The following is a 144,179-nucleotide window of genomic DNA, read 5'->3' on the forward strand; positions in this document are numbered from 1 at the left end:
GAAATTTTCGTAACTTTTTTCGCCAGATTATCCTGATTTCTAAAACTCCTGTTTTTTCAAGACCTTCAATTTCCAGATTCCCGATTTCAAGATTTTAGATTTCAAAACTCCTGATTTTCTAGTCTCATCTGCAAAACTCGGATTCAGAACTCCTGATTCCAAAACTTTAAGATTCTCAATTTCAAAGCTCAATTTCAAGGGTTCTGATTTTCATGCCTCTTGATTTCTATACTTTATCCTCAATTTCAAAATTGACAATTTTTAAGAGCTTCAACTTCAAGACTCGAACTCTATAGTCCGGCATATGACAATTGGAGTAATTGCACCCCCCCCCCCCCCCGCCGATCCACCGGGACAACTTTTCTCTTAAAGGGGACATCCTAAGGAACATTTTAAAGCAAACTTGCCAAAAAAAAAGTTGGTCTTACTTACAAAATGGCGGCCATTTTGATTGACAGGTCAGCCGAAATCGCAGATTTTGCGTTTTAACGTAGGACTTGCACGAACTTTTTCAAACTTTACAAAGGTAGATCGAAAGATCATGCAAAAATTTATCACCTGTCAAAATTTCAATTGCTAAAGTGCCTTTTTCGATTTTTGGTGAATTTTTGAAAATCGAATTTAGGCCAAAAATGAGGGAAAAATCAAAATTTCATCAAATTGACCAAGAAAGCTGAAATTTGAGATATACTCTATTTTCGACATGCCAAATCGATTGGAAACAGTTTCAACTCGTTTTGAGCAGTTCTAGAGCCTCCAGCAGATTTTTGAAACTCGAAATTCCCACAAAATTCCATCAAATTGGAGTTGTAAAGCTGAAATTTATTCTAAAAACTAATTTCAATACGGTACGAAGTGCTGCAGGTGAATTTCAAGTCATTTTGGATCCTCCAGCGACTTTTTGAAAAGTCCTAAAGCCTCCAGCAGATTTTTGAAACTTTAAATTTTCACAAAATTTCATCAAATGGAGATGGAAAGCTGAAATTTACTCTACTCTCCAATTTAACACCCTCTGAAGACGACTTCAGGTGAGTTCAAATCATTTTGGAGCCTCCAGCGACTTTTTTGAAAATTACTGGAGCCTCCAGTAGATTTTTGAAACTTGAAATTCCCGCACCATTAATTTTATCAAATGGAGGCAAGCTGAAATTTACTTCGCAGACTACATGGTAGTTTCAAATGGTTTTGAAGCTTCCAGCTACTTTTAGGAAATTTCAATTTTCCAAAAAAACGCCATACAACCTTTCAAAAAGTCGCTGGGGGCTCCAAAACGACTTGAAATCTACCAGCAGTCAACTTCGTAACGTATTGAAATTAGTTTGCAGAATGAATTTCGACTCTCCATCTCAGTTTGATGAAATTTTGGGGAAATTTCAAGCTTCAAAAATCTACTGGAGGCTCCAGTAATTTTCAAAAAAATCACTGGAGGCTCTAAAATGACTTGAACCCACCTGAAGTCGTCTTCAGAGGGTGTTAAAATTGGAGTGCAGAGTAAATTTCAGCATTAAATCTCCATTTGATGAAATTTTGTGAAAATTCAAAGTTTCAAAAATCTGCTGAAGGCTTTAGGAATTTTCAAAAAGTCGCTGGAGGCTCCAAAACGACTTGAAATTCACCTGCAGTACTTCGTAGCGTATTGAAATTAGTTTTTAGAATAAATTTCAGCTTTACAACTGCAATTTGATGGAATTTTGTGGGAATTTCGAGTTTCAAAAATCTGCTGGAGGCTCCAGAACTGCTCAAGACGGGTTGAAACCGTTTCCAAACGATTTGGCATATCGAAAATATAGGGTATATCCAAAATTTCAGCTTTCTTGGTCAATTTGGTAAGATTTTGATTTTTTCCCTCATTTTTTGCCTGAATTGGATTTTCAAAAATTCATCAAAAATCGAAAAACGCACTTTAGCACTTGAAATTTTGACAGGTGATACATTTTTGCATGATTTTTCGATCTACCTTTGTAAAGTTTGAAAAAGTTCGTGCATGGCTATGTTAAAACGCAAAATCTGCGATCTCGGCTGACCTGTCGATCAAAATAGACCCCATTTTGTAAGTAAGGCCATTTTTTTTGGCAAGTTTGGTTTTAAAATGATCCATAGGATGTCCCATTTAAGAAAAAAGTTGTCCCGGAGGATCGGGGGGGGGGGGGGTGCAATTACTCCTATGGTCATAGCCGGACTACTAGGCTTAATTTCATGACTTATGATTCTAAAAACTCTTCATTTTCAAAACTACCTACCAGTTTTCTAGACTCTTGAATTCAAAACTTTTGATTCTAGGGCTCTCGTTGTCAGGACTTCTGATTTCCAAAACTCATGTTTTTCAAAACGCCCTATTTCCAGGTTACCAATTTCAAGACTCCAGATTTCAAAACTCTTCGTTTTCTAGTCTTATCTTAAAGACTCGAATTCAGAACTCCTGGTTCCAAAATTTCAAAATTTCAAAATTCTCAATATAAAAACTCAAAATTTTCAAGAGTCACAATTTTAAGTATGATTACATATTGTAGCGTCAAAATTACCACATATTTACGCTGTGTTCTTTTACCTACCTGTGAATAGACGGTTGAAGCCGAAGTTGATACAGGACTTATTATAATTATAGGTAATACATATAAGATTGTAGAAGTATCTGTGTACTGTGACAATAAATTAAATTTCATTTGATTGAATTTCAAGACTTCTTATTTTCAGGCCTCTCGATTTCCATTCTTACCTCTCAATTTCAAAACTCACAATTTTCAAAAGCTCAAACTTCAATACTCCAACTCTTGGCTCAATTTCAAGACTCTCGATTTTTCAACACTCTCGCAACACACTCCCGATTCCAAAATTTTCGATTTAAAAATTCAACAGCCTCGATTTTAAGATTCCTAATTTTCAAGGCTTCAGGTTTTCAAGGCAACTAGTAGTGAGAGTGGGAACAATTTTTTGAAGATTCACAGTTTCCCCTTCAAGTAAGTACCTCGATGTTCCTGCATACCCAGTTTGACGAATGAATAAAATAACAATAAATTTGAAAAAAATAACGCATTTATTATACGTACGTATATATACATTTATCGAAAAAAAAAATTCTCAAAAATATCAAACAACAAAAGAGACGAGAGTTGCAAAGAAATTCTAGTATTACAAAAAACGATACATACAAAATAAATAACAAATAAAATTACGCGTACAAAGAAAACTTACAAATTAAACAAAAAAAAAACGAATAGCATAACTGGCCCCTCGAATGAGTTCATATTGTAAGTATATTTTTTTGATTCATTTATGTAGGTATGTATCTAGTTACTTGGAACTTTATGGTAAGTTTTCAAATGTTTGGACACAAAAAATTGAAAGTAAATTAATTATTTTACCAAATAATGAATAATAATACAATGGAATATCTATTTCTGTTTTACTTGTAACTTATTAATAAAAAAAAAGAGAGAGAGAAAATATGAAAGGAAAAATTGTACGAGTACTTTGAAATGATGAAATTTACTTTCGACTGGTAGTTTTTAATTCGGTTTCAGTTTTATTTATGGTTTTATGTAATATGAAGGCATTTATTGTTATTGTTTTTTTGTGTTGTCGCATAATCGCTGTCGTAATACGCTGACTTTTATATTCAACGATGATAGGAAAATGTGTGCAATGCATGTAGGTCTAACTAGTAAAATACAAGAGTACCAACATTCGTGTGTATTGTATGTTTATACGTGTACCCAAGTTGATAACGATGACAGTGAATAATAATAGAGCGAAATTAACTGCGTGGTGTGACGTACAAGTTACATATTCTGTGTCGGTATGGGCTGGTGAAGTAATTATGAGGATGATAGTCAGCTTATAGCAAGTCAAGTACCAGGTAGTGCAGAGAAAAATGAGAAACGTGAGGATGTGAATTCGGTCCATAAAACTAAGTTGAAAGAATGATGGGGTTTAACGAGATGATTACATATGGATAACTCGTAAGAAAAATAGCGAGACTTCAAAATCCCTGTACTTGTTGTGTGAGGCATTATTGTGACCAATGCTCCGGCATCGTCGATCGTCGTCGCGACAACGATGACAGAGAAGCAAAGCACACACTGCTCAGAGTAACCATAGCAATTCGCGAAGTGTTTTATCAGAGAAAGCAAACAAGACTATTACAGATGGGATTAATTCGTAATTAATTTTTCACTACATCGTACATCGTACATCGCGGAGTAGGTGGGCTCTAAGAACAGAGATAAGTTGGATAGAGAGAAAGACGTGTTGTCTATGATGCGAAATACCCTTTCAACGGGCTGTAATCGCCTTCGATGATATATAGACGCGTCAGAAGTTGTGTATTCGCGTATGACATTCAGCTTGGCGCGGCTAGGCTACGCTATGTTATTAAAATCGAGCTCGCAATCGCTTCGGGTACATGTTGAGCTAATTGCACGCGGCTCCGGTGTCCGGTTTTTACGAGAAAAACCATCGGAGAACGCGGCATCGGCAGCGCCCACGAAGAAAAAAAATTTTATTCACCTACGATTACATTGGTACTCTCTTCCTTTGTGTCAACATTGAATGATAAACGAGCTCGATCGTGTATAATTTTTTATTGTTTTAGCATAAGCTCTGTGTAAGCGTGAGTGGACGCGTTTATTAGCTTATGCAAGAGCAATGAGCACAGGAAGAAGAAGAGTGGATGCTAATGCATGTGTTCATATAGTATTATGAATGTGTGATGTATGTGTACCGTTGTAATTATGCAGGCCTACCTAGTTCGGTGCTGAATTGCAGTTGGCAAATAGTGAGGGTTTTTTTTTTAGAGAGAGAAAATTTCAGAGTGAAGATGCTGATTTTTGAGCTTTTTTCCAAAAGGGGAGAGGAGGACTGAAGGAGAGCACAGTCAGATGTTATAATTTATCAAACTCAGCATTCTCAAAAACTAAATGCACGACACTGACGCCATTTTGACAACTTTTCGGCGCCCTGGTGGAAGAGAGGAGAGTACAAAAGGGTTGGATTCAAAAAATGAGCCAATTTTTGAACTCAGCGTATTCGAATTAGTAACAATCGATATGTCACTCCATTTTCATTTTTTTTTTGAATTTCGATTGAAATTGGGTTTCCTCGTGCCCCTCAGGGGTATTGATAGGAATCTGATTTCGAATAAGATCTTGTTGAAAAGAGGGCGAAAAAAAGTAATTTTCAGTGTAATTTTTTCATGTTTTCAAGGGATATTTCTCAGCTTTTGTACTCATCATGAAAAGTTGAGCTTTCACAAAGTTTAACTTTGAGCTTTTCAATTTTGATGGGTTGATCATTTTGATTCAAAACCTCAAAAACAGATCAACTTCAAATTCAACTCGACCACGTGAGCTTTAAAAGTTCTTCAGTTTCGAAAGAAATTCCAAATTTTTGAAAATTATGACCCCCCCCCCTCACCCCTCGAAGAGCAAGGATGGTGAAAGAACAAACAAGATTTCAGCTTACAATCGAAGCGAATTTCTGAAAATAATTTAAGTGAAATCGAAGGACCCTACTTTATGTTTTTAGTTCGAAAAAGACTTCAATAAATTCGTAAAATTTCGACTTAGTCGTTTACCACCATTCAAGTCTCCAAGGCATTCTGGACCAGATCACAATTTTAGCCTTCTGGAAATCTAAAAATTCGTATTTTATGGATTTTTTAGGTGGCTAATTCTGATTTTTACCCCTATTTCACCCTTTATCCTGAATTGAGCCCTTTGGGGACGGGGGGGGGGTTGAAATGTTTATAAATAATTGTGAGTGGAGATTTAGATTGCTGTGATGGTGGCTGATTTCGATTTCTTGATTTTACCCAATATTTCAAATCAACCCTCCCTCTGGCTGATCCAAATTGAGCCCCTTGGAAGGAGCATAATTTATTTCAAAAACTTCGAAAGTTTGTGACAAGGGTTGTAAAAAATATAGTTCTTTAGGTTAACTGATTTCTAATTTTATTTTCATTTGATTTTAGCTCATCTTAAATTACCTTTTCCTCCGCCTGTCCCCATTTCAGCATTTTAGGGGGAGGGGGAATGGGAGGGTGTCAGATTTGAACAATTGTAAGATGGATATGATCGGCTTGGTTTTTCAGGTTTCCAATTCTGATTTAAATTTTCACACGTGATTTTACCCTAATCCCAAACTGCCCCCTCCCTCTAAGCTTTTTGCACTGATTTAGATTTTTTTGCTTGATTTTATTACGAAAAAAAATTACCCTCTCACTGCATCAAGTTAGACGCTTTCGAGAGAGGACAAATTTTCAAAATTTTCAAACTTGTGACACAAATGTGGAAATTTAGTTTTTTGAGGTCACTGATTTTGCTTCGTTCATTTGATTTCACCTCGTCTCGAATTATCCCATCCTTGCTGCCTCCGCAATTTGAGCCTTTTAGAGAAGGAATGGGCTCAGTTGTTAGGAAATTTCAAAAATAGGTTTTCAGGGTAGCTGATTTTCCTTCACTTGATTCTATACTTACCTCCAATTTTAAATTATACCCCTTCTCCGAAAATTGATCCCTTCGGAGGGAACTATATTTTTCCAAAAATTTCAGAAATTGTGGCATTAGTATGATAGACTTGGTTCTTGGAGTCTTTAATTTTGATTTCTTTTGTTGATTGTACCCCTATCTTAAATTAGCCCCTCTAATAGCATTGAAAAGAGCCCTTCAGAGAAGGCTTATAATTTCATGAAAATTCAAAAATTTGGCATCGTTGTGAAAATCTAGTTCTTTGGGATCGTTAATTTTGATTTCTTCTCTGGATTCAACTTTTGATATCGAATGACCCCCCCTCCTCCCTCCACACCCTAAATCAAGTTTTTTTAGAGAGGTAGATATTATACACTTTAAAAATTTCAAAAATCACGATAAAAGATTATGAAAGACTTGGTTTTTTGAGGTGGCTATTTTGAGTTGTTTTTTTTTTTTATTTACTTGATTGTAATGGATTTTACATTGCCCCCCCTCCTCAATTTGGACCTTTCAGGAAGAAAGAGCTCAATTTTTAAAGTTTTAAGATCATGTCCTGATTTTTTGAAGTTGCTGATTTTCATTTCTTCACTTGATTTGCTACCCTGATACCAAATCAACCCCTTCCCACCTTAATTCATCTCTTGAGAGGATGAAGACTGAATTCTTAAAAAATTCTGAAATTGTGACACGAGTTTTAAACACGAGGTTTTTGTGGGTTATTAATTTTTGTTTTTTCACTCGACTTTACCTTTATTGCCAGTTGCCTCCTTCCCTGCTCCAAATTGAGCTATTTGGAGGGGGGCTTGATTTTTGAAATCTCAAAAGTTGGGACATTGGTGCCGAGAATGTAGGTAGGTTTTTAGGGTCAGTGATTTAGTTTTGAGATTTTATTTGAAATATTTGCCAACTGCACTTCAGAGTCAGAATAGTTTTATTCAAAATTTGATGATTTTTTTCTTTTTTAAACACGAAGGGAATTTTTACTGAAATGAAAAAAAAATATATATTTGAAATTTGCATTCCATCATAGAGACCCACTCTGGATTTTAATAAAAATTATTGCAAAACTCAGGGACAGTTGCACTTATTTCATTATTTTGATTGGTTCTTAACTAATAATGTATTGACTATCAAAATATCTATTATTATTCAAATATTCCACGAGCCTAATCGCCGGATACCGCTTTTCGGTTTTTAATCCGATTGGGAGTGATATTGTTACGATTAATTTTCTATAAAAATTTCAGTTCATTTTTTCCAGCCATTTTGTTTGTTTTTAATGGATACACGAATTCGATTTAGGAGAAATGAAATTTAAGAGAAAACAACAAAAATACGTTGGTAAAATGACGATGATGGCGCGTTTTATGCGAGAATACCATAGACGTATTACCGACGTCGGTCGAACGATCAATGGGAGGGGAAAAGAAGGAGAGAACGCTTATAAACTATGACTTTCATAACGAGAATGGGGAAAATACTAAAAAGAGAAAAAAATTAATCTAGAAATCTTTCATTAAACCTTATAGTTTAATATCACAAAGATGGCTTAAAAATTACACAATACATTATACGAAAACGTATAAATAATTTAGGTACCTAGATCGACTACCTTTCGTATATTTTTATACTATACGTGTTGTAGTTGTAGAGACTATAATATTTTGTATGTATGATTGTAGAGTATATTCTACTACCGTCGTCGTAATAATATTAGCTAAAATTGGGGAAAAGTGGATATGATGGTGGTGGGATGGGATGTGGGATTTTTACGAGGAAGAGATGAGAAGCTCCGGCTTGGGAATGACAGTGTATACTAGAACAAATATAGGAGAGGAAAGTAGTCGTAAAATCAGCTAGAATGGGTAGTCAACTCGTGCTGATGTCTTTTACTAGTCAGATCCAAAGGTATATGAACGGTTTTCAGATCATTTTGCTGGTCATCGTGGTCATCGTCTTCGGCGCCGCTATCCACAGCCGGTGATAAAGGTGACCTGGAGGAGCGATTAGAATTTGGTTTATCTTTCAGACTATCGCCGTGCTGAGTGGTGGCTTTGACGGATAAATCAATGGGCTGATCTTGCTCGACGGCCACACCGCCGGCAGCCGGACTACACAGCAGTAGATCTCCACCACTGCGTACAGACCACGCGGACGGAGTACCCAAGGTGTCTAAAAAGATGAGATTATTGGCTGCGGCAGCCGGCGTCAAGCCAGGCCTGGTGACTGGAAAAGCAATATGATGAGGTAGAGGCCTGAGCGAGGTAGGCGACACGTAAGGTGAAGCGTAGACGCTTTGACTTTGCGGTGAGATGAACGGAGACTGAGCGATGGTGCTGCTCGGCGAAGACGGTAAAGCTATCGAAAGTTTCTTACTGTGGTGATGATGGTTGTGATGGTTGTGATGGTTGTGATGATGATGATTATTATTGTTGTTGTTATTGTTGTTATTATTATTATTTTGATTGTAATCGTCGCTAGGTGCTTTTTCGCTCAAAGGCGACGGAGTCTGATGCAGATGAGCTGGTCCACGACTGGTTACGCTGGTGCTGCGTGATTCGTCATCCATGTCGCCGGCAGACGAACCACCCGAGTCTTCCGAAGACGTTTTGTATTTTTCTAAATCGTTCAAAAAGTGCTTGCTGTCCGAAAACGAGAATCCGTTTAATCTAGCTTCCAGAAATTTATCGGTGTTTAGCATGTGTCTGGTGTTGAACAAGCCCGGGTATATGGAAGCGTTCGAAGATAGGAAATTAGCGGCGTTTAGGCTGTTTTGAGCGTTCACAGAGGAGCCTTGCTCTTGCAGAAGGCAATGGATCTTGAACCAGTTCGATCGACGTCCGTAACGAGATCCGCTTTTCGACATGCCCACCAGAAGGCATTTTCGTAATCGGCACGATTTGCAGGATGTGCGATTTTTTTTATTAATTATACAGTCTCCGTTGTTCTTGCATTCCGATATTGAACTCATGTTGTTGTAAGTACGGCCAAAAAACGACTGTGAACAGAAAGCAAACCAAAAACGATGGTGGTTAGATGTGTGTGGAACAAAGTTTACGTGTATTTCACAAAAATAGTTTAATAGAATAATATATGGAAGATGGGTTACTCTTCAGCTTGACACGATTGGTAGCATGATATCGAGATCTTCGGTCATTATAACGTAGGCTAATGAAGAGGGAGAGGGAGGTATAAAAGGAACATTCTAAAAGTTATGGGGACGGATTTTTAAACGTTTTTGTTCAATTTTAATCTCTCAAAAAGTACTGGAGGAAGCAAAATGACTCCAAATCAACTCTCGAAATCAAATTTGTGAGATTAGAAATGTGTTGCAGGTAAAATTTCAGATTTATAGATTGATATGTATAAGATGACATTTTTAATGGTACCCAAATATCCTGGCAAGGGAAGTATTCCAACTATTCTATCACAATGATTTTTAAATCGAAAAAAAAAATAGAAAAAGTGCCTCAAAATAGAACACAAGCAAAGATTTAAAGTGCTGAGATTCATTTTTCGATTTTTGACGAATTTTTAAAAAAATTTAAATTTGGCTCATTTCTTATGAAAAAAAATCAAAATGTGACGAAATTGTCATATCAGACTAGAATTATGGTTTTTATCCCATTTCTGACCTTATTTGAGTCGATTGATGACAGTTTCAAATGGTTCTGGAACCTCCAGCAAATTATCGGAATCTTCAGTTTTTGAAAAAAAAATATTGCAAAATGAGTGAAGATGAAATCCAGCTCCTATGAACGCGGATTCGTCATCATTGTGACCCTCTCAATCAATTTGGGGGCAAGTTTTTAAAATCTTTTTGTGCTGATTTGAATTTGATTGTCTCCAGCTACTGATTTTTGAAAAAAAAAAAAATTGAAAACCACTGAGTGCTCCAAAACGGTTCGAAATCATTATCAATCGACTTCGGAAAGCCAAAAATTAGATAAACTAGATCTTCAGCTGTCTACGTCAATTTTATCAAATTTCAATTTTTTTTTTTTTTTTTTGAAGTGAAATGGCCAAATTTGGATTTTCAAAAACTTTGAGCCCTCAAAATTGTCACTGATGATATATTTTGGAGCCCTCTTTCGATCCCCTTCGTGAGGTTAAAAATTTTTACTTCCTTTCTGAACTCTACAGAAACGTTCAAAATGACTCAGAATCACTTTTAATCGATTAGGAAACCAAAAATATAAGATGAAATTTCGTCTTTTTTTTTCAAGTTAAACGCTTTGATTTTTCAAAATTTCCAAAAATTCCAAAATATATTACGTTGGTTTTTGAAATTTTAGCTCTTGGAATATTTTTTTATGCTCTTTCGATCCACAACTATGTTTGGAGCTGGAATTAATCTGTCAATTCGGATACTTCACTTGTAGAAAGTCACCTAAATAAATTTTCAAAAAACATGTAGAATTTTTCTCAAAAGCTACCTTCAACGTTTATAAACAAGTTTCCAAAATGATATCTTCTTTGCCCAAATTCTTACCAGACAGATACGTTTGATTTGTTCGATCCAAAATACCGCCTTTAACTCCTCGAAATGGTTAGGTATGTTTTTGCTACTCAACTTGACAGATGCCTTCAAAACAACTTCAAAAATGAGCCTGATTTTTGTATAGAAAATTTTTGGGGCACCTGGTAGGGAGCTGAAAATCAAAATTTCGGATTCAGAGGCCCAAAATTTTGGTTTTTGATGCTTAAAAAGATTCAGCGTATTTTGCCTTTTTTTAAAAAAAAAAGACAGGGTGTTCAATAAGGGTTTTTGGATTGCTCCTGGCGCAGAAACCGCCCTTCCAAAACGATAAGTAGCTTTCTTTTTTGACCAAATTCTTACAAGACAGATTCGTTTGATTTGTCCAATCCAAAACACCCTTTTAACTCCTCGAAATGGTTAGGTATGTTTTTGCTACCCAACTTGACAGTTGGCTTCAAAACAACTTCAAAAGTGAGCCTGATTTTTGTAGAAAATTTTTGGGGCACCTGGGAGGAAGCTGAAAATTAAAATTTCGGATTTAGAGGCCCAAAATTTTGGTTTTTGATGCTTAAAAAGATTCAGCGCATTTTGCTTTTTTTTTAAAAGACAGGGTGTTCAATAAGGGTTTTTGGATTGCTCCTGGCGCAGAAACCGCCCTTCCAAAATGATAAGTAGCTTTCTTTTTTGACCAAATTCTTACAAGACAGATTCGTTTTGATTTGTCCAATCCAATACATTCGCCTTAAACTCCTTGAAATGGTTATTTTTTTGCTACTCAACAGATCACTTCAAAACGACTTCAAAAGGAGGCCCGATTTTTTTCAAAAATTTTAATGCATCGAAGGAGCTCCAAATCAAAGTTTTGGATTTAGGGACCCACAATTTTGGTTTTTGGGGCTGAAAAAATTCTAGCGTACCTATTTTGTATTATTTTTTATTTATGTTTTTTTTTTGAGAACAGGGTGTTTAATAAGGGTTCTCTGAGATAGCTCCTGGCGCAGAATCCGCCCTATTTTTCTAGATACTTTTTTGTAACTTTTTTGTTATCTGCCCCGGGGAAATTCTTCTGATGATCAACTCAAACTTTGGTATTACTTTGGTCAAGATATGTTGGGTGCACTTTGCATTGTTGCCAACATCGCATCATCATTGTTGCTATATTCAAGCATCTTGGAGATTTATAGGAGGGGGACTCTGAGTGGAGGAAAATGAAAACATCAAATTTAAAAATAAAAAAAAATTATCATTCAGAAATTCATGAACCCAACTTGAAAGCTGATTTATTCCGTTCATTTTTATAATGAATGATTGTATAAATATGAATGTCTTTAATAATGTTTTTACCGACTTTGCCGTGAAACGGAAAAGTATTACCGACTTTGCCGTGAAACGGAAAAGTAAGGTATTGTATTTGTCATGATGGTTGAGGATTTGGATGGGGGTGGATTTTCTTGACGAATTGAAGTGTGCTGATCACGATAAGACGTATGACGCAAAACGAGAGAAGTTTATATAGATATATATATATAGGTATATATATCAATTTATGTATAAATTTGTGTCACGCTGAACTCAAAAACTCCGAACTTCAAGTCGAACCTGATGATGGCAAAATATTGCTTTGATACTGAACTAGAGAAATTTTTAATTTGGTCGAAATCGATTCAGCCGTTTACGAGATATGAACGTTTTAGTGTGTTTCAACGTTATGGATAAGCAGAAATTTGTATAAACCCTTATATCTCGCAAACGGCTCACCCCTAACAAACAGATGCGGTGGTTAGGGTGTGTAGGTTGCAGATCGGTGCGCCGGAGGTCGGGTGTTCGAATCCCGCGAGAGTCAAGAGGAAAAAAATTTTTTGTTGATTTTTTTTGTTAATTTTATCCGTTCAAAATTTTTTTGCCATAAAAAATCAAAATTTTTCAAAAATTTCTAGTGTAATTTTTGTTTTAACAAAAAACTTTAAGTTTTTGATAATTTTTTTTTTTTGGTGAATTAATAGTAATTTTTAGTAAGTAAATAAGATGATTAGTTATTTTTGGTGAATTACTAGTAATTAAAGTTGTTCAAAAATTTTGGTAAATTGCTTGGGTAATTTTTGGTAAATTGGTAAAGTTTGGTAAATTGGTAAAAACCTTTGGCAGTAAATTACTGGGGTGATTAAAATTCGGTAAAAAATTGGTAAATTAGTGAGGAAATGTCTGGTAAATTACTGAGGTGAATGTTGGTAAATTGCTGAGGTAATTTTTGGTAAAATGGAAAAAGTTGGTAAAATTGGTAAATTAGTGGGTAATGTCTGGTAAATTACTGAGGTAAATGTTAGTAAATTGCTGGGGTAATTTTTGGTAAATTCGTGAATTTTGGTAAATTGGTAAAATTGGTAAATTAGTGGGTAATGTCTGGTAAATTACTGAGGTAAATGTTAGCAAATTGCTGGGGTAATTTTTGATAAATTCGTGAATTTTGGTAAATTGGTAAATTTTGGTAAATTGGTAAATTTTGTTAAATTGGTAGATTTTGGTAAATTGATAAATTTTGGTAAATTGGTAAATTTTGGTAAATTGGTAAATTTCGGTAAATAGCTAAATTTCGGTTAATTGGTAAATTTTGGTAAATTGGTAAATTTTGGTAAATCCGTAAATTTCAGTAAATTTGTTTATTTTCCTGTATAGCAGAGCAAAGTCGGTTAATCTTGCCTACTGCGCAAGATGTTTTTCTTTTTTAAAATTTCTGGTTGATTAAGAACAATTTTGATAATTTTCCATTCCTGAAAGGCTCAATTTGATCTCATTGATGGGTATTCTGATTCAATTAGAGAAGCATTTTTGTAATGCGGATAAAATTTTGATCCAACTGAATCCTAATTAATCCATGTTTTGATCTAATTGGATCAGAATATATTTAATGTGTGAATCGATTAGTGATCCAGATTCAATTTAATTGATCCAAATTTTGATCAGATTCAAAAAAAAAATTAATCGAAGAAACTAGGAATTTTTAAAAACTAATTATAGGTATGTTTTTTGTTTCAGAAATTTGCCAACTGTGGATTCAATTTAGCGAAGATTTACTCTAAAATATGGTAAGAAAATCGATCAATTCCAATTAAGTAAATTTAAAACGTTTCCATCGAGTAAATATTTCAGAAAGTTGTGAAACTTGAACACTGAGAATTATCCATTCAAGTGCACAAGGTTGGCAAATTGAATAATTTGATCCTCCACTCCAATAATAATAAAATAAAAAAAAAACGAAGAAAGTAGTGGAACAAAGTCAAAGCAAAAAGGTGTCTTCTTCATCCTACTGTACAATATTCTTATCGCATAAGAAATACTCGTATTAAATATATATGTATATACCTAAGCAGCAGTTTCCAGCTACCAAGCATAGGTGAAATTTTTCTCATTGTTTCGAGTAAAAATATATCAACTTATAGCACAGCGTTGTACATGTAAGTGGCAAATATTGACGTTCGATCGTGCACATATGTCTAGTAATTGCCCTGCTTCGATAATTGTTCACCGTGTAGGATTTATTTCATCGCAAGAGTGCGATATTTTCCTCTCATTCCGTATAGCAATTGGTCGCTGCTAATTCCGCGCAGACAATCGTGTAGGTTTTTTTTTTTTAGTGTCGCGAAAAACAAGTCGGAATGCGTGCACGTTTACGATTTGTGGGAAAAAGATATATGGATTGTATCGTACAATTTTTTGCTCTTCAAGTAGGTATTTACCTATATATAGGGGAAGACAAAGATTTGCGGAAACGGAATTGAAAAAATTTCAAACCTGAGGACAACGAAGAGGGGGCGGGGAGATTGATTTGTGAGAATCACGTTTGTGTGTTTTTTTCGCGCCGGTGTATATTTTAATCGTGATATTTGAAATATGAATTCGGAATAGTCATCGTAACGATGACGAATCATTGTAGAATGATTTTTCGACCTTGAATTTGGCCTATTTGAATATTTTATTAGGAAGAAGAAGAAGACTCGCGAGTATATGAGTGGCAACGAGCAAGGGGCCAAGGGGCTGTAATAGGAATTGAACGAGACAAAAAAATCATTAAAAATATCACGTCGTCTCGAGTACATACCTATGGTATTCTAAATAGACCAGACGTACGATCGATTGTTTTTGAATTATATTTTTTTATATTATTCTTTCATACATCGCGTATCATAGGTATCTGTAATCTGTATGTAGAAAGAGAAGTGAACGTCGAAGAAACGAAACACCTTTTTTTTTTCTATGAATACAAATTTATCGCACGTATTATGACGTAAAGATACATATCTCGGTGATGTTATATTAAGCGATCTATCTTTCATTTATCTTCTCTGCTGGACAATGCTTAGCGAGGGCGGGCGAGAGCAGCGCGGCGGTCAGTTGAGACGTTACTAATCAACGCGTGTGTACTGCAGGTATTGTGGTGCACGCAGCTCGTTGCCCGTTGCCGGGCAAATGCTTCATGGCTTGGCTGTGTAGAGAGCATTGCATAGCACATGTGAGCGTGGGAACCATGTTATAAATACGTACACTTACATATAATGTACTGCGAGCTTAGACATTGGCCGGCGGCTTTTTTTCATTCAATGTGTACTATATCGAGTGAGAGAGATACGATTTAACCACACCTATGTCTATTACACGCTCATTTATGCGCGGAATTAACTTTTCATATACAGTACAGTACCTACGTTACAAATATCAAATTACCTTTTCCATTCATGACTCACGTTGATCTTTTAGCCCGTGTCTATGATGGTTCTTTTCTTTTTTTTTGCTCCGTTTTTGTTCGCTCGAATGCTCGATGTTTTCTGTTCTAATAAGGTGTTTTTTTTTTTTTTGCTGAACGAGACGTGTAGTATGTGGTTGTTAATCAAAATTGGAGAAAGGATGGCTAAGTGTGAGTGGAACTGTACATGTTGAGAGAGAGGTGAGAGGTCGGCTGATTAGTGGTGAGCTGTATGATTAGGTTTCAGGAATTTTACGAGATTAAACAACAACAAAAAATTGATGGTAGTAGCCGGAACATTTTATGAAGATCATGTAATTGAGCTCAATGTACACAATTTGCTATATCTCTGAGCAGATTATGTTTTTAAAGAACTATTTAGTGAAAGAGAGGAAGAGATCAGCATTTTTTTATGTAGTTATAACATCAACAGACTTCAGCATGACCTTATATATATATATAGGTATTAGTATCCAGACTTGTCAACGAATCAATGGGTTAATTTTACTATACAAGTGGACTGACCTACTTGTCAACTATAGTTGACAAGTCATGGGTTAATTTTACTATACAAGTCAACTATGAGTTTTCAGAAACTTCCACCAGAGGGCGCATGGCTTAGAATTCAAGGCGCGAGGATGAACGCAGGGTCTACAGTCAATTTGTAGTAAGTAGAATGTGATGCGCTGGTGGATATGTATGCAAATACATCGATCCTGAGTGTACACGACAACAAATTTGACTTGAAATTTTTCAGTATTTTATTGGCCCATGGAAAAATTAAAAACATCAAAAATTTTTATGGTGTCCAAGCTTTCTTGTGGTGTCTTAACTTTTTTTAAATTCAAATTATTTCAACTCCATTTTCAAATTTTTTCTTCAAAATTTAGCCTAAAAATCTGAATACTTTTTTCAACACATAGATTTTTAAAATATTAGATTGAATCTGCAAATAAAATTTTGGTAAGTGATTTAGAACAGAAATTATGCCAATTTTAAAATTTTGTTCACTTTTCAGCATATATGCCATGCATAGTTGACATGTCTGGTCGCGAGCAAATATATATATATATATTTGCTTGCGACCAGACATGTCAACTATGCTTGGCATATATGCAGAAAAGTGAATTTAAAATTGGTATAATTTCTGTTCTAAATCACTTATTAAAATTTTATTTGCAGATTCAGTCTAATATTAAAAAAATCTATGTTTTGAAAAAAGTAATCAGATTTTTAGGCTAAATTTTGAAGAAAATTTTTGAAAATGGAGTCAAAGTAATTTGAATTTTGAGAAAGTTAAGACACCAAAAGAAAGCTTAAACAGCATAAAAATTTTTGATGTTTTTTAATTTTCCATAGGCCAATAAAATACTGAAATATTTCAAGTCAAATTTTTTGTCATGTACACTCAGGATCGATGTATTTGCATACATCTCCACCAGCACATCACATTCTACTCACTACAAATTGACTGTAGACCCTGCGTTCGTCCTCGCGCCTTGATTTCTAAGCCATGCGCCCTCTGGTGGAAGTTTCTGAAAACTCATAGTTGACTTGTATAGTAAAATTAACCCATGACTTGTCAACTATAGTTGAGAAGTTGGTCAGTCCACTTGTATAGTAAAATTAACCCATTCAATAGTTGACATGTCTGGATACTAATACCTATATATAGCCGCATACAGGTAAACTCATAACGTTTTGTATAAAATACAAACTCACGTCCCACCTATAACTTCGTTGCTGTGCATGCGCTCGACGCGTCACCCCATAGGCCTGATAGTACTCAATGTTAGGCCGCGTTATATTCGTTAACTTGATTTTTGGGTGACCTGTGGAGAGGTATCTCATTGCCGAAACATCAATTTTTCAGAAAAGTTTTTTTTTTAAAAGTCCCATTCGTCTCTGTTTTTCGCAAATAGCTTTTTAACAAAGCATCCCACAGAAAAATAACCAGCTCTAAGCAGAAAGAAAATTTTATTCTCTACAATTTCCTTCATGGCATTTTTTTCCTAGGATGCATACTTTTCCCATAAAATCACTGTTTAGACTGAAAAACACGAAAATTCGGACCTGTATAATCAACTCTAAATTAAAATTGAGTAGTCAAAAATTTATTTTAGACGATTTTTGACCACGCCATGTGAAAGAGGACATCTTCAACCACCAAAATCACCAAAAAGAACGTAAAAAACGTAAAAAATGATTCTTGGCAATAAACACCTTTTCCTCATGTCCTTGTACATAATACTTAGGCTATGCACTCATTTGAAAATTGAGTCAAAAGAGAAAGTGTATAAACGGAAATCTCACGTCCCTGCTCAAACTTTGCCAGTAGACTCCCCACACCTTGTAGATTCATATGGCACCTCATCGAAAAGTCACGTCCTAAAAAGGTTACGAGTTTGTCAAAACGTTATGAGTTTGCTGGTTAATCTATAAAAAAGTTACGAGTTTACCCCCTAGAATATTTATATATATATATACGAAGTGGATTGTAAGGATTGTAAATTTGTATTGTAAGTGCGTTGTTTCTAATTTTTTCGAAATATTTCCCCGGTTGTAGAAATTATTTCTTTTCATCCTTGCGTCTATCTAAAAAAATATCATCTTTTATGTAGAACTGGAATGTTTTCTCAAAACAGGTTGGGCTGAAGCTAGAGCAAAAAACTCACGATTTTTCGAAAATGCCCTCTCTTTGAGGACCCATACTACTCGTATCGTCTCTCCGGAGGCACCTTCAGGCTTCAGAGCTAAATATTTTTCGCAGTATACAACCTAGCTTTCAACTCAATAGAAAAGTCTACTAAATTGGTCAAAATGCTTCAACTTTTTTTTTTTTTCAAGAGGCACTCTGAAACTAAAATTTACTAACATTTACCTACTCGAATCATTTCTTTGGAAATTTGAAAAAAAATTCAGTTTACATCCTATTTTTGACCTTATTCCAAAATGGTTTGTAGGCAATTTCAATCCGTTTTGAAGCCTCCAGTGGCTTTTTAGAAATTCAATTCTTCAAAAAATACCACAAAATTTGTCCGAATCAACTTTAGCACGTGCTACAGCAGTTTTAAAAAGTTGCTGGAGGCTCCAAAACGACTTGTAATCCACCTACAGTCGACTTCATAGCACCTTGAAATTAGTTTGCAGAGTAAATTTGGTTTTTATAACTCCATTTGATGAAATTTTGTCTTTGTGGAAACTTCAAGTTTTAAAAATCTACTGGAAGCTCCAAAAATTTTTAAAAAGTCGCTGGAGGCTCCAAAACGACTCAAACTTATCAGTAGTTGACTTGATAACGCGTTTAAAGTGCAGTGCAGTGTGAATTTCGAATGTTCAATTTTATTCAATGAAATTATGTGAAAATGTCAACTTTCAAAAATCTGCAGCTCAAGACTCCAAAATTTCTCAAAACTGTTTGAAACCTTTTCCGATCGATTTGGCTAGTCAAAAATAGGGTGTATCCCAAATTTCAGCTATCTTGGTCAATTTGGTAAAATTTTGATTTTTTTTCTCATTTTTGACCTGTGAATTTGATTTTTCAAAAATTCACAAAAAATCGAAAAATACACTTCAGAACTTGAAATTTTGGCCAATTTTTAATTTTTGAACGCTCTTTCGATCTATCTGTGTCTACTTCAAAAAATTCCAAATTTTGAGCGAGTTCTACATACTTTTGAAAGAAAAATCTGCGATTTTGTCTGACCTGTTAATAATCAAAATGGCCGCCGTCATGTTAGTGAGACCAACTTTTTTTTTGGCGAGTTGGATTTAAATAATGTTCCTTAGGATGCTTATTCCTTTAAGAAAAATGTTGTTCTAAAAGATCGGGGGGGGGGGAGAAGAGTAAAATTTTTCCCATTTTCATATGCTGAAATATAATATCCCATTATTTTTTATACCATTGAGTGATTTTATTCCGATTTTATTACTCGAGAACATTTATATGTACTTAATTTATTCCTTGCATTTCAATTTGAGCTTTGCAATTTTTCATAAGTAGGTAAGTATTATTGAGGAAGAAGGAAATTACCTACCACAGTAAAGAAAAAATTTTGGTAAATTTTTAAAAACTTTTGTGGAGACCTCAATTTTGAGCAGGAAATCGTTCAGAAAAATTTCTTGCTCTGAAAGTGTCTGTAAAGAGGAGTAATGGGTCCCCAGAAAGAACGAATGTTTGAAGAAGTCGTGGTTTTTTCGCTCCAGCTCTTGCTCAGCCTGTTTTGTGAGAGGAATGGCCCAGTTCCAAAAGATGGAATTTGAAATTCTGAGTTGACTTATAAATCACTATCAATGTTCTACGGAGCAGTTGAAAATTTGCAAATCGCTCATTTTAGAATAGAACTCCAACAGAAATTCATCATCAGCCAAAATTTTAAATGCTAAAGTATGCTAAAGTAAATTTTTCGATTTTTGGTAAATTTAAAAAAAAATCAAATTTAGGCCAAAAAAGAGAAAACAAATCAAAATTTAACCAGATTGATCTAGAAAGCTGAAATTTGGAATATACCTTATTTTCGACCCGCCAAATCGAATGGAAGCAGTTTAAACTTGTGTTGAGTAGTTCTGGAGTCTCCAGCATATTTTTGAAAGCTTAAATTTCCACACAATTTTTCGTCAAATAGAGTTAAGTAGGAAAGGTAGAGTGGGGTAATTGCAAAAACGGGGTAATTGCAAAATTGTGATCTCATGCTAACAAATATCAATTTTCTGGTTGTGCCAACTAGGGGGTGTCGAAGCAACAACCTTTACCGACATATTCACCTGGTCACAACTCGCGGGGTTCAACTTGTCGCTCCGTAGCAAACACTTTTATCAAAACATGTTGAAACCACTCATAAGTAAAGTGAGAGGTGTTTTTTAAAAAAATGCATGTGAAATAGAAAAAACTGTCGATTTATCTGGAATTTTCACGATTTAGGGTCATGAAGGATTGAAGTTTAAGGTAAGATATCGCAATTTGAATTTTTTTTTTTATTTTGACCGTAAATTGCGTTTTTGTAATTACCCCAGAAAAAATCGACTCGGGGTAATTGCAAAAACGATTTTTTTTTTTCATTTTTGCACTTACCACAAATATTTTTTTGCCCTATATAACTTGAAAATGGTTCGAAATTACAAAAAAAATAAACTTCCACCGTCACATGATGAGTTACACGTTATAGAAATGATCAACAGTTTTACTGAATTTTTAAATTATTGCTCCTTTTCAACGTTTTACTAATATATTTGACGAAAAATGTATTTCTATGACGAGTTTTTTACATAAAAAACATCAGAAATGATCAATAGTTGATTTTTTGTTCATTTTAGCGAGTTTTAAAAAAAATAATTTTTCAACATTTTTTCACTCCCCTAAAAATTTTTTTGGGAAGTGGAAAAGTTATCGAATTTTTTACCGAATCAAGACCACGAATACATCAAAAGTTAGCAAATGACACGTAGAATACACTGAGTGTGTTGAAAATTCAAAAAAATAAAAAAATAAAAAAAATATTGCCCACTTTTGCATTTACCCTAACATGGGGTAAATGCAAAAGTCGATTTTCAAATTTTCAAATTGCAATTTTCTCCACAATTTGTAGACCAAATTGTACCAAAATTGTACCATTGATAGAGAACCCCCTGAAATATGAGTGGTACCAATTTCAGCTTCATCCGTGCAATAGTCTTCTCACAGCGCCCTCTCAAAGTGTCACTAATCAAAAAGTGCTTTGCAATTACCCCACTCTACCTTACGTATAAAGCCTAAATTAACTCTACAAACTAATTCCAATACAATACGCTGTATAAAGTCGACAGCAGATGAATTTCAAGTCATTTTGAAGCTTTCATCAGCTGCACATTTTGCAGATACAATTGAATCGTACATTTTTAAAAATCAATTTCGATCATTTTTTCTACTCGATTATATAGATATTTGAAGGTCAAAAACTAACCTCAACTCCTGCTAAACTGATACATCTCATCCTTTGAGGCTCAACTTCTGCTTTACCAGTATCATATACCCTCATATCATATCGAATTACACTTCAGTTCGATTTTATCGCATCCACACCTACTTATGTGGGTAAAGTCGAACATGTATCTCATAAAATTAGTTCTTTACTCGACATAGAGATGAAAAAAAAAAAACACGAGACATTAATAGCTTCTAATGCTAATCAATTTTCACACCATTTGCAACAAATCAATCTCCATATAAGGTTATTTTCATTAGCAACGTGAGCATCCTGGCGCAGACGCCGGCATTCCCTTTACCATCTCATGGGTATGATAATATTATAAAAACGACGATTCATTATAATTTTCGAATTTCATCGAATGGCATCATTTATATTGCTCGAATTATCCTTCAAAGGCTTCACGAGTGTAGTGATGAGAAGTACATACATATATCTATGAGCTCAGAGCACGTGTTAAATTAGTGTCGATGACAGACAAAACGACACGCGATGATCCCGATGATCGTATTTACAACATCGGTGCGAATGTCGTTTGAAAATAATTATAACGACGACATTCCTTCGATTAATACGCGTATGATTTTTTTTTTATTCTAGCAAATCATGTAGGTAGATACATTTATACGCTATAAGAATTATAAGGGTAAGATTAACGCGCCTTCTTTTCATATTTTTTCTAATTAATATAAAGTAAATATTTCATTATACGATAAATATCTGGTCAAATGCGAATCATTGCGATGAAAAGAGTACCTCAGCGAAGAAGGAAAGAAAAAAAACTGTTAATAATTATAAAATAATGATACGCATAATACAACGATAGCCACACAGCAAACCAGTTTTTTAAATAGGTGTTTACATAAAAAATCAACGCGTTCGGTAAACACAAGGAAAGCAAAAAAAAAAGGTGTGATATTGACGTACTCTATTGCAAAACTGGATTATTATAAATGATATTATCATCTCATCTCATTCTCATCGGACATATAAAAACTTCTGTTATAATACTCGTCATTTTGCAAAGCAAAAAAAATCGTAGTGTTTTACACGACGATGAGTTAAGTAAATGAAAAATATTAAAATGAACCATTGTCTGCACTCTACTTCCTCTTCGTTTACCTACTCCTAGTCTAGTATATGGTCGTTCATCTCTGATCACATTTGACATCAGTTGAGAGATTTTCTCCGGTTAGAAAGTACGTACTCGTGCAACGATCTCATAATGTACTGAATAAAAATATATAGACATACTGGCACATTTATTACGGTACCTCTAGATCCGAAAACCATAGCAAAAATCCTGCCGATTATTTATATATTTACCATATATACCTAGATATATTAGACGAGAAGATGGGTAACGGCCTGGCCCAAACCATCACATGAATCTAAACCAGTTTTTAGCGTATGTGCTTCATTATTTGACTTAATTGAGTCTGTATTTCGACGAAATGAGAAGGGAAAAAGCATATAAGAGTACCTACGGGTCACCTTTACCACGACGAAGGAAAAAAAAAAGCAGCAATGTGTACGCATACGTGTACATGGTACCATTTAAATTTACTAAATTACTTTATATTATAGCTGTACGATTTACTGGTGCTGGTGGAAACGTTCCAATATCTCGGCGAATTTAATAACAAAAACCTTCGCCCTGGATGTGATTTGTGGTCGAGATAGTGACGAAAAAAAATTACCATACTTCGTATACTTATACTTAGGTACTTACGAGTACATACATGAGCTAAGCTGGGTTCAATATTCATACGTACATAAAAACTAGCCGCATTACTTTCGAAATGGCGAGTGTGTTCCTTTCCCTGTCTATGTTTTTCATGGATTTTCGTTCAATTAGTGCTACGTACATACGATGTCTATGTATTTATATACCAAGGTACACATACACGTACTTTCGATAAAATTAATCATTTTTTCGGGCTAATTACGCGCCGAACCGATGTACGAGTACTATTACTTCGTGTCTCTTAAATCTCGCCTTGGTACGTATCTTTTTGGCGATGATGATGATGCTGCCGAAGCATTAGATTTTCGAACTCTCGACGAAAATTAACTAAGTATATTTCAATTATCCGGTGTTTTTTATACTCATCGCAGACCGGTTCCCCTTTTACCTCATCGACGTCTATTTACACGCTTTTAATCGTAATTACCAAATACACATTCGTCAGCGATCCTCCGATGGCTGGTTATTTTCGTGTTACGATCGCTTTAAAACTATTTGTATATGTAGGTACCTTTCTTAACACGATCGAGTAAGTTATTAGCACCACAAAACCTCATGTCCCGCTTCCGTATCTTACACTAAAACAAGCGAAAAAAAAACAACCGAGCATTTTTTTTCTCTTCAGCTATGACTTTATATCGGTTTTAAAAGTTTACAATCCATTACTCGAAAAACGTACTCGTATCAGAGAGAGAGTGGATCTACATGTACGTATCCATTAACTCTGTGCAACTGGATTAATTGAACGTCCGAATCGAGTCCATTTTCAAATAGCCGAAAAAAAAACCTACGAAGCTGCGGAGGATAAAAAATTACATTAAAAAACAACTCGCCAGGTATAACGTCAATTAATCCAATTTTTCTCGCAATCTCTCATGTTTATAATAAAGCGATATCGCTGCAACAAAATTCCTTAAATTTTCAGCTTTCGTCGTATATTCTAACGAACGTGATCTGTAATGGGGCAGGTGGTGGGGATTCTAAAATGCCCCTAAAAAAACTCGAGCTAGCGATATACGTACCTACGAGTACCTACTACTCGTACTACTACCTATGGGTAAAATGTGTTGCGCGCAATAAAAAATCTTTATGACACATCGTTTATCAAGTCGAAAAGTAATAAAACTAATATTAAGGTGTCGTAACCGGATTAAATTGTTACTAGTCATTAAGTTTATGAATTTTAAACATACCGGCAATACGATGTGTGTAAACTACTTAACACATTAATAAAAAGTAATTTTAAACACCTATCTGCAGAATTCACTCACATTTTAACTATTTCACGAATTACCTAGCTGGCTAGCTGGCCAGATACTCTGCTTTAGGTACTCTTTACGTAGTCTTCTTCGTCGCGTAAACGAATATGTAAGTATTAGATTAGATGGATGCGCTAACCGCGACGCGAAAAACCTGTCTCACGTGTTAAACATCTCGTCAGTGTTCATCACGAGTGCTGAAGATGTTGAAAGTTGCATACATTCGCGAGTTGATAGTTATAGGGTCAATTGATCTTTTTTCTTTTTGAAATGGGCGATAATGGACAAAAAATAGGCGCCACTGTACAAGGGTTATTCAAAAAAGACTGTACAACTTCAAAAGCGCGTTATAAAACAACAGTGCATTTTAGCGCCGATCTCTTGGCAGCACTGAATTTCTTGAAGAATTTCATTTTTAAAACACTCCTCACTAAGTCAGTTTGGTATAAACGTTCGGCTGTCAGAACGATTTTTGTAGAAAAGTACATTTTTACACAAAAGTTCATTTTTATCATGTTACAACTTTTCAAAATCGAAAGCTTGGGTACTGAGCAAGAAAGTTTTATGAAAAAGTTCAACTGTCCGTGTGGAAAGAAGTCAGAGAGACCCAAAATAAACACTCTCTCCATAAAATTCAACAAAAAATGAATTTTGGTGATGTGCTTGATAATCAGCTCAGTCAGTGCAGTAGAGTTGAACTGAAAAAAAACTGTGCACAACTTTCTCGATTTGAAATTCGTGATAAAACAGGAGGAATATCGGTGATGTTCTGCGCAGCACAGCATTCTATGAAGAAATTCATTTCCAAAACACTCCCCAATCTACTACATATCACAGATATTCCTTTGTTTTCTCACAAATTTCAAATCGTGCAAGTTGAGCACGAGTTCTTTTTCAGTTCAACTTTACTGCACTGAGCTGATTATCAAGCACGTCACCAAAATTCATTTTTTGGTGAATTTTATGGAGGGGGGTGTTTATTTTGGGTCTCTATGTCTTCTTTCCACGCGGACAGTTGAACTTTTTCATAAAACTTTCTTGCCCAGTACCCAAGCTTTCGATTTTCAAAAGTTGTGACATGAAAAAATGAGCTTTTGCTTAAAAATGCACTTTTTTTTACAAAAATCGTTTTGTCAGCCGAACGTTTATACCAAACTGACTTTGTGAGGAGTGTTTTAAAAATGAAATTCTTCAAGAAATTCAGTGCTGCCAAGAGATCGGCGCTAAAATGCACTGTTGTTTTATAACGCGCGTTTGAAGTTGTACAGTCTTTTTTGAATGACCCTGTACTTATTCCAAAATGTTCCCTAGTAGCAGAAATGATATCTTTTCACGTTTGGGCATACCTAACTATTTATGCAAAATATTTGAAATGAAAATACGTGTTTTCAAGAATTTATCCCAAAATGAGCGATTTGAAAATTTTCAACTGCTTGGTAGAACCTTGATAGTGGTTTTTGGTTTTGATGACAATTCATCCAAGTCAACACCGAATTTTAAATACCATCTTTTGGAACTGAACCATTTATCTCAAAACAGATTGAACATGGGCTAGAGCGAAAAAACCAAGACTTTTTCAAAAATTTGGTCTCTTTGGGAACTCATATCTTGCCTTCAGGGGCACCTCCAGAGGGAAAAATTTTTCTGAGCGATTTTCAACTCAAAATTAAGATTTTTACAGAAGTTTTTAAAAATCCTCAATTTTTGACATTATTCCGAAGTGGGTTGCAGACAATTTCAATTCATTTTGGAGCCTCCGGCAAATTTTTAGAAACTTCTGTTTTTCAAAAAATTTCACGAAATCTGTCCGAATTAACTTCAGCACGTACTGTATCGAGTAAATTTTGGCTTTCTAACTCCACTTGATGAAATTTTCAGTTTCAAAAATCTACTGGAGGCTCCAGTAGTTTCCAAAAATTGGTTGGAGGCTACAAAACGACTTGAAATCCACTCGCAGTTGACTTCATAGTGCATTGAAATTAGTTTGTAAATTGAATTTTGGCTACGAGTATAATAAGTCTATTTGATTAAATTGTGTGGAAATTTCAAGTTTCAAAAATCTACTGGAAGCCACAAAAGTCACTAGAGGCTTCAAAATGATTTGAGTTTTAGATTTTCAACTTCCTTTAATGAATTCTTGTGGACATTTCCAAGTTTCAAAAATATTCTGGAGACTCTAGAACCTGCTCAAAACGATTTCAAACCGTTTCCAATTGATTTGACAAAGCAGAAATTGGGAATATCCCAAATTTCAGCTTTATAGCTCAATTTGGCAAAATTTTCATTTTTTTCTAATTTTTTGCCTTTTTGATTTTTTTAAAAATTCATCAATAATTGAAAAATACACTTTAGCTCTTGAGATTTTGACTGATGATTAATTTTTTAATGCTCTTTTCGCCTAGCTTTGTCCAGCTCAAAAAATTTCATGCGAATGCTATGCTGAAAAGCAAGATCTGCAATTTAAGCTGACTTGTCAATCAAAGTGGCGGTCAATATGTTAGTAAGACCATTCTTTTTTGACAAATTGGCTTTAAAATGTTCCTTAAGATGCCCCCTTTAGGAAAAATTTGTCCCATATGATTTGGGGGGGTAGGGGGACACGTGCAATGATGATTTGAGACAAATGTAGCAACATTGTCGTGAAATTCGGAATAAGTCGCTCATGGTACGTTTTTATTAATTGATGAAATATTCTCAAAATTTAATATCTGATAATTCGTCAAAATTTAAAAAAAATGAGAATAGTTGAAAATTAAAAAAAAAAAAATCACAAAAAGTATCATAAAAGCTGTAAAATGGGCATAAAAATCACTTTAAAGCTATCAAAAATTGATAGAATTTTAGCGAAGTTGCTCAAAAACCTTCCAAAATTTCTCAAAACATCGTTAAAACTTGTTTAAATGGCATAAAAACATGTAAAATCAATGGAAATTCGATAAAATGCCTCAAAATTTGAGTAATCCCATGCAAGAAAATCATAGATGAGTAGTACTATAGTACTACTTTAGTACTATTTCTGTAAAACTATTGAGTATTAATTCAGTACTGTAGAACTAAGTAGTACTTAGTATTACTTCAGTACTACTTCTGTATAACTATTCAGTAATACTTCAGTATTGGGATACCAAGTAATACAATAGTACTATTCCAGTACTACTTTAGGTAAGACTATTCAGTACTACTTCCGTATTGTGGTATAAAGTAGTACTATAGTACCATTCTAAATACTACTTTAGACAAATTTCTCATTTTATGGTCAATGTTCAAGCTTAAACTTATTGGTTAAAAATATGTATGTGAGTTTGAATTTCAATTATACCTGCCCAGCACACGTTTTTTCTGAAATTTAAAAAATTAAGTAGCTAATAAATACGGCAATTAGGTATTTCTATATTATGCTCGAAAAACAGCAAAAAAAAAACGCTCATAATAAATGGTTACAATCTAAAAAAAAAAAAAAAAAAAAACGCATTACATTAATATTATTGTGCTAAGAAACCAAAGACAGCAGAAATAAGTGCTATAAAACTGCTCCATCATGGGTAGGTATCAAAATGTAGGTATGTATTTTCAATGAGCTATCAAAAAACCTAAAAAAACGTCAAACATTAAGTTTTTTTAAAACACAAATGCATCGATCATAGTTTTTAATTTTCATATTATGGGCTATAAAAAAAACATTCATTTTTTTGTATTGACAATTTCAAAATTTTTGTTTTTTCCCATTTTTCAAACTGATTTTTGCTGTTTTTCCTCCACGAAAAAGCTGTAACGACCTGAAAAAACCTCAAAATCAACGTTTTTTAAAACTAAAATAAGCATTTGCATTTATTTACTCCAAAAATATGCAAAAATATGGGAAAATGTGCGCTATAAAGTGTCATTATTTGTCTCAAAATTGCATGAAACTGACAAAACGTAAAGAAAATTGCTATCTGCGGTATTTGGTGCAGCAAAAAAAATATGCGATATCATTAAAACAATTGCCTTACTAATAGTGTACTGCAATTTAAAAAAAAAATGGAAATATTTCAGAATAACATGGATAATATGCTTATGTTGTTCAAAATGTGCTATATACATTAAAGTCCCCATAGTCTAGTGGTTAAGGTTAGACAGTTAGGAACATAGGGTCGCAGGTTCGAATCTCAGGTTAGGCAGGAAATTTTCGTTAATGGAATTGGATGGTATATGAATTAATGATTCGAGAGATAAAATGTGAAACGATTAGTAATAATATAAATCGTGCTGAATGTACTCAATATTTTTAAAAATTAATTTAAAAATTTTAAAATGTAGTACTACTACAGTAATATGTCCTAGTAGTACTGCAGTAACACTTTCTCAGTAGTACTACAATAATACTTCTTAGTAGTACTGTCAGTAGCACTGAATTGCTCAATTTAGTACTACTGAAAGTAGTACTGCTTTTAGTATTACTTTAGTAGTACTATTTTTCTGCATGGGATATCCTGTAAAAGTAGCTTATTTTTGAAAATTGTATAAAAATTGTCAAAATTCAAGAAAGTGTGGCAAAATTTTTCAAACTGATTTTTCATAATTTTTGAAAATCGCCATTAATAAAAACAAATAATGAAAAATCATCACAAATTGAGCCAACTTTGCCAAAATTACTAGAAAATTTGTAAAATGATATAAAAATCGCTGAAAATTGTTGAAATTCGGTGAAATATCTTGAAATTAAAATAAAACAAATTGTAGCAGGTAAATTACAAAAAAATTATCACGAGAAGATACATCGCAGAAAAGCTGTAAATTTTACGATATAAGTATATACTTACTTAAAGATGGCCAATTTTCGAAAAAATTAATAAAATATTGACACTGGTTTGTCGATTACTAGAGAAGATGATCTAGTGAATGATGGGGAAATTCAAAAAGATGCTGTGGTTATTATTTAACACTCTGAACTTGTTACTCATCACGATTGTAAAATTTCAAACCGAGGGTTGCAAAGAGAAAGAGCAATGAATTCGCAATACGTCTCAATTAGATCAACAGCCCTCTACTTGAATGGTTTATTCAAGAGTTTACATGCTACTATTATAATGATTTCAGATACTCGGCAAAGGTATAAAAAAACATGGGGTTAAAACTGGATCACCTTTTTTTTTTCTTTTTCGGAACGGTTCACAAGTGTGCGTAAGGATCACAGAAGCGTTTGATTTAATTGCGGTCTCGTTGAAAAGAAACCGAATAAGCAGTGACACGAGAGTGTCTATAAAGACGTATACGAAAGATCTGAAAGGGCTAGAAAGAGGAGAGAGAAGGGTGTGAGCCTAAAGCTCTAACCAGATTTAGGTACCTATGATATGTACCTTTGGATATGAACTTGTTTGCAGTTCGTGCTATTGTTATTCGTGACAACGAGCAATATAATGCGGAATATATAAAATTCGCGGCTTCAGCAGTCTATACTACGTATAATACCTGTGTATATGTAGTTGGTTTGTATAAGTATAATGCATTTTTTTTTAATATATATATTGTTCGATATTATAAACTCCTCTCACGTGTTGCATAACTCGGGTGATTTTTCTAATGCGCCATCGTTTAAAAATTCGAAGCATCGTTGATCTAGTTTAAACCTGTTTTTTTATTTTATTTTTTGGACGAGCTGCTGCTGATGCTGCTGCTGTGGCGGCGACGATGATAACGACAACAAAAAAAGACCTGTTGACAGCGACGAACGAATTAAGGAATTCTCTCAAAGTGTATGTATATAGCCTATACTTCCATATTCTCGATTATATTTAAATTTTCACGATGTCGACACGAAAAAAAAAGGAAAACGGAAATTTGTGGGTATCCCATAAAAAATGTATGTCAATTTTCGTAGAATCAGATTACGCGTAGGAGTTGACGCGCCCGAAGACCGGAGCTATACTAGTCTAGTTGTTATTCGAAGATAATAAAAAAACCAAGTTACGAATCATCGTCGTAAAATACTCTAAACTCGCGTATATACGTTTATACGACTAGTTTCGGTGGTTTTTTTTCTCTTTTTTTTGCTTCTTTCTCACCCGCTAATAAGACTAGAGCATTTTCAGGTGAACTGTTTTTTATACATATGTGGTAAGTAGAGGATACTGCCTCTGAAGACCTATCCATTCCACGATACATATACTTATATGAAGAGAAATGTGGAGAATTTTTGGAACGTCGTGTCGATTATAAATTGGTGAAGATGAAGAGCGAAGAGTTGATCAAAGATGCTCAAGTAGAAGAAATAAAACTCGATTACGGTGGCACGTTGTTTTGTTGTCGAGTTTTTTTTTGTTTTTGTTTTTACGAGTATGGTTTTTTTTGCGCCGCGATCTTTTTACTCTTTTTTTTATTATTTTACTTACTGGCAAATACACAAAGTGGTAAGAATGTGTAATAATTCCAAAGAGTAAAACGTTTTAATTGTTCTCATTAACGTTCAACGACACTACAACATAGCTAAAAAAATTGCCAACAGTATTTGGTGTGGTGCGAAGTGGGAAGTGCGACGCGAGGGGATGCTGCTGCGAGAATTTTAATCGTTTAGTCGTTAAAATAAGAATCGATTTTACACGCTGTTTCAATGTACACTGTGCTTTGATTGCATTTCTTATTCGTTGGACTGCGTTTTGCACCCGTCATAGTAGTAGATGATAAGAAAGTATATAATCAAGCAGAAGATCATCCTAATCGTAAAATTTTAATGGAATTACGCAGTGGCTCGTAATGAAGATTATTGTTGTGATGCACCAGGTACCTTCTAAAACTGAAATGTTTGTGATTTTTTTTGTTTTTTTTTCTCGTTTGAATTAGTACGTAATGTAATGAAGTTCTGTCGAGTTGATTTAGATAGGTGCCTGGATTATTATATCACGAAGAAATGATGCAATTTTTTTTTTCGTTGCTGGAAAGAGACGAAGAGTGGTTGAAAAGTCAAAATTTCCTCAAAAAGACACGTTTATCAGATACTTTTAGGAAAAAAAAGTCAGAAGATTGTGACCACATTCAGTAAAGATCTCTGAAACAGAACATTTTTCAGAATTGGGGTTGCCCTTTGAAGGTTCGTATGAGCAAAATAGGTCTCAATAAAAGGGGTATCTAATTTTGAAAAAAATCGTTGTTTTTTTGCTCTTGCCCCCACCAATCAAATTTTCGAGTCAATTCGAGCTTTAAAAATTGTTTCACTCTCGTATAGATTTTTCGTATCAAACAATGTCAAAATATCAAAAAAAAAAATCAAACTGCATGAGGAAATACTTTGGAACTCAATGGTGCCAATTTCCTGGGCATTTTTGCCTATTTCAAAAAACCTAAAAATTTGATAAGTTTTTGCCTATTTTTTACGTTGTTTTTTTAAAATTAGTAATAATGTCCAAAAAATTGGCACCACTGGGTTCGAACATAATTATTCTCTCCTCTGAGGGGCCAAATTTGGGAGCAGGAATAAGATGGACGTGGAAATCGAAGTTGAAGCGACCTCGAAAAACTTGACATTTCCATACCTATTCACATTTTTTGAGATTTTCAAAATTAATCCCTCCTCTGAGGGCCCCTATTTCAGGTCATGGGTAAGATGGACGTTAAAATCGAAATCACCTAAAAAACCAAGATTTTCTATCTATGTCGCATTTTTTGACATTTTCAAGATTGACCCTCCTTCTGAGCGCCCAAAATTTCGAGCCAGGGGCAACCAGACGTGATAATAGAAATCAGCGACCTAAAACACTTTCTCATAGGTATAAACTTTCGCAACCTCAGAGGGATAAATTACTGTAGTATAGCCAAATACGTGTCGGAGACTTGAATAGTGGTATACGACTAAGTCGAACTTTGGCTCATTGATTCATTTCGTGTTAACTTCGACAAAAATTGAAGTAGAATTCTCCAATTTCAATAAAATTTTTAAAAATAATTTCCTCTAATATTCTGACAACATTCCACCATTCAGCCTCAACTTTCTTGGAAGAGGGGAAGAGGGAAGATCTCGTACTAACTTTCACGCATTTTCGATTTCTAGTGAAATTGTGATTTTTAAAAGCTCACATCTTGGGATTGGCTGGAATTTGACCAAATATGTTCGTGAAGTTTTAGAGAAAATAGATAGGAGATTCAAAATTATTCACTAAAATTACCTTAGGGGTAAGATGGTGCCTGAGGTAATTCTCATCATGATTCAATGAAAAAATTAAAAGTGAAATGACATCAAAATTGATCACTTGAATTACCTAGGGGGTAAGATGGTGGCCGTAAATTTTTATCAGGATTCAATTAGAAAGTTTGAAGTGAAATGGCATCAAAATTATTGTCCAAAATTACCTAAAGGGTAAGATGGCGGTCCTTAATTTTCATCATGATGGTATCGAAATTGATCACAAAAATTACCTGAGGGGTAAGATGGTGGACGTAAATTTTTATCGTGATTTAATGAAAAAGTTTGAAGTGAAATGGCATCAAAATTGATCACTAAAATTACCTTAGGGGTAAGATGGTGCCTGAGGTAATTCTCATCATGATTCAATGAAAAAATTAAAAGTGAAATGACATCAAAATTGATCACTTGAATTACCTAGGGGGTAAGATGGTGGCCGTTAATTTTTATCAGGATTCAATTAGAAAGTTTGAAGTGAAATGGCATCAAAATTATTGTCCAAAATTACCTAAAGGGTAAGATGGCGGTCCTTAATTTTCATCATGATGGTATCGAAATTGATCACAAAAATTACCTGAGGGGTAAGATGGTGGACGTAAATTTTTATCGTGATTTAATGAAAAAGTTTGAAGTGAAATGGCATCAAAATTGATCACTGAAATTACCTAGGGGGTAAGATGGCTACCGTTAATTTTTATCAAGATTCAATGAGAAAGTTTGAAGTGAAATGGCATCAAAATTGATCACTAAAATTACCTGAGGGGTAAGATGGCGGCCGTAAATTTTTATCGTGATTCAATGAAAAAGTTTGAAGTGAAATGGCATCAAAATTGATCACTGAAATTAACTAGGGGGTAGGATGGCTACCGTTAATTTTTATCAAGATTCAATGAGAAAGTTTGAAGTGAAATGGCATCAAAATTGATCACTAAAATTACCATGGGGGGTAAGATGGCAGCCGTTAATTTTTATTATGATTCAATGAAAAAGTTCAAAGTGAAAATGGCAGATTGATTGTCAGTACCTAAATCTTACTGAGCTTCAATATCAGCTAGATTTTTTGATGCAATCACTCTGAAGCCTTTCGTACCCCCCTCTTCCCTCCCCGAATCTCATCAATGGTGCATTGAAACGTACACAAAATACAAAAAAAAATTAGGAATGATGTAACACGTGGCATTTTCTATTGACTTTTACTAGTTACTTTGGACTCCCTCCTGCACTCCATCTCCTAATCATCCACTTTTTTGAAATTTCACGACGTATTATCACAACAGAAAAGTATTTTCAACCGAACCACGCGATAAATAAAAACCCAATTCGACCAATCTTTCTTCCTCGACTATTTATCTTCGTCAATAAACCGATTTAACCATAACGGGGTAAACGATTGGTGAAAATTTCGACTGAATCATATACCACTACTCGAGTCTCTCGACACCAGAGCCGTCATCTTTACGTCTTTCGACGCTTTACCTACTTCATCTAGTTCAGTTCGGGCAATTTTTTCGTTTCAAACCCGTTTGATAATTAGCAGTCGGTGTAAAACAAATTCATCACGTGTTAACACCACACCGGCACATACTCGTTAAAAAAAAAGAAGAAAAAAATTATAAACCTCAACACGTTAACGTCGGCGCGAGCTCGCCGCTGTAGCATGGGCATGGGCATTGCACAACTCGTCTCGTACTCATTTACCAGCTCGAGCTCGTCAAAAGTAGCGCGATTTCAAAAAGGCAACGGAGAGAAGAAATACTGCGATTGCTATTTAATTACAAACACACGACGAGTCACCTTTGTGGACAGAGAATAATATAGCTAGTTAATGTATAGGTAGAGGTACGAGAACGAGAAGGTATATGAAGACATTACGATCCGGTGCTACGTATATCTACGTGTAGCAGCAGGTTCATCTAAATAATTCACTTTGGTTTGGCCGGGTGCAAGAGTCGATGGCAAGGGCAGCATTCATCGACATCGACATCAGAGCACCATCGCGAGCTAGAGAAATGCCTACTAACGAGATTTTAATTATTGAACTAATTTAGCCCCGTAAATCATGTTTTTGGGCTCGGATTAAACCATTCATTCGTCGATTTTAATACTGTTTTACTCGTCTTATATGTCTTCGAATACGAGTATACTATATATACGCGCAAATCCCTTTAGCGCTTTTAGGATGTGTTTATGATACGTTCGAGAGAATCGGTTTCTGTCTCGGTTGCTTTCTGCGCTTATACGTATATGTTTACCAGAAGATTTATTTTGTTTGAACTAATTCATCGCGGACATTCATCACATTTTGGACATGTATGCGTGTGCGAGTGTACCAAGTATACGAATTAACCAGTAGACTAGATTTAATTCGGGACCCGTCCTACTAAATCGCGTTACAGAATACCACTCGTAACTGGCAACGCGAAAAAATTTCTATAATATCAAATAGACGTGGACGCGACACAGCGACGACGACGACGACCTGCTAAATACGTGCGAAACCTACGCACATCGCCGATAAATTGTTCCATGAATATTAAACACATGTTAATTACCTATACTGGCCGAGCACGGAAATGAAGAACATCGCGGACGCCACAACTGCCAGAAAGGAACCGGACGAATTACTCGTATTTTAAACAAACAGAAAACCTTTATCGTTTCTTGTTAATCTTCTGCCATTTCTGAAAAAGTAGCTCGATCTTGATAAAATTTTGAAATTAATTTCTTTTCTGATGGACCGAAATGCTTATAGCTTTCCTTTCTTTCTCTATTTTCATTTGAATAGCTTATTTCATGCACCATTAGTGATAAATTACTTCATCATTATAATATCTTTGCCTGCACAACCCTTGAAGAGGGAGAGGGATACAGGGATGGACATAAATCAGGAAGGGCTACGAGGGATTTTGAGTGTCAAATCCTCGAAATAAGTCAATAAAAAATGCCACATGTTACGTCATTATTAATTTTTTCGTATTTTGTGTACGTTTCAGAGCACCAGTGTGATTTGAGGAGGGAAGAAGGGGGTAAAGAAGGCTTTAGAGTGATTGTATCAAAAAATCAAGCTGATATTGAAGCTCAGCATCATTGAATTACTGACAAGTGACAATCAATCTGCCGTTTCACTTTGAAAGTTTTCATTGAATCATGATAATAATTAAAAGCCGCCATCTTACCCCTTAGATAATTTTAGTGATCAATTTTGATGCCATTTCACTTCAAACTTTTTCAATAAATCATGATGAAAATTTACGTCCACCATCTTACCCCTCAGGTAATTTTAGTAATCAATTTCGATACCATCATGATAAAAATTAAGGGCCGCCATCTTATCCTTTAGGTAATTTTGGACATTAATTTTGATGCCATTTCACTTCAAACTTTTTCATTGAATCACGATTAAAATTTACGGCCGCCATCTTACCCCTCAGGTAATTTTAGTTGTCAGTTTTGATGCCATTTCACTTTGAATTTTTTCATTCAATCATGATGAAAATGACCTCGGCCGCCATCTTACCCCCTAGGTAATTTCAGTGATCAATTTTGATGCCATTTCACTTCAAACTTTTTCATTAAATCACGATAAAAAATTTACGTCCACCATCTTACCCCTCAGGTAATTTTAGTGATCAATTTCGATACCATCATGATGAAAATTAAGGGTCGCCATCTTACCCTTCAGGTAATTTTGGACATCAATTTTGATGCCATTTCATTTCAAACTTTCTAATTGAATCCTGATAAAAATTAATGGCCACCATCTTACCCCTAAGGTAATTTTAGTGAATAATTTCGAATCTCCTATCTATTTTCTCTAAAACTTCAAAAACAGATTTGATCAAATTCCAGCCAATCCCAAGATGTGAGCGTTTAAAAATCACAATTTCACAAGAAATCGAAAATGTGTGAAAGTTGGTGCGAGATCATCCCTCCTCCCCTCTTCTATAAAAGTTGAGGCTGAAATGATGGTGGAATGTTAGCAGAATATTAGAGGAAATTATTGAAAAAAATTTGAGTTAAATTGAAAAACCGCACTTCATTTTTTGTCGAAGTTTACACGAGATAAAATCAATGAGCCAAAATTCAACTCGGTCGTATACCACTATTCAAGTCTCCGACAAATATTTGGCCATATTGCAGTAATTTAGCCCTCTGAGGTGCTAAAAATTAGTACATGGAAGTGCTTTAGGTCACTGATTTCAATTTTCACGTCCATTGTAGTTCTGACCTCAATTTGGCCCCCAGAAAAATCTCAAAAAATATATGGAAATAGGTATGGAAATCTAGGTTACTTTTGATTTCGCTTCAACTTCGATTTTCACGCCCGTCGCCCATCTTACCTCTGCTCCCAGATTTGGCCCCTCAGAGAAGTGATTAATTCTGGCTCAAAGCTTCCAAGTTTATCGAGCGACAAAATTTTTTTTCAACATTTTTTAGAACTCATTACTTATCTAGAAAATGGCTGAACGGATTTCGATGAAACTTGAAATCTCACTACGCCTGCACAATTCCTAAAGAGTACTAATACGACCCTCAATTTTTGGTGAATCATTCATGAACGAATTGATCAATTTTTTGAAAGAACCATTCGCCAACGAATCGATCAATTCTTCAATTTATGAATCAATTTGTTCGTTAATGAGTCACTTATACGAATCAATTCGTTCGCGAATGATTCATAGAAAATGATTCAATTCATTCGTGAATGATTCGCCAAAAATTGAGTAAATGAATCGATTCGTTCTCGAACGAGTCACTTATACGAATCAATTCGTTCGCGAATGGTTCATCAGAAATTGAGTGGAATGAATCGATTCGTTCGCGAATGATTCATCAAAAATTCATTAAAAGAACTAATTCGTTCGCGAACGAGTCACTCATACAAATCAATTCGTTCGTGAACGAGTCACTTATACGAATCAATTCATCTGTGAATGATTCGCCAAAAATTGAGTAAATGAATCGATTCGTTCTCGAACGAGTCACTTATACGAACCGATTTGTTCGCGAATGATTCATCAGAAATTGAGTGAAATGAATCGATTCGTTCGCGAATGATTCATCAAAAATTCTATAAAAAAATTGATTTGTTCGCGAACGAGTCACTTATACGAACCAATTTGTTCGCAAATGATTCATCAGAAATTGAGTGAAATGAATCGTTCGTTCGCGAATGATTCATCAAAAATTCTTTTAAAAAATTGATTCGTTCGCGAATGATTCATAAAAAATTGAATAAATGAATTGATTCGTTCGCCAATGATTCACCTAGAAATCAATCAGTTAAGAACAAAACTTTAACACTCGTGTCACAATTTTTCGAAAATTTCAAAATTGAGTCCTCTTTTACTTAATTTTTGTGCAATAAAATGCTCCAAAATACGCGATGAGGTTATACGGCCAATTTAAAAAACAAAAATTTCAAACACGTGTTTAAAAAAATAAGAAACCTGAAATTAGAAGAACGTCGTTTCTCAGTCTGATTTCATCATCTTGACAACAAAAAGTGCTCAGTAATCATACATGATTTTAAATCATCGCTCGACGCAATTCCATTAACGCGTCTTCGAAAATTCGCGAATTGAAATTAATCCGCGGAAATCCAGCTCGTAAATCGTTTCTAAAACGACGAACCCATCTCCAAAGCGTCAATAATTCCATTAGTAGGTATCTCTGCCTCCTTCCCACAAGCTGCTCAAAAAAAAAAAAAATGCCAGCGAGTCCTATACCAACGTACAAATGGGCAAATCTACTACTACTGTTTTCTGGCTTCACAGGTACGCGTCTAGATACCTATAATACATATGTACATAATTAAGTACAATAAACCAGCCTCCGACAACTACCTCATATTTCGCTCGATCTGTTATCATTTAATTGCAAATGACCCGGATAGAGGATAGAGAGAAAAAAAAATGGCAAAATGAAACCAACGCACCATCTCATCGTGTCATCTGCAGCGAGTGCGAAGAGTAAAAATAAACGAGTCCTATAAGGAGGAGATGCGATGATGATGATGAAGAAGAAGAAGAAGAAAGGAAAAAAATCCTAACATCTTCTCCCCCGAGAACGCATTTTTTATCGTTTCTTCTCTCGAGTGTATACGCTAACACCATTACCTATACATAACCATCATTTGTACACCGAAGCCTCTGCCTCTGGTATTTGAAAACGTGTCTCGGATTCGAAGAATGCTAACCCATTTGTTTAAATATTCGTCTAGTTCGCATAGTGATGCGACGGACGAATAAAATTGTCTATTTTGCGTACCATTGTTTCGTATGTGAGTATTAAAAAAGAAGTCTCTATACGACGCTATCTCACTCACTCTCTCGTAGCTACAGATTCGCGTACCTATGGTCCTTTGTCGCTGTGATCTCGTGTTCAAATAAAAACATAGCCCGAACTACTGTGAAAGAATACACTCGTCCAATTACTCCCGATTTCGACCGCACTGTGATTTATATTATTAAATCGTTCGGCATCGGCTTGGACTCGCTGGATGTGCAAGAAGACATCAGCTTCGGCTCGAGTTAGGAGCACCATCGTGTATAGAAAGTAATTGCTTCGATGCCTTTCGTAAAGGTTAAGCTCGGTTTGCTCTCTGCGATCCGGCGACATTACGCCCGAATACTGAAATTACGAGTATCATCAGCCCCACACACCACGCTGCACCAGCTGAGCAAGTGAAACAGGTATCGGTTGGTTTTTTTTATCATTTCTTCCTACTTTACTGCAGTGTAAGTAATGGTTAATAGATGGTCTTACGATAACTGGCCATATGCTTAAACAGTATGCTCGTACAGTCCCTATAATATCTAATTCCAGTATTGACATTAGATTCTTTAACGTACCTATCCCTCCATCGTACGTACATATTTCTCGTTGACATTTTAAAAATGTCACCTTCGTTTCCCGAAAAACATTACCAGTAGAACCGCTTTTCTCGCCCAACCTTGGTCTAATAAAAGAAATCGCTCCTATAATTGATATAATTCGATAAAAATAGTAGATACCTCGCTACATATATGTTGGAAAAAAATCGAGCGAGACAAAATCATAGCAACGAGAGTAAGAAAGACCGCGAATACTTCTTTCGATAGTAAACTAAATGATGCCGAGCAATAAGATTATTTGAAAAGCGACTTTTTCCAACATTGTGACAAGACCATAATATCTTTCTCTCTTTACCTCATCCTTATACGCTCGTATGTAGATACGATATTCACGTTGCCATACGAAATTGTCAGAACAACTAATTGTAAAGATGCGCTACTGATAATCTACTTTATAATCGTTCCAAATTACTTCGACGAAGGAGAAGAAAAAAAAATAATAATAAAGAAAACCAGTTACAACAACCAAACGAATCGGGGTCAGAATTGAACTAGTTATAAAAAATATATATTTTTAAAAATCTTTTTTTTTTTTAATATGTTTCTTTTTTCACTATCTACCAGATCTTATTATACGTGGTAGGTAGACGTTCTTAAGATTGCTTAAAAAATTCACAAATTAGCCATGAATCAATTTTTATGATTAAAATGCATAAATTAAAATCACCCGGAGCGTGTTCTTGATCTTTTTGAGCCCCTGTGCAGCGGAAATATTCCGACATTTTTCCTCATATAAGTAAAGGTGCTCGATTTAAAATGCATATCTGTGCATTCTTTGTATACATCGTGAAATGAAACATCACATTGAAATGAAGAGGGAAAAAAAAGTGGAACGATTAGTGAAAATACGACGACAAGTTCCTTAAATTATAATTTATGAGATCGACGCGAAGACGCGATGCTGGTGTACTCGTGCGATCGTAGTATCTTGTAACTTTCGATTATTACAAAATTATATGTGAATTTTTTCAAAGACTATGTTGAAAATTCCTCGAATACGTATTCGTTTAGATGCTGGTATTACGAGCTATAATCGGATGGACTGGGATGACAAGTCGGTTCGCAACACAAGAAATGTGCGGTAGTATTTTTCTATTAATTTTGAAAATTCCCATTATCGGATCAAATTTTTTGAATCTGACTGGTTTTTTTTTACAGAGTTGAACTCGAGCTATGTTGGAATAACGTTATTTATTAATTATTGTTATTTATCAAATTTACCTACCGAGTTGAAAACGTAGGTAGGTAATTTAGAAGTATAGAGTTGTATAAGTTTAAACATGTGTGAGGAGGGAGGAGGTGGAAAGGGCGGCAAATTTAAAACTCTCCGAAAATTTGCCAAAAAATTAGCGAAAGCAGAAGATAAGAATCGTTTCTAAAGTCAGGAACTTCAATTATTTTTCCATCGTCGTGGTCGGCCACGACGGTGGAATTCAAAATTGCTATGGTCAGCAATGATGATGGAATTTCATTGCCATGGTTGACCACGACCATAGAATTCCGGTCGATTTAGCTCACCACAATAAATGAGAAAATTTGCACCGGGGGGGGGGGGTGAGACCATACGGGGGAGTGGGTCTATTTTTTACAAAAAATCGACATGTACATACTCGTATATCGAAATACAGGTTTTCAAGGACGCTGAAAATGATATTTAAATGGCATTTAAAATCAGCAATAACTGATGAAACTTCATTAAACATTGGTAAAATTGGTAAAAAGTCAAAATACGTAGAAAGCACTGAAAAAGAACATCGAAAATTATCAGAAAAATAATGAAATAAAATTTCAAAAAAATTTCCCAAAACTTGGCAAAAATTGAACAAAAGCAGCTAAATAAAACTTCAAAAATAATACGTGGAAACACTGAAAAATCATTAAAAATCACTAAAAACTGATTGTAATTCCATCAAAATTTTGTAAACTTTGCGAGAAATTGCAGAAGTTGTTAAAACAAAAATAAATTCAATTTTTTTTTTGAGAGCATCCGTTGCATTTTTGATGTTTGAATAGTCTTTAGAGCTCATTCATCCATGTTCCATTTACCAATGAAACATCGATAACATTTTCAAAATCAACTTCCTCAAAAACCGACATTTCGACATGTGTATACGTCGATTTTTTGAGAAAAATGTTATCTCCCAACCCTTGAATGCCATCCCCCTGGCTTCGACCAAAACGAAAAATCGATGGAATTTTTGAAATCAGCATCCTTGAAAACCTATGTTTCGATATACATGTCGATTTTTTGTGAAAAATAGACCCACTCCCCCGTATGGTCTCACCCCCCCCCCGATGCAAATTTTCTCATTTATTGTGGTGAGCTAGTGAGCTAAATCGACGGAATTCTATGGTCGTGGTCAACCATGGCAATGAAATTCCATCATCATTGCTGACCATAGCAATTTTGAATTCCACCGTCGTGGCTGACCACGACGATGGAAAATTTCAAATGGCTCTTCCCCCTCCTCTAAGGGATATGAATTGTGGTCTAACACTATCAATGAAGTCTGGAGTGTATATTATATTAATCATAAATTTCTCAAACCATATGCTACGAAATAGTGTGAAACTGATAGAACTACCCTTCTCATTTTTGGCCAAAATTTGGTTTTTGAAAATTTACCAAAAATTGAAATGAATTTCATGCTCTTTCGATCTCGTTTTTTTCCAGTTCAAAAAATTTCGCGTGAGTGCATATGTTGGAAAGCAGGTACCCATCAATCAAATTGGCCACCATTTTTTTTGTAAGTCCAACTTTTTTTAGCACGTTTGCTTTAAAATGTACCTTAGGATGTTCCCTTTAAGAAAAAAGTTATCTCAGAGGATCGGAAAGGGTGGTATGTAATTATTTCTATTGTAATTATGCCGGACTACATTATTTTTCAGTCGGTCGAGAGGGGTGCATACCAAATTTCAACCTTCCAATTTGATAAAATTTTGATTTTTCATAATTTTAGCCCAAAATTTTTTTGCAAAAATTTAATAGATATGTACCTACGACGATGTAAGTAAATTGAAAAATGCACTTTAGTACCTCAAATTTTTTGGCTGAGATAACGTATTTTTGAATGTTCTTTTGATTTAGCTATATCTGGTTCGAGAGTCAAGTTCCAATGTTGATTGAATTTTTTGGCACATCGTCTCCATTTTCAATTCATTTGCGACCCTCTTTTCCAGGAATCAAAAAGTCACCACATTTATGACATTTTTTGAAGTTTTTTTGAAAATTTTGGCAGCTGAAAGGACAATAAGATAAGGAATTGTACGTGAAGATGAGAGAGGTTGATGCATTCGAACGTTCAACTCCAGCTTCCTTAATAAAATACTTATCCCTTAAAATGTAAAAGACTTTCCTAGGTGAAGTTTAACAAATCTGAGGAGGTACAGGCAATGGTAATGCACCTGAGAGTGAGCATATCGTAGTTGCATTTACTCGTAAGTCGTAACAGTTGTACTTACACAGAGATCGAAAACAAAAAGAACGAATAACGCGGCGGGGTACACAAATTACCAACAGATAATCGGAACGTTTATTGGTAAAAATCGATGAGCATTTAGAGATAGCGCTAGCGAAGAGAAAAAGATCGGCGATGCGGTGTGGCGGCGCAAGCGTTACTAATCATTTTAATATAGTCAGTTGGTTCGATGATAGATAACCATTCTATTAGACATGAACGTTGTGTTGTGTATTAGAGTACTCGCGTATTATATAGATCTCAACAAAACACCATTTAGATAATCCACCTCGCTTCTTCTTGGTCGTCTGTTGTATCCTAGACATATCGTGTCGTACCCATAGACACCGCAGCTTACGAGCTAAACACGTGCTCTAGGTAATGGGCATGGGTACCTCTTATATACTGTACAGCTAGTTAAACGGTACGGTCTCGATTGAGATCTGAGAAATGAAATAAATTTCGGTTTGTTACAGGGACTTGTAGGTACGTATCTGCTGTGAGATTGTACAGAGTATAGGTGATTTGAATGTAGTGTTTTTCTCCTTTTTCGCACATTTTATAATCAATTAAAGTCACCTTTTACAACACGAACACTTTTATTATTCACGAAAAATTAAAATTACAAATACATTAAAATGAGACGCGTTTCGGTCGTCGTAGCGACCATTATCAATCACGAATGAGATGAAAACTGCGAGATACATTGTAGAAGATGTGTAGATGCGTTGAAAAATTATCTAAGGGAGGGAGGGGGGGCGATAACAAGAACAAGACGAAAATACGACGTAAATTATGACGGAGGTAGGCTGGGTAGGGGTTGATTTAAAATAGGAAGCAGAGAATCGATAATGCTGTTCGGTGAAATATCATTGACCATGTTGAATTGTGTTGAATTTTCATGGCGTTTTATTTCCAATAGTTCGAGGGTGTTGAGTCGATGACCTTTTTCGGATGTATGCAGTATCGCTATGCCTGAGTCAGGTATAAAGTCATGGCCTGAGTTTATTAAATGGTCCGCAAAATTACTTCTCCCCAGATGTTTGTTTTTCCAAGCTGAGATATGTTCTTTTATCCTTATTGTAAAACTTCTCCCGGTTTGGCCTATGTAAGTTGCAGAGCAGTTATTGCAAGACAATCGATAAACGCCACTTTTTTCCATTTTTGGAATTTTGTCTTTGGCATTGCAAAGCAGTGATCCCAGCGAATTCGTTGATGAGTAGGCAATTTGAGTGTCACTTTTGTCGCTACTTTTGAACACCTGGACCAACTTTGAGGTTGAAGATACATGGAAATTGAATTTTTTGAACTTTTTCTTATCCTGGTGTACTGTGTTGATCAATGTAGTGTTGTTGTTGAGTAATTTTTTGAACCGTATACGATTAAGTAATTTAAAGACCAGTTTTTTAGGGTATCCATTATTTTGAGCGATGTGGATGATGGTGTTGAGCTCTTTTTTGTAGGCCTTGGTTGAGGAGATGGGGGTATTTAACAGACGGTGTATCATATACTGGATACCAGAGGTTTGATGGGAGTGGTGATGGGCTGAAGTACTGTGAATTAAGATGTCCGTGTAGGTAGGTTTTCGATAAACATCAAATCTGCATTGATTTTCATGTAAGGAAATTGATAGGTCTAAGAAGTTCAGAGTTTTCCCACCTATTTCCATTGTGAATTTGATTGATGGAAAAATGCTGTATAGGTACCTCGCTATAGGTGAGTACTCGTTGTTGAGGCATTTTGTCTGCGCAGGTTCGGGGATTCAGCGATTTCACATAACGATACTGTATTTACCTTTCGGTGTATGGAATATAATTTGGGCTCCGGTACAATATTGTGGACGCGAGGCGTTCATTGATAAAAAGCACAAAACGAAATAATGCTCCTTTGTGCATTATGGTTGAAAAAAATAGGCACTGGTACGATAGATAGTGCAAAATAAGTACCTATACATTTATATTGTTTTGCTTTTTGCAACTCAGATGAATCTCGCATTCTCATATCGTATAGATATTTTAACGATGCTCCGTTTACGTCGTCGTATGATGAGCACGAAACACAGTAGTTGAACGTACTGCGATAAAAATATCGTACCGACGACGACTCGCAGTAAAAAAGTAGGAAAAAATAAACGTAATACGGTAGGTTTGCGTAGTGAAACAAAAAGGTTGCTTCTGTGTCTATCCAATTATCCGCAGCTGGGGATACGTACGAGTATATGAAAATATTATCCCAGCAGACGTGATAAAGATTTCGGTATATATCTCGTTGTTCGAGTACTGGATGCTGGGTACCTGAAGACTCTCAGTCGCCAGTAATTCTGGCAGTAAGATCGGCGCATCGAGATAGCGAAATGTGTGCACTACGTAACTCGAGTTTGCGGCCGCAGAATGACGAGAAAAATGCCAATTTTCGCGGAATACGTGCGTTAGTCATGTATCCTCTTTTGACGTGAAGTTGCGCTGCAGATGAAATCTCTCGAGACTTTTCGGAAGACCGATGCGATGGGCGATGGTGAAACTGGATTATTTACTTCGGTGTCATACGCGCGAACCTTGGGTAGGGAAATTATGATGAAATGGTTTAGGCGGTTTCTAGTAAACATTACGAGTAACGTGCAACAGTGCAATGTTCGAGATAAGTGCATTCTGTAGGTACAGGTTTGAATGACGTGAGAATTCATCATGTTGGTCTAAGATGTGGTTGTTTGTTTTTTTAATTTTTTTATGTGGAGGGGGGGGGTACATTAACCTTGTGCTAATGCAACAGGTTCAAATTTGGATGGAATCTTTGGAAATTGGTGGCCAATGTACATAGAATTATGTGCCAAATTCCTGTCACTTATTATTTCTCTTGGCAGAATATTAGGTACCAATTTGTTGATATTTTCGATCTCAACTGTGAAGGAATTCGTGCCATAGAACGAATATGTACACTACTTCATGTTTTCAAAATTTAAATTTAGAAATTCACCATTTCATGGCAGACTATTCCTGAGCATATCCGCCGTTGCATTAATCACTCAAAAAAGAGTCTGAAAGGGAAGATAAATATTGCTTTTTAACCGCCAATTAGATTAAAATACACTTTAAATTTTCCTCTTCAAGGATTTGTATGAGATTTTGCTACAAAAAAATATTTTTGGAAGTGTGATTAGGGCCGTTCCACGTCAATTGAACCAAGAAGTGGTAGGAGGGTTCGGAAATTTTTTTGAAATTTTTCCTGTGGAAAGACCTCCCGAAGGGATGACCAATGGCGCAAATCGCAGCCCTCTCTAGCCTATTTTTAAAGGCAGCCAGGGGGTGTCAAAGTTTTCAGTGAACCAAAAATATCATCCATTTCAGCAGAGGATTACTCGATAACCGCGATACCTACCAAAATGGAACATTTTTTCATAGTTAGAGGTTTTGAAAGGCTTTTTGGTGATATCATAAAAATCAGTGTTGCTACTTTTTTTCGTACAAAAAATTAGCTCAAAAAGTTTCAAAATGTAGTTTTCACATCGTTCCGACCCTCAAAAATTCTGAAAAAATATATTATGGACAACTTTTCATGCTGAACAACATATTGAAAAATTGGGATGGTAACATGTTGCAAAGTTGAGTTGAAAAAATTTAAAGTTTGCAAAAAAATGCGATTTTTTGATTTAAAACATAAAAAAAAGTTTTGATAGGTGAAGTTTACCCATTTGACCCATATTTTTACGTATCTGTTGAAAAAGTTGAAAAACCACTATCACTCGATAAAATGAACTCCTCACCAAAAAATCAAAATTCAAAAAAATTCAATTTTCAATTTCAAACATCAAAAAAAATTTAAATTTGTTCAGTTGTCTTATTTTGACCTCTTTCTGACGTATTTCATGAAAAAGTTGGTAAAAATTACACTCACAACAAAAAAATAAAAATTCGTTCATTTTTTGAATTTTTTCGAATTTTGATTTTTTGGTGAGGTGTTTATTTCACCGAGCGAAAGGGTTTTTTCAACTTTTTCAACAGATACGTAAAAATAGGAGTCAAATGGGTCAACTTCACCTATCAAAACTTTTTGTCATGTTTTAAATCAAAGAATCGCAATTTTTTTGCAAACTTTAAAATTTTTTCAAATCAACTTTGCAACATGTTACCATCCCAATTTTTCAATATGTTGTTCAGCATGAAAAGTTGTCCATAATATTTTTTTTTCAGAATTTTTGAGACTCGGAACGATGTGAAAACTACATTTTGAAACTTTTCGAGCTAATTTTTTGTACGAAAAAAAGTGGCAACACAGATTATTATGATATCACCAAAAAGCCTTTCAAAACCTCTAACTATGGGAAAATGTTCCATTTTGGTAGGTATCGCGGATATCGAGTAATCCACTGCTGAAATAGATGATATTTTTGGTTCACTGAAAACTTTGACACCCCCTGGCTGCCTTTAAAAATGGGCTAGAGTGCTGCGATTTGCGCCATTGGTCATCCCTTCGGTAGGTCTTTCCACAGGAAAAATTTTGAAAAAAATTTTCGAACCCCCCCCCCCGCCCCCCTTTCACTTCTTGGTCCAATTGACGTGGAGTGATCCATAAGTAGATATATTTTCCGACAATACTGGACATGGAATTTTTCACTTTTCAATGTTCTTTTAAGAAATGGAATAAAAGCTTGACATTTTCGTTTTCCTTCCACGACAAAACTGTCGAGAGGAGGGAGAGGGGCAAGGGGGAAATTTGTCTCGGGCCCGTGCTTTCTGAAAGGCTCGTCAAAAGAAGGGTCTGTGATGAAAAAAACTGCTTTTTACTTCTCAAAACAAAAATTTTGGAAAGCTTTCACCCTACCGAAATTTCATAAAAATAATCATTCAGCTTTCAACGTTGCGAAGTGAAAAAATAAATTTCTCGCATAAATACCTATAGTACAATTTTTATGTCTCTCGAAATACAAATTTTCAAGAGCTTTCGCCCTCACTTGGACTTGTTCTCTTTTTTTTCAAAATTAACATCTCTGAATAAAAATTTTTCAAATTATAGAATTTTAAAAGCCAAAAAATAAATTATGTACTTGCATAAAAAGCTATTAAATAAATAAATAAATAAATAAACATGGTTTTTATAGTTCTCTCAATATAAACTTCCAGAAAAACTTCATGAACGAATTATGAGTGAGATTACTTCAGATGTTTTTTTGGACACCCTGTGTCGTGTTTTACCTTGTAGCAATTTAGTAACAAAATTACCATTTCAGTGTGAATTTTTTCGTTAAAAATTTTCTTCTTAGAATCGACTTACTTTTCTTCTAAGTAACACAAAATATTATTTGTATAGATATTCTTCTAAATTGCCAACTACATCATGTCATTATAGTTCATTCAGAAAATTGGATCACTTTTTCAGAAAAAGCATTAGAATAGTTTCCATCAAATTAATTTACACAAAAGTAGTGAGATACCTACTTATAACACTCTTAATTTCTTCAAACTTTTCAGACCTCTCCCTCCCAAATTTTTTTTGCCCTAGCTACTCGTATATTGATAGATTGAAGTTAATTAGTATTCATTACCTTGCATCCTTCGCATGTGAAAGCTCCAAAATGGAAACCAGCCGCAGGTTCACCGCATACTTTACATTGTTGATTCATCTGCAAATAAAAATAAAACAAAAAATTAGAATATATGAGACACATTGTCAGTACAAAATTACTGGTAGGTACTGAGTAAGCTAGGCAGAGGCACTTGTGAAATCCTCCAATTTACGGATACGCGTTATAATGACATACATAATATCGTTTTCATTAACAAATATGTGTATATACGAAATACATAAAAGAAAGAAAGGTGATGACGAGTGGTTCAACACAATCATCAAGTCCGCAAGAGCCATAGCAACTCGAACACACGTTTCAGGAAATGACCAAGGCATAACACATCAACATGTTGGGTACATGTCTCAACCTCTGCAGCGTCAGTCTTGTCGAGCATAGTTATTAATTTGACTGAGACGATTTATCTCTCTTAAACATTAATACGATTATATTATTACATTTCTTCGAAAAACAAAACCAGATAGAACGGTTTTTTTGATTCAACCATTGTACAAGTAAGTAATGCGTAAGTCAGACAAACGAACGAGTCGAAGAAATGGAAAAAAACCAAGAAGGAAGCGATTTCTCAGAAAATTGGTCATCCAATAAAACGCTCTCGAGTCTTATTAGGAGGTACCTACACGTGATTTTGAAACGATCAGATTAAAAGAGGAAAAATTGCATGCATTAGATAAATGCTACGAGCCTGCGACTTCATACGTGATGCGGCGAACGAATTAGTCGTCATTTTCGGCTTCGTTCGTTCTCGTATTTTTTGTTTCTCATTTTCGTCGTCATCGTTTATTGTGACTCGAAAAATGGAAGTATTTCGAAACTAACGTAAGACGACACGGTAAGATGCAGCTGCGCAAATCTCATCATGACAGAACCCTTTTTTCTGCTTTCCGGGTTCGTCTCATCGTCGTCGCGGAAAAAGAAGTGGATTTCGAGACGAATCGCGAAACCAAACAGAGAAACAGGCCCAGGCGAGGCGTCTAGAGAGCAACTACGAAACGTTAAAAAATAAACCATAAATCACATTATTTTGAATAATGCACGCGAAACAAAAATGATTAATGTAGCGGCGTTTATTTTATTACAATAGTGACAGCACGGTGGCCCGCTTAAAATAAGGGGGCTACGGTCACGGGGCAGCCCAACACAGCACAGCACCGAGCTAAGTATATTAACGGTGGTGTAGTTGGAATTATTGGCCACCGCACTGTACCACTTCTTCTTGCCCCTTTTCCTAGAGTTAGATGTACTAGACTAGATACGAGTGTATAAACTCGTCGATGATTTAGGAGCTCCTAAGGTCTCTGAGGGCAGGTTAATTTTCGCCAAGAACACGTTACACGCTTCGATGAGTTTAATAAATAATGCAGAAAGAAAAAATACGCAGGAAAAAGAGACGAGAGGGAAATATCAAGAGTAGAAAAAAAAGGTCGGGTATTCGGTTGATTCTTTTACCACATTACATATAAACGTTTACGATGAGGCATGTTTTTGTTATATTATTGCCGAATTGGTTTACCTATCTAGTCGGTGTGATCGCATTATTTTCAAGTATTGTGCCAAAGGTATTGTTGCGAGGTGTGTAGTGTCTATAGGACTTGTTCGGTTTGTATACATAGTAGAGTTGGGTCAGCAGTCGACTTATTAAACCAGTTTATTCGTCAACTAGGTATATAAAATGTCGAGCCCCGAACCTCCGGTGATTTACACCGATATAGCCCTTTCATCTTCCGCGTACGAGTAAATATATATGAAGATCTAAATAAACTCGACGGCGAAGATTTATTGCATTTCATTATACAAAAGCGCAAGCACACAGCACTAGAACGATTTTCATTTATATGGGTGACTTATTAAAAAAAAAAAAAAGTGTATAAAAAAGAGCACTTACACGTTCGCAGATATGGCTTTACCTACGTTGTGTATTTTTTCGGAGGCGGTAATTATATTTAAAACACGAGCATGGGTGTCCAGCAATGTTTCCTGATTGTATTGTCTGTGGAGCTCTTTGGCAGCTATATACATGTTTGTGGTGTGGTTGTTATCACCTCTGGTTTAACGTCGGTGGAATTTTTAAAGAATTAAATTTGATTTACGAATTTTGTAACCTTGACTAGTGACTACCTATAGATGATTAGCAGGTTGTATCGATCTACACAGTAACCAGCGTTAACGAACGGAATCCCAATATTGGAGTAGATACGTTAATAAACGATTTTTTTTTTTTTAGTTGTGTAAGTGTGTATCGAAAAGTACCTTATAAATATATTTTTGTATACCTGAGTGTATGTGAGATAGTGTGTCGTCGACTATACGTAATATGTAATATAAAATGGCCCGAGAGAGAGTGAGGAAGTGCTACGTCAGTCAGTTTGGTGTTACAACTAAACGATAATCGATTGTGATTATTAGCCACGACGTTTATGGTGTACGATGATTAATGATGTTGGCAGTTTGGATGCTGACATTTGGAATACTATACATTGTAGACGTCTAGGTTCTCACCTGCGATCTACGGCGTGACTTTTTCCCTTCCTCTTGTTGTACGAGAAGCTGACTGCGCTGCGGTGCATTTTGAGCCGAATTTTCTGAATTATTACGAGTTTATATGTATTTACTTGATAGGTATTATTTTTAACTAGGGAAATTTGGTTTACTGAATGAGCATGTTACTCACACCTCAGAACCAAGTTTTCAAATTTCGATTGTGGGAGGTTTCGATTTTTTGGGGAATTTTCAAAAATGGCGGAAATACCTATTTGATTTTGAAAAATGTCATTTTTTGATTTTTGAAAAATTATTATTTTTTTTGAAAAACCATTTTTTTTTGATTTTTCAAAAATTAATTTTTTTTGATTTTGAAAAATTCCATTTGATGAATTGTGAAATTTTTTGATTCCTAGAAATTAAAAGATCTTATTTTTTGATTTCGGAAAATATAGTTTTTCAATCGTAAAAAGTATCATGTTCAATTTTGAAAAATTTTCATTTTTTTTGAGAAAAAAATCTGTCATTTTTTTCTAGGAAAAAATGTGCATAGTTGCTGAAATAAAATAAGTCAGCTCTGCTAAGAAGTGTAATTTTTGCCGAGAAAAAAATAAACCTATCTTTCTGAAAATCGCTTTTTATGCTGAAATCGGCTCCTCTCGAACTGATTGCAATAATTTTCTAATCGATCTGAAGCCTCCAGAAAAAGACAATTTTTTCCCATAACATTTCCTTTATCACTCCAAAAATTTTCGTAATCAACTTCGGTAGCTGAAAATTTTATCCTGTCACAAATATGACATTTTGAATCGATCGGGGATGACGACTTAAAATCCAAGATGATGGAATGAGAAATGCAGGCATTTTTTTATCACTGGAAAATTTCAAATTTGAAAAAAAAACAAAATAACAATACATATTATATTTTTTTAGAAAATTACTTGAAACTTTATTTTGCCCCTAAAGTTGACCACCCGAATCGATTATAACCACTTTTGAAACCATTCAGTGAAAATTGACTTTTGTTTCGGCAATTTAAAAATCACTGGACTGAAGACGTCGCGTCGTAATTAACTTATCAGCTGCAGAAAACTTACCTCATCCTGTCATAATGACAAACCCGAAGCAATTAGGAGTTGAAAATCTGTCAAATATTTCTGTGAACTTGTGATTTCTGAAATTTTGATTCATTTCAAACCCTGACCTCTCTCTGCAAATTCATATTGAGGGTCCAAAATCGTCCAACTGTCTCCAGAAGATGCTTTCATTTTTTTATATTTTTCAAAAATTGACAATTTTGAAGCCATACAAACAGGTTTTAATTTATTTCTCGTAGACAATTTTTTCGTTGCCCATTTCAGCCATTTTAAATATATATATTTTTTGGAACAATTTACCAACGAGCGAGTAAATCTTTTGAACTGGCAATCTGTCATTTGAACGAAACCAATCTAAATCAGAATAGAATGTTCTAAAAAATCTGCAATCAAAATTTCAAGCTCCAAAGTTCAATTTCGGATTTTTAAAAACTTTTCGAAAATATGAAAAATTTGAAAAAAAAATTGTGATGGCGATTTTTCAACTTTTTCGTGCATGTATTTTTTTTTTTTTTTTAATTTTTTTCCAATAAAATGAACTAGATTTTACACCTCTCGATGAAACGACAACTTTTGGGCAATTTTTCGAACTCTCGTCAATTTTTTAATTTTCGCCACCAAATTGCTCTAGAAGGACCGAACATGAACTTTGCCTCCGATAATTTAGATTGGTGCTTTTTTGCTTATCTGACATCTGCTCGAACGTTTTAGAAATTTATTACAAAATTCCAGGGGTGCCAGTTCAAAAGTGTAGTTTTGACTGAAATTTGCCAATTCCAAAAAAAAAAAAGAAAAAATACAAGTGTTCAAAAAGGGAGTTTCACCAGTGTTTTCTTCATCAAAATAACGTTTAGTGTGTTTTAAAATAAGACGAGTCAAAAAAACGAACGGTTTTAATCAATTTTGGAACTTTTGGGCGAGATTTTTAATTTTTTACAGTGATTTCAAATTCCTCCAGAAGATCCTAATTTTCTTAAACTGACAGGTTTCTAAGTGTTTGTGTGTGGGGTGGAAGGGTGAGAGTGAATGGAGCTTGAAATGAACCAATTATTTACCCATGCTCATTTTGTTTGAAAAATGAAATATTATATTTCATAAAATATTTAAAAAATCCCCATAAAAATTTTTTTCAATTTTTTAAACGTTTATAAAATTTTTCAAAAATCCGATCCGCTTGAGCGTCAATTCAAAAGAATCCCCTTGTATGAGAACAGGTTGTTTGACTTTTTTTTTTCAAATGAGCTGTTTGCAATGTAATAATTTTTTCTCACTGGAAAAATGAAGATGATTTTTTGGAGGAAGTGGGGAGAAGAAAAGAAAAATTGGAGCCTAAAAAACGGAGAAAAAAGATCGACGAATCCAATTTTTTCTACTTTGCTAATCACACTCGAGTAATTTTTGAAGAATTGAATTTAGACTGCTGAAAATTTATGTAGATTGGAGTAGATCACGAGAAAAAAATCGTAGGATTTTGACCAAACTGAGTGCAGATTAGCTCCGGAGGTGCCTCTGGAGAGGAGTGATATGGTCCTCAAAAAATTCATCTTCGAAAAAAATCATGTTTTTTTCGCTTTATTAGCCTATACCCAAACTGATTTTGGGTGAAATTTTCCCTTTCCGAAAAACATAACTCGAGCATTGGTGCCAATTTTTGACCATTATTGTCAATTTTCAAAACTAAAAAAAATTCATAGGTAAGCTTTTGGCTGTTTTTCTCAATTTTTCGTTTACAATAATGACGAATAAATTGGCACTTTCGTATTCTAAAACATTCCCCCAGTTTCAGAGTAATGATGTGTTTTGATGTTTCAGCAGAATTAATAGAAAACATTTGAAAATGAAAAAAAAAAAATTCAGAAGTCGATTTTACCCAAAAATAAGCGATTTTCAAATTTTCAGTCGCCCCTGAATACATGTCTTTTGGTGCTGAGTTATAGTTTGAATGGAGGGTTTGAGAAAGAAAAGTATTTTGCGAAAATTCCCTCTTTTTGAGAGCTCACAATTCCCCCTTCAGAGGCATCTTTGGAGCTTAGTTTTTTTTTGAGTGACTTACAAATCAAAATGAAAGTGTTCTTCGAATTTGATCAAAATACTTCGTAATTTTTTCACGATCCAACCAAATACACCCCCTTCCTCTTCCTAATTCCTCCTTCCCAAACGACCCAACCGAATCGACACATTGTAACGTCATTCATTCATAAATTTTAATGTAACATTCTGTAGGTTCAGAGCTATTAAGAATGGAAATTCGCCTAAAAAAACAAGGTGTATAAAAATTACACTCGTGTTAGCGATGCCCTAGCTCTCCGAGGTGGTGCTACATGTGCATGTTAAGATGCTATAATATAAATGTTATTACATATCGGTGTTTGGTGGACGTGAAACGTACGGAGAGAGGTGCCAAAGAAAAAGAGTAAGAGTTAAGACCATTTAAACGTACCTCGAGGAATTAAATTAACCTCGATGCAGGATCAAGGATAGGCTAATTTCATCGTATAGAAATATTATATCTATATACCTGTTACTAATACATATTTATAATGATTAACGCGTCGTTATTGGCCATTTTTATCAAATATTCTTCGGCTGTAAAGTATTTTCATTATGTCGAATGTGTAGTACAGTGATACTTGTAGGTAGTGTGGAGTATGAAGAGTTACGACGTTATTATGCGGGTTCGGGTTCGTGTTTGAGTGTTGTAGATTATGCCTAAACTACTCGTACATATATACTCAACTTACCTACCTAGTGTACGTATAATATAAGTAATATGATTGGTTTTTTAAGGTGCTGTAGAGCACTCTACGGGTGTACACCTAGTATATTAGTTAATGAAGTAATTTATTTATTATATAATATAGCTGTTGGAAAATTTTTTGCTTTTTGATCTTCTTATGCAGCGAGTTGAAGATTTATTGATTTATGAAAAGGTAATTTGGCTCGAAAGATGTATTTAATATCTACGATTCGGTGCTGTGAGAGAATTATTAAATGATGAATTTTTTTTTTGTAGAATATTCGCAAAACTCGAAAAAAATATATAGAAACCAGATCTAGTATATCAACATAGTATACATAGCGATATCCATCCATATGATGGACTCGTTTGAAGAAGTAGGTTAACTAGGTGTTTTAGATGTCTATGATGGTTCGATTTACGTTATGTGTGTGTGTGCGATACTCTCTTACTACTGTCTGGTCTTTTAAACCTACCTACACACGTCGATATGGTGTAAAACACGAGAAAAAACTAATCTCTCGAAAATTAGTGTATATTTTTACGCGTAATAAAAGCCACTCGACGTGACGCTGCAGAGTCTATATTATTATGGTTAATTGTTTTGCTGGAAAATTGTGTAATACTGGTTTTTTAATGTGCCGACGATACGATACGATATACGATGATCGAGATGCTGTGGATCGGATTACGATGACGGGCGCGAGAAAGATTATGTCGCCGAGTCCAGGCAGAGCGTCGAGCAATGGAAAGGACGAGGGACGGGAGGAGTAAACGTGTGTAAAGAGCTACCCATGTTACGCGTTATTTACGAGGTATCCGATCGTTGAAAAGACGTTAATAAAAACGCATAATCGAACGCCTTAAATTTACGATGTGTTTAACAGTATCAGTCATACTATTGCTGGTTTACCTGTATCGAAGGGTATAGCTCGAGCTGTATTCGAGAGGGACGAGTAGATCGATTATTTTTTCACCTCGATTATGGGAATGTCCCCCTTTTTTAATATACTTTGGTACTGTGTAGGTATATAGTCGATTTGTCTATGTGTTTATTTATGTTTTTAGTATAATATGTAGTATATTTTATTTCAATTTTTTTTCTTTTTTTTGGGTTACAGAATTTACGAGGTGATGGCTCAACGTGCTAAAGAATAACTCGTGTTGTGCAGCTGAACCAAAAGGTACCCAATATTTTGCAACAGATTCGATAATATAATATGAAGTGAAATTTACGATCATCGTGCCACTTTAGTTGTATGTGTATAAGTTTACGTGAAAATGCCTCGAAGAAATTCGGCAATCAACGTACTCATCGTCGTTGCTTCGTCGGACACTTCGGGTAATTTTTTTTTCATCTAGAACTGTGAAATTAATCCAACTCGTACAACGATTATTGTTCTCAATATTTTATTGGAATTCGAGCCATAATTAAATGATAATTTAGTACTACGTCGAAGGGGAAAAAAATCATCAATTGTTGGAACTATGTGGATTTTTTCTTTTTTTGCTCCAACAACAAACAGCAAAGGTGCTGCTAAAGTATTTAATTGCTAGTATATGATCGATTTATATGTATTTTATTTTATATATATATAGGAATGTGGTTCAACCAAATGTGTTAGTGTTGCGAAGAATGCTGAGGTGTTTTTCGATTGTTTTTCGCAAAGATATAAATAAAAACGCCTACCGGAGCTCGTTCATCGTAATGAGGACAGGGTTAGGTTTTAGGTTTGGATCGACGGTTGGTTGATGGTTTAAGTATAGTTTTGTCTATAGCTGGCCTTTTTTTTTTTATTATTAGATATTGGATGTTTTTTTCTTCTGAAATCTAAAATGCCGCAGAGACTGCATTCCGAGCTGTCATAATTGATAAGAAATGTGCTCGTTTGACATCGGACTATTTGAGGATTTATTTGTTCGACTCGATTTAGGTGTTGTGGTATTTGAAAAGTGGAAGTAAATGGTCGAGGGAAATTATTTCGTCTGCTGCTTTCTCCATGGTTGAGTTTTTTTTTTGTTTTTTTGTTGAAAGACTGACTGAGGATCATTCGGTTGCTCAGACACCAATTCTGCTGATTCTATCCCCAGAGCGTAGGAAAAGAACCCACAGGGTAGTCATTGAAAAAAGTTAATCGTCTGAACGAAGATGGGAGGGGGGTTTTACAGGATTTTACATTTTTAATATCGTCTACAACTGCATAAATTAGTGCGAAAATTGAATATAAAAAAATTATTCTGGTTACATTAAAATTTTTTTCTTCTTCTTCTTCAAAAAAAATTACGAAGAAAGGGACAATTTTGGTAACGCAGAAAATTGCATTATTTGAGTAGGGCCCAAATTTAAAAAAAAATGTAAGATACGGAAAAATTTACTTTTTCCATCGTTATGTTGGAAGGAGATTTTAAGGTATTTTTTTTTTTAAAATCGTGCCATAAGGTTGGTACTTTTCTTTTCATTATTGTCGAAGCTAAATCAACAGAATTCAAAAATACATCACCCATCCAAAAATTTTGGGCGCTTTGGAGCATTTTTCGATTTTTGGTAAATTTTTGAAAATCTCTGAGTTCAAAAAAAAAAAAAAAGGAAAAAAATCAAAATTTCATCAAATTGACCAAGAAAGCTTAAATTTTTTGGTATAAACCCTATTTGCAATCCTCCAAATCGATAGAAAGCTTCTTGGTGAAAAATTCACCAAACAGTGACCATTTGTGATCATTTATAACTTGATGACTCTTGGTGAATTTTGGTGACTTTTGGAAAATCTTGGCAACTTTTGGGGAATCTTGGTGACTTTTGGGGAGTCTTGGTGACTTATAGTGAATCTTGGTGATTTTTGATTGGTGACTTTTGAAGAATCTTGGCAACTCTTGGTAAATCTTGATGACTTTTAGCGAATCTTGAGAACTTTAGGTGACTCCTGGTGACTTCTTCAGAATCTTATTGACTTTTGGTGAAATCGTCACCAAGAAGTCATCAAAGGACTTCTGATGAAATTGGTGACTTTTGAGGAATCTGGCTGACTTTTGTGGAATCTGGCTGACTTTTGTAGAATCTTGATGACTTCTCGGTCACAGATTCACGAAAAGTCACCAAAACACAGAATATTCATATTTGACTATCTAATGGACTTTTGGTGAATTCTGGTGACTTTTGTGGAATCTTGGTGACAGTTGGTGAATTTTGGTGACTTTTGGTAAATCGTGGTGACTTTTGGTGAATTTGTCACCAAAAGACTTTTGAGGAATCTTGGTGACTTTGGTGGAATCTTGGTAAATTTTGGTGACTTTTGGTGAATTTGTCACCAAGAAGTCACCAAAGAACTTTTGGATAATCTTGGTGACTTTTGTGGAATCTTGGTGACTTTTGATGAATTTGGAGACTTCTTGGTGACAGATTCACCAAAACTCACCTAAACATATAATATGTATATTTGACTATCTAATGGACTTTTGGTGAATTAGGGTGACTTTTGAGGAATCTTGGTGACTTTGGTGGAATATTGGTGACAGTTGGTGGAATCTTGGTGACAGTTGGTGAATTTTAGTGACTTTTGGTAAATCCTTGTGACTTTTGGTGAATTTGTCACCAATGAAGTCACTAAAGGACTTTTGATGAATCTTGGTGACTTTTGTGAAATCTTGGTGACTTTTGGTGAATTTGGTGACTTCTTGGTGAAAGATTCACCAAAAGTCACCAAAACATAGAATATGCATGATATTTGACAATCTAATGAACTTTTGGTGAATCATGGTGACTTTTGAGGAATCTGGGTGATTTGGTGACTTTTGATGAATCCTGTTGACTGTTTGGGAATCTTGATGACTTTTGGTGAATCCTGGTGGTTTTTGCGGAATTTGGTGACTTTTGGTGAATCTGTCGCCAAGAAGTCACTAAAACATAAAATATGTATTCATATTTGACTATCTGATGGACTTTTGGCGAATCTTGCTGACTTTTGGTGACGTTTTTGAAGAGGTCGAAACTGATTTCCAATTTTTGAAAATCTGGACTTTCCAACATTTGGCCCAAAGTTCCAAAACTGTTCAAATAATGAAATTTAGTATTTGAAGGTCGATTTCGGTTAGAGAAGAATCAGTATTCGACTAATCAATTGGAACAATTTTGTTTGAAATTTCATAATTATAACAAGGCAATCTTGCCTTTGAAAATCAAATTTAGGTCGACTTTCCACATCATTTAAATTACGCTGTCAAATTCGTCGAAAAATTCTCCTCCCTGTTGGGTACCTACCTAGACCTACCATTCGCAGTATATGTATAAGTAAGAGGGTCGAGATCAGATCATGCTCCCCCTACCGGCCACAAACGTCTAATAGACATCTATTAGATATTCTTTTCAGCCAAAGATACAGCTAATGGATAACTGGAATAGCTGAAATTACCTTGTTTTAATAACTGGAAAGTACCTTTTATATAGTATTACATGGTAAATACAAGGCTAATAGATATCTGTAAAGCATTATGGCTGCAATGCGCTAAAGAATAGATATCTATTCTCCAATGCCTTGTAGCCATAATGTTTTACAGATATCTATTGGATGCTTCTCAGCTATTAAAACGACTGAAATTCGCCCTGCAAAATGAAAGTGCTTTTAACAATCTACAACTTGTTTATTTGAGAAAATTTAAAGAAAACTCAAAGTGTTCAAAAAGTAATGGGTAATATGTATTATAATAAGTGGCAAAGTTTTACATTATTCAGGTATAATTGGAGAAGAATTTGCGGAAATAATAGCAAAATGGTGTCAGCAGCATATTCACTTTATCAGTAAGTTAGTACATATTAATATAATTAACATGAAAATAAGAAGTTCATGGTTAGGTAGGTAGGTAGGTACTATACAGATCTATACTTACATATTATCATATATTTCATAAACTATTTCTACCTATAATCATGAGTTTCATAATTTCATGTCAGTTATAAATCTACTTACTACGTAAGATAAACATGCTGCTGACTCAATTTTTCCATTATTTTCCGCGAATTCTTCTCAAATCGAACCTGAATCACTCGGAGTTTGTCACTTATCATTATTTTTTGAACACTTTGAGTTTTCTTTACATTTAACATAAATAAACACGTTTTACGATGCATATTTTCTTATCAAAAAGCGAAATTGAAGAAATATCAACTTTAAATGTAATTTAAGAACTCAATTAATTGTAATTTATTGCAATTGCGGCCATTTTCAAGCATAAAATAACGAGAATACTTATTTCCGATGCACACTCTCCCTTCTATCATGACAACTGGAGCAATACTAAAGTTATTGTTCAAGTTTTGGTAGTAACTGAGTGAATTCTGACATCTATTAGACATCTAGTTGCTATTAATTTTTGTTTAGTTATTTAATATCTGGTGACAATATATTTTAGCTATATTTAATTTTTTTCTAATAGATATTGTATATTTGGGCTTATAGCTAACTATTAGACGTTGCTTGATATTCCATTCAATAGAATATTTTAACAACTTTTCCAAATATCTGAAAGATAGCTAATGAATAGCGGAATGGCTGAATAGCTGAAAAGCTGTTGCAGACATAAATATTCTGTCTATTAGAGATTTGTGGCCGGTAGGGCCGCTGCGGTAATTACTGCACTTACAAACCGTACGGGTGATTTCTTTAATTGCGATTAGTTAATGAGATACGGGGAAGGGGGCAAAGAAAGGCAAATATTAAATAGGTAGATTACGACACATACGCGCCCAAATCAAATACTATATCTGCTAATCGAACGGAATAATCGCGTTCACCCAAGAGTCATTGACGTGTATACGGCGACGTGCTGTATACCTATAGCCTATCGAAGGCTGCACAATATTTCATCAGTACGAGTAAATCTCGGTTAAGCGGAAAGAGTGAGAGAAATATTCGGTGAAGTATGACAGATTACGACCTTTAAATTTCACGTACGTTGATTTTTTTCTCTCTTTCGTTCGTATTTATTCAACGACGATGAGGAGATGAAAAGAGGGAGAGGTAAGTAACTGTATAGTACTCGTATATCTGCGCTATATAATGAGAATTTGTGTGAGAGGATCGCGTTACAGATGGCAAGATGCCTACCTAGTTAAGTATGTACTCAGGTTAATTCGACGCGTAGTCGAAAAAAAAACTATAAGTATCGTCTATTTAATAGAAAGGTTGAAATAATAAAGGTAAAAAAAAAGAAGAAGAAGAAATTAATAACGCGTTATTAAATCGTATAGATAAAAAATGATAACCAGTCGAAAAGTAGAAGCTGAGCTGTTTATACGCACTTGTGTGTAATTAAACGACAAAGAACAAATAGCCCAAGTTCTCGCTATAAATAATAAACTGCCCCCGTAGGCAGAACTACCGTTTTAATTTGACATAAATGAATTAGGCAAATGATAGGACGAGAGATGCAAAGAGTCAGGCAGAGAGAGAGGTATTTTCATGAAGAATAAGAACGCGTTGCCACAGTATTGGAGAAGTACATTTTGAAGGGCGGGAGGGGGGAGGGAGGTATACGAGAGGAGTAGATATAGAATCTATCTATGTACTATAAAAAGAAGAGTGCACCGAGAGATGAATGAGTGCATAAGAGTGAGACAGAAGGACGGACCAATGTTGCCAGTTGTTTTACAAATGGATCGTGTTATACTATCCGTATTTATATGAATAATAAACAACTCGTCTCAGTTGTTAAAAATAATTTAATATTTTAGCCGTTATATAATTCGGTGGGGCCTGCTCGCCGCAGCACCGGTAATACCATATAATTATGTAGGATTTAATTGTACACTGCTCGCTTATCGCTGTAAATTAATTTAAGCGGCGCAAATTCTCTGATGAAAGTGGACGTTTCGCTTCTAGGACTTTACGCGCTTTAATTATTTTCTCCGGCTGCGAGAGCCAACAGATTTGTTCAATGATGTTCGAGAACCACCACGTACATTTTTTTTGACAAGCTCGTCGTTGCTGGGAACGAGAAAAGCATGCTGGTGTTTGGGAATTGAGCAGCGTTGAGGTGCGATGAAATTAATACTGTGACAAGCGCGGCTCTTTTTTTCGTCTTATATGTAGTCTAGCAGAGTTGATACTCTGAGACTGACGAACGAGACGTATTTCAATTAAAGTTTTGAAAGTTTTAATTTGACTGGCTGGCTCTCTCGCGGCTAAGAGGCTGCCAAAGGTGTGAAGAAAGGTGCGCGAGAATCGCCAAGAATGGGCGGCTGCTCGAGGAAGCGCGAACTTATCAAAGGAAATATTTCCCCCTGGACTGTACCTATATAGAGGTCAAACGAGATTCAAATTTCAACCTCACGTAGTACGTATTCTGTGCGGATAGGCTTGTATAGCAAAGGTAAACGAGGTATTCACTTGGCCGCGCCGATGTGTGAGATGAACTATATCAGACAGATTTGATTTCGTGTCACAGTAAAACGTGGATTCAGATTTGGAGGATGGAAAATTACTTTTTTGTTTCGAGCGTTAGTATGCCCACAGCATGACTCGAAAGTCTCGACTAAATGATTTTTCTTGTACAATAAATCTCAAAGTCGAAATTCAAAGGAACCGAAAAACCAAGCGAAACCTTCGAGAGCCAAAACGTACTCGAAATGAATGCCAATCTAATTCCTGAGAAAAGAACACGGGATAAGATAGTCTTGGAATGTCTCTAAGGGTAATTCTCGAAAAAAGTTTAAATTTCAGTAATAAGATTTTTCAAAAATAAAAACCTTTTTTCATAATTTTTTGAAAAGGGACTTGATTCAAGGCATACCGAGGGTCCCTAAAATGACTTCAGCCTCAAGTCATCTTCAATAGGGGTGGGGGTAGGGGCTTTCCAAAAATCGGTGTCACCTGTTAAAAAAAAGGCTGTTCACTACTTTTGGGTAGGTATAGATATAACTGGAGCAATTTACTTGTAGGTTTAGCTCACAAAAAGGTCATCAAGTAGGTACCAGGTACATTTTAATTAGAGTATTCAAACATGAATTAGTTCTGATAAGGTAGGTATTTTCCTTCGCCGTGGACAAAAAAATCACGATAGCCACGAGGAAATACCAAACTGTCCTATCCACGACGTAAGAAAAAAAAGAACTAAAATTTGTTTTACTGGTAATAGATCAATAATTTTTCAATTTCCAAAGTTGAAAAGTCATCAAATACTCACCATTCGAATGTTTTCTTAAAAAAAAAAAAAAAAAATGTCTCTTTTAAACGCCGGAATGATAAGCCACGGCGGTGGATCTGAAAAACGATGATCTGTACGATTTTCACATGTTACCATTTGCAGAACGGTTGACTGCATTTGCTTGATGGTTGTGAAATGGGCACTGCACTGCTATCACTGAAACAATACAGTGTAACCATTTCACCGCAAAAAAAATCGAATAGGAGAGCCAGAAAAGAGTAAACAAAAATTGGCCACGGCGATGGAGCAAAAACTGGTTACATCTTTTTATGGTCTCTGTTTCAGGGTATAATGTATCATTCTGAAAATTTGTATTGGTTCTATCATTTACCCTCGATATCACACAATAAAAGGTACATATGTACCCTTTTTTTCAGAAAAAGTGACAGAGTAATTAATTTTTGAAGATGAAGTTGAAAAATTGAAAGTAGTTACAAGCCACGGCGATGGAATTTTCGTGGTTGGGGGGGACTTGACCAATAGTGGAAGGGGGCTTGGGGGACGTGAAGTCATATGCACGTGCCACTGAAAAAAAATTTTCTATTGTAAATAGTATTTAAGTAAACCTAAACCACCAGCTGTTACCTATATGACTTTTAAACTTTTTTTTGAGAATAATACCCTCCAGAAAATTTTTTGTAAAAGCCACAGAAAAACTCGTGTAGATTTGTAGAATGAAAAAAATAAAAAACTAAAAAATAAGGACGAATTGGTTAAATATTTTTGAGCTCATCCCATCATTTTTCACAATGGGTTTTTTACCTTTTTTTTTCAAGCAAAGTGAACTGGAGTGAATGAAAACTACCTACCACTTTTAGGCTCTTAAAGCAGCCTCTAAAAGTTCACCTTCTTCCATTTTGTTTGTACCTTAGCAGAAAATACTTGATGATTGCATCGCCCAAAAACATGAATAATAATCTCAAAGATCTTTTCATGATGGTATTTTTTTCTTGCTTATGAGCTGAAAAAATTTTAATGAGGAAAATACAATTTTTGATGGCATTTGGCCGGAGACGAGTGAGCTCCCCCCCCAATTTTTGATCTTACAGAGGGACACCTCTCATGCAGGCCAAAATTCGGATTTGAGAAGATACATATATGAGATTTCTCTTGTGACCCATCACAAAGTTCAGGGTCTTGAGTTTAGGTAAGTGTGCTCCAAATGAATTGTTCTTTTTTGGCCTTAGTTCATTTCATTTCCTTCTGCTTTAATCATGGTGGCTGCTACATATTTTAAAGCTTGAATTTTTGGGCTCTCACTCCCTGAAGTTGTTGAAATTTTCTGATCTTTTGGTTTTCCACGAGTCCCTCCTTAAAAATGGGCAATGAGCCTTTCAAATTGAAATATAAAATGAAAAAATTCCTCCCTTGGTACCACAAACCATATTTATCCGCTCGTGGGAGCCCCACAAAGATGAAAAAAAATCAAAATTTGAAGTAAGAATCCACCCAAGTATGTGAAGAAATTTTGAACAATGTTTGGTTCTGTTTTTTAAAAAAATCTCCAAATAAGCCCTTTTTCAAGAAAAAAATTTCATCAAACCCCAAGCTGTATTTATCGGTTCCCTTAGAATCTCCTGTTCCACTGAAAAAAATCCAACAAATTAAAGGAAGTAAATAAGAACCAGTTATTGAGGGGCTTCATGGAAAAGGGGCCTTAGTCAATTTTTTTTCACTGATTTTTACAAGTTCAAATGGACTTGAAAATTTTTTCTACAAGCAAACATTTTCCAATTTGTTTTTTTTTCATGGAACAACACTTCAATATCACTGAATATATGGTGAAATTGATAAAAAAAAATAATATATTCAAAATTGTAAAATAAAAAAAAAACACAAAAATGGCTTAAAGCCCCTTTTCCATGGAACCCCGCAATTTTATTTTCCAATTTTAAATTATCGAGTCAGAACTTTTCTGCATAGACCCCTTTTCAAGGGAAACACTCCCTCCGGCTCCGTCTATCAAACCGTGTTGATCCTTCAGCATGAGAGCCCTCAAATACCACAAGAACAAAGATGGCTCCTTACAAGGAAATCAGTTTTTTTTTGTGGAGACTGAGAGAGATGTTCTCTCGATAACGAAGTTTTATTTGGAAGAATTCTGACCAAAAATTATTCAATTTCAAAAAATCTTTGTAGAATTAGATTTCAATTCATAGCTTATTTTTTCCAATTTTGGACTGCTCTGTTTTCAAAATCGAATGGGATAGAGACCTAAAAGATACCTACATCGAATCAAATAAGGATTATTTTCGCAAAATAGAAATCGTTTGTATGGTTTACAATGATGAGAAATTGATTAGCCAATAATCTTGCAAATCTTGGCCGCGGCGAAAGGTGTTCAACTTTGAATAATACCGGTGCTATAAAAGAACAGGCAGGCGTTTCAACTATTTGATCGAATAAGAGAGAGACTGAGTGATAGAAATTTCAATTCAACCAGTGTATAAGGGATTTGCGCGACGTCGGCTCGGTTTATTGAGCTTGTTTGTCTAACGATTACCTACGATGATTTCATAAACGATGCGAGAGGTGTTTACTATCTGCGCATAAATAGCCTAAGAACTAATAAGAATCGAATCAGCGTAAGAGTGTAGTTGTAAATACATATAATACGGTATATTATAAAAGGAAAACAAACGAGGCTATATAGCCGGACTAGAAAAAAAAATATAAGCTACAGTCAAATTCGCGCGGTGATGGATCAGTGATTTATTATTTACGGATATATATGGTATTATAAATGTAGAACCAGAATTCTATTCTACAGACGTCGATTATAATTTTTTTCTCTTTATTTATTTATACAAGATACAAGCACGTAGTAGACTAGCAACTGTGAGGCAGAAGGACGCGAAGGGGAGTTCGATCGAATTAAATAATAACGTTGGAAATTACTTTAGCTGGCTTTTTGGCTATCTGTCATGTTAAGAGGTGATTGAGTAGCACAGCCCGTCATATTGGTATATTTGCTAGTCTCCCATTTTGATGTATCAATCAGCATTAATTACTCGGGGAAGGTTTTTTTTTCGTTTACACATTACACATACTACATAGGTTAGTGTACATCGAGCGATGGTCGATGGTTTCTTTTTTTTGTTTGTTCTCTCTCTGTCGCTCTTTCTTGGACGTCATAAATCTTCGATATGAATTTTTAGTTTATAGCGGACTAACGGGTAACAGCTCATGGGACTGATGAGACGTATAAATGGAAAGTCTCGCGTAGATTACGTTCTTATTAGGTAGGAATTGGGTTTTCTGCTTTGTGATCTTCGTGTGCCCTTGCTCGTATAGTTAGGTATTATTTTTAGTTGACTGACGAATAATTAACCTGAGACGTCTTTCTGCAAATGCAGATTTTTGTCTCTTGGATCTGCCTATTCGTAATAGGCCTTATCAAAAATTCAAGGTATTCGGTTGCAAAATTTGGAATATTTCTTTTTTTTTTAGAAAATGTAAATTAGAGCTACTCTACAACAGATGTTCCAACTACTGAAAAATTTCCTTCAACATTCCCGATTCGATTCTTATCCTTTGCATACCAGGAATTGGAAATCGCTTCTGAGCTCTTATACTCGTATAGGTATTTACTCGTCGTAAATATGCAAAACGTGCAACATTGTTTACCACAACTGGCGAGAAAAACTACAGCACTTGGCACCGAAACTGTCGATGTCACGAAGAGATGAGCTGATAACAGCACCATGCGCAACGATTACCCGCGAGTGAAGGTGAAAAATTTCAAAAATCTAATTAACACAACAAACGCCATCATATAACGCGGCCGATTAAACGTTAAAACAACTTAATTAAATTCTAACCTTATTTATGCCTCATTAATATCCATCTAAAAATTCTAGGTAGCAAAATCTACTTATCCGCCCGAGTTGACATTTTTGCTTTTCTATATAGTCAGAGAATGCGATATCTTTTTGTACCTCGTTCGTCATCGCGCTGATTTTTTCTTGAAAAATTCACAAATCTGTTGTCGTCGAGCTACTGCTGGAATGCAGCGTGGAAAAAATTGGACCAAGGAACGCGTTCTCGCGAGTGTTGGATGCAGCGCGGTGGCACGTTCCACGTCGTAAATATTAATTAAATTTTTGGCCCGAGATAAATTTCCAAATATTCGAAAACACGACGAATCGATCGCATAAATTTAAAAACCAGGTGCCGGCTGCTTCGCCACTTGTCAACTGGAGAAAAACTCGCTTTGTTAGGTGTTCGATTGGGAGTGGACTACTTTACTTGTTGAACTGCATGATGAATTCATCGTCGTGGTTTGCATGGCCAATGCAACGAACCCTTTGACCGTACCAATTACTATGAAGATGTAAGAGGGCATTATGCACTTTTAAGGAAACACTGCTCCGTCCGCCATCGCCATCGATAGATACGTATGTAACACTAATTCCTATACTTAAGAAGTTACACTCACGTTAACATCGATTAGGCGATAATTCGACGAAAAGTAGTAGCTAAAATTCTCCACGAATTTGCACAGCAACAAATTCCCATCGAAAGTTTTGCATTCTATGTGTACCTATTTGTATCGTTCACTAACTCAGCCCACACCACCCTCGACTATTTTCGCATAACCATACAAAACGGTAATGCTCGTATCACTAATATGTAATTTTACACGTCCAAAGTGCAGTCGTGTAAGCATTAAATACATACGCAGGTACATTCTAACTACTCGTACGCGTCGACGAATTACTTATTTTCGAAATAAATTATATATGAAATTGAAGCGAAATTTCCTCATGTCTGACAACGCCTCTTCTGAAGTCTTCTTTACTGTTTACTGGTGATTTTCCGTAGTTCGAAGTTTCACAAACGATTTCGTGAAGTCTTTCTAAAGATAGAATGGTCTCCTTGGAGTAATTCCATTCACCTTTCTGGAGTTTTAACGAAGAATTATTTTTCGAGTAATTTCTTACCCGGTTTGAGGCCTTTGCTTCGGCATACACCTCTTTTTCAAAAACTTTTCGAGAAGGCTAAAAAATTTCAAATCTCAAAAATCTGCAGTTCTAAAAATATTGAATAAGCCTGTGTAATAAAATTGGAATCTCCTCGAGTAGAAAAGTACTACCTACTTTCCTCACCTCAAACCTGAGTCTGTTACACAGATGAGAACTAACGTTTCATTTTTTGATTCCTGAACCATAGGAGGTCTAAAGTTTATTTTTTATTTTTCAAAACTTGCATATTTTTAAGAAACGAAATCCTCAATTTTTTTTACAAATTACATCTCTCCCTTCCCCCCTTCGGCGCATCCTTCTCAAATGAAAAATCCTAAAGAGGAATTTGCCAAATGGCATCTGGGCCTCCTCAACAAAATAAGGCAATTACTTCCCTATTAGTTTTACCTGTTTTTTCAATCCTACTTGAGCGAGAGGAAGTTCATGGTAAAGATGGATAACGAGCTGTCCTCACTTTTCTAGATCAATGCTAGAGTCCCTCAGGGCAGTATTTTGGGCCCTTACCTATATGTGATCTGTCACGAGAAAGCCAGGTTAGTGTCCAAACAATCGATTTGTTTTTTTTTTATGGATATTGGTAGTACTCAGTATACAGAATCCGCCTGTGGTGGTTACAACGTTCGCGAATGATTCTTTTGACCCTTAATTCAAGGTTAAAAAAGTAGAGCAACTACAAAAAAGTTTGAAAATTTTTTTTTGTGATTTTCCTGAAAAGTATGTTCTGGGGAGTCAACATGCAAATTTTTGGGGCAATCGGCCCACATTTGGAGGATTAGTGCCATTTTATTGAAATTTGAATGAGGCCTAAGCTGGAAAAATCAAAAATTTTCACGTTGAACAAAATTTTTGAAAAAATTGAAAAACTCAATAAATAACTTCATTTTATATTAATAATTCATTCTTAGTAGTTTTCGCGAAATTTTTGGCGTGAAATTGGCAAAAAACGAAAAAATCGATTTGGGGAAATTTCAATTATCAGCCTTTGGCAACCCTGATTTTGAAAAAAATGTCGGGTTATGTTGGCACCCATTGTGGCCAAAAGTGGTCCAAGTTTCACAGACCTACGAATCATAGATCCTCAAACACATAGATTCAAAACTTCTAATGCCCGTCCTGTAAAATTTACATTTTGGACACTAGCCTGGTTTTCTCGTGACAGATCACATATAATATGTTGTTCACTGCAGATATACCCACCAATGAGGAGACAGTCTTATGCACATTCGCAGATGATACTGCAATTTTGAGCGTGAGCAAATGCATAAAGGAAACTACTCAGCAGATGCGGAATCATTTACAAGATATTGAAGCGTGGTTACAAAGGTGGTGTATTGAAGTAAATCAATCTACAAATATTACCTTCACAATGAAGAAATGCTCTACTTTACCAGTTAGGCTGAATGGTACAGAGTTGCCAATAAAAGAATCAGTAAAATACCTTTGTCTGCATTTTGATAGGACTATGACATGGAAAGCTCATATCAAGACAAAGAGAAAGGAAATGGATTTGAAATTCAAGAAAATGCTTTGGTTATTGGGCAGAAAATCCAAGCTTTCTCTAGAAAACAAACTACTCTTGTACAAAAGCATAATTCGACCAATTTTGACCTATGGCGCTACCAGTTATGGGGCATTGCCCAAGGCTCTAACATCAAAATAATCCAACATAGGTAAACTACGTTTGAACTTTCTATGCACCCCATTTTTATAAAATTTCAGTCTTGAAATTTTCAAGACCAAAAAAACACTAAAAATCAGAAAAAATAAATAAAAATCAAAAAAATTAAAAATGTTAGAAAGAAACTTCAAACACATTAAAAAAATGAAAAGTATGAAAAAAAAAATGGAAAAAATGAATCTGTCTGCACTGAGTGACCGTGTGACGTAGATAGAAATTCTGCGCCAGGAGGACCAGAAATATGTCCCTTATTTTCCACTTCGAATATTTTTCTACGATTCTTCTTCAGGGGGAGGGGGTTCAACAGACAGGTAAAAAACACACTCCTCCATTTCTTTTATTACATCAAAACACTCGGCACTTTATATTTAAATTGCAGTTGAAAGTGCCCCATATAAAACTGTGGACTGCTAGTTGAAGTTTTTTAAAAAGTTTTAGATTACAAAAATTGAATTTTTTCATGTTCAAAAATTTTTTTGACTTCTTTCCAAGTCAAAAATGTTGTCTTTATTGTCTTCCAATGTCACCTATCCTTTCGAGACACCCTATAGATGAAACCGAAATCGCAAGAGTTCGATATTAAAATCACTGCGTTGAGAAACCCAATACCGTTAGGGTCATTTCGCTACCTCGAACCAGTCAAAAGTTATTGACACTGGGAAGAACCTTCGAATCAAAATACGAGATTGAAAAATCGAAAAAAAGAAAAAGGATCTAGGATCATCATTACGTAAAGCGAAGAGAAAGAAGAATGATACATTTGATACAGTTATGAAGACGAAGTGAAGTAGCCGAGCATACGTGGATAAAGGCGAAAAAAGGATACCTTATGCTCTATGGGAGGTCTGCTCCTCGATTCGGACACAGCAAACGTCAACAAAAGGTTTCTGGTTTGTTAGTTTTTATCGCGATGAAATTCTTTCTATATACTCGAAAATACAACCTAGTCCTCGAGAACTATACGAGGAGTTTAATGAATTATTGTACATAAGATAAAAATTCACCCTGTAAAACGATATCATATAGGTATCCTTGCACCTTTTTATATAGTAAATGTAGGTGCCTATACTCGTACGATTCGAGTGGATTTGGGATTTTTTCGCCCACTTCGCGAGGAGATTGAATTAATGATGTCGAAAAACGGCCTAAATTCCGCGCTTTTTTTGTCCGCCTGTGTAAGGCAGGGATGGGAAATGGCGGGGTAAATGATTTATATTATAAAAATATCGTACTATTTTAATAAATTACTCGGCTATGCGAGGTACCTATGGACGAAGAAAGGAGACCGACACGGCTCTCTATAACGGAATTTTACTTATTAAGAAATAATATCGTAGTGTAAACGCGTGACAACGTATCAAGTTAAACTTCCTTCAAGGTTCACCGATTTTATGATTTAAATAACCGCGTAAAGACGCGTACTGCGGCTCACAGGCTCACAGACACAGGTTAACTAACGCTACAGAGTACAGATTGGTCTTTATAATTGGATGTATATCTACTTCGTATAGGACTGTCTATATAGGTACATGATTATGATGGTAAGGGTGGCTATAGCGAGGTGAATGGTGCCGAGCAGTGCGAATTAATTCGTTTTTTCTTCTCTCTTTCAAATTGCTACGAAGATGCGAAAAAGTGTGTTTTTTTTTCTTTTTAATTTCTGCGTTCGATTCTAGATTTCCGAGAACTAATTTGTATATGTAACGTAAGTTGTGTGTCTTGGATATTGGAAATTGCTATACCATTTAATGAACGCGTAGGTGAAAAATTTTTCCACGTGGAATTGATACGTTTAAAATGTATCTAAGAAGCGCACAAATACACACGCACCAGTTCTTCTCGCTTTATTTATAATCGAATTAATAATCGGGTGTATAAAGTATTCAATATTCATGTCGAGTGCAGAGCAAATCAGCCACATAGACGAAGGAAGAAAGAGTACCAACACGAGAGAGAAAGAGAAACGTTTCACACGATTTCAGGATCTTTGTGTTTAAGCCAAGGTTTACCTTGATTCCATATAAACGCAGTAATTTATTCATCGGTAGATTCGAACGGCTGATAGTAATAATGAATGGTATCCGAGCTACCCACAGTACTATTGATAAGCTTCCTCGTATCGGGTACCATCTCATCTCGCTATACTTAGTTTAGTGAGAGAGAGAATACTTATACTTTGTTGTGTTGTACTCGTATTGGATCGCGAAGCATTCCTACGGTGAACTTTGGGAAATGTTTCACGGTGATGTATGGCGTTCGCTGTAATAATTAGTCAATTTTTATTTCTCAAAACCAGATACCGCAGCGTGGTTTTTTCCTTCCTTTCCACGGGGAGACATTCGTGTTGTACAAAATATCGTACGAAGACTCAGCTCTCATAGGCACGCCAATCATGCAGAAAATCAAATCTCATAAACGATGCTGCGATCTGTATTCTCGTAATAATCTAATCGTACGTAAGCGTAGATGTGTAATATATGGCAATGTGCGATGGCGTCGTTTTGTTTATTGGTAAATTTTGTCGAATAATATTAAGATATCGTGTGTCTCGTGATAATAATGTTGTCTGCGGTTGGCTAAATGTGGAAGTGAATTGAGAAACACTAAACGTAGAGTTATAGGTAAAGGTGCCTACAACTGTTTTTGATATGGTTATCTTACGTATGCAATTAGAGAAAGGATTGGAGGAGCAGAGGCGTAGCAGAGAGCTAAATTACGGAGGAAGCACGAGTAACAGTTGTCATTAGTGAACTTTGCTCCTGGTTTTCATGATTTATTGCTTAGATCTGGAAATTAATTTCTCTTTCATATGGAAAGCTCTTATCAAAATGATACTGACGCTTGAGAACATAGCAAAGGATCGATTTTTGGCTCAAGGGACTCAAAATTTGGGCAAGGGAAGGGAGAAAGGGTATGCTGAAATCAACGAATGGAAATGTTTGAAAATGAATTTTTCGCTAAATCGTATTTTAACCACAATGGTACTACCATAAAGATGGAAATATCCAGCAAACCCAAATTTTTGGAATTTTTGAGCCTCTTCCAAAAATAAGTTTTTAAATTACCCAAATTACACCCAAAAAATTTCCTGGCATGATGAGTGACTTCTGGGAAAATATACATGTCCAAGCAAGGGCAATCCCTTGAATTAATTGGCGATGATTTTGTACCCTTTTACAGCCTTTAGCAGATATTCTTGAATTTTCAGGTTTGGGAAAATTGTCATAAAAAGGGCCGAAATGAACCTCAGCCTTTTCTCGACCCAGAAAAATCCAAAAATCTATTAAAAGCTCTGAAAGCACTACAAACATCGATCTGTGAGGTCAAAAAAAACGCATAGGCACAAATTAATTTTTAGCCTATTTCTATCGTACTATTAAAACATTGATTTTTCTATGTTACCTAATTAATCGTTTGAGTTTTCAAAAATTTACCAAAAATTTAAAAAATAAAATTTACGGTTTGAAAGTTGGCCTTAAACTGTACATTTCTAATTGCTTTTGTTTTTTTTTCGAGAGGGAGGAGGAAAAAAATATTCTGTTGGTCGAGATGAAGGTTTTTCAAGGGGAATGAAAAGCTCAAAAAAATATCATCAGACAGCAATGCTCGGAAAAGTTCATTTCATTAGGTGAATCTTTTGTTGAAGGAAACACAAGATTGCTTCAAAATTTCCAGAATTTCAGAAAAAGTCGACATGCTAGGTACCTACTTATCAAAATAGTTAAAATCCCTCGAAAAAATCCAAAATTTCTACATCAAAACTTATTTTAGACATTTTTGAAAGATTGCAACTTGAAATTTGGACGATTTTTGGAAATACAACCATAATTGCTCGGAAAAGGGTAGATAATTTTCAAAAAAAAAAGTATACATTTCAGTACTAAAGTTTTTCAAAAATGAAAACCTCTTTTTGAATTTTTTTTTTCAAAAGGGACTTGATTCTAGGCATACCCAGGACCCCTAAAATGACTTCAGATCCAAGTCATCTTCAATAAGGGCGGGGTAGAGGCTTTAAAAAAATCGGTGTTCACACGTTGAAAAAAAAAAAAGGCTGTTCACTATACTTTTGAGTAGATATAGGTATAACTGGAGCAGTTATTTGCAGCTTTAGCTCACAAAAAGGTCATCAAGTAGGTACCAGGTACATTTTAATGGGAGTATTAACATGATAAGGTAGGTGCTTTCCTTCACCGTGGACAAAAAAATCACAATAGCCACGACGAAATACTAAACTGTACTATCCACGACGTAAGAAAAAAATAACTAAAATTTATTTTACTGGGGTAATAGAATCAATCATTTTCCAATTTTTAAAGTTGTGGTCATACGACAGGTGTAATAAAATCAAGTAATTACAAACACCCCCCAAAAAAATACCATTTGAATATTTTCTTTTTTTTAAAGAAAAAAAATGTCTCTTTTATACCCGGGAATGATAAGCCACGGCGATGGATCTGAAAAATGGTAATCTGTACAATTTTCACAGATCACCATTCGGAGAACGGTTGACTGTATTTGCTTGACGGTTCTGAAATGGGCACCGCACTGCTATCACTGAAACAATACAGTGTAGCCATTTCACCGCAAAAAAAGTCGAATAGGAGAGCCAGGAAAAAATGAACAAAAATTGGCCACGGTGATGGAGCAAAAACTGGTTACATCTTTTTATGGCTTCGTTTTCAGGATATAATGTATCATTCTGAAAATTTGTATTATCATTTACCCTCGATATCACACAATACATAGGTATGTACCTTTTTTTTTTTTCTTTCTTCAGAAAAAGTGACAGTTTAATTAATTTTTGAAGATGAAGTTGAAAAATTGAAAGTGGTTACAAGCCACGACGATGGATTTTCGGGGTTGTGGGGACTTGACCCATAGTGGAGGGGGGAGGGTTGAGAGACGTGAAACTATATGCACGTGATACCCGAGTTGGTATCTACACAATGTCACCAAAAAAATTTCAGTTGTAAAAAAATAGTACCTAGGTACCTATTCAAGTAAACCACCTATTATATGATTTTTAAACTTTTTTGAGAATTACCCAAAACTAACCTAAGTTTGGGCTAAAAATTCTAGTGAAGTGCTGAAAAAAATTTATACATGGAAATTTTTGAAATTTCAACTGATTTTAATAAGTTGCATTCATGACTACTTTTTCAAAAATCACAGAAATTTTAACCCCATTTTAAGCTGAAAATTCTTCAAAGCCACTTGAAAAAATTCTGGTGAATAATATTGAATTTTTTGACAATAATTTGTTAAATTTCAATTTCTAGTAATTTTTAGTGGATTGTAGTAAATTTTGGTGAGTTATCGTGGTAATTTTTTGGTGAATTATTGGATAGATTTTTACATACCCATCTGATAGCTTGAAAAAATGTCTACATTTTGGGTTCCTAAGTCCTATGGGCTGCTCCTATAGTTTTTCATGCTTAATATTCTTCAAATATTTATTTTCTGCCGATTATATGAACGTGTTTGTCGTAATTACATAGTTCATTTGGCGTCGAGCAAAGAAACGATCGCGGTACTTTGGATTTGTTGATGAGGGAAAAGATGCTTGAGATTCACCTAGATTTTCGCCATGTCCTTCTTGTAGAAGATGCTTCCAACAGCCTTGGAATTAATATGCGGTGGCCGGTTTAATTGCGAACGTTTAACGCTTCTTCTATATGTATTACAGGTATATATATATGAGCAGGATGAAAGAGCAATACAAGAGTGTAGGGAACAAGATAGCCAGTATGGAAAATGATTTATTCTGCGAATTTTATGTCATTTCGGTTGGACCCATTCCAAATAGGTACGAGTATTATGTGTATATACTCGTACCTGAATCCATCCGCACACAGATTCTCGTATGTACGACGATTCCACCTGATTCGTGTGTTCGTTCGAATTCGAGTGATTCTCTATATTATAGGTACACACTCATAATGGCACCAGCCAGCTCTACAGAGCCCGCGATTACGAAATAATCACGCTGATGATGATCATAGGTCGCGAGGAAAATAAATAAATCAGAATTATCGTACAAACTGGTTAGTTTAATTTTGGGGTACTATAATACGAGTACGAGTAAGTATTTAGCTCTCGAACCACTTACAATATCGATGTCGCAGATATCATCTTCGAGGTTTTTATTTCGCCGGTCTCTCCCTCGCGCTCTGGTATAAGTATTTAAAATAAGAGTGAAATTTACGACGCGATGAGTTCTATAAGGTGTCGTCAATTGTACAATATATATATAAAATATCTAGATACCTATAGGAGGAAGAGGAGGAGGAATTTCAATTTTTAAAAAATTATGCAAATTATGTATCGAGACGCCATCGAGCGTGTAAATGTCCACGCAGTGCTCACGTTTACCTATCCTACTAATATGTGTATCGTATCGAGAGGAAGAACTCGTATGTACATTACTTTGTATACAGTATGAGTGACGATGGCAGCAATTTAGTCGAACAATTACGAAAGAGGCAGGCCCAAGATCAGATGAATTAGTTACGGTGAAATTGATTCGCCAGTTAGAACCATGTGTGTGTTTGGTTGCCTCGACGTCGACACACGCACTTGGTAATCGTAATTCGTATGTTAGAGAGTGTTTAGTCTTATGATGAGACCGACCTATTGATTGTTTAATAGATAGGGTTTGTACTCGGCTAATAATATAATAATACGAGCCGAAAAAATATACGAAAATCGACACATTCTAAAAGATTTATATGTAAAGAGGGAACTGGTTTTAATCTCATCGTGCATGCACTGCGAGCCTTTTTTTTTTTTTACTTACAGCCTGTTTATAAGTTATTAATGTATTCGAGAAGGGAAATTACAATAATTACTATTTTACTTATTTAGATTATACAAAATATAGTTGTTGTGGTACGTCGAATGAAATGAGCAAAGAGCAATATTAACTAAGATGAAAGCAAATAGTTTGCACACACGAAAATCTCTACATATAATAAGTATATAAATTAGCCCACCTCTGCGTTTTTTTGTTCGCTTCGCTTCGATCTCCCAAACGGATATGTCTCTGGATTATGACATATGGTATATTATTGTATTTCTGAACGTTGTACTATGTAGATTTCTAGTTTTCGATTTATATTTTCTATGTAAGTATTTGTATACCTAGGTATACGAGTACGAGCAGATAAGTTATGTACAACAACGTGATATGGGATAATAATACGGGCGATGTACGTGGTCAGTTTTGTACGTATAGAGCGCCTCACAGCCTCACCACGAGTAATTCGAAGCGCGAATTATTAATGCGGGGCGTCTCTGCAGCCGTGGCTGGTGCTGGTTGTATTACGTTAATATAAGGTTGATTTATTGGATTAGTTGTATTACCTACGTGGCATTTTGCAAGTGTAGGTACGCAATACTTACTCGCGAAATTGCCATGTTACTAATATGGATTATGGAACGCCATCTTATATGTATGTATGTATTTTGATAGGTATGCTATATAGTGAGGTGTATGTGAAGGTGGCAAATGTGTGTTTTGGTGTCTTGTTAGTATAGAACTACATGGATGCTTAGTTTGGCGGCGAGAAAACGATATCGAGATGTGTATTGATAGCTGATTTGGCGGCATGACGGTTTCGTTGATCTTCTCATTGTTGCAGGATAATCTCCTCGGCTTGTGACAGCTATTAGTGTTTGTTGGATCTATGGCGGTGTCACGAATTGGGTGATTATCGCGGGCGTTGACGGATTACGTGGGGATCAATTGACAATTGCGAGCTGGATACATCTGAGCTGGTCATTGGACTCGTGATTTGGTGTATATTGGATTCAGAAGTAGTTTTTTGTTCCGTTTTTCAGACAAATTGGAAATTTTTTAGAAGATCATTGATCGTGAGTAAAATAGAGGCTGATTTTTTTTTTGCGAAAAAAACCAAGGTTATTTTCGGATTCTACGTACTTTTTTAAGCAAACTACTTTCCCCGATTTTTGATTTTTGAAGTTTCAAGCGCATAAGACTAATTTTTCTAAATACGAAAAATTCGATTTGAGCTCCGGGTGAACACCGTTCCGCGCCACGGTTACGTGGTGGAGTTACGCCAGCGTCGCGCGCTCCGAGTTTTAAAATATTATACAATATAAACATCTTTCGTATGGGTTTGAAACTTCAAAAATCAAAAATCGGGGAAGGTAGTTCACTTAAGAAAGTGCGTAGAATCCGAAAATGACCTTGGTTTTTTTCGCAAAACAATACTGATGTCGCTACCAACTCTTGATGTAGGGCAAAAACGGCCATTCTCGCAACTTTGATCATCTCTCCTGACCACAAAAACAACTCAAATTGAAAAACCCCACTCTATTTTTTGTTGCAAGGTCTAAGGTATCGGTTAAGCCCATTTTCAACCCGAACACAAATATGCAGTTGCCTAGTGTTGCGTAAGTAGGTATACAGGGCTCCTGAAGTGGAGTGATGATAAATTGACATTTTGGTCAAAACTTGAGATGGCTCTGTTTTTCCACTCTTCACTACAGGAATAAAGTTTCTGATTTTGATCAGTGAATCGTTCTAAGTGAAAGCCCGTTATCTGACGTTCGAATTATTAGGGTAGCCTTTTCTCTCACAAAGGAACGTTTTGAGTTGGTGCTGTCCAGTGTAATCAAAACCAAGCCAGATAGAAAGGGCATATTGCATTGAAACCTTTCTATTCAACATTTCAAGACCGAAAATTCATTTCTAAACCCTTCGTAAATTTTTGAAAATTTTAAAAATGAAAAAAAAATTTGAAGGACAAATTTTTTGAAGTTTAACATGTACGTTATTATAAATTTTTTCAAGCAAAGCAAACCCGAAGAAAATTTTAAAAATATCGAAAAATTACCATGAAAACTGAAAAGATGATAAGAATTTGGAGGGAAAATGAAACTTATGAAAAATGAAACTTGTGAAAAATGAAACTTTTAAGCATTTTGTAAGATACAAAACTTTTGTAACGCATTTGAAACTTAGAAGAAATGTGTGTAAAGTTGTTCTTGTTCCTAATTCGTGCAGGGATTTATGACTTGTTATAATTTATTCGTTTTGATTTCTTGAATTTTGAATTTTGTTGATCTTTGTTAAATCATGTTATTATTTTTGTTGAATTTTCGTTATATATTTATGAATTTTGCTATATTTTTGTTGAGACTATCTTGTTGTTATATTTCTAAGTATTATTTGTTAATTTAATTTCTGTTGTTGGATTGTTGACGTTAAAGGCCAAGATGCCGGACGTCATAAAATAAAACTTTTTGATGATGATGATGAGGACTTTTTAGGCAGGAAAGGCAAAATTTCATGCTTTTGGGACATTTTTGGAAAAAAGCACTTTCTTAGCAATTTTGATGAAAATCACGATGATTTAACTATTTTATCAGAAACCTACTTCTTTGAAGAGTAAGACTACTTTTAGTGAACTCACTAAAAATTCACACTACATATCTGACAATTTAGACAAAAATGAGAATTTTTTCACAATTTTGGCAAAAATAGGATTTTTTGGGCAATCTTGGCAAGAGCAGGACTGTTTGACAATTTTGGCAAAAATTGGCCCTTTTTAACAACTGTACCAAAAATAGACATTTCTTGACGATTTTACTTTTACAGAAATGGACACTTCTGGACTATTTTCTCAAAAAATTGGCATTTTATCCCCCCCCCCCCCCATTGACACTTTTTGACAACTTTTCCTGAAATTAACACTTTTTGACTTGGGTAAATTTGGCAACAAAAAAAAAAAGAACCTTCATAAGCAAGTTTGGCAAAAAAACACTGTTTTTATTGATTTATGATTTTTTTCAAAAAAGTACGTACATGATCAATAAAAATTATCAAAATAAGTCATGAAACTGATATCAACTCCCCAAATTCAAATTTCAACATTTCCAGTTATTCTGGAGCCTCCAGTGCAATTTTTCAATTTCACCAGAATTTTTAATTTGCTCCAGAAGGCGTCAATATGAAGTCGAGCAGCTGAAAATCGAATTGTGTGTTATACTCTACCTACCTGGTTAACGAGTTTATCTACATTTCAGTCGATTCTGGAACAGATACCTCAAGAGTGGTTTTTGACCAGCTTTTTTCAAAATTAAAAAATCAAAAAAAATCAAAAACTTCCCATTTGCGGGGAAATTTTTGAAATTTGCGCGAATGGTTGTATTTCGTCAAGACTAACTCCACGAGGGCAAATTTTGGAATTTCCAGCCATTCTGGAGCCTCTCGCGCGATTTTTTCAATTTCTCCAGAATTTTGAATATGCTCCAGAAGGTGTCAATATGAATTTTTTGCAGCTAAAAATCGAGTTGTGTGTTATGCTCGATCAGTTTAACACGTTTATCCACATTTGAGTTCATTCTGGAGGAGACACCTCAAGAGTGGTTTTTCGATTTTCCTAACAAAAAGCTCTCAAACAAAAAAGAATGCAAAAATTTCATGTCCTAAAGAGTATTTTTCGATTTTTAGTAAATTATTAAAAATTAAATGCCAAAAATGCAAAAAAAAATTGAAATGTCACCAAATCGGTTTAAAAAGCTGAAATTTCGGCTCCATTTCCGTCCCACATTTGGTGAACTCTATTTAGAGAACTGTTTTGAGCAATTCTGGAACCTCTAGACATTTTTTTAAAATTCGAATTTCAATCAATATGGACTCTACTGTGTTAAAAAGATGCTGGATTCTTTTGAGCTCATTTCAATTTTTATGCCAACTTTTCCCAAACTGTAAGTCCATAAAAATATTGGCTATGACTTCTAAAATATTCCAAAATCATCAACAATCAATTCAAAAGATCAAAAGTTCGTATGTAAAAAAAAAACAGCTAAATTTCAGCTTTTTACGTATCAATTAGAAAATAGAAAGTTGAAAAACAATTTAAAAATTCGAAAAAAAAAAGAAGAATGACACAATATTCTGATGATTTTTTTTCACCAAATTCGGCGACCTTTTAGTTTTTTTTATTCAGATGACTGCTCAGTCTCGATTACTGTCCTACTTTAGATGGTGTATCTCGGATAAAAATTCTATACGCAAGGAAGGCCAAAAAAAAATGTCGTCAAGTATGAAAAAAATTCTCAATCTTTAAAAAAATAAGCTTCCTGAATTTTTTTAAAAATTTTACCAAATATCAGAAAAAAAACAAAAAATATTTCACAATTTTTTAGAAAACTCAAAACTGCTCAAAAATGGAAATATTTTCTCAAAAGTGAGAATAAAATTCTTTTCATAACCTTGTTCAGAACATTTACAAGAGTTTAATATTAGCGGAGATGGCGTAACTTGAATTATACTCTTTATAATCTCAATCTCAAAAATTGACTTCTTTTTAAATTTTGAAAGTGGTCAGATAATTGCTCTTGGAGAGTCTTCGTTCTGTCATTTTTTCCCTTCAAAAAATGTACAAAATTTCATCTCAAAATTCATGTAGGTGGCTGAAAATAAGAGGTTCATTCTTATTGGTTTTTCGCACCTTAGATAAAAAATTCTTTGATTTGACAACAGTTCCTCTAAAATAATACCTAATCAATGTAAAGGAATGCCCCTCAAACCAAAAAATCGAGTAAGCGTACGTTAAATAACAGTTCCGTTTTGAAGTGGCTTAATAAGCAGTACTTAATCACTTGTACTTAAGGAATGAATTCACACAAGAGATTGAAGTGGGGTAGCTGGGAAAATGAATGAATGAAAATTGACTCCATTCAATCATCAGTTAGTTTTAAATTTGCGGAGCTTACGACGAGGATAAAATACGATTAAAAATGATAATACAGCTCGTGAATACTTTATCCTCATAGGTTTCTGTAAATGTCAAAATACACTTAGACGGGCAAAAAAAAAAAATGAAACGAATGCTCGCATAAAGAAAGAATTTAATATACCTTACCTACCTATAGGTGCAGAAATTCAAAGTCGTTCACCGCCAGTACACACATTCTCTAGGTACGTGCAAATGATAGGAAAATCATCCTTGATTAATGATGTTCTAGAGAAGTTTTGTGGCTTGAAAAAAGGGATCTCATAGGTGTTATCTTTGTCATTGTGTTAGTAAACCCAGCTGTCCTCAGATATCAATTTATCATTGAGAGAATCTTACTCGTATACCTATACGTGGAGTAGAAACGGTAATACTCTGCAATGACGACAATTCCCATATCGATACGTTATATAGTGTCTCATCATTACCCATGGTTCATCTTCTTATACCATCTAACGTGTAAGAATCATTTACACGTACAATCAGCTGTAGGTACCGCAGAGGTAATTTTTTTTCGAAGAATTTTTCACTTCAAGTCGTAGAAATATAGGGTTTAATTTGGCGGGTAAACGTTACATTTATGCTGATGATAATCAGTTTATGAGTCAGTGAGTTTAAACTACGCATAATAAAAACCTATGTGTAGCCATTGTTTACTTTGGGCAAAGTGATGAGCAATTTTGTTACACATTTCGAATTCATTAGGACGACGATGGTGGTTGAGATGACATCATTGAGATACACTTTCAAGAACCGATCGGAATATGCTGTAAAATCCGTCCAGGTAATATGATTCGACCGATTTTACCTACTTGGTTTTGAAAAACCACAAACAGCGAAATATTAATCGTATTAGTTTATTATGAGATTAATAATCTGGAGCATCTACAATAAGCAGACGTACGAGCACACATATGACTCATGTCATCTCCATCTGAACTATAACACGGTATGAGTCATTGACTCGTCAACTCTGACCAAAAATCGCTCTCGCGAGCTCAGCCAACAGGTACCTAACCTAACCTACGAGTATTTTAGCTGGATTTGTAATTTGGATATTTGAATTTCAACACGTCGACGAACTTGAGAAGAGGCAGGCACGCATCAGGCAGAGGAAAAAGGCTTATAATGCTGCGTTTTGTAATTTACCACACCTTTCGGTTTATAGTACATACTTACAATAATACTATGTAGAGTAAGAGTACCTGTAGCTGCGTATGTATAGATTTACATGTGCAGAAACAGGTGAGTGGACGTATCGGTATAGTATACGAGTATTATAAGGTGCCTGTACTATATCTACATAATACATTTAAACGTATTATATGTAGAGAAAATGTATATAAGCTAAATATTGTACGTATATTTAAAAGATAACAATAATGTAACAAGTTGTTTTGTTGTCAGAACAAGTGCTTCTAACTCGCTTAACAATAGCATAAATAACAACGCCTTTTCTGCCGGGATTCTTTGATTTTTGTATTTCACTTGGTCCGCCGTAACACATATAACCGTCGGCTAAAAATTTATGCGCAAACATTATCGCCTCACCGAGGCGGTTAACGAACAAGCAAAAAGTATAAAGAGTTGTCGGCGCGTACTCCAAGTCGAACCAAACCGAATAACTATGAAGAGAATTGGTACAGCATTTCGTTATCTTCTTCCGAGCTCAAAGTATCACGAAAAGCGAACTGTAAAGCGTTCAATTGGAACACCTCCCCCTCCCCTCTCTTTAGAATATTTCAATTCGACTGTAGAATTTTTGTAATGAAAGATTGTGGTCTCAATTTTAGGGTGGTTGCGGGTTAGATGCCGGTGCGGGTTAGATGCCGGTGTGGTCACCAATCGCTCCCTATCAACTCTTTCTGAAAACTGATTAGCACAGATTATACCTTAAGGTGAACATAGTTTGTGTTAAAGTTTTGATCTGTGACAGTTATTGTTAACCTGGTTTGATATGCGAATGAAAAAATTTATGTAGCTAAAACCAGTGATACTTTTTTCACGTAATTTTTGAAACGCATTTTTTCTCCAGAAAAAGTGTTTCAAAACTGCATGTAAGTATCTCATGCATAAGTATATACCTTGAACTAACATATTCAAGCAAATTTACAAACATTTGTTTCAATTCTGGTATGAAAATTGACCTTGCAATCTGACCCATCATTTCGGGATAGATGCCGGTTTTTGTGATCGGGATAGATGCCGCATAGTAATTAAATGGGAGTGAGGAAGGTGAAATTTTTTTTTGTTAATACTGCGGCAAAAAGTCCAAAAATGATCGTTTTTTAAATATTTTCAACTGGTGTGGTCAATTTTTGGAATTACATTCATTTTTAACACATATTGTCAATTCTCAAAAACACCTTTTTTATTTTTTGATTAATTAAACTTCCATTGTGAATTTTTGATGTTCATTTTATTTATTGTGCATGAAATAAAAGAATTTCATCAAATTCAATCTTCCAGCAGCCTTTTTTGGGGGGGTTTTGGGTAGTGGCATCTATCCCTCACCAAATCGGCATCTAACCCGCACTGGGGGGATAGATGCCAGTAGGTGCGGGTTAGATGCCGGTCAAAAAGTGACCTTGTTTTTTTTTTCAAATTGCAAAAAAACTACTGGATAAAAAAAATTACGCTTGTAGTATAATATAGAGGAATAATTGCTCTACCGATTCGCGCAAATTTGAAATCATTTCGATGAAAATTATGGCAGTGAGGCTCGAAAAACCGCGACACACCGGCATCTAACCCCCGACTATGGGCATCTAACCCGCAACCACCCTAAGCTACGTAGAGTTTCCAGAGCCTGCTCCAAATTCCAAATTTGAACTAAATAAAATATACATCGTTCGTGAACCTTTTCAAAATTCTCAACTAAGAGCCATAACTTTTACATCACCATACGAGTCAGAATAACTACCTAGTACCTACCTACCTCGTAATACAATAATTTACAGAACTCTAAGAAAAAATTAAATGATGACCAATGAAACGGAATTTTACTTATACGATTAAATCAAAATTCCTGGTAAATTCAATCACAATTTGTTTTCAAGTTACGGCCTTCAAATATTGCGATGAATACATACGTCTTGTAATTTTTTAAACATATTTCGATACCTATTTCAACCTTCTATGTATACCTATATTTTCTGATTTATGAATATTATTATTTTTTTCCACTCAAAAATTGAACAAATTGAACGATTTATTGCAAACGTTGGCAATCCAACATATTATTTCAAACATTATGACTAATAAGTATAATTTCATACCAGCAATATTTTTCATTCACAGCTCAAGTTGAACAATTTATTTAGAATTTCGACCCTCGAGATTAAAATCTATTAAACTAGTAATACGTGTGTAATAGGTTTATATGCATCCATTTGGCAGAATATCATAAAAATTTATAAAAACTAGAACCATTTAAAATTTTTCACGTCAATGTGGATAGATTGCATCACACTTGCATTACATTCTTTTTATGTCGACTATCATACTGCATGAATATTTTCACTCTGTATCTTGGTTGATGATCAGCGGGGATCAATATCCTATGTAGAGGTATGTTAACTCATTCGATGAAGCATCTTTGGTGCACTTGGAACATACTTATGGTATGTAGAAGTGCGGAGAATTCTTGAGAAGAAATAGGTAAACATTCTCAACTGCAGCACACTTTCTTACCTAATTCATTCGAATTCAGAATGTAAATTTTTCCGTCGTCAATTTTTTTTTTTTTTTGGAAATGAGCACAAGGACGTGATTTTGAAATAACAGAATGTAAAATTAAAAGTGATAAAATTCGACCAATTTGGTGTGTTCAATCAACTAGGAGCATAGGACATCACTCTAGAAAGGTCAAAAATAAAATTTTAGCTCCTATAATTTTGATCGGTGCTTACTGGACGTTCATTCGACAGTTTGAGGAGTTTTTTCTGAAAAATTCCAAGAGTTTCGATTCAAAAAAGTCAATTTTTGATCAATTTTTAAATTTTAGAAGCAAAACACAATCATTATGAACTCGTATATAAGTGCGCATAGTAAATTTTTAAAAAATCGAAGGATTTTGACTTTACTCTGTGGAGTCCTTCATTTTGAGTTGAAAGTTACTCGGAAAAAATTTATCGCCTTATAGGCGATTTTTGCTGCATGAGCGATTTTGTGAAAAAAGAAATCGCTAATACCTCGCAAAGTATCGCAATAGATTAAAAAAAAATGTTTTCAGGAGTTGATTCTGAAGGTAAATTTTATGAGGAATCGAATGGCGGTTAGAGCGAAACAATTGGTATTTGCGCTTTCCTTCCACGAGCAGAACAAGCTTGAAAAACGTCATTTTTTGTGCATTTTTTCTATCTCATTTTTCAAGATTCTTTTGCGAATTTCGCGAGAGCAAAATAAGATAGCAAAATTCTGTCAACAGGAGGAGATTCGCAACTAAATTCCGGTCATTTTGGTGTTCCATTTATTGAATTTTGGTTGAAATTGAGAAATCAGCAATAGAAAAACGTGTTTTTTTCACTTTTCTGTAACTTCAAATTTCAGTATGAAAAATGGCGCATTTCGAAAATACTGCTTCATTTTGAAAACCAATGGTCAATCAGCATCGGCTGAGGTCCATAGATGTCCATTTCATCGGAATCCATGTTTAATTACTTCCAGATTTAGAAATTTATAATTATTTATTACTGAAAAACTGATTTTCTCCTAAATGGTGAAATTTCATTTTACAACTCGAAAATTTTTTTATAAAGTAAATGAATGCTTCCAAACCAAAAAAAAAAGTGTTCCTTGTAATGATATGGTATAAAAAATTCAAAATGAGTTTATTTGATATTTCCCCGATAAAACTGCTAAAATCTGTTTATGTAGTAGCAAAAAATTGCGCAAGTCTAATAATTTTCACACCACTGTACTTAAAATATCCTCTATTTGTTCCAAAATTGCCAACAAAAGTCCTCAATTTTGAATTTTCAAACGTTCGCCAAATATCAAGATATCTCAGACACCTATGAAGTTGGGCAGCGGAAAATTTGGTTTTGGGAGTTTTAGACCATGCTCTTTCCAAAAATCGCGGTCCCATTCAAATCGAAGGCGGACACCTCAAGAGATTCCCTTGTAAGAATTCACCTTCAAAGTTGAGGTTTTCCCAAACTTTCTAAATTTTTGAGAGACTAAGAATTATTCACTTTTTCTTCTAAATATATAAGATTGCTCGAGATTCCTAAAATTTTGGATATAAGTATAGGTACATACCTACCTATCTAAGCTATATTTGAGGAAAACTTTTTTGACAATTTTGAAAATAAGTGACACCAAAAAGTTTGGAATGATAAGTAAGATGCAATCGACTTTCTGATTGGATACAATTTGAAATTATTCACGAATCGAATTGGAATTTTCAAAAATTGCCTAAACTAAGCGAATGAAATTCAGTCCCTTAAATTTTGTATCACGATGGTAAGTGAAGTTCATCCCAACCGCAAATTTCAGTCTAAAGGGAAAAATCAAGATCACAACAACAACGTTTTACATCTGAAATAAATGACCCTTCATAAAACTAAACCAATTCTACCAAAATCCTAAGGTTTCTCTGAAAACCAAACAAAAACTCTCAACTCTAAAAATGTCACTTTCGAGCTGATAGTTTTACCTGAACTATCATCGTGGCATTTCGCAAAATCTCGTTATAGGCATTAGGTACCATATCTATCGAGACAGCCTAATTTAATTAATCACACAGTTTAACAGTTGTCTGGTGTTAACAACCCATCGCACACAAACACTTTGGTAAATAATACGTAATCGTAATAATAATGACGAAGAAAAGGGAAGATTATACCTATATACGTGGAACATGGACAGAAAACCGTATCCGTATTTTTCCTTTCTTATCTTTGTATTCTGATAAATTTGCTTTGATGTCCCCCTGGCTGCGCCATACCAGTCCACTAAAACAGTCGTAAGATAAATGGAATTGTGCGCGTATATAAAGGATTCGAAAAAAAGGGAAACGTATCAACGGTAAAATACTTCCACTCGAAGATAAACGCGCCGTTGTTATATTTGGGTGACCCTCGTACATGAACAGGAACACTGCAGTTGCTACAGAGAAGTACTTTACGTGATGATGAAGAAGGAGAAGGAGCAAAGTAAAAGAACAGCAAAAAGAGCAAAAAGTCATGCATACATTGTTAATATAATGAAGCGTGTATTACGGCGGTACAAAAGTCGCGAATGGCTTTTTCTTCCTCGTAGTATAAGGTCCTCTGGAGCTCGTTGGTCGTTGTCGAGCAATTGAATATGTCATTGTCATCCACTTCATACGCGAGACGATAGTGTATCGAGTAAATGAAAGGGATAAGTTTATTATTTCGTCTTTATTCCTATTGTGATGGTTGGATCATTATTATTATCATTTATTTTTTTCACTTATTCTATTTATACGAAATGTGACGCGTCTTTGTTGTTGGGAGAGTTTGTACATACGAGTATGTACTTATATACCTGTATGCTGGTGTGGTAAAGGTCTCTACTTTGGCAACAAACTGACGATGCGATGAACCGTTTTCAAAGTTATTAATCAGAGATTGCGGTTCAAAGACAGGATTGCGCAATTGGATTGACCTACGTGTAGCGATGACAGCTATTTTCAGGGTATGAATGATTCGAGTCAAGGGTACCCCACCCTGGTAAAAGTACACAGAGTAGAAAAATTGCATCGTACTCGTAACTATGATGCATGAGAGCAGGTAGATCGAGATGTACGTAGGTCTCAGGATGGAGTACACGCATATGATAGCTGCATATTGCTGCAGAGATGCTATAAATCCTCGCATATGCATATAGCCTATAGATATAGGTATTAGGAACTCCGCCTACATATTAAGATAGCATGGTACCTGGTACCCTGCATATTCGTATATTTTTAATATTCTTTATTCGTCTCGCTAATTCATAATTATCGATGATAGTCCGGCAACGTGTGATGTAGTATAGATTAAGTATGTATGTACATGAGAGGTTTATAAAGGCACAAGCAGCTAGATGAAGAGAAAATAAAACCAAGATGGGAATATTTTTACACGCAGATAAGAACGCGTATATTGAAAAAAAAAACACGACGATACCTATACCGAGTATACAAGGTATTTATTAATTATGTCATTTATAATTAATTGCGTAATGGAGTTATGGTGGAGTCTATAGGTATAGGTAGGGAGGTACATCTCTTCTTGTACATACACGGTGCACCTTCTGTATCAGTACACATTATTCATCGTCTCTCAACTTTCGGTATGTTCTGATTTCTACGGTAATCGAGTTCGTGACGGTGAGGCGTTCGCTGAGCTTTGAATTATGATGGGCGAATTTTTCCTCACTGTTTGATGATCAATAAATGGCTCGGCTGTACACCGCGGTGCTGGTGCAGCTCTTTCACACCAGCACGACCCAATGGTGACGTGGATAGCGCATTCCTCGCGTTTCGAGTAAAATTTCAGGTTGTCAGAATTAACGACCTGGTTCCATGATTTGAAGCAGAACTCAAAAAGATCTATTTCGAAGCAAAATGTCCAGAGAAATTGAAATAAAATACAAAATGTACTGAAATTTCGAGTTTTGCTCCAAAAATCCAAATCGTTTCAGTAATCAGATTTGGATTTCATAAATTTAAAAATTTTCAGTTTCAAAAAAAAAAAAAAAGATCTTGAACTTATTTTGTGGCAGTGGTTTAGGGCTAAACGATCTGAAATCCTTGACAAAAATGCTTGAAACAAAATCCAAAATATACTGAAATTTCGAGTTTTTCTCCAAAAATCCAAATCGTCACAATGATCAGATCTGGATTTTCAAATTTAAAAATTTTCAATTCCGAAAAAAATCTTAGATCTAGTACAGGGATGGCCAAAAGTCACGCAACAAATTTGAAAAAAAAATTTTTTCGATATTGTTGTTACAAAAAAGTGATAAGTAAACCTGTGTAGGGAATGAAACTGTTATCACCAACGTGCGGGAAGGACTTCTACAAACACAACCCGTTACCTAAAAGACCAAAATTCTATTCATTGTCAAATGGTACTTGATCATAGAGAGAACGAATTGGAGTTCATTCACCTTAAGGTGTCTAAGGAGCAGATCGTGCCCATGAAACTTAATGCAATTACACCACCTTAAGGTGCCCAGGCAAAAACAGTTACAATAGTCAGGGTTGAAACGATGCAACGGAGATTAATGCGCACTCGAGCGCATTACCATGGATGGAACCGGTAAGCGTTGCGCGACTTTTGGCCACCCCGTATTTTATGACAGTAGTTAAAAGCTAAATCGATCCAAAATCTTTACAAAAACTAGACCTACCTACTTATAGTTCGATCTGTTAAAACCATAGGCGCCGCTGAGGTCAAATTTCTGGGGGGGGGGGCAAGCTATGAAGGCAAATTACCAGCAGCATACATATACATACATTTTTTTTGGAGCTGCACAATGATGAGTTACTTCTAAAAAGTTCATCATTTACATTTTGCAATTTGCTTCAAAATTTTGAAATTCAAATGATGATTTTTTTTTGAAAAATTCAAAAGCGAAAAAAATGAGCCCAAACGTTCTTGAAAATTAGTATTTTGAGAAGCAAGAAGCATGAAACAATGGAATTTGAATGGTGATTTTTTTAAAAATCTATTCGCTCGGGCAAAATTTTCAAAAATCAGTCCTTCTTTCTTTTTAGTGTGGTCAAAATTTCATCACTGCTCATGTTTTCTTTGAAAAAGTCATTTTTAGAAGTCACTCAAAAATTGAACTGATTTGCATTTTTCTAAAAAACCAGACCATTTTTTTCAAGCATGTAATGACGATAGTGTTTTTTTAAAAAAAAAAGTCTGCTTTTTTACATGAATATAAATTCTGCTTGGGGGAGCCAATTTTGAGTTTGGGGGGGCCACGGCCCCCCGGCCCCCCTGGTTGCGGCGCCTATGGTTAAAATTTGGCTTCTTTTTTTTGCACTTATAACTTCAAGTTATGATTTCTGTAAGAAATTGCAGCATGATTTTCAAGAGTACCACGATTCTGAGACCCTAATTTTCATTTTTTCAATACCTACCTGGATTTTTAAGATTCTTGATTTTTGAGACCCTGATTTTCAAAACCCCGCTTATTGGAACTGTTCTCCTCTGGACCCTCATTTTCTGAACTGTGATTTTCAAGACCCTATAATCTTTAAAACTCTTATTTTCAAAACTCTACATTTCAATCCTCAGATTACGAGACTGATTCTCATTTTTTCGAAACCTTGAATCTTAAAACCCTGATTATTATAAGAATCGTGATTTTCAAAATCTTAATTTCCAAATTTCTGATTTTAAAGCCCCCGGTTTTTGAAAGTCTGAATTTTAATCCCTTGATTTTGAGACTGATTCTCATCTTTTCGAGACCTTCATTTTCAAAACACTGATTTGCAAGATCCTTATTTCCGAGTCTCTGATTTTAAAGTCCCTGCACCTGGTTTTTAAAACTCCGATTTTCAAAATCTTGCATTTTAATCCCCTGATTTTGAGACTGATTCTCATTTTTTCAAGACTTTAATTTTCAAGGCCCTGATTTTCAATAATCTTGATTTTTAGGATCTTGATTTCCAAGATCCTATAATTTTCGAATCTCTTATTTTAAAAATCCTGGTTTTCTAACCTGAATTTCAAAACACTGAATTTTGATTTTGATTTTTTTGAGACTTTGATTTTTAAGGCCCTGATTTTCAAGAATGTTGAGTTTTAGGAACATGATTTTCAAGATCCTTATTTCCGAATCTCTGATTTTAAAGTCCCTGCACCTGGTTTTTAAAACTCCGATTTTCAAAACCTTGCATTTTAATCCCTTGATTTTGAGACTGATTCTCATTTTTTCAAGACTTTAATTTTCAAGACCCTGATTTTCAATAATCTTGATTTTTAGGATCTTGATTTCCAAGATCCTATAATTTTCGAATCTCTTATTTTAAAGACCCTGGTTTTCGAACCTGAATTTCAAAACACTGTATTTTGATTTTGATTTTTTCGAGACTTTGATTTTTAAGGTCCTGATTTTCAAGATCCTAATTTTCGGATCTCTTATTTTAAATGCCCTGGTTTTTGAAACTCTGCATTTTAATCTTCTGATTTTGAGACTGATTCTAATTTTTTCAAGACCCTGATTTTCAAGAATCTTATTAATCTTTAGGACCTTGATTTTCAAGATCCTAATTTTCGAATCTCTGATTTTAAAGCTCCAGATTTTTGGAAGTCTGAATTTTAATCCCTTGATTTTGAGACTCATTCTCATCTTTTCAAGACCTTTATTTTCAAGACTCCAAGTTTCAAAATCTTGCATTTTAATGCCCTGATTTTCAGACTGATTCTCATTTTTTCAAGGCTTTAATTTTCAAGACCCTGCTGATTTTCAAGAATCTTGATTTTCAGGACCTTGATTTTCAAGATCCTATAATTTTCAAATCTCTTACTTCAAATGACCTAGTTTTTGAACCTGAATTTCAAAACACTGCATTTTGATTTTCAAGGCCCTGATTTTCAAGAATCTTGAGTTTTAGGACCATGATTTTCAAGATCCTAATTTTCGGATCTCTTATTTTAAAGGCTCTGGTTTTTGAAACTCCGATTTTGAAATTCTGCATTTCAATCTTGAGACTGATTCTCATTTTTTCAAGACCCTGATTTTCAAGAATCTTAATCTTAAGGGCCTTGATTTTCAAGATCCTAATTTTCGAATCTCTTATTTTAAAGGCCCTGGTTTTTGAAACGCTGAATTTCAAAACACTACATTTTGAGACTAATTTTAATTTTTTCGAGATTTTGATTTTCAATACCCTGATTTTCAAATCTCCGATTTTCAAGCCCATGATTTTTAAAACTCTGATTTTCAAAACTCAGCATTTTAATTCCAAAATTTAAGACTGATTCTCATTTTTTCAGGCCCTTTATTTTCAAGAATCTCGATTTTAAGGTCATGATTTTTATGACTCCAATTTTCGAAACATCTTTTATTCAATCCTCGAACTCTGAGATTGACTCTCACTTTCAAAGCCATGATTTTCAAGACTCGGATTTCTAGGAATATTTATCTTTTAATTAAACCTCACATTTTCAAATCTCGCTTTTTAAGACTTTAATATTTTGAGACCCTGATTTTGACACGTGTAGGGTGTTATTTAATTCATCGAAAAATATTCGAAAATTTTCAAAATAGACATAAATAAAGTGATTCAAAGTGACTCAAGCACCCATTACTCGTCATCAGTTGTTACCTATCTTCCCATTTTTGTAATCACCCAACGATGAACGATATGGTGAATAATAACTAGGCACAGGCAGGTCTATATCTCAATATGTACAAAGTTCTTCGCTTTTCTTCACCAGACTGGGAATTATGTCTATGTGAAGGTGAGCCATTTCACAACATTTGTAGAATTGGAATTGTTGAGCGTTAAACGACAACCGACGATTCCATTTCGAATGCGTAAGTTAAGTTAGGTAAATTCGCAATAGCATCGTGTTGCAATGAGAGATCGCGGTTCGGCTCAGTGCATACGTTGTCGCCAAGCATTGTTACTCACGATGTGATTTTAAAATTAATTCGTGTACGTAGATTTTTTTAGTCTCGGTGTGTGAATTATAGTCTAAGTCGTACATTATTCTATCATTTTTTCGTTTTCAAAAATCAAAATTTTCACTGCACCTGTAACCTATAACATAGCAATCTATTGCAGAAAGAGGAGGTTAAAAACAGACGTTCGAAATAAACTAGGATACGATTTTGTAATTAGTTTAAATCTACGTATATCTCGCGTTAATGACGTCCATAGAGAGGTCAAAATATTTATGATCTATTTAGGTGCAGTATGGTTTTAGGAAAGCATACCTGCTACATATATACACACAGCTATATAAGACGTAAAGTACACATGTAATAGTGAAAATAGGATATAATAGGCGTAGGTACGTTATGACTGAGCAAAGGGTCAAAAAGAATGAGGAAACCGGTTCCGGCAATTGGATACTTTTTTTTCATATATTGAAATAATTACTATTAAAAGTAGAGAGATGTTCCTAATATGATTCCGTTATATATGTAGTTGGTTTTGGTTTTATTTTTTATTTTTTTCTCTCTCTCTCGCTCTGTCCTCTCTTCATCTTGTTGTTCGAATTAATGAAAAAATGTCGTTTTCATAGCATATTATATCTATATGTTTGTAATAGTATACACATGCACGGCACGGCGCATGAACACATTCCCAACGACACACGAGCTCATTAACGACGCCTAAACGGTTTAACTATCCGTGCAATGCGTCCAAATCGTAGTTAGGTATCTATAAATTCGTCGTTCCTATTTCTAGTATTTCCATTCCTCTATATAAATATAAACGTTGGTTTAAAAATTTAAATCGGTCGACTCGTTTCATTCTTTAAATAGGTATATTAGTTGACTTTTTTTTTCTTCAGGTACCTCGCGTTCTCCGCATCTCGACGTACTTAATCGATTATCGAAAAACAACGACCATACGACCACACGATGTCGGTTTCATTAATATAATGTAATTTAGCGCGACATCAGAAGGTGATAATTGGATCAGGTTTAATGCACCGAGATCAGAGATGAGAATATGGTGCGGAAAAAGTGTGCGTCATCTCATCATCATCATCAATAGAGGATCCTATATGAGACTGCTGAGAGCGTTTTGTTGTTGTTTTTAGTATGTTACAAGATTCGATATCCATGTCCATGTCCACAACAACTCGACTATATAAGAATAAATTTCAATCGACCGGTACCATCGCTCGATTCGATTCAACTTCAAAGTAAATTGTCATCGTATAGTCTTGCTTATCATTATTATAAAGATACCTATAATGCATTATTTCGAGAAAAAAAAAGACCGCCGACCAAAGAGAATCTTGCGCATGTAAATATACTTAGCAACAACAAAATACAGTAGAGCAAAAGTTAAAAGGCACGTGGGTATTCATTGTGGATTTTTGAACAATGCGTATTTCAATGGGTGGTCTACTTTTCGAGCTACTTATTGTTTACAGACGCGTGTACTTCGGTCTCCTTTTTGCTTTTTCTTTCACCTGGGACTTGGGGTAGGTCTTTACTCTACATTGACAATAAAGATGAAAGACGAGTATACGCTCGTGGATCTGGCAGTATAAGGTATCCTTCGAGCATGTAGTATTTTGACTAGACGTTTTGCGTTATCTTCGTATAGGACTGACTAGGTGTATAATTAAAACCCTTTTGTAGATTACGTTGAAAAGGGTATTAGAGAGGTGTGTTATAGTTTTGAAGGAGTTCCCTGATGAGGGTTACAAGCGTAGTATCTTTACATGTGATCTGCGAACTATGCTATATAGTGCTTATCAATGTTAAGAAATGGACTGGATTTTTGATTTTTTTTTTTTTTTTTTGACTGGAAGAATGATTACCTAAGTGATAATGGTGTTTGGAGAACATATGTAGCGTAATAAAATAAAAAAAAGGATCGTGAAATTGGGTGGATTCATCTAGTTTTGATCTATAATCTTTTATAGAATGAAATTAATAGATTTTTAGATTTTGATTAAATGTAGCTGTAGCTATGTGGAGTAGTTTTAAGACAACTTGATTGATTTTCTACAGATTATTTCATTTATATAAAGACCCAGTTACTAATGTAGATTAGGTTGAGTTGAGTCAAAAAAAGTTGGGGAATTTTGATCAAATTCAGTGAACACCTTGATTTTGAGTTGAAGTCATTCTGAAAAATTGGCAGCTCCGGATGTGCCCCTTGAGGGATGATTTGGGTATCCGAAGGAATTCTCAAAGAATCGTGGATTTTTTTCGTTCTAGTCTCCATTCAACCCGTTTTTTTGGAAAAATTACCCAACAAAAATAATACTTTTGAGATTCTGTCTTGATCTCTAGGCCATCGTTATCAAAATTCTAGACATTCAAGAGTTCTACAGAGTGGTAAAAAATTTGCAAATCGCTTATTTCTGGGTAAATTCGTGTTTTGAAAATTTTTTTCTTCTCAAATGCTTCATATTATTATTGCCAATTTCAAAACATCGAGAAAAATAGCAAAAAATTCGATTTTTTCGCAACTCATTATTCCGAATGGACAAAAATAGGCGAAAATTCAATTTCATAACAAAATAGCAGAAAAGACTTCTTCTTTTTTGGTCAAACTTCCTAAAAAGTCAAGTTTTTTAAATAGAAACTTCAAAAAAAAATCTTACTTTTTTTGTCAAATTTGCCAAGAAAAATTTGCTTTGCTCTCAGACCTTAATCAAAGTGACCGGTTGTTTTTTTGCCCAAATTGTAGAAAAAATCTTTTTTGGAAAATTTCCAAAATATCTTGCTTTTTTGCTCCTGTTTTTTTTTTTGTCAAAATTGCAAAACAGTTTTTTATTAAATTACCAAAAAATCTTCTTTTTTGCCAAAATTGCAAAAAAAAACTTTTTTTGGTCAAAATTTTTCTAGAAAATCTTACCTTTTTTACCTTTTTTATCGGAAAGGTCTTTTTTTTTGTCAAAATTGAAAAAAATCAGTTTGTTTCAAAATCAGCAATACATTTTACTTGTTTTGCCAAAACTGTGAAACACTCTACTTTTTTGTAAAAATTGCAAAAAATATCATGTTTTGTCAAAATTTCCAAAAACAAACAAAAACAGTTTTTGGTCAAAATTGCCAGAAAGCCTAGATATTTTTTAACCCATAAAATCCCAAAAAGACCTGTTTTGTAGTCTTAATTTTCCAGAATGACTTGTTTTTTTTTTGGTTCTAAAAGGTCTTTTTTTTTAAAATTAAAACTGCAGAAAATTCCCTTTTTGGTCAAAATTGTGAGAAAAGCTTAAATTTTTTGTCGGAAAAAAGTCTTATTTTTTCTCAAAATTGAAGAAATCAGTTTTTTAAAAATCAAAATTACCAATAGGCTAAATTTCACTTTTGTTTGCCAAAATTTCAAAATGTTCTACTTTTTTGTAAAAAGTACATTTTAAAAGTGTCATTTTTTGTCAAAATTTTTAAACTGAAGCCTAGTTTTTTTGCTAGCAAAACCCCAAAAAGACATCTTTTGCAGTCTTGGGCTACTTTTTGTTTGCCAAAATTGCAGGGGAGTTTGTTTTGTTACGTAGTAAAATTGTAAAAGAGATTCTCTCATCTGGAAATCAGGTTTTTGGGGAAATTTCATTCGGAGAATATAAATTTGGAAAATCAGGTACGAGAATTTGAAAAAAAAACGTTCGAGAAAAACTTATTTGGAGAAATAGTTATTCGGAGTAATAACAGTACAGAATAATGAAAAATTAATTCGAGGGACTGTCCCAGAATCCAAAAAAAAAAAAAAGGTTCTCCCAATTTTTTATGATACGCGAGTATCTTGTATTTGAATAATATTTTCAGAATTTTTGAGCACTCACGATGCAGTAATACATACTTACCACTTTTCAATTTTTCTAGGCAATTTTTGGCGTTTGAAGAGGTAGCAACACTGATTTTCACTACATTTCCAAAAAACCACTTCTATGGACCCACAAACTGGCACAATAAGTTTCAAATTTGCACCATTTTTATCGCTTTAAAGTTTACTTTGTTAGAACTATCCATATTTTCCTCAAAACTTCAAGTACCTCTCATCAAAGTCTATTCGCATGAAAAATATTGAAAAAATCACCCATCCAAAAGGGAAAATATCTCGCCCAATTCCCTGCAGTGCAATATCAAGTGCATAAGCATTTAAAATCATGCAAAATAAAATTTAAAGCAAATGAAAAAAATATGGTTTGTTAATTCAATTGCCCGTTGATTCCTTATGGATAAATTCAATCAAGTCCAAATTGGATTCAAAGTGATGAACAATCACAAAAAAAAAATACAAAAATTTTATGATTTTACAGTAAGTATTGAGCAAATTGATTAACACATTTTGAGGAAGGGAAATTAGGCATCTAAATTTTTTTTTCATTTTCTTCACCATGTTATGGAAGTATCGTTGATATGGTATTTGATTTGAATAATTGTCATTGATTTCTTTTTGTGACGAAAAAACACAAGAAAAATTCCACTGTTTTGTTGATCTAATGATTTTTTAGGGGAATGATCTTCATTTTTCAATGTGCAATTAATATCAAGTGCCTACCTTAAACTTCAAAAATCATGTGGTTTATCGGATTAAGTCATCATTTCGTTTACCTAAGATGGGCCTAAAATAGGCAGCCTATTTTGAGCATCTGATTTAAAATAGAATTTGAGGGAAAATTTAATGAATCATTTTTTTGAAAAATATTTGTCAATGATTCAATTTTACTGATAAGATTGCAAAATTCATACTAACTGTTCAATGAGAATTCAGTGAAAGATGTTGGAATCGAGTCCCATTTTTATCAATTTGATTCATCAGCTGATCAATTGGGCATGGAAGGATATCTATAGTTGATATCCTGCTAATCTTTCCTTTCAATTTTAATTAAACAAAATTCCCCCCCCCCCCAAAAAAAAATATACATAATATACTTTAAATTAAATTTTAAAAATACTTAAAAACAAACACATACCTTGCCAAAGAATTATACGATACGATGATAGGGAATAATGTATCAATACTGCAGCCTCAATGGTCGTTGTCGTCGATGATCCTCGAATCGTTGCAAATTCATATATGAAAACGTATCAGTAGTTGTTGAAAAAAACACTCGCGAAAACAAAACCAAACAAGAGAAAATAGAAATTCAACAAAACAAAAATAAACGAGAAAACGAAATCGAAAAAAATTTGTAAAAAAAATTAACAAAAAAATGACTAGCGACGAACTCGTTTATTGAAAAAAATCAACGAAACAATCAATTCAACTGGAAAAAGTGAAAAAATAAAAGTTGGCGCAAAAATTTTACTACAATGTGAATTTTTCCAGAAAAACAAAACAATCGACGAATTAAACTAGGTAAACGATGAAAACCGTATCGTGGACGAATATGGGTCCAGTCATTTCACGACTAGTTTCCATGTTCCATTGCAAAATGGTAGAGAGCGCATTCCGCAGCCGATAATTAAAAAATTATGGAAAAAATAATCTCGGTTGAACGAATAGGTTGTAAAAAAAAAATGAAAAACGAACGTTAGAAAATCGGGTGAAACATATACGAACACATGTGAACTTGGCTAAGTGTCTGACCCTACTGACCTTTATGTGAAATACCTGGCCCCACCTCTGGTCCGTCGATAAATCGTACTCGTCGAAGTCGATTACGATTAGCAAAGCGAGCGAAAAAAAAATTAATACCGAACGGTAAAAACGAAAATAATATAAAAAATAGGTTGGTAAATTATATCGAATGTATACGCGTCGCCAATGATGCTGGCACCGAAACCGACTAGTACGCGGAAGGCTGCCCAGGTATCGGTGATAGTAAGCAGAAAAAATCAACTAAATCGGGGGGTACGATAGATCATCTGGGAGTAATTGGGTGTGGTGAATGGCAAAGAGGTGGAATTTAGGTGTATTGAGGACATACTGGCAAACCAACCAGAATCCAGGTATGCGGATAATCTCGATATCACGTGCGAGTTTCCCCCTTATTTTAATCGGCCCTACCAATACGAAGGCGATCTACCAGACAACGTGCGCTCGATCACACCTGTTTCAATATATCGCGATCGTGATTCCTCTGCAGATCTGTTCGAGATGTGTGTTTGGTTGTTGATGATACTGTTGTTGTTGTGGTTGTAGTAGATAAGTTTGAACAGCTGACGACGGTTCCAAACTGTCGAAAATTTAGTGCCTAATTTGGAGAGATTTTTTTGGAGGTTTGAGATTTTGGGCAGCTGTCTATTAATGAGAGTATGTGGGTAAATTCAAAAAAAAAAAAAATGTGCGAAATTTTTTTCGTGATGGAGGAGGGAGGAGTATAAGAGTTGGCCAGTTTATTTTTATTTATTTATTTTTTTATTATTATCAAGGTCTCGTTCAATAAAAAACGATGAAATTAAGTCTGAAAACAAAGATTTTTACGATCACTAGAAATACTTAAAAATTATCTAGAGCATGAAATTTGTCGTCAATTTTTTTTCAATGTTATTATCCTTTTGCAAACCAGTCTAATAAAACACATCAGTAAAGTAGCCCTAGGTCCAACCTTTCTGTAATGAATGAAATTATTGTAAATTTTGTGGCCTTGATTCAACTAGCTGATAACCAAAACTATATATCAGTGAATTTTGTTAAATTTTTTCCACTGGACAGAATCATGTTATCTGTCCATTTTAGGTCCAGACAGATGACTTTTTTTTTTTCAAATTTTAATCAACTGTTGATCTAAAATGTTGCAAGATATTTTTTTTCTTCATGCAATCGAAATCACATTCAAATTTACTTAACGCGAGAAGTCGTTTCTGATTTTGGAGTGAATTGAAATTTTGAATTACTGATTCAAGTACTTGAGTAAATTCAAACCCATCAATCGATCAATTTGTTTTTTCATAGAATTCTTAGGTCTCTACTAGAAAAATCAACCGATCGAATTTGAAAAATGTTGAATTTTTTTTCTTCATTCTTGAATAAATCAAGAACTTTTTAAAAAAATATAGAGAAAAATGAAAAAAGTCTAAGTGTAGCATTAATGCATTTAATTTGTAGGTACCTATATGAAGGATGATTTTTTTGAGGAGGAGGAAGGGGGGGGGGTTGTTTTTGAGATATTTCAAGTTAGAAATCAGAAATCAAAAGTTTTATTGAACGATTTTTCTTTCATCGACCTTCAAAACAAGTCAACTTATACTGATGGATCAACAAAATTTAAGTTTATCTGAGATTGAAGTCATATGTATTAGTTACCTCACAATCATACTTTTGAATCATTTTTGATTTTTTGAAATTCACTGAAGACTTTTCTGTAGAAAACGTGTGCACGAATAAATTTCAAATGCAACTACCCCTCCCCCCTCCTCTGACGTTTGAAGGCTCCCCTGAGGCCCTATCAGCTTTCCAAATGAATCATTTGACCGTCGAGGTTGTTTTCAATAGCAGAGTGAAGAGGGCAAGGGGGCGATTGCCCTTCATGAGTATGAACATTTTATTTTAAAAGCATAAAAATCAGTTTTTTTTGTTTTTAAAATCATTTTTTTGGAAAAATGTTGTTTTTACCTGTTTTGCCTTGATTTTGATAAAATAATCGTGCAATATAAAAGATTCTTAGAAAATTATCTCAAATTTCAAACTTTCAAAATTTAGTATTTTTCTTGCATTTCTCTTTTAAAAAAGTCCTGTCTACGCCTCTAATTTGTTTTGCAATTTTATCCAAAATCATGTTAGGTAATGAAGAGACGAAAAAAATGTGCAACAGATTCCTCATCTGGGGAGGGGGGAGAGGAGGGTGAATTTCAAACATCAGTTGAAAAAATTTGTCGCAAAATAAAAATGTATACCTAATTTTTTATCTGAATATCTCCAGAACAACCCCCCCTCCCTTTGAAAATCTGCCACATTACGGAGATGGTTAATATAATATTTCTGCAAATATACCTATTTTTTTCTTCGTTTTTTTCGTGGACTTTTCGTTTTTCATGAAAATCAACTCTTGGTGACGATAAGATTTCAAAATACGAGTAGATATATAAACTTCTCCTTCACAATTAATCGATTTTCGAAAAAAAAAATTAAGGATCCTATCAAAAAAATGATGTCAAAAAAGTGAGAAACGAAACTGCTTGGAATAAAATTTTTCATCTTGTAAAGTTTGATTAATTTTTTTCTGAAAGTCTTTGTTGTTGTTGTTAAAATATATTGAACAAAAATTGGAAAAGTTCATTTTTTATGGAATAATTCAATTTTTATTGATTGATTTGTTGAATGAATAATATTATAATGAAAATCAATGTAGATAGTATGATTGAAAATAAATCAAGATTGTTGATCTATGAGGGGAACCTCTGAAGATGTATATTCCTTCGAATCGAATGAAAATCGATTTTTGAAAAGAGCTTGGTCTAAACTCCTTTTCCAATAACTCAGATTCAAGTTGCTCAAATTGAATTTTGGTGAATTTTTGAGAATGCAAAAAATTGCAATTTACCTACTGACATTAACTTAATTACCTACCTATCCTCTTATTTTGATTTTTCAACGAACCAGTCCTGAAGCTGATATATCAAGTCTTGTAAACCAAAATTTACAATTTCAATTCACTTTGGGGCCTCCACCGTGATTTTTGATTTTTCCAGAATTTAGAAAGCACAGAAATTGACTTTGGCTGCTGGAAATCGAATTTTGGCTGATTTTAGACATGTTATTTAACGAATCAATCCTGAATTGGGAAGATTTTCTGGAGCAGGCAAACACTTGAAGTGCGATTTTCTCGAGGGGAAAGAAAGGAGAGGTGGGCTAAAAATACCAAAAATTAACAACGATTTAAAATAACTGGGTTTTGTCACATGATTGTTTTTTTTTTTCAAAGTACATATTATGATGGTAATTTTTTAAAACAGGGATTGCTCCACCCTTCTCTTCCTGTAATAGATATTTTTAGTTAATTTGACCATTTTTGTGTTGTTTTTTTGGGGGGGGGGGGGTTGAGAGGGAGAGAATTCTCAGGAATTTTTGATATTTTTTTTCCATGTTTCAATTAAGAGTTGGTGAAGACAAAGAAAGTTGATTGGCAGGGGTTCCTCGTAACAAACGTCGGTCGTCACTGACTCACCATTTTCATGAATTTTGATCTCATCCAGTCATAAGTTTTGAAAGCTATTGGAAGTGAAAGTGTGACTCCAATTTTTTTTAGAAGTATTCACATTTGATGCTGCAAACAAAAATCTTGAATCATTCATTTCTTTGTTTTTTATACAACTTCGATGTAGTGATAAGTTGGAAAATGTGTCACCATTTATGAAGGGCAAGCCTCATTTTTGGTAGACGATTTTCATTTTTTTCCTACTCGACTTGAGAAATGTGTGGGATAAAAATGTCGATAATTTAATCAAAAGCTCATTTCTGTTCTTAAAAAAAAAAAAAAATGCTCTTTTCAGATTAATTTAAAATTTATTTCGTTAGAAAAAGAAATGGAAAAATTTTCATGAATGGATAAGTAAGTTGATCTGAGAATTGAATCGCTGAAAAAAAAACTTATCTTCATCAAATCTCCGGCTTGATTCATTTTCAAGTTACCTATATTATTTTTAAAAGATGAAATTAATGCAAAAAATTAGAAAATACTCATACATAGATATTTATTTCTAAAATATACAAAATATTATCCCGTTTAACATTGGAGAGTACCCAAGCCGATGCCTATTTATTCTTCAGTCCTTCATACTCGTATATGTAAAACTCGAAGAATGAGAAAATTAAAGACAAGACGAGATAAAATAGGGAAAAAAATCCGCGCAATTTATAATTACACCCACGTCCGCGCTTATCAACCGGTTTGTTAGCGTACATCGCGCTGTGCGCGTTTCATTAATTTATTTATTTCGACGGATTAGTTATTCCATTTAAAATATCTATTAAGGTCGCCAGAGTTTTTATAATTTGCAGGTGTGGGAGAGAAGAAGACACAACAAGGAAATATAACCCACATTTTCTCGTATTTAAACGTGAACCGTACGTTCGTATATGCAGATATAATACCTATAAGTACCATATCATATACCGCAATGAATTCTTCTGTATCGGAGATTTATTCGAATACTCTCAGAACCGGTTTACCCCTTCTCCAATGTAAGCTATTGGGAAAAAAATTTCGAAATCGATTTTCCATTTTCCCAACCCTTATAGATCACGACGACGTCGAGTTATTATATGGAAAAATCTGATCAAGTTGGAAGTGTGAAATCTGGTGCAACTCGATCACGAAATCGACTTAGTGATGTATCCAGCGTTCAAGTCACTCGTCGTTTACTTACGTAATGCACTTATTTACTTATTTTTACGTTTGTTTTTTTCCACGAAACGTTTACTTGTCTTGTACACTCGTTCTGGGTGCGTTTAGATCTTTTTTTTTACGACGCGACTACTCTATGGATGTGGAAGTGTGGAGTGTGGATGAGCGAGTTGTGAGACGATTACGATTGATGGTCTATTTCGGTATAAATAGTCTGCATGTTTTTCAATTTTCCACCATGATGTGGCGTTTCATCGATGGCTGCGTCGGTCGCGTCTTCAACATCGAACGAGTTCTGCTGAAAAAATTTTCATTATTTTGCAATAATATAGCGATGAACGTGTTCGCGTGATCGCCATAACCTTGTAATCATCGGGTGATTTCCGATATTATATATACGACGTGAGATGGTATTGTGTTATGGAAGCTTTATGTATAGTACCGTCTTCATATTGTAGCCAATGTATGTGGGGATCTCTATTTCGTAGAATTCTCCTATCGTGGGTTTTACTATATTATGTGTAGTTGTCTCTCTCTCTACGTTCAGGCGAATGTGGTTCAGATGCGAAAATGTTCCCACAATATTGTAGTAAGGTATATATTATAACTCAATATATTTAAACGTGTTTTTTCGTTAATTAATCCACGATATTTTTGTGTTTTGTTTTTGTTCGCAGGTACCTAATTATAGAATATCGTGGTGATGGATTTGTGGGTTTAGTATTCGATCAATGGTTGGAGATTTTTTATAAGGAAGTATTCGTAAAAAATGATTTTTCCAAGAATTATTCAGAATTGGAAAGCGTTTTCGAGTTATAGGAACTTTGAGAGTATGAGATTGAAATAGGTACATAATTATTTAATTATACAAATACGAACCAAATCAAGTTCGCAAATATTTTTCACACATGTTTCATCCAAAAACGTGCATAAAACACCTTCAATTTTGAATGGGGGGTTTTCTGTGGCTTCAGTCGGTTACTGAAGATGGGTTTGGAATGATTTTCAATATTTGAATCAGTTCACAGGAAATTAATAATTTTTTTTCAAAAATTTATTTTGGGATGCTTTTTTGAATTATTAACCCTACTTAATCAATTTTAGGAAAATCCTCCAATATTTGATTACTTAGATATTTTCTAGACGAATTAATTTTGTGCATATTTTCCCAGCTTTTTTTTTGAATAATTTTCTGATTTATATTGGGTTTCTTATGCTCAATTCTGCGAGAAATTTGGAAATAGTTTTTTGATTTAAAATCGATTCTTATCTATCCGAGTACAGTTTTTGAATCGTTTTCTGAGTTTGAATATTTTCCCCAGATTTTGAGGCAAACTTTTCCTCGAATTAAAAGGATGGTTTTGAATTAATTTTCAGCGTTCACTCGAATTGTAGACAGGTAGGCTAATTTTACTGCTACTAATAAATGTTAGAAATGTGATTCGGAATCAAAATTCAAGGCAATTTTGAGATGTAAATCAATTATCATCCAATCATTTTATCATCTTTTCCCGGTTTTGAAAAATAATTTTTACCTGGTCTCCATATTTTGAATAAAGGAGGATCGAGTTGCAATAAGGCCATTTTTTGGTCCCAGCCAGTTATATCGACTCAACCACTCTTACAATGTTGTAATAAATGTCCCAAATACGAATCCGTGGTTATGGTTAACCCAAAATGACAATTCTTTGGGCTCCAGAGGTTCTCAAAGTTGTGAATGAAAAAATAATTTTAGGAACTACTGAGTAGGTGAGTACTTATAAATTTCAGAACTTTTTTAGCGTAAAATATCTGTTTGAACCCGATAAACGTTATGCGAGGAGATCTTTCTATTTCCGACCCTCGGGGCCAGAAATGATGATGGGGGGGGTAATTTTTGGAAAATTTTGGAACTACCATTTCGAACTTACCCCTTTAGGCCCCGCTAAAAAGCTCTTCACAATTTATTAGTATCTGAAAGACCTCCATCCTACCAAATTTTGAGCTAAATAAAATTTTGCGCTGGTGCTCAAAAATCAAATTTTCCAATTTTTCGTAATTTCGATATTTTGGGAACCCCTGGAAAACCAGAAATCTGCGATTTGCACCAAACGTAACGTTTTGAGGTACATACGTATTCAATAATCTGGATGAAAAATTTGAATTAATCTCGCTGTATAAATTCGTAATTTTGAACACTTTTTTTGGAGCCCCCCATTCAGTCCAATTTTAACACCCCCTGAAGACGACTTCAAGTGGGTTCAAGTAATTTTAGGGCCTCCAGCGACTTTTTTAAAAAATGACTGGAGCCTCCAGCATATTTTTGAAAATTTAAATTTTCACGAAATTTCATCAAATGGAGATGGAAAGCTTAATTTACTCTACTCTCCAATTTTAACACCATCTGAAGACAACTTCAGGTGGGTTCAAGTCATTTTAGAGCCACCAGCGACTTTTTTGAAAATTACTGAAGCCTCCAGTAGATTTAATTTCTCCAACATTAATTTATCAAATGGAGTTGGCCAGCTGAAATTTACTTCGCGGACTACATGGTGTTTTCAAATGGTTTTGAAGCTTCCAGCTACTTTTAAGAAATTTCAATTTTCCAAAAAAACGTCATACAACCTTTCAAAAAGTTGCTGGAGGCGCCAAAACGACTTGAAATTCACCAGCAGTCAACTTCGTAGCGTATTGAGATTGGTTTGCAGAATGAATTTCGACTCTCAATCTTAGTTTGATGAAATTTTGGTTTCAAAAATCTACTGGAGGCTGCAGTAATTTTCAGAAAAGTCGTTCGAGGCTCTAGATTCATGACTTGAAATCCACCAGAAGTCGTTTTCAGATGATGTTAAAATTGGAGTGTAGAGTTAATTTCAGCTTTCCATCTCCATTTGATGAAATTTTGTGAAAATTTAAAGTTTCAAAAATCTGCTGGAGGCTTCAGGAATTTTCAAAAAGTCGCTGGAGGATCCAAAACAACTTGAAATTCCCCTGCAGTACTTCGTAGCGTATTTAAATTAGTTTTTAGAATAAATTTCAGCTTTACAACTCCAATTTGATGGAATTTTGTGGGAATTTCGAGTTTCAAAAATCTGCTGGAGGCTCCATCTGCTCAAAACGGGTTGAAACCATTTCCAATTGATTTGGCATGTCGAAAATAGGGTATATTCCAAATTTCAGCTTTCTTGGTCAATTTGGTAAAATTTTGATGTTTTCCCTTATTTTTGGCCTATATTTGATTTTCAAAAATTCACCAAAAATCGAAAAACCCACTTTGGCACTTGAAATTTTGACAGGTGATGAATTTTTGCATGATCTTTTGATCTACCTTTGTAAAGTTTGAAAAAGATCGTGCAAGTCCTATGTAAAAACACAAAATCTGCGATTTCGGCTGACCTGTCAATCAAAATGGCCGCCATTTTTTAAGTAAGGCCAACTTTTTTTTTTAGAAAGTTCGCTTTAAAATGTTCCTTAGGATGTCCCCTTTAAGAAAAAAGTTGTACCGATGAATCGCCGGGGAGAGGTGCAATTACTCCTATTGTCATATGCCGGACTAAAGAGTTTAATCTCAGAATTTGACCCAAAATAACTCAATTTTGAAAGTTACAGGAAAACTCATTCGAAAAATTATCGAGCACTGACGTGAGAGGGATTTTAGATACTAATAAACTGTAAAGCGCTTTTTAGCGTGGCTCAAAGGGGTGGGTTCAAAATGGCAGTTCCAAAATTTTCCAAAAATCGAACCCCCGTGCATGGGCTTAATCGATACTTTGGACCTGAAAACATTAAACAGAGTGGGGTTTTTAAATTTGAGTTGTTTTTGTGGTCAGGAGAGACTGTTATAGTTTCGAAAATGGCCGTTTGCCCTACTCCAAGAGTTTGTAGCGACATTCGTATTGCTTTGCGAAAAAACCAAGGCCATTTTCGGATTCTACACACTTTTTTAAGTAAACTACTTTCCCCGATTTTTGATTTTCGAAGTTTAAAGCGCATACGGAAGATTTTTATTTGAACAAATATTTTAAAACTCGGAGCGCGACCGACGCTTGCGTTACTCCACCACGTAATCGTGGCGCGGAACTGCGTTCACCCGAAGCTCAAATCGAATTTTTCGTATTCAGAAAAAGTAGTCTTATGCGATTGAAACTTCGAAAATCAAAAATCGGAGAAAGTAGTTTACTTAAAAAAGTGCGTAGAATCCGAAAATGACCTAGTTTTTTTTCGCAAAACGATACGGATGTCGCTACGAACTCTTGAAGTAGGTACCTAGGGCAAAAACAGCCATTTTTGCAACTTTGACATTGGCAGTCTCTCCTGACCACAAAAACAACTTGAATTTAAAATCCCCACTCTATTTTTTGTTTTTGGGTCCAAAGTATCGATTAAGTTCATTTTCAACCCAAACACAAAAAAAAACATTTTCAAAGTTGCCAATACAAGTGTTATCAGCATAAATTTCAAGTGCTGAAATTCATTCTCAATTTTTAGCAAAATGTTAAAAATTCAAATTGGGCCCATTTCATGTTTTGCAAATTAACATTTCATTTGAGAAAATCCGGATCAAGTTGATTATTTTTCAGAGAAAAATTTTTTCCAAGTTTTGATAGTTGGAAAAATTTGATTTCAACCTTGGGCGATGCAATAAATTGATAACTTGATCAGGCAGAAACCATAAATTTGCGAGTGCAAAATAGCAAACTATAAACGTCCCTTTGTCGTTCTCATGCTGGTAAAAAATCAACTTCTCGAGTGAAAATTTTCAACTTTTTTCCAAAAAATTCAATTTTAGTAGCAAATTCTAAATTTATCAAAATTGTGATTCAATTATTTTATTTTATTTCTGCTTTTCATCTCCTTTTTTTTGAGGGGGGGGGGGGCTCCTTCAAGATGAATCTAAAAAATTTTCAATTTATGTAGTGTAGCTCCAAAAAATCCTTAAATGAGATTCTTACCAGAAGCCTTTTCAAACCGTTATAAAATTCAAGAGCGATGAATGATTTGAAAAATGGCTCCTTCAGGTATGCAAATAATATGCCACTACATCTTCTATAGTTACACGATTAGTGGTATTGGTATCCAAAGCTATGAGCATGTACTTGTATCTGTACTACCGTGCAATGCAAAGTGTATGCCAACGTAAAGTGGAAGCTGAAACCACTATCAATTTTGCAAATTACTATATACGAGGTATAACTTACATATACATACAACTTACACACGTACAGATTTTTGCTATATAATAATCACCAGCGATCGAGTTTCGATTTAAAAAGAATGCTTTTTGTATACCGTTAGTTCGCAAATGAGTTACAATTTGTCAGTTTAGTCGAAGATGTTGCGGTATGTAAGGAACGTGTTCTCTGTATCGTGCTCATAAATGGAAAAAAATCGTTTACCCGTGTTTGAGTACCTATACCTAGGTGCATAAGAAAGATAAATGCGGTGTAAAGGCGTATATGAGATGGGTTAATAATGTAATTCAATGGTTTTTGCGAATGATTAATCGAAATTCAAATAGGCTTTTGAAAGGGGACTTTGCAGGTCCTTAATAAGAGACTCGTCTCTTCGCCTTCACTTCCTTACATTTTTTATATGAAAAAAGAACCTCACCAAAAACAAAAAGAAAATGTAGGTACCTATCTAATTTTTAAAAAAGAATCGAAAAAAATTTCCAGATGTTCTCAGATAAAACTTGGAGAAAACTTCGCCATAAGTTTCGGTTTAGTTTCACATCTCTCACGTCTCGTAAGTATCCGTATCCATATAAATACAGGAGAATAAAAACCTCATCGTTTACTCTTTAACTCGTATGGCACCTATACCTATACGAGTATATAGCTGAGGTATGCATAGGTAAATGCTTTCTAGTGAACATAAGCGATAATTTATACCTTATATCGAAGAATATACATCTTTTGATATAGTTTAATCGTAAAGGCGATACTAAATACGGCAGACGTTTATTTTCGCTTTTATCACTACATAAATTATCGATTTTTATCGGGCGCGGTGTTTTGATTTCGCGCCATTGTGTAAGGTAGGTAGCGTATTGAATTGGTCGGATTTTTCGATTTTCACGCGTCATTAAATGTTTACAGTGTGTACTGTGTGCTATACGACTCCTCGAAGCCTCGAAGATGAAGTAAAAATGAAGTGGCTCGATTTTATTCGCTTGAAATGTAATTTTTGAATGATACACGACTAAATCGATTGTGAGGACGCGTTGTTTTGGAAATTCGAGTGATTTTTTTCAAAACAACAATACACCTAAGGTGTGTATATATGGTACTCGACACTGGTCTCCATACATGATGATGATGACTTGTTGTAACTACTCGTTTAAAAATTGTCAACATATTGCGGATTTTTTTTTTTTTTTTTTTTTGATACGAGTACTTTCCACGCATAATGCCGCATCAATGAACTTATGGGAGTATACGTTTATAAGGTCGGTAATTTATCATGATTTTTTTTTTCCTGGTAGATAAATGTACGTTACAGAGCTCCGCCTCTTCTCATCTTCTCAAGCATTTTTCGTTGTACTGCTCACTTAATACAGTACAGACAAATAAAGCGAAAAATAAATAGCTTACAGTGGAGAAGTGGAGAAGGATTTGGACCCTTGAATTATTGTATTTTGAAAATAAATTGACAACGTTCAGAACTTCTTCGTTTCATTATAGGTAAATCATACTTACACTCATTCTAACCTTGTTCAAAAACTTATTTAAAATGGTTCAAAAATGAATTCTAACTTTTCATTGATTCAAATTTTCCAAATTAATTCAGCAACAATCTACAGAAAATGAACACAGAATGGTGAATTAGTCCTAAAATGTAAAAATGATCGACACTGAAAAGAACCAAAAATGAAGCTTTCGCCTCCCCCCCCCTGGAGGAAAAAGGTAATGACCAAATAGGCAACGATGAGGGACCAGATCAAAAAATTAATGAATGAATGAATACATATTACATATCCAACCTCAGTGACTTCGAATTATAGTGGGAATCTATTTTCATGGGTTTTTGCACATTTGTAAAATTGGAGTGGGAGTGAGAGAGGTAACTCTGATGGATTGTATCGATGAAATGAACGAATGTTCGGACATGGCTGTCATCATCTGAGGGTCATTCCATGTCAACTCAACTAAAAAAAGGCGATTTTGAAAATCATGTCTTTCGATTTCGCTCAAATTTTTTTTCCATTATTTTCATATTGTCTCGAGGTACCCAACTCAGCAGCTCATTTCTCCAAAACTATGATACTTTGATCAAAACTGATTTCACAGTTCCAAGGGGCATTGCATATAGAACTTTTAAAGCGTTTTGAAATTTTCAAAAGTTGAAAGTTGAACTTTCAAATTGAAAGTTCAAATTTCAAAATGGTGCCGTAAGTGGGAGCTACCATTTAAAATTTTGAAAAAATTTCCATTGATGTACCTTTTGATGCTTGTTTGAAGTATTCAAGTTTCGAGATGGGATCTCTCAATGGAAGGGGGGCACCCCCACCACCAACTTTGAGCGAAACTTTTGGAAGAAAATCTGGGGCATGTGATATATTGAATTCTATGTTTTTGGTGACGCTGAACACGAATATGACGTCAGATTTTTGATTGGATCCCATCCACGAGCCCCAACATTTTTTTTGGACTTTCACCTATTGAGGTAGGTTTTGGGGGGCCATGGGTGAGGTCGATTAAAAAAACTATGGCTATATTCGTGTTCAGCGATATCGAAAATATACTATTACATGTGTCACACGAATGTAATCCTTTTTTTTGGGATCACCCCCTTTGGGGAGGTGCTAGGGGCCTTGGATGGAGTTCTCAACCAAAAATCTGCGTTATATTCGTGTTCAGCGTCACCAAAAACATAGAATTCAATATATCACATGCCCCAGATTTTTATTCAAAAGTTTCACCCAAAATTGGGTGGTGGAGGTGCTCCTCTTCCATTGAGAGATCCCATCTCGAAACTTGAATATTTCAAAAAACCATCAAAAGGTACATCTATGTAAATTTTTTCAAAATTTTAAATGGTAGCTCCCACTTACAGCACCATTTTGAAATTTGAACTTTCAATTTGAAAGTTCAACTTTCAACTTTTGAAAATTTCAAAACGCTTAAAAAGTTTCAAATTCAATGCCCTTTTGAACTGTGAAATCAGTTTTGATCAAAGTGTCATAATTTTGGAGGAATCAGCTGCTGAAGTTGAGTACCTCGAGACAATGTGAAAATAATGGAAGTCCCCCACCAACCCACTGAGAAGGCTGGGACCAAACTTAATGCGGGGTTCTTACTTACTGGATGAGTATATATTGTGAAAAAAATTGAACGAAATCGAAAGACATGACTTAAAAACGTTGGCTGAGTTCACATGGAATGACCCCTGAGTGAATTGAAAAAAATAAACGAATTGTAATTTTTCTGCCAAGAGTGCAATTTTTATCAACTTTTTTATGAAATATGTCAGAAAGACGTCAAAATAAGACAAATGAATAAATTTAAACTTTTTTTGATGTTTGGAATTGAAAATTGAATTTTTTCGAATTTTGATTTTTTTTATGAGTTCATTTCAACTTTTTCAACGGATACGTAAAAATAGGAGTCAAATGGGTCAACTTCACCAATCAAAACTTTTTTTCATGTTTTAAATCAAAAAATCGCATTTTTTCGCAAATTTTCAAATTTTTTTAAAATCGACTTTTCGACTTATTGCCATCCAATTTTTTAATATGTTGTTCAGCATGAAAAGTTTTCCATAATATATTTTTTCAGAATTTTTGAGAGTCGTCGGAACGGTATGAAAACTACGGTTTGAAACTTTTCGAGCTAATTTTTCTACGAAAAAAGTGGCAACACTGATTTTTATGATATCACCATAAAGCCTTTCAAAATCCCTAACTATTTGAAACAGTTTCATCTTGGCAGGTATCGCGGTTATCGAGTAATCTACTCCTGAAATGGATGATTTTTTCAAGTTCACTGAAAACTTTGACACCCCCTAGCAGCATTCAAAAAAGGGCTGGAAGGCTGCGATTTGCGCCATTGATCCTCCCTTCAAAAGGTCTTTCCACAGGAAAAATTCCAAAAAATTCGCCGACCCCCCCCCCCCTCCTCCTACCACTTCTTGGTCGAACTGACGTGAAATGACCCACCTGAAATATTATGTAGGTGTAGGTATTTAAAATTATTTTCATCAGATCTGATTACATTAGATTAGATCAGGTTTGAAAATTGCCAGGATCCAATTTATAATCAGGCTAGGTACATTTGATAAGATCTAATCAGGTCAGAGTTTTGGTCTGATCAGACATGATCAGATCCAATATAATTTTCCCTCGGATTCAGATAAAAGCTTATTACTGCCAAGTGCGTGTGTTTTTTTTTTGCTGAAAATATGCAACATCTTCGATTATTTGTACATGGTGCAATATCGAAAAGAGCAATGTATACGCCAGCACCACTGCGTTTTGCCAACGATTTGGCCTCACTCTGGTCACTCACGTCAGTATATAACTTAACTGCATGTAAAGCATGAAATAAAATGGAATAAAACTCACTCCAGTCGTATCTTCTTCAACTTTGAAAAGGATGAGGGCAAGTAACGCTAAATTACTTACGTAGAAGTGTTTCCGACTCGGTACACGATACGTACATAAGCTATAAGCTATAAAGCTGTTACATAAAATATGAAAGAAAATAAGAATGCGACGCGAACTGATGCACAGCTACCGCTGTTGCAGTTTTGCAAACATTAAAAGTAGCAGTTAGAAAGAAGAATTAATATATGTAAGATACTTTATGACGCTGATATGCACCGGTTATTATGCTACAGCTACATACTATTCGGTGTGCATCGTACAGCTTGTTAGATAGGTACTATAGGTACATTCTGTGATTAAAAATGAGTATTAGGAAGTATATAAGTACTCCTTTGGAATGAGAAGAAAAATGCAGCAAGGTGCATTAATGTAAAAACATTACAGATTCCACTTGAAATGTTATAGGTAGGTAATTGATTCATTAAATTTTGCAAAAATCACCTACTCATTGAGAAAACAGTCATCATCTTAATAGATCGTTAATAAATCAATCAAACCTGAGCTTTTAACCAATAAATGTGGTGTAGCTACATAAATTGAGCTGATTTATTTTGCTATAAATATAGATAGGTCCATGAGTGCCCCTAAGTATGAAGGTTTTTGATAGATAGGTAGGTATAGGTACTAAAGTCTAAAATGTCCTCATTAAGTATCTACTGACTAAACCTACTGTTCGAATTGCTTGTGCTTCGATTGAAATAAGTAAGGTAGGTAGTCAAAATCAAGCTTTCAAACGCGATACAATCAATCAACATTTCAGTAAGCACCTACTTGTAATTTGATTAGTCATGATTGAAATTGCTGATACCTACCTACTACTAAAAACACAGACAAACATTACTGACGTCTTCAATGAAAATGATGAATTGCTACCAAAAAAATCTTCAGTGCTTACCAATCGTTCAATTCACTCAGAAAGCCTTACAAGAAAGGGATCCCAATTAACAGAACGATTTTAAAACCAGGCAGAGCCAAATCGAAAGAGCATTCAAAAAACATCATCAGTCAAATTTTTATTCTCCAGTTTTCAAAAAAAAAAAAATCACAAGAAGTCAGGTCAACAATTGACTCAATTTGAAGCCCATTTAATGTGAATTTGATCAGATTTTCACTTTTTGTTTCATAAAAAATATAGGTTCAATTTTGAATTTTCAAAATTTCGTCAAAAATCGATAAGTAAATGAATTTCAGCACTTGGAATTTACTCAATTTTCTAAATTCCATTTCCCCAAATCCCAATTCCACGAATGTTGATTCGGCAGATTTTCTGTAATTTAAGTTCTTTGAGTTTTTTCTCAAACATTTTCTTGTTTTTTTATTTCTGTTAGTCTAGAATCAAATCAGCAAAAAGTGTTCATTCATCAGATTTTCTTTGAGAACTAGAAAATTCGCTAGCAAAATGTTGCAAAAATGACCAATTTTCCCCTTGCACATACTTATGGTGGAAAAATATTTTTAAAAAGGCATTTTTCCATTGAAAGGCCGGAGGATTAAAATTTGGCTAGATTGGAATCCTGTTTGTGCCCTATAAATTATAGGATTGAAACTTCTTCCAAATAAAGATCTATGACCCTCGCAACTTCGAAAATATAGGGTTGAATTTTGCAAACCATATCCACTAATCAGCATGTGACATCTGTAAACCCACTGCCAAAACCCCTACTTCTGCAAAAAATTTCGCAAAATGCCACCTCGATGCTCTCGTAATCAGACTCATTGGATCAAATTACACATATATTTGTTCGTCTCTGCCGGAATAAATAAATAAATTAATAAAAACCACAACAAAGGCAGAAGTGGCAGCTCGATAACGAACCTATTGTCGAACAACTGTGACGAATTATTGACCAAAAGATGTACCAATCAACCCCGACGGTGGTCGTGAATTTGGTATCTTTGAACAAATTTATTAAGAAGATCGCACCGAGCGTATAAATAATGAAAACAGTTGGTTAGCTGGCTACGTCTGTGCGAACCCATCTTTCTGCTCGCGATGTAGATATTGAAAATCATACCGTACGTCAAAATATACATATTATATTGATAAAAATTAACAATGAGAGGTCGCGAGATGCGTGCAAACTGATAGCGCGAACATGATTTATAATAGTCGATCGAGTGGTGTCTTGCACGTATATTTATAAACTGACGGTGGCGGTGGTGCGGTTTGTAGTAGCGGAGTATATCGCTTTAAAAAGGCAAAATTGGCGAATTACCTCGAATAGCGTGTATTTTGACAGTAAAAATTTCGTATAATAAAAGCGAAAATATCAGCGCGGACTAGGCCTTTAAAAATGCCAACGTGTATGTACAAATGCATATTCTATACATATATGGGTGTAGTGGTGGTATTGTTGTGTGCGTGTATTCGGTAAATAGGATGAATAGAGCATAGAGGGCCCCCGGGTGGAACTCGAGTCATATAGTGAAATCACGTTGGTTTTTTTTTTTCGGGGGTATGTTTTGACAATACGCCGTTATAAAGGCAGACGTACACTACTATACAGAAAGCCATTAACAATGCAATGTAACAGACACACCACCGCTTCGCGGCTCGCGTTGATAAACTACCACGTATTCTTGAAAATCATCGAAGCAGTTTTCGATACAAAATTCTGATATGGGAAAGAGACCTTATCGATGTACCCCTTTCTTCGTCGTCCAAATCGTCCAGATTTACTGGTTGGCTCATGGCTCTGGCTCATGGATGCTTTTTCTTCGTTATTTTCTTGATAAAGGCATACGAATGCAGTACATCGCGACAATGGCTGTGTATTTTGCCGTGTGTGATGCCACTGTTTTGTTACTTCTGTGTGATGATGTGCGCCTGTGATGGTAGCAGTATGTCATGCTGTTGAAGGAGAGACCCCACATGGATGGAAGTGTGCTTAAATGTATTGAAGTGGACGATGATCCTTCATCTTTTTCAATTTGGCGTGACTAAATTAAATTAGCACAGTGCTCAGTTATTACTATTTTCTAATATTTCATTGAAAGTAATTATAAATACATGGGTATTTGGAAGATTTTTCAAAAACATATTTCAACTCACAATCAGATCATGAGGAAATCTTTGAAATTCATATGATTGCCCTGTCTACCTGTCTATTCTAAGACCAACCCCCAGAATCCGAATTTTGCCACTTCGGGTCATTCTGAAAAAGCCTTCAGCACGCAATTTCAAAGAAAAAAGTCCATGTTTGCACGTTGTATTTTAAATTTTTGCTCGTAAAGGAGGACAATGACCCCTTCAGCTCCCCGCCCACCAAAACCTCCCTTGAATTCGCCACTGCAACGCTTCACAAAATTGAACTACAAAAAGAAGAATTTTCCAAAATTTTATATCTTTGTTTCCTACTCTCACCATAATTGCTCTGAATAACTCCATTTTCAAGAAAAAACTTCCATTGGTCTCCAAAACAATGTTTTGTTCTTTGTGTGGAAGTTCTAAAAGAGAAGAAAAAAAACATCGAAATCGGATGAACATTTTTTAAAAATTTTCTGCAATGGAGGAAAACGATTTTTTGCACATTTTCAAGATAAAAATTAATAACTTTCCAACAGGTAGGTATAGGGTCATTCTACGTTAATTGGACCAAGAAGTGGTAGGGGGGTTCGGCGATTTTTTTGAAATTTTTCCTGTGGAGAGACCTTCCGAAGGGATGACCAATGGCGCAAATCGCAGCCGTCTAGCCCATTTTTAAAGGCAGCCAGGGGGTGTCAAAGTTTTCAGTGAACCATATACTTTCATCCATTTCAGCAGTGGATTACTCAATAACCGCCATACCTACCAAAATTGAACTTTTTCTCATAGTTAGGGGTTTAAAAAGCTTTTTGGTGATATCATAAAAACCAGTGTTGACACTTTTTTTCGTACAAAAAATTAGCTCGAAAAGTTTCAAAACGTAGTTTTCATATCGTTCCGACTCTCAAAAATTCTGAAAAAAATATATTATGGACAACTTTTCATGCTGAACAACATATTAAAAAATTGGGATGGTAACATGTTGCAAAGTTGATTTTAAAAAATTTAAAGTTTGCGAAAAAAATGCGATTTTTTGATTTAAAACGTGAAAAAAAGTTCTGATAGGTGAAGTTGACCCGTTTGACCCCTATTTTTACGTATCTGTTGAAAAAGTTGAAAATACTCTTTCACTCGATGAAATGAACTCCTCACAAAAAATCAAAATTCGAAAAAAATCAATTTTCGATTTCAAACATCAAAAAAAGTTCAAAATTCAATTGTTTTATTTTGACCTGCTTCTGACGTATTTCATGAAAAAGTTGATAAAAATTACACTCACAACAAAAAAATAAAATTCGTTTATTTTTTGAATCTTTTCGATGAAGGATTCATCAAAAAGAGTGTGTGGATTTCAAAGCCTTGCAGATGGAAACGTACATTGAAATTGATAAAAGTTTCCCGAGGGGGTGAAAAGTTTTACTACTTGAAAATTTTTTTGGATTCTTTTCTCTTTTTTTGTCAATTGTTTTATGAGACTTGCAGAAAAAACATTTGTGGCTCTCAAAACACAGAATTTTATTGCCCCCCTTTTTTTTTGACAATTTTGACATTTCATGAGGAAAAACTATTCATATCGAAACAAAATTTCAGGAATGAACTTAGTCAAATGGGGGGGGGGGAGGAAAAGCGGTGAATTTTAACCATACAAATTTGAATTTTCTATCACTTTTATAATTGATTTTAGGAATTTGATTTTGAAAAGTAGATTACTGCTCGGTTTTTACATCGAAATGAGGTGCTAATTTATTTCCTCTTTAAATTTTAAAATGAAGGCTTAACAAATTTTCAAAATTTTTGAGCTTTTGCAGTTTACCTAAGGTAGAGTGGGGTGATTGCTAAAATGGGGTAATTGCAAAATTGTGATCTCATGCAAAAAAACATCAATTTTCTGGTTGTGGCAACAAGGGAGTATCGAAGCAACAACCTTTACCGACATATTCACTTGGTCACAACTCGCGGGATTCAACTTGTCGCTCCGTAGTAAACACTTTTACAGGGGCGCCTACAGAAAACTTGTACAGGTTGGGCGGTGACACACCTCCTTGGTCAGTGCACCACCACCCCCCAAAAGACCCTTACCCCCTCCCACAAATGGAAATTAAAAATTTTACGTAAGCAAAATTTTATTCAAGTAACAGAAACAGTTTATTTAAACTAATAATAATGCATGAACACGCTCACAACATGTCTGGTCCAATTTGTATGATTATCAAACCTACCTCTAACTTTGTCGCAGTACGAACACTTCGTTGGGGCCATTTCAAAATGTTAACATTAAAATGTGAAAATCACTGACTAATTACTTCATAAACACGAACACCAAAGCATTTGATCGCATTATATTTTAATAAATGTATTTTTTCACGAGCTCCTCATTTCGAGCAACACCAAAACGCAATGAAATATTCAATCAAATGGATTAAATGTCCGAAGGCAAATAGCCAAAGACCATCGTAGAAATATCGATAAATCGACTGCTGATAGCTGGAATATGTTTTTTTTTTTTATATAAACGTTTACTAAGCAGGTGCACTCAGGCTCTCTACCACTGGTCACTGGTGCCTTATGTCTTATCTATGACTCACTCAATCTTAAATTATCAGAATCGAGTGACGATTTTATTTCTTGATTTTGCAACACAGCACATTTCAGAGTGTTTACATAACGAGTATACCTTTACCTACATCCTATCCTACCCATAGGAAATGGCTACACAGTAATCTAATAGTATTTGAATTTTTTCCTTCTGCTTTTGATATGATTTTGCATTTTTGCCCCCAAATTTTCATCATTCAACTCGTAACTTCTAGGACACTTACCACTGCCGCTAGACCACACCACCCCCACAGCAGGTCGGGCCACGGCCCGACCTCTTTATCCCTGTAGGCGCCCCTGCACTTTTATCAAAGCATGTTGAAACCACTCGTAAGTAAAGTGAGAGGTGTTTTTTTAAAAAAATGCTTGTGAAATAGAAAAAACTGTCAATTTATCTGGAATTTTTACGATTTAGGGTCTTGAAAGATTGAAAGTTTAAGGTGAGATATCGCAATTTGAATTTTTTTTCATTTTGGCCGTAAATTGTGTTTTTGCAATCACCCCAGAAAAACCCGACTCGGGGTAATTGTAAAAACGATTTTTTTTTTCATTTTTGCACTTCCCACAAATATTTTTTTGCCCTGAATAACTTGAAAATGGTTCGAAATTACAAAAAAAAATAAACTCCCACGGTCTCATGATGAGTTACACGTTAGAGAAGGTTAGAGAAGTGATTAACAGTTTTACTGAATTTTAAAATTATTGCTCCTTTTTAACGTTTTACTAATATATTTGACGAAAAATGAGTTTCTATGACGAGTTTTTTACATAAAAAACATCAGAAATGATCAATAGTTGATTTTTTGTTCATTTTAGCGAGTTTTAAAAAAAATAATTTTTCAACATTTTTTCACTTCCTAAAAAATTTTTTGGGAAGTAGAAAAGTTATCAAATTTTTTACCGAATCAAGACCACGAATACATCAAAAGTTAGAAAATGACACGTAGAATACAGTGAGTGTGTTGAAAATGCAAAAAAATGCAAAAAAAAATATTGCCCACTTTTGCAATTACCCCAACATGGGGTAAATGCAAAAGTCGATTTTCAAATTTTCAAATTGCAATTTTCTCCACGATTTGTGAACCATATCGTACCAAAATTTTACCATTGATAGAAAACCCCCTGAAGTATAAGTGGTACAAATTTCAGCTTGATCCATGCAATAGTCTTTTCACAGCCCCTCTCAAAGTGTCACTAATCAAAAAGTGCTTTGCAATTACCCCACTCTACCTTACACAATTTTTTATTTCATCTAAAATTGAAACGTTTTCAATTTTACAAACGCTTTTTAAATTTTATTCACTGTTGAAAGTTTACAAAATTTTCAGTTTTTTACCAAATAATTTTTTTTGAAATTCATAAGTTCAAAGTGAATTAGGTATTGGTAAATCTATTGAATTCTCCTCCAGAACAGTAAAATTCCCTATTTTTTCCATTCCAATTTTGAAGAGACTGAACACCCTGCATATTGAACCAGATGGTTTAGTTGCTAGGTGAGCCGCATCATTTTGGTGCTTTTGAACTCGAGAATTCCAGCGCACTAAAATTGAGAAAAGTTCATCGGCGATAGCATTTCTCTCCATTTGTCAGTGTTCGAGTGATATCTGATGAAATTATTGAAAGGCTTTTTACTTCGAGGCATCTTCTTAATCACTTGGCATTCCATACGAGGAGGCTGATTGAAAAAAGATCGAATCTTTATTACGTTTGGAATCGGAAAACGAACCAGATCATTTGTAGATCATCAAAAACCAGGCTATATATTTATGAGCAAATAAATCGATACGATAATTTGATAATAAATAAATTTAGAAAACCAGCACCACCATAGCCGCGTTTGGGCTGGTTTGAAATTCGCGAACAGTCATCTGTACGAGTATTTGGTCGATATACAGTCACATGCCGATCAGTGCCCGCAATAAAGTCTCGGTAGAGTCGCAGTCAGAGTCGTGTAATTATTTAAATGGCAGTCCTCCTTACTACATAGATTTTTATCGGGTAAAATTATCGACACTGCTAGATGTAAACTAGTCTTAATAGGTTCCATATTTTACCGCGTTTTTCCTCATTTACGAGTAGGTATAGGTACTCTCGAATGTGGCGAGTGTGTTTGTTTTTTTATTTTTACTTCTCTTTTTCTTCGCATCTCCCTCTGTCTTTCTCTACCTTAATCAACATCATGATACCGATACAGATCTATTTAGCCAATACCGAATAATGAGACGCAAATGAGACACGATAACTAATAAAATTGAGCTTTCTACACCATTCAACACAGTGTACGAGTACATGTTTTTTGCCTTTTCTTTTCCCAGTATGTTTACTTACATTTGCGTTACCTTACCTTGCAAACGAGAAACCGAGAAACCGAGAATTTACGATTATTTGCATTCCACAAACCTATACTTAGGCTATAATAATAATAACGAGAACACGATGCGACGATGTGCCTATACAATCGTATAGTCGCGAATCCGGAGCATTTGAACCAAAATTATGAAACCATCTTACCCCCTACCCTGAAACTTGACCACACGAGGAAATATTAATAATACTGATAATCGAGTCTTAAGGTGGAATTTTATGCGAATGAATATTACGTGTAAGTATCATTTTTTTGTGTGAACTTGACCGCAGCCAGAGATACGGTCGTTATCAGTTTATTTTAATGTACGATTTGTGGACGCGATTTACATTTTGACGCGTGACAAGGCGACCACGCGAGTATCCGGAATGTCCAGACGCGATCTCTGTGCATAAAAGTGAGACAGACAGCCATGCAGAGTATACAGAGATGAGGCTCCTAAAACACACACACAGGCTCGAAAAACGACAAGATGATAAGGTGTGTTATATGTTTAGGAAAATTAGCGATATAGATTTTTATGGCATATTTTTTCAATTTTATTACCGAGTAAAAATGTGGAAATATAATGCGGTTTTTTGTGAATCATCTTGGGCGACTATAGCGACTCGGTGCGGTATAATTACGTAATGCGCACGTTGGGTGTTGATACGTCTAACAAGACTATAAACATACAAAATTTAAAAGATGATCGTCTAAAGCTGACAGTGTACCGGTTGTTAAACGTAAACTCGACCACATTACGATTTTTCTGTAACGGGTTGCTAACATATTTTTATATTGCACTAGATCGGTATTTTCTGATTTGTTTTTTGTTTTTTTTTTTACCCTCCAATAATTCCCTAGCTGTCTCGAACCTATATGGGCTCCTCCGAAGTTCGAACGCTCTTGAGAGGGCAGCCAATAATATCGTACCTGCGATAAAATTCTCTCGAAGATAATCGTGTTTTACATGGAATTTTCATGTACATGGTTAGAGTTTTAAAATCACACGATTTTTTTCCTATTATTAGGCTATACCTACTGTACCTTACTAAACTATGTTTTTATTTTCCAGCAGTTTGGTTGTATAGGCACTACCGGTAATGCTAATGTTGACATAGATTCGTTTAATGACTTTTTACGAGGGAAATTTCTGTTCATCGTGTCGAAAGATGTGTACTCCAGTGCTTTGGTAGTAGCTTACAAACACTTACTTGCCTAATAAGGCGCAGTTGTCGAACGAATGTCGTGCGAATTCCGCAATTTGTGCAATATGCGGTAATTGGCCAGTACCAGCAACGGATACTCGTAGGAGGGATCGGTGTAGGTCTATCTCGATCAATGGCAGTGTTTCGTTTTTTTTTCTTTTGAAAATTGGAGAATTTAAAGATTGCTAGAGACTGTAAAACGGTCTGGAACTGTCGCCAATTAATTCGAAAAGTCGAAAAGAGGGCACAAGTCACGTTTCAGCTTTTTATGTCAAATGAAACAAATTTTGATTTTTTTTTTTAAATCAGAAATGGGGCAAATTTGAATTTTAAAAAATCTGCCAAAAATCAAAAGTAAGTCAATTTGAGCAACTGAAATTTTGATTTAGGGAGTTTCATATCATGCTCTCTTCAAGAATCGTAGTCCCGTTCAAAAGTAGATACAATTTAATTTTCATCTGTGTAGGTAAAATTTTCAGTTTTTTTTCATGAAAACCAAAATTTAGGTTTAGGGGATGAGAGAAACAAATGAAAATCTAAAAAAAAAAAAATTGAAGAAGATGCACATAGAAACCACTCAGGGTAAGACCCAGTGGCGAGGCGTGAGTTTTATTGGTAGGGAAGCAAAGTTGTAGTGGAAATTTTCAAAAAATGAAGTACTTAAACTTCCATAGCCTAATTTTTAAATCAAGGTAATTTGTATAACAAAAAAAAGTAACAATGGCAACTCGTCACATCGCTCTTAATTCGGATCTTACAGAGCTATGAACACGCGCATGCGCATAAAACTCAGAACTGTAACTAAGAATTAGCAAGCAACTAGAAGCAACTAGCGAGTTGCTTCCGAAGAATCACCGTTCGACGCCCTAACGCACGCGTTAAGGATGGCAAACATGATTCTTTTTCCCCTTGAAACTGGTTTTTTGGAAGCTATGTACAGTTTGCTTCCAACACACAGATTTATGAGTTTTGTAGGTAATAGAAAAGGTGCATCGGATGACATTTGAACAAGATAATATTCTCGATTGTTTTGAAATATTTTTTCATATTTTATTGTCGATTTGTACTGATATTTTTTAATTAATTTAATTTTCTACAACTCGGAAACTTTAAAGGGAAGCATTGCTTCCCTTGCTTCCATGGACGCTTCGCCACTGGTAAGACCCTTTATTCAAATGAGCCATTTTTTTTGTGAAGAGCGTCGAAACGTTCGCTCGAATTGAGACCTTTTTCTCTGGAAATGGCTACTTGTATACATATATTAACCCTTTGAGACCCCTGAAGAATCTAACGGATGAAAATTGAAAAATTTCATTATATCGGAAGGACTTATAACTTCGTTGAGCAGATTTATTTAAAAATTGAGGTTTAACTCAAAATTTTATTTCGGAACAATTTAATAAAAAAAATGCTCACAGTGGACATTTTTTCATCCCGATTTCCAAAATGAAAATTTCAATGTAGGGCTAACGAAAATTTTTCGAAAAGTTTCTCATAGGTAATGCCAACGTAAAAATCAGAAAATTTTAAATAATATATTACGTCAAAAATTCTTGAAGCCAAAATCCAAAATTTTGAGAAGAAATAAAAAATGATTTTCTGCGCAACTTATGACAATTACTTACAAATGTAGGAGCGACATAATTTTCAAATAAAAAAATTTTTGTTCAAAAATAACAAACCCTCAACATTTTGACCATATAGAAGGACCCATTTCTAATTTCATCACTGCAATGTTGAATGATCTTCAAATCAATCCAAAAGTTCTCATCCAAAAACCAATATTATACCCCCCTTGGCTTCTAAAGCCTCCTCAAGTCAATCTACAGCTTATTAACTACTCAAAAAAATAGCCACTCTCCATTGGTTACAAAACAGAACTATCTTGAACTCTTATCAGAATACAAAAAATGCAATCTTTGCTTTACAGATGGATCAAAAATACCAAAACTTCACACAGGATATGCCTACTCTATAAATGATAGAATTTCAAATTTTAAAATCCATAACTGTTCTTCAATCTACACTGCCGAACTCGCAGCTATTTTCCACTGTCTCTGTGATATACGCACTTATGAATCAGAAACTAAGTCCTTCTCAATTCAAAGTGATTCCCTCAGCTCGCTAACTGCTATCCAAAATCTTTTTTCCGATCACCTTCTAATTCAAAATATTCATAAAACTCTATTTGACTTACAAAATTCAAACTTCTTCATACAGTTTATGTATGTACCCAGCCACGTTGGAATCTTAGGAAATGAAATTGTAGACATTAATGCAAAATCTGCCACCATCCTTTCTCCCCTTATATTTATCACAGCTGACGACCTCAAATCTATCTTCACCCAAAGCACACTTAAGAAATGGCAAAACTTTTGGTCCCTCCAAACCACAAACAAGCTCTTTCAACATAAAAAATTAGTCCATCCTTGGAAAAACCTCTCCCACTTAAACAGACTTGAAGAAATCATTATAACCAGACTGAGAATTGGCCACACAAAAATCACACATAATCACCTCTATGAAAAGGCCCCAAAACCCACATGCCAGTTCTGCACGTCAGAACTTATATCTGTCCAACACTAACTATTTTGCTGTCCCTCCTTACATCAGCACAGACTATCCCTACAAATAGATGAAAGATCGCTATTCATACCAGACGACCCTTCCGAAATTAAAAAATTCTCAAACCTAATTAAAAAACTTGACCTTACCAACTCGATTTAAATCTCACACGACGGGTGTAATAATCAAGTAATTACAAACACCCCCCCCCCCTAAAAAAAAAAAATCCATACGGTCAATCCTTTCATTTTTGAACAAATTTTTTTTTTGATTTGAAAATTATGTCACTTGCACATTTGTAATTGTCAAAACTTGTGCAGAAAATCATGTCTTATTTTTTCCCAAAATTTTGGATTTTGACTTCAAAAATTTCTGAAGTAGCTACTCAATAAATATCTAATATTATTCGAAATTTTCTGATTTTTATTTTGTTGGTATTGGGAATTGTTTTCTCATCTTTCGTTTTATTCGGTAAAACTGTTTTTTTTTTCTCATATCAGATGACAAATTTTCGGTTGCACACCTTTTCAAACGAATTAATTCTGAGGTACCTAATGAATTTTATTACAAAATCATTTTTTTATTTTTCAGTTTTCCCATTGGTCCAAAAATATGGTGATAGGGCTCTACCGAAGCCTCTTGTCCCTTTCAATTGAAAAAATCAAAAAATTAAGATGAACAAAATATTGTAAAAAATTCTCAGTTTTTGTTGCAAACTTTTTTCGAACAATTCCTGTCTTCGAATGAAAATAATCTTTCGGCTCCATAAATAGAATTACTAATTATATTTTTCGAACAATTTCAACTTTTGGAGGAGTTCTAACAGAAGCAGCAATATTATTTTGGGAATCAGAGGAAGTTTTTTCCTCAGAAAATAAGTTACCTAATTAGGTAAGAATTTTCAGTTGAAATTTTCAATCAAATTTTTCGAAAAAACCACGATTTTTTCGAAAATGTCTCGTCTCTAAAAACCCATATGTCCCTTCCAGAGACACCTCCGGAGCTAAGATTTTTTTCTCGAAGACTTTCAACTTGACATGATGGTCTCCACTGAATTGGGTCAAAATCCTCTGACTTTTTCTTTTCTTTTTGGTGATTCACCTTAACGAACCTTACCTATACCTACTTCAAATTTCAGCTAATCTAAGTCAGTTTATTAAATTCTCGATTTTTTTCCTTTTTTGATTTTTAAAATCACCAAAAATTGAAAAAAAAACAATTTCAGCCCTAAAATGTTCCTGATGATGAGTATATTTTTGCATATATCTTGTATCTTCATCTGGTTCAAAAAACTTTCCGTCTGTTGGAGTACTTCCCTCGTCAAAAAACCCAAAGTTGAGAATAACGGTACCAACCTAATAAAATTTTGATTTACTAGACCTACCTTCAACGAGTATTACGTTTAGAAAAATGGAATACGCCAATAAATAAGCCAGGGAGGAAGAGGAAACGGCAGTGAAAAGAAAAGACATTCGTACGGAAATGAATTAGCCAGTTAATAAATAACATTAGCATCGCGAGTAAATTATAAAATACGAATAATTGCCTCAGCGTGGCACGGCAGGGTGCGCGGCGCTTCGAAAAAAATATTCATCCAGCAGCAAGCTGCGAATAAGAGTCCAAAGAACAAGAACAAGGGCACACAGTGGCCGAATTACAGAGAAAATAATCAAAAAGTACACGAGCCAAGATAATCTCAACTCTCTAGTACTCGAAAGGGGAAAGTTGATTATCCCCTATGGCTTTTGCAGATTTTTTTTTTTGACAGATTGACCAGGCCGAAGGCTGTCGACGAAGACGAGCTACTGGTATTGTAGTCCGCGTATATCCGAAGGCTGAAGGGTTACTCTCACACCGCGGTGGCCTACGCTCGTCAATTCAATTGCGATGCGTTTTTTTTTTCGGCGTGTTTTTCGGGCATAGACATGGGTACACGATGCGACGTGCGCGGTCTATTTAAAACCGGATTATTAGATCAGTTGCCGAATTAAATTCCATCTCTGGATTTTATTTTTATTTATTTATAACGTGTGGTGGAGCGTTTTTTTTCTTCTTCAAATTAATAATAAAACAAGGCGATCTGACAGTGGCTGCGGCCAGCGTAACGGTAGAAGGTGGAAGCTGCTTGGTCGTCGCGTTTTCATTAGACGAGCCTGAGAAAAAAGCTAAAAGTCACGCGATTTATTCGTCTCATCGCACAGAGTCAGCAGCTCGAGATACGAGTAGGTAAATTATGCAGCATCTCATCGTCTAGATCTATGTGTAGCATTAGTAGCCTACTCATCCATCGTTTGTATACTCACATACCTAGTAGATACATATGTAGAGTGAGAAGATATAGTAAATTCAAGTCATCGATGAGATGCTCGGAATATACCTACTTGGCATTATTTCGGAACATGAGCTTATACAGCCTATACTACGAGGAGGAAGAAGAAAGCCTGATCTTGAAACAATCGTGATGGACTATTTGAAATAGATCAACCTATCATTACATAGTGGACGAGTGCGTGAGTGTGTTGGTTGTTGATGTGTAGGTACAGCGGCATCTGAGCACAACAACAAGAGATCAGGCCTCATATATCTACTATAGCTAGTGAGAGTATGTGTGTGCAGCAGAAAATAATGAAAGAGCACACACCGTCGTCGTCGTCATCATCGTCGTATAGCTTATATTCCGTGGGAATATGTTGGCGTTTTTTTTTCTTCTATTTTTCCTCGCTTCTCTTTCTAGTATATACGTAGCTGGACTTGATACGTTTTTGCGTATAGTAATCTCCGTGGTACAGATTTCCCAGCCAAGCTACGAATAGGTATAGTTATCGATAACTCTACTCACACTCGACGATACCTAGACCTACTACTCTAGTCGAGTTGGCGAACGAGCCAAAATGGCGAGATTTTTAATTAACGTGTCATCTTATACTTACGCAGCTGTGTATTGGTACGTTGGTGATATGTGTCAGAATTCTCAATTCTCTGGCATCATCATCTCGGCTGCTTGCAGAGTCTGCGAGGACATAGCTGGACGATGGACGCGGAGGACGCCTCCTCAGCTCGTGCTTTTTTATTTAAACTTATGAAAAATATAAGAAAGAAAAAAAATAAGAATAACAGAGTCATAGTTCAAAGCTATAGATCACATTCGGTTATATAATAATTTATAATCCTCGTATAAGTATTACTCGTCGACTATATGGTGTGGTGTACAAGACGCGCGATAATGTGTGGCGGAAACCCAATTATAAAAAAATAAAGATGACGTTTAGTAATAATGATATATTATTTTATTCGATATTCTTTTTCATTTTTTTACGGATTTTTTTTCTCTCCTACATCGGATTGGTTTAAAAAGCGACCCGGCTACGTTAACAAATTAGATCGCCTCGCGCCTGAATTCAAATCGTCGTCGTCGTGGTCGAGAGCTGCGTATTAATTGGTGGAAAATATTTGTGTTCTGGTCGTCGTCTCAAACTCGGCGATTGGGAAGTTGAAATACGAAATCCGGTCGACATTTATTAATTTCCTGAAATGTTACCGCTCGAGCTCAGCTCGCGTACCTCTACCAGCTATAAGTCCGACCAAATGTGTGCAACGTGGTACTGCTGGTGTGTATTAAATTAAACGTCAATGCCATAAATTACGATTAAAGTTCAAAAAGCCGCTGGCCCATGAACTGATAGTGAGTCGAGGACCTGGGACGTGGACAAGGCGGCCGGTTCGCCTACGGAGATCGAAATTTTCATCCGACGGGCTTAAATCCAAAAATATATCGCGTCAATTGATGGCTAGTGCGATTATCAGCATAGGTAGGTACGTGTACGTGGTGTTGGAGTTGGACTGGCGTACGTTTGCGAACATGCTCAGCGGGCTTTCCTATGGACAGACCGCTATACCTATTGTAATTTATCGAAGCGAAATGGCAAATTAGTTTTTCAAACATTTTTTTTTTCAATTTTCAAGACTAATATAAAATATAGGGTCCATTTTCAGACATACACAGTGAAGCACGTTTCTGTTCAACTACCTTTTGCCGGCGTATCTACCCATTAGCTGATGAGAAATTAGAAATTTATGAATGAAACATTAACCCTTTGAGACCCGAGAAGAATCTGACGGATGGAAATTGAAAATTTTCATTATTAGTCCGGCATATGACAATAGGAGTAATTGCACCCCCCCCCCGCCGCCGATCCTCCGGGACAACTTTCTTCATAAAGGGGACATCCTAAGGAACATTTTAAAGCAAACATGCCAAACAAAATTGGCCTTACTTACAAAATGGCGGCCATTTTTATTGACAGGTCAGCAGAAATCGCAGATTTTGCGTTTTAACATAGGACTTGCACGAACTTTTTCAAACTTTACGAAGGTAGATCGAAAGATCATGCAAAAATTTATCACCTGTCAAAATTTCAAGTGCTAAAGTGCGTTTTTCGATTTTTGGTGAATTTTTGAAAATCCAATTCAGGCCAAAAATGAGGGAAAAAATCAAAATTTTACCAAATTGACCAAGAAAGCTGAAATTTGGGATATCCCCTATTTTCAACATGCCAAATCGATTGGAAACGGTTTCAACCCGTTTTGAGCAGTTCTGGAGCCTCCATTAGATTTTTGAAACTCGAAATTCACACAAAATTTCATCAAATGGAGATGGAAAGCTGAAATTTACTCTACACTCCAATTTCAATACCCTCTGAAGACGACTTCAGGTGGGTTCAAGTCATTTTAGAGCCTCCAGCCTCCAGTAGATTTGAAACTTGAAATTTCCCCAACATTAATTTATCAAATGGAGTTGGCAAGCTGAAATTTACTTCGCAGACTACATGGTGGTTTCAAATGGTTTTGAAGCTTCCAGCTACTTTTAGGAAATTTCAATTTTCCAAAAAAACATCATACAAACTTTCAAAAAGTTGCTGGAGGCTGCAAAACGACTTGAAATTCACCAGCAGTCAACTTCGTAACGTATTGAAATTAGTTTGCAGAATAAATTTCGACTTTCCATCTCAGTTTGATGAAATTTTCAAGTTTAAAAAATCTACTGGAGGCTCCAGTAATTTTCAAAAAAGGCGCTGGAGGCCCTAAAATTACTTGAACCTTCCTGAAGTCGTCTTCAGAAGGTGTTAAAATTGGAGTGTATAGTAAATTTCAGCTTTCCATCTCCATTTGATGAAATTTTGTGAAAATTTAAAGTTTCAAAAATCTGCTGGAGGTTTTAGGAATTTTCAAAAAGTCGCTGGAGGCTCCAAAACGACTTGAAATTCACCTGCAGTACTTCGTAGCGTATTGAAATTAGTTTTTAGAATAAATTTTAGCTTTACAACTCCAATTTGATGGAATTTTGTAGGAATTTCGAGTTTCAAAAACCAACTGGAGGCTCCAGAACTGCTCAAAACGGGTCGAAACCGTTTCCAATCGATTTGGCATGTCGAAAATAGGGTATATCCCAAATTTCAGCTTTCTCGGTCAATTTGGTAAAATTTTGATTTTTCCCTCATTTTTGGCCTAAATTCGATTTTCAAAAATTCACCAAAAATCGAAAAACGCACTTTATCACTTGAAATTTTGACAGGTGATAAATTTTTGCATGATCTTTCGATCTACCTTTGTAACGTTTGAAAAACTTCATGCAAGTCCTATGTTATAACGCAAAATCTGCGATTTCGGCTGACCTGTCAATCAAAATGGCCGCCATTTTGTATGTAAGGCCAATTTTTTTTGGCAAGTTTGCTTTAAAATGTTCCTTAGGATGTCCCCTTTAAGAAAAAAGTTGTCCCGGAGGATCGGCGGGGGGGGGGGTGCAATTACTCCTATTGTCATATGCCGGACTATAATTTGTGGGATGAGTATCAACTTAGTTAAGCAAATTTTTCAAAAAAAATTAAGGTCAATACTCGAAATTTAATTTTAGAATCCGAGGAAATGCTCGAAATCGGCATTTTTTTCCATCCCGATTTCCAAAATCAATTTTCGACGAGGGCAAAAGTTTTCAAAAATTTGAGTTTTGAGAAGTAGGTAAATGAACGTTTATTTTTAAAGCGAGGAGTTCATTTTTTGATTCAAATATTTTTGGAGTGTGAAATGTGCATCTGCATACCTAATAGATTTTTAGAAAGTTTGTTTTTGAAAAATAAAAACGATCGACCAGGTCTGAGCGAAGCTACTGCCGAAGTTTTCAAAAATTAATTCAAGAAGTAAATTATCGGGTATTTTTTTTTTTTTTTTTAGAAGAAGTCAATTTCTACACATTTGGCATTTTTGAAAGAGTTTAGCAAGTAGGTCCTATAGGTGTATAACTTTTTTATCGAGTCTAAAAAAATTTTAAATTTTCCAAATTTTTGTCAAACTGTGCCAGCTTTATGAAAATTTGCTGACTTTGCCAAAATGTGCAGGGTGCTCCACCCCCTCGCACCCCTCTTAGTTTTGTCCCTGCCTGCAAAATCTTCAACCACATCAGTCTTGAAAAATCAATCAATCAAATTCCAAACCCTTTGACCCTCGAGTGGAAATATTTTCAGCTGTGCGGCAATCGTGGAGAATAATTGCCAGTTGCCTTTTCTCCACTCGGTCAGAATTAATCCACTTTTAACCTTTGAAACAATCTCGATCACAGGTGCCTTCTCGAGGATTAGTGTTTGACATGCAAACAGATAATATCGCGTTCGCCCTTATCGACGCACCACATTAGTGAAAAGTGTCACGTAGGGTCGGGTTATTTGGCTCGATAATATCATCGTGAAAACACTCGAAGACAGGTTGGTCATATAGAAGGTTTGGTTTAACAGACGATGAGGCACTGCAGAGTGCAGAGCTGGCAAACGAGCAGTCTCGATCGCACACATAGTAAGTGCGCGTGTTTGGCGTTTTACGATCGAATAAAATTATCGAGATAACTCTCCTCGAGAATCATTTAAAACCGACACCTTCGCGAATAGCATGGTACTCAGTAAACGTAGGTACCTACACATTATACTGTAAGTTAGGTGAGTAGAAATGCAGAGGAGTAGAAAAAAATTACGCTGAAAACACTAAAAGGTCGTTTCCTCCGTGCTCGTCCATATTGTCGCGATTATTACACGCTAACTGTTCACAGATTTTTTACAATTGCCATTGTTATCAATACACACACATTACACACATACACACAGTTCTCGAGTAACTACGTACCATATACTCACAATCAGAGTCAGCTTAAGTTAGCCACGCAGACAGGAAATCCGCATAAACAGCGTGTTTATACCGACACCTGGTTTTTTTTCTCTCTTTTCGTTTTATTTTATATTTTTTCCTTCTATTTCGTCTCTTCGTCGTCGTCTTATAACTGTAATCGTTTCATCCATTTGTCAAGATTATTCAGTAAGATCTTTTTGCCTTGTCATTTTCGTGTCAGTTGGCGAACCATTATCATTACCTTTATCGTGATTATCGCCATCATCTCTCCGGCGCGGCGCATATACGCCAAGCTATACTATGTCTGCTCTGGGCTGATTCAGCTTCGCAGGACGCATTAAGGTCGCTCGCATCTGTATCTGTATATCACCATTGCATCGCCACCTCTAAACGGTTCCATTTGCTCGTTGATCTCTCAAAACTTACTTACTATTTTCTGGATACTGTGGACATAACGTTTCGTTATAAGCATTTACCATGTCGTCTTTCGGTCTAATTTTTTTCGTCCTAAATCGAATGACTGGCGTGTTTTTGATGTCTTTAATTTGTCGCTAATATCTCGACTATGGTTTATCGACTTTGGGAATCTGGATGTGGGCTAGGGCTGGATGTTCTTCGAAAAAGGGTGAAAGTGACGTCCAACATCGAAATAGAACATGTGTATTTCTGCTTTTGCTGAAACTCTATCGATAAATCGACCAAAAAGTCTGATAAGGATGGTGCTATAGAAAAATGTCTGAAAAAAAAGAGTAAGTAGGTAAGTACCTACTTAAAGTGACCAAAAGTTAAAATCATGGGCTATTATTGTCTGGCAAAAGAAGACGAGTTAAAACATTAAGTAATTGTATTTTTCACAACTTTCGAGGTTGAGAAATCAAACTCTCGATTTGCCCTTTTTTTCGGGCCCCCGAAGGAGTTTAGGAAATAATCAGGGACCCCACATAAGGATCTATTGCACCCCCCCTCGTTTATCCCCTGGGACAACTTTTTTCTTTTAGGGGAGAGTCCTAAGGAACATTTCTGGCTCTTGTCCGATAAAAAAGTAGCCTCACTTACAAAATGGTGGCCATTTTGATTGACAGGTCAGCCGAAATTGCAGATTTTGCGTTCCAACATAGAATTTGCACGAATTTTTTTAAGCCGCACAAAGATAGATCGAAAGAGCAGGCAAAAATTCATCACTTGTCAGAATTTCAAGTGCTTAAGTGCCTTTTTCGATTTTTGGTGAATTTTCAAAAATCAAATCTTGGCCACAAATGTGAGAAAAATCAAAATTTTACCAAATTGACCTAGTAAGCTGAATTGTGGGATACATCTTTTTTTCGACCTGCCAAATCGATTTGAAACAGTTTCAAACAGTTTTGAGCAGTTCTGGAGCCTCCAGCAGATTTTTGAAACTCGAAATTATCACAAGTTGGAAAGCCAAAATTTATTCTTCAAACTATTTTTAATAAGCTACGAAGTCGACTTCAGGTGGATTTCAAGTCGTTTTGGTGTTTCGAGTAACTTTTTGAAAATTACTGGAGCCTCCAGTAGATTTTGAAACTTGAAAATTTCCCCAAAATTTCATCAAATGGAGATGGAAAGCCGAAATTTCCTCTGCTCTCCAATTAAAATTGGAGTGCAGAATAAATTTCGGCTTTCCATCTCAATTTGATGAAATTTTGGAGGAATTTCAAGTTTAAAAAATCTACTAGAGTCTCCAATAATTTTCAAAATGTAGCTGGAGCCTCCAAAACAACTTGAAATCCCCTTGCAGTCTACTTCGTAGCGTATTGAAATTAGTTTGTCGAATGAATTTCGGCTTTCCAACTCCAGTTGATGAAATTTTGTGAGAATTTCGAGTTTCAAAAATCTGCTGGAGACTCCAGTAATTTTCAAAAAGTCGTCGGAGCCTCCAAAATGACTTGAATTAACCCTCCCGAAGTCGTCCTCAGAGGGTGCTAAAATTGGAGTGCAGAGTAAATTTCGGTTTTTCATGTCAGTTTGGAGAAATTTCAAGTTTCAAAAATCTACTGGAGGCTCCAGTAATTTTCAAAAAGTTGCTAGAGGCTCCAGAACGACTTGAAATCCACCTGCAGTTGGCTTCGTAGCGTATTAAAAATAGTTTGCAGAATGAATTTTGGCTTTTTAACTTCATTTGATAAAATTTTGTGATAATTTTGAGTTTCAAAAATCTGCTAGAGGCTCCAGAACGACTTGAAATCCACCTGCAGTCGGCTTCTTAGCGTATCAAAAGTAGTTTGCAGAATGAATTTTGGCTTTCCAACTCCAGTTGATGAAATTTTGTGAGAATTTCGATTTTCAAAAATCTGCTGGAGACTCCAGTAATTTTCAAAAAGTCGTCAGAGCCTCCAACATGACTTGAATTAACCCACCCGAAGTCGTCCTCAGAGGGTGTTAAAATTGGAGTGCAGAGTAAATTTCGGCTTTTCATCTCAATTTGGAGAAATTTCAAGTTTCAAAAATCTACTGGAGGCTCCAGTAATTTTCAAAAAGTCGCTGGAGGCTCCAAAACGACTTGAAATCCACCTGCAGTCGGCTTCGTGGCGTATTAAAAATAGTTTGCAGAATGAATTTCGGCTTTCCAACTCCATTTGATAAAATTTTGTGATAATTTCGATTTTCAAAAATCTTCTGGAGGCTCCAGAACTGTTCTAAACGGTGTGAAACAGTTTCAAATCGATTTGGCAGGTCGAAAATAGGGTATGTCCCAAATTTCAGCTTTCTTGGTCAATTTGGTAAAATGTTGATTTTTTCCCTCATTTTTGGCCAAAATTTGATTTTTGAAAACTCACCAAAAATCGAAAAAGACACTCAAGCGCTTGAAATTTTGACAAGTGATGAATTTTTGCCTGCTCTTCTGATCTATCTTTGTACGGTTTGAAAAATTTTGTGCAAGTCCTTTTTGTAAGTTGGACACTTTTGTTTTTGAGGACAAGGGCTAGATATGTGCCTTAAGACTCCCCCTTTCAGAAAAAAGTTGTCCCGGGGGATCGGCGGGGGGTGCAATAGATCCTTATGTCGGCTCCCACTAAAATGGATCAAAATTTTGAAATTTCAAATGGAATTAATACATTTACATACCCATCCATCAAAATAAAATGATTTGAAGCAAAAAAAACACAAGGGTGCCTCTTGGAGGTAAGATATATGAGTGCTCGAATATAAGACCATTTTCGAAAAAATCGCATTTTTTTGCTTTGGCCTCTTATACCAATTTCTCAATGGGTAATCAAATTTTCGGCAACAATGAATTCAATGTTCCAAATAAGAATAGGTGCAGTAGTACTTTACTACACATACAAAATAGATCCTGTCAAGTTGTTAAACATGAACGACGCTGTATATTCTCTCACTAAGAGTAGAATTTTTTGCGAGTAAAAATGAGGAAAAGCTATTAAAATGTATGAACGATGTATTGTCCGAAGAAGGTCGTAAAACGAGCCAATGTACACGAGATTTAGTACTGTACTAATCGTAGATGCCAGTACGTGAAGACGGTGCGCGGTGTGGCATAGCTAAGGCTTCGGCTTTAAGCTGCAGTACCAGTACCTACTCTAAATAATATGTGTAACAGGTATTAAAAAAGCAACCAAGATGAAATGCTGACCGACACGATGCGAGATGCAGCAATGCGGTTGCAAGGGCGCGTACTTTACTTACCTAGGTAAAGGTACCTGCGTTGAAATAGGTAAGGTAAACTCGTCAAACGTATAGGTAATTATTAAGTTTAAAGTGCAACAATAAGTACACGGTGTATAGTAATTTTTCGTATTAGAATATTAACAGTATGACTTGCGCCGCGCCTCTAGCCTCGCGTATGCGCAAATGAAAGTTTTAAAACGCCATCGGTCGTCGTAAAATTGGTTTTGAAAAATTCGTTATAAGTACCGAGGTAATAGAAAGAGCATAAACCTTGGACAGCGAAACGTCTTATCTGTTATTGAAAATAGTAGTAAAATTTTATACGAACGGAACGCCAAATGGCGAGTTTACGAGGTTATTTTGCTGCTGCATAGGAAGCAAGAAGAGACGCAGCTTGCAGCGCTATTCCGGAGCAATTTTTCATCGCATGTTCAACAAAATGGCTGAAGTAGTACATTGAAAAAGGAAAAATTTAGGAGCGAAGGGTAATTGAACTTGGTAGGTGAGACTACCTAATCTGTATTGATAGGTACCGGACAAATGAAACTCAAAAAAGCATCCCAAAAATACATTTGAAAACCATCACTGAGGACGCACGTGTTATGTACCTACCTATAAAAATTCCAAATTTCGGAAATCGTCAACCAAATTTTTCAGTCATTTTTGGGTAATCATTCAACATTTTTGGGTGAAATGGCTTCCAGAATCCCTCCCCCCCCGCTGGTTCCTTCTGAAAAAAAAAAAAATACAAAACAAAAATCATTTCGGTCATTTTTAGACGAATTTTTTGCAAAGTTCAGTCCAAAAGGTTCCATTTTGAGCTTACTTACCCAAAAGGATAGAAAATTCAACTGGAAAGTCCGAGTTCACCTATTCAATTTTCTGGACTTTTTTTTGGACAATGCTTTGAAAATTTCGTTCAACCAACCAGTGAAGAATGATTACATGTGGTTGATCTGTTCAGAGCAGGTGAGATTTACAGCTAGGGACTGACTTCATTCGGGTCATGCTTGGCATACCATATCCTTGATGGCATTGTCTCATTCAATCGTGTCAAGAAGTTGTCAGACCAGCTACGGCGAAGAATGTCCCCTTTCAAATGAGGGTTAAGAATGCTGTATGAGGTCGAATCGTTGATCCAAGCTTGCACTTCGGTTGGTGGGACCCCTATGCTCATAAGTTCAATGGTCAAGTTTTGGTGAATAACTACGGCGAGGAAATTAACCATTGGGTGGTAATCCGATTTGAATGATTTAAAAAACAATGAGTATCGAATGCATTGCTGAAACGCCTCTTCTAAATCATTTTTTTTCGATTCTTCGTGCACGTATTTCAATTCAGGGATGATTGCAGATTTCCTGCCATCATCATGGTAGAAAATGTCCATAATTTGTTTACCGTAGGTGGTTTTACTGCTGGTTGTTTTACCACTGATTGTATCTGTAAGAATTTGTTGTTGCAATAATTGCTTTGGGGAAGGGCCGGTGTAATCTTCCAGAGCATCATAGTCCATGGTGTACGTGAAAAAATACATCATCAACAGTGTTTCGAATGTTTTCTCGTTAGCGGAAAGTTTACTTTGATGATAGAACATTTCGGTTATACACTGAACTTTTGCGGTGATTTTCTCTAGTGGCATGTCCTTTGTACTTTTTAACAGAAATTGTGATATTGACTTTGCCAGTAGCTGCAGTGTTTCGCTGCTGTTTTTAGTCATGTAATTAGCCAAGGGTTGACCTGGTTCTATGAACAAACCTGCATGCTGTTGTAAGGAACTAATATAATATTTTTTGATTTCTGAAAATATCTCCATGTTTGGTATGGTGATATCAACGAATTCAGGAATTTCTCCCAGATTATGTTGATACTGCAAGCTCGATTGACTTTTATGGACTGATATAAATCCTAGTGATACAAATAATGAAAAAACTAAATTTCGATGTTTGTCAGATTCATAACTCAACTCTCTACTTAACAGGTTGTAAATCGTTTCAAAATCATCTAAAGAAAGTTCGGTCATTTGTTGATAAGTAATTGAAAATGCGCTTTCTTTCTTACGCCAGGTCCTTATAACTTTTGCCATGTCCATTCGGAAATCACTGTGATGGAACAGTTCCCTAACATATTCTGTCAAGTCTGACATCGTCCAGTAATTATTCACCAATAGTGCATTGATAAATCCAACTGTCGAAAATGTAGAGAACATCCGATCATCAAAATGGTTCAATACACGATAACCGTCATAACGGGCAACAGCACGCTCAACCAAGCTTTGGTTAGTTCCTCGTTTGGAAACCAAATCACAAAATTCATGTTCAAAAATTCCGTAGTAAGGGAAAAAGCTGTCACTCCCAAACACATATTTCAAATCCACATTATTCAGACCAGATAGACCTGTGGTGCCGCGTGTCGGTAAAATGCCAGTGATAATACCTTTACCCAAGTGCTTATTGTATTTGAACGTCTCAAGCATGAAAGCTTGAAAGAATTCTACAAAATCTTTCCGTACTTGTAGCGATGGAATTCCAAGATGTTCTCTTCCAAAATACGTATTTGAAACAAAACCATCATATTCGTCGAAAAGGATTATGACGTTTCTTTTATAAGTGTTCGCTAATAATTCTGACAAAGTTTTTATACCATGGCGTAAGATTACTGGATCTAAAGTTAGTATTTGATGCCAATAGTAATATTGTTCGAATTTCTTCAAATCTCTCAGAATACTAGCCTTTTCTGTATCGTTCTTGGTAGTGGAAACTTTATTTTCCAAAAAAAATAGGAGACTGGAATGCTTTTGGTAAGTTGTCCATATTATTCTTCGAAAATGGCGGATGTAATTCTTATCAATTTTTAGACTGGCGCCAATGATGTATATAACTGGATGATTTGCTAAATGGTTGTTATTCAATGATTCTTCTCCGGAAATGAGGGGTGGTGAGTGGCACTCCACTGGTGGCGGTGAAGCATATGGGTCAATAATTTTGCCTTTGGTGAAATAAAGATAGTTTTCTGATGTGTTTTTACCGGCTTCTGATCCGTCTTCATTTATAGGTAGCTGGTGGTAAAAATCTAGCATGGTCAAAATCATCGTTTTGCCCCATCGTCGCGGTGCCGTGACAATGAAAACGTCCTTGTACATCTGTTCCCAAATCTCCTTTATAATGAGGGACTTGTCTACCCACATTCTGGAATCTTTAATGAAGTCTTGAAACGTTACCTTCACTCTGGTGGTAGCAAATTTTGGGTCGGTTAAATCTACATTTTCTTTGGTCAGTACTTTGGTAACCTTCTGTTCGTTTAGTGCTAATGCTAGGTTGAAGCAAAAGAAGATAAATTTTGGATCCATGTCAGGAAGCGCTGTAAAAAAAAGAAGAAAAAAACAAACGAATATTACAGGTCTACAAAAGTAATGTACTGCAGATACGTATTTTCAGCTGTAGGCGACAATTTAATACAATTATTTCATATTGTGAACAATAAAAAAAAAAACAAACAAAAAAACGCCCAAGTATATTATGTGCCTAGGATAGATTTATCAGTTTTGAAACACCCTCTGTACATGTGGTGTAAAATAGTCCAGATTTTCAGTACTTACCCATTGTAGTCATAAAGAGCATTTCTAAATTTGAGGAGTGAATCGGCCCCTACTCTAGTTTTCAAAGTACCTATATCTCAGTACCATGGCTATCTATATAAGACGTAATGTATTGCAAATACTTTTCGTTCGAAACTTAGTTTAAATCATTGTCAAACGATCGTACTTGTAACAATAATACTTACCTAAATCTTGAAAAGAATCGAAAAAAAAATAAGTATGCGAGTAGGTATTATAGGAACTTACCTATGTAGAAAACGCAGCGCAAAAATAAATCAAATACACCGGTACGCCGGTTGTATTCAAATTGAATCAATTCCCAATAACCTGGCTACTAATCTCTATCGCAAGCTTATGATAAATTGAATAGATAGAAGTTGGTATTGAATTTTCAATAACCTATGGTATTTTATGAGAAATTCTAATCACCGGTTTAATAAATCTTACAATCAAGTTTCCTATCAGTTAGGTATACCCACGGGGAAAATGATCAATTTTCGAAAGCTTTTGCCTCCTCATTGCGCTTCGTCCTTCATTCCTATTTTTTTTGGCGACTTTGCCGTAAACGGAAAGTCAGGTATTGTATTACACTAGGCAACGGCATGCTTGTGTTCGGGTTGAAAATAGGCTTAATCGATAGTTTAGACCCTAAAACAAAAAACAGAGTGGGATTTTTCAATTTGAATTGTTTTTGTGGTCAGGAGAGATGATCAAAGTTTCAAAAATGGCCGTTTTTGCCCTATTTCACGAGTTTCTGGCGACACCAGTATTGTTTTTCGAAAAAAACCAAGGTCATATTCGGATTCTACGCACTTTTTTAAGTGAACATCTTTCCCGGATTTTCGATTTTCGAAGTTTCAAGCGCATACGGACGATTTTTGTTTGTAACATATTTTAAAACTCGGAGCGCGCGACGCTGGCGTTACTCCACGATGTAATCGTGGCGCGGAACCGTGTTCGCGCGGGCGAGGCTCTCGTGTTGTACAAATCTCGTGTTTTAAACGAAAATCTTCGGTATGCGCTTGAATGTTCGAAAATCAAAAATCTGGTAAAGATGTTTACTTAAAAAAGTACGTAGAATCCGGATATGACCTTGGTTTTTTTCGAAAAACAATACTGGTGTCGCCAGAAACTCGTGAAATAGGGCAAAAACGGCCATTTTTGAAACTTTGATCATCTCTCCTGACCACAAAAACAATTCAAATTGAAAAATCCCACTCTGTTTTTTGTTTTAGGGTCTAAACTATCGATTAAGCCCATTTTCAACCCGAACACACGAAAAAAGTCAAAAATTTTGCCTAGTGTTATTTGTCATGATGGTTCAAGATTTGGGTGGGGGTGGGTTTTCTTGGCGTTTTGGAGTGTGCTGATCACGATAAGACGTATGGCGCAAAACGAGATAAGTTTATATATTATGTTACCGTTAAAGTATTTATGCCAGATAACTAGTTATTTCATACATACACGAGGTGTGTTTAGTTAAAGTGTGAATTCAATGAATGAACTAAGATAAAGTAAGAAATGAAGGTTAATTCAAAGCTACAACATTATATGAAGGGTCATTCCACTTCAATTTGACTAAGAAATGGTAAGGGTCGGCGATCATTTTTAATTTTTCCTGTGGAAAGACCTTCCGAAGGGATGACCAATGGCGCAAATCACAGCCCTCTAGCCCTTTTTAAAGGCTGCTAGGGGGTGTCAAAGTTTTCAGTGAACTTGAAATATCATCCATTCAGCAGTGGAATACTCCATAACCGCGATACCTACCAAAATGGAACTTTTTCCCATAGTTAGGGCTTTGAAAGGCTTTTTTGGTGATATCATAAAAATCAGTGTTATTGCCCTTTTTTTTCGTACGAAAAATCAGCTCGAAAAGTTTCAAAATGTAGTTCTCATATCGTTCCAACTCTCAAAAATGCTGAAAAAAATATATTATGGACAACTTTTCATGCTAAGCAACATACTAAAAAATTAAGATGGCATTATGTCGTAATGTCGATTTAAAAAAATTGAAAGTTTGCGTAAAATGTGATTTTTTTTATTAGAACATGAAAAAAAGTGTTGACTGGTGAAGTTGAACCATTTAACTCCCTATTTTTACGTATCCGTTGAAAAAGTTGAAAAAACCCCTTCACTTGATGAAAAACTCACCACAAAAATATTTTCAACAGCTCATTTCATGATTTAACTGATCACACATAGCTATTTCATGGAATAACTAGATAATTCATACATTACCTAGGTGAACTGTGAACAATTTACTAGCATTAAATACTTTTTCGTTAATGTATGAAATAACTAGTTACCTATTTCATACATTATCTGGAGTAAATACTTTAACGGTAACATATGTGACCGTCCGCGATAAAACCAACCATCCGTCGCAAAAAATCAAAAATGTTTTTTCGCCTATTTTTGGGCTTTAAATGGTTTAGGGAACAAAAATTCGCGAAAAAAAAATTTTAGATTTTTTGCGACGGATGGTCGGTTTTATCGCGGACGGTCACATATATATAAATATTCTAGGGGGCAAACTCGTAACCTTTTTCTTGATTAGGTAACCAGCAAACTCATAACGTTTTGGCAAACTCGTCGTAACCGTTTTAGGACGTGACTTTTCGATGAGGTGCCATATGAATCTACAAGGCGTGGGGAGTCTACTCTGTCTACTAGCAAAGTTTGAGCAGGGACGTGAGATTGCTGTTTATTGTACACTTTCACTTTTGACTCAATTTTCAAATCAGTGCATAGCCTAATTATTATGTACAAGGACATGAGGAAAAGGTGTTTATTGCCAAGAATAATTTTTTACGTTCTGTTTGGTGATTCTGGTGGTTGAATAAGATCTCCTCTTTCACATAGCGTGGTCAAAAATCGTCTAAAATGAATTTTTGACTGCTCAATTTTAATTTAAAGTTGATTATACAGGTCCAAATTTTCGTGTTTTTCAACATTAGCATTGATTTTATGGGGAAAGTATGCATCCTAAGAAAAAAATGCAATGAAGGAAATTATAGAGCATAAAAGTTCCTTTCTGCTTGGAGCTGGTTATTTTTTTGGGGGAAATATTTTTTGCACGACGAAAAAGGGCGTCATCACGACAAGCATTTTTTTGTTCATAAAAGATGAATGAAGGACGAAAAATGATGAAGTTCCACGCCAGATGACGCCCGACAATAAAGTATTTATTAGGGTGGTTCAAAAAACAATAGAAAAAATTTTATGTTTTAATTTTTTGAGCTTACCCCCTAGAAGTGTTCCATTTGATCTGAAAACACTTGACAACAATTAATTTCAGGTCAAAAAAATAATATTTAGAGGTCGCGCATGAGAGTTAAATGTTGAAAAGGCATGAGCGCGTTGAGCGAAAACTTCCCACGGTTGTGCGCCGGGGATCGCAGCGTTGCGTCCCCTTGTTGGATCAAAGCAAATTTCAACACGTTATCCCCTCTACAATGCATGATAAGTAAGTCAAGTCCTTGGTGGGCTTTTCAAGATGTTATTAATGATGAGTCAATTAAAATATTTTTCAATTCCGAAGATCACTGAAGGTGAAAATACATACAAAAGATTTGAAAAGTAAAGAAAAAAGTACAAGTATGAATTTGAGGTTGTACATATACATATGTATTATTCTATTCATATTCAACTTGGAAACCAAAGGGAAAAAATTTATGGGATAAATTTACATTGAAATATGAATATTTTATTAGATTCAGCACTACAAGTAGATGTTTTATCAACTAGGCCTACCTATTATCAATTTAAGAGCTATTAAGGTGCACCGGGGCAAGTCAGAATGATTTTTCGCAATTTAAACTTTGACCAGCTATTACTCCCCTTCTAATGAACCAATATGGATCAAATTTATTATGCAGGTTCCCATAAGGGTTCTTAACCTATGGTAAAAATTTGAGCGCGATTGACTCAGTAGCTTTCGCTCAGTGGAATAAAATATAAACTGTCCTGACTTACCCCAATTGGGGGAAGTCAGAACAGGCTAAACTTTGCAGAGGCGTAGATCACAAACCGAGTGTCCTAGAAAAATTGCATGGAAACAAAATTGTAGAGAATTTAATTCTCTTTGAGATCACTCTCATCAGATTTTCACTAGGACGCACGGTTCGTCCGCTATATGCGAAAAACTAAGAAATAGAAAATCTGTATTTTAGACCAAATTCAAAATAAGTTCAAAACAACAACAAAATACAATTGAACCAAAGACATCTAAAATGATACTGAATCGCGAAAATTTTTATGCCGTGATGAAGTAGGGGTAGTACTCTAAAGTCACCTTTAGTGGCACTTCACCAGATATAAACCTCTAGGAGCTAGAGCAAGTTTTCTAACTTACCCCAAATTCCAACTTCCCCCGGTGCACCTTACTTAGTAAAAATGGAATTTTTTGATTTCAAAGTTCCATAATTTGGGTTCAAATAAATTCTACAGCTGAAAAATTATAATCAATACTTTGGAATAGTTGTTTTAAAACCCCCCAAAAAATTGGTATCATTTAATAAGTTGTAGTGGGGATGCCACTCTCAGTACAACTGAGTAGAATCAACCCTGTCGAGCTTCGTTGCGTTTCCCACGGCGCCGTCGCGTTGTGGGAAGTATTGTGCTTGCGCGCACTCATAGCTCTCAACATTCAACGCTCGTGCGCGACCTCTTAATATTATTATTTTTCAACAAAATTTTTATGGAGACATTTTTTCATCAAAAGAAACAAAATTAGGAGGTAAGTAAGACCTTAAGATTTCAAAAAAAAATGTTACATGAACCACCCTAGTATTTATGAACGACTACGATTTAATAACGAGATAAGCAGTATTCATGACAAAATAATTTCATACACGAC

The 144,179-nt window shown here is 35.1% G+C and overlaps 1 protein-coding gene across 1 annotated transcript; it reads right to left on the reverse strand.

The window, feature by feature from the left end:
* Positions 1 to 6,539: 6,539 nt before the first annotated feature.
* Positions 6,540 to 99,107, reverse strand: LOC135834218 (probable serine/threonine-protein kinase DDB_G0271402). The gene is made up of 3 exons (XM_065348054.1): positions 98,270 to 99,107; positions 48,703 to 48,780; positions 6,540 to 9,465 (listed from the first exon to the last, which is right to left on the reverse strand). Exons 2-3 carry the CDS (start codon positions 48,778 to 48,780, stop codon positions 8,320 to 8,322), a joined length of 1,224 nt encoding a protein of 407 aa, XP_065204126.1. The 5' UTR covers positions 98,270 to 99,107; the 3' UTR covers positions 6,540 to 8,319.
* Between the last annotated feature and the right edge of the window lie 45,072 nt (positions 99,108 to 144,179).

Source organism: Planococcus citri, chromosome 2 (assembly GCF_950023065.1).
Source record: "Planococcus citri chromosome 2, ihPlaCitr1.1, whole genome shotgun sequence".
In the NCBI taxonomy this organism is placed as follows: domain Eukaryota; kingdom Metazoa; phylum Arthropoda; class Insecta; order Hemiptera; family Pseudococcidae; genus Planococcus; species Planococcus citri.

What these genes read in the sequence shown, in the direction of transcription:
- LOC135834218 (XM_065348054.1), bottom strand. Translation starts at nt 48,780, where the DNA reads ATGAATCAACAATGTAAAGTATGCGGTGAACCTGCGGCTGGTTTCCAT. An exon ending in TCACATGCGAAGGATGCAAG is followed by an intron (nt 9,466 to 48,702) that starts GTAATGAATACT and finishes TTCTGTTCACAG; the next exon opens with TCGTTTTTTGGCCGTACTTA.